General features: G+C 36.6%; 2 protein-coding genes across 5 annotated transcripts; one reads left to right on the forward strand and one right to left on the reverse strand.

Moving 5' to 3' along the window:
- Positions 1-4,101: 4,101 nt before the first annotated feature.
- Positions 4,102-38,837, reverse strand: TDP1 (tyrosyl-DNA phosphodiesterase 1). Its single transcript, XM_072338881.1, has 16 exons — positions 38,713-38,837; positions 37,569-38,116; positions 36,916-36,959; positions 36,153-36,208; positions 35,268-35,364; positions 34,200-34,234; positions 33,276-33,368; positions 32,311-32,481; positions 31,390-31,468; positions 29,736-29,921; positions 29,492-29,540; positions 26,965-27,031; positions 22,216-22,323; positions 20,774-20,876; positions 9,804-9,918; positions 4,102-4,552 (listed from the first exon to the last, which is right to left on the reverse strand). Exons 2-16 carry the CDS (start codon positions 38,110-38,112, stop codon positions 4,479-4,481), a joined length of 1,821 nt encoding a protein of 606 aa, XP_072194982.1. The 5' UTR covers positions 38,113-38,116; positions 38,713-38,837; the 3' UTR covers positions 4,102-4,478.
- On the forward strand, positions 38,533-104,181 carry EFCAB11 (EF-hand calcium binding domain 11). 4 transcript variants are annotated; one of them, XR_011903834.1, is made up of 8 exons: positions 38,747-38,910; positions 39,799-39,894; positions 42,983-43,028; positions 45,028-45,129; positions 46,588-46,678; positions 102,555-102,700; positions 103,562-103,666; positions 104,054-104,179. XR_011903834.1 is itself a non-coding variant. In XM_072338883.1 (7 exons), exons 1-7 carry the CDS (start codon positions 38,881-38,883, stop codon positions 103,564-103,566), a joined length of 516 nt encoding a protein of 171 aa, XP_072194984.1. In that variant the 5' UTR covers positions 38,747-38,880; the 3' UTR covers positions 103,567-104,181. The 4 variants fall into 4 exon arrangements, 3 of the variants coding, with proteins under 3 accessions (XP_072194983.1, XP_072194984.1, XP_072194985.1); XM_072338883.1 differs by having other exon boundaries at positions 103,562-104,181; XM_072338882.1 differs by lacking the exons at positions 102,555-102,700; positions 103,562-103,666; positions 104,054-104,179 and adding an exon at positions 91,958-95,047 and having other exon boundaries at positions 38,533-38,910.
- Positions 104,182-104,911: the final 730 nt, after the last annotated feature.

The raw sequence follows: 104,911 nt of genomic DNA on the forward strand, positions 1-104,911 counted from the left end.
AAGTTGGTATCCTCGTGCCATGGGAGCACGAAGCACAGTACTCCGCGTTGCCGAAAGAGGGCACCTCTGTCGTTGCAGGTTGTTCCCTCAGCACTGGCTCTGCGCTCTCCTGCGCGCTGCCTTCGAAGGAGCGGCGTGTGGAGCACAGGCGCGGATCTTCAACTCAAGCGCAGCTCTAAGTTGTGTTATTATCGGTGTCAGAGCACTCACGGTCAAAACCTTCCGTAGAAATAACCACAGTATGCGCGTATTTTATTTTAGAACGCAGATTCGTGAGATAATACTACATGTCATTCTTTACCCCCCTTTTCCCACTAATTACATTGCAGCACAAGCGCAATAGGAACTCAGATAGGAATGGTTACGCAAGTCCCTTAACAACAGGCAGTGGCACACCCAGTGTAAGCTGCCATCCGTCCCAGGGTGTGTTTGCAGCTTGGGCCTGAGCCCTGGTTTTTGAGAGAGGAGCCACACCAACAGCTGAGGGAGATCCAAACTTCCTCTTTGTTTTTCATATGTACTGTTGCTCACAGGTGACACGTAACACATCATATTGCAGGGTGGTTGTTTTTTCTCCTCTTCATTGATCTTCAGAGCACACTGGCATACGGCAGTTAAAGTTAGGAGTGATGCTAGAAGACATTAAATGGCTGAAAAAGAGGAAGACTAAACACCTCCTGCTGATAAAGTTAAATAATAAGGCTCAGACAGATACTTAGTTTCTGTATCTCACTGATAGTGTAAGTATTTTTTAATTAAGCATTACATTCAGAAGTTATAAAGCTTAACCAAAATGCACTGCTTACCTTTGGAGGAGACATATAAGAGCTGCAGTTTACTCCCATGTAACTTTTATATGTAAAGAAGTGCCTTGCTAGGGAAGCAAAGCGAATAGTGCTCCTTCATTACTTCTGAGGCTGAGCAAAACTGCTTTTGAGACTTCATAACCTTGACATTAACAACAACAACCAAATCTGAAACTAAAGAAAGCCTTCATAAATATGTGACACTGGCACACAGCAGGCTGAGCATTTCAATACGCCTGTTGCATTGCTAAGAGTTTGAAGGAGACTGCATCTCTGGGGGAGTCCTATTGACTGTGATTCACTTCTTGCCTTTACCTATCTATATGAATCTCTCTCAAAGCAGATGCTTAGCAGTAAATATGACAACCTGGTTGTATAAAAAGATCTTCAGCAATGAGAAATGAGACTATGTCATCCATCTTTTAAAAATCAGTTACAAAGATGGAAGGATAATCATATTGTAGACTTAGGGAAGGCAATCTTTCATTTGTACTTAGAGCTATAGCAAATATTTTCATTTGAATATTAGCTCTTGGTATAGAGGATGTGAGGCAGAGTTGGGACTTAACAGTCCTTACAAGGGATTCCTCAAGAGCCCTTCCCAAGAACAACTAGCCCTGTTTTGGAAGCCACTTCACAGTTGCTTATTTACCCACTTCCTAATAATAACCTTAGTAGAAAGAAGGCAGAACTCATAAAAATCCACTGTATAAAGCATAATTATTTCTGCAAAAAGAGCAAAATATTATCATGCAAGGCATCATGAGAAGGAAGTGTGCTTCCATAGAGAACTTTCAGAAAGTGCAGACTTATGTTATTCTACAGAGTAGTGTTGCACTGTAATAGCACACACACACACATGCATATTATATAGGTTATAAAAGAAAGCACCAAACAAATCACCTCAGCTTCCCTCTTCCCAACTCCAAAAGAACTGAAGGAAAGTCACAAGGAGAGAGCATGAAGTTAGTGCCAAAACTTGGTGCACTTCAGTACAGCCAGAACTTCACAGAGCTGGATGTTGTTTTAAGAACCATTCGTAAAATAAAGGAGCCAGAGCTATTACACAAGTATTGAAAAGGAAAAGGCAATTTAAAAGAAATTAAGGCTACCAGTCAACTATATAATACCCAGAGATCATGTAAAAATCATTAAAGAGGTTCCCAGATTGCTCCTGGAACCACGTACAGCAGCGGTTTGCATTTTAAGGAAGAAACCTCTTCATACAAGATAACTTTTGTATAGTCAGAACAGTCAGAGCATTAGCAGAATCACTTTCGATAAGTGAAGAAGCAGAAGACTTAATATATTAAAGGAGGGGGAAAAAAGCCAAGGGGATAAAATCTGTACATTAAAATGGGAAATTATTTCTCTGATTTTACTCATCTCCTTTCAACACTTTCTGGACTGTCATTATGTTTTCTGCTTTTGCCCTCCAGTCACAATTGGTCAGAATAAAAGAAATCCTAATGTAAGACAAGTAATGGTGTGACTAATGTCACCTTTTGCCTCAAATTCTGACAGTTCAGGTCGTGGTGATTAATTCTACAACTGGAAAATCTCATCGATTTCTTTGATGCAAATAGGATTAGGTAGCATCTAGTATTACAAAGAATGGTAATGGTACCCAGTCAAATTCAGTTACATACGTCAGATGCTGTTTTAGTTTGGGTTAATTTGCTTTCTCCTTTGCTTCATTCATAGCATCACCTCCTGAATATTAGCACCCCAGTTTTCTTCAGGCAATTCTGAAATCCAATCTTCTAGATAAAACCGATTATTTGCAGTTCAGCTACTTACCGGATTCAAGAGAAACTGAAATGAAAACAACAAATTGTGGGGAAAAAATATGTGAAACAAACAATTAAGGTGATAGAAAAAGTGGGATTTTAAAGCACTCTGCCAAAAAGGAATTCTAAGAGCATTTCAGAAGTGTTCAGGTCTGTTCCCATTGATCAGTATCTTCTGTCCACTTCCAATATATCACCAAGCCCAGATGTGTTTGGGCTGCATAGGACTGGTTGCAAAAGCACATGACCACCTTGGAACTTCAGTTTCTTCAAAACAAGTTTTACCTATTTTTCTGGGAGAGTGAAAGTTAAAATCAAACTACATGCATATCTGCGTCAACCAAGCTCAAACTCTATTTGTAACATTAATTAACATTAAACCACATACTGCTAAGCAAACCAACGGGCTTTACTCTTTCTACAAGCCCACCACCCAGCAGTGCCTCAGTTAGCATGCTTTAACTGTGCTCTCTCCCTCCCGCCCCCCAGCTAGCTCCTTCAGCCTGGTTGCTACACGCAAGGCCTTGCTCATACAATGAGGTGCAACAGACCTTGCTGTTGGCTCAGGGCTGCTAACAATTAAGGTATCGCAAGACACAGGTAAATGGTTGCTTTGGATAACAGCCACGCAGTACAAAGATTTCATGGGTTTTCTAGCAGAATGGATCACTTCATTTCCATTGAAGGGCTTCGGAATGATCTTCTGACAGTGGATTAGATGAGCCTTGGAAAGCAGAAGTTAAATCACGCCAAGTTCCTAGAGACCTAAAATTCCAGCTGGAATTTAACCAGGAATGCTTCAGAGCCCATCCAACAATTATATGCCCTAGATAAACTCAGATGAAGCATTAGTAAAAATTGCAACGTTATTCATGATGAATAAATGTCTATTAATTGTCAGGCTACCTTCTACAAACCTTAAAGTTTTCTTCAAGTTTTTTTTTTTTCCTCTATTCAGATCTCACAATCTCACAGAACTAACAGTGACAGCAAAGCTGCAGCACTTTATAGCATTTCCCGTTAGCCATATGCCTTTGTAAAAACACACTTTATGGTAACTCTTGAATGAAACAGACATTAGGCAAACACTGGGGAGTCACACACTCCCACTGTAGCCCACACCACCCTGCAGATGATACTATAAAATGAAAGAGACAACAGTGTAACTGCTCCTTAGTCAGATCATTTAAAATCAAGAAGGAATAATGAATGAAATAGTGCACAATGAAGTAAGATTTCAGGGCTGCAGGAGCAGTTGTGTATACATCCCGTAACATATTTAACTCTACTTTTGAGCACCCAAGCTCGCCCAAATGAGCATTTCTGACCATACTTGTGTCTGCAAGTGAAGAAAAACAAAAAAATCCCAGAAGATTAGGAAACAACTGATGTGACATGCTGCAAGAAGCCAAACCAGCAAGTAATAGAGCTTGCGCTAGAAGTGATGGCTACCAAAGCAAGTGTATACTCTTGCAAGATGGAAAAAAAGACAGAAGAAAGGATATATAAACAAGGTTGACTTTATTTAACACAATTTTTCTAGAGGTGTTGAGGCCAACTGGTAGACTCCCCAGACAGTAGCATGTAAGTCCATTACTGCTAAAAATACTGAGACAATCTCTGAGAACAGCCTATACTTTTTTTCAGTCTTGAAAAGTATACTGGAAACTGAAGTAATGAGAAAACATACAAAAAAGTTACTTAAAAAGATGCAGTTCCAAGTTCTTTTATTGTTACCAGTTCTCTAAGAATCTCTCCATCATTAACATTCCAAGTAGCTTTCTTAACAGACATTACAGCCTTAAGATAGAAATAAGCAGTCTTTCGTCAGTCTTGCAGGCTCAGTGTCAATAAGTGAAACATCAGAAAACACAGGAAAGATTCATGATGGAACCCACATATTTCCATGCCTATCAGGGGCACTAGTGTGAGGAATATTCCAAATCCATGGTTGATCTGTAAACCAAAAGAAGAAACATGCTTGTGACAAATTCTCTTACTAAATGTAAAATTCTGACCTGCCTCTTCGTCTCTTCTCTTTGGAAAACAGAAGAGATAAAACTTCCCAAGCAAATTTTCAACTTACCTTTTTTATTTCTTTTTAAAGGAGGTAAGATTTAACTTTTGATACCTAAGAATAAGCCTTCACGAACTCTAAAACGTTCAAGATTACACCTCACTTTTTTAATCATTACATCTAGAGATGAACATCAGGTTTGCAGCAGCCTGTTCCCACTCACCACTTCTCAAAAATACAGGAGCTATTCCAAGTCTTGGGAAGGAAAAAGTCAGGAAGGAAAAGAAGCAAAGCAGCAGGAGCCAATCACCAGCTGCAGCCCGCTATAGGCTCTTCTTCCTCTTACGTACCTATTGCAGAAAAGCCACTCATCTCTGAGGTCAGGCTATTATTCTACTTCTCTCAGGCTACTCCTACTAAAATAGAGGAATCTCCTCTTTCCTTTCAGAATGACTCCTTTCCTCAAATAATCTTACATAATCCTAGTTTGTTTTTCTTAGAAATCTCGTATTTTGTGTATGAAACTGTTGGTGAAACAAATTATAATATAGTTACTTTTAACATCAGGTAAGATTTAATTTTTTTTAATCACTTGATAGCAGCAAGAGAAAGACAATGACCACGTACAAATGCCATAAGACCCCCTATTTTCTCACTGATGTGTATATATATCACAAACTTTTGGAAGTTTACAATTCCAAGCTTTTGAAAGTTAAATCCACTGATCTTCTGGAAGAGAACAAGAAACATTAACTATTCCCTATTCATAGCCTCACTATGCATTTTTCAAGTGTGCTCAAAACACTCACCTTTCATTACTCTGAAATCAAGTCTTTTACTTCTGCTACATTAGTTGTCTCAACTACACCTTACTGGAATTACTGTCTAAGCCGATGTAACTTTTCCTCGGATCCTTCATAAAGCAGCAGAACTCTGACACTACAGCCAGTTCACAATTAAACACACCTTTTGAGTCAGTGCTATAGGATATGAAATGGCTGGCAATGGTACAAGATCATTTTGCTGTTGCACGTTTTAACATACAGGACTTTACAAATACAGTATATCGTGTAGGTCAATAGCATGTACACAAGCCAATCTTAAAACTTCATGTTTTCAGGCATATGACAGATGGCAGCACAGTATGTACAGCCAAACCCAGAAAGTTGATGAATTAAAGGAACATACAATGGAATAACGTATAAAAATACAATTAAAGCATCTTTGTTATTCTCCTCCGAGAGTCTGAAAAACAAGTCTTTTGCACTGCAAATAGAGATCTGGATGAGTTCTTTCTTGTTAATTTGTCAACACAGAATGGATACTTGTATCCTCTTTCACAACATTTCACAGGATCTCCAGTTGGAAAAAAAAAATTAGTTTTGAAGAAATCAGTGGTCACAGAAAGAGGAAGGTGATTCTACTGTTAAGGTCTTCAAACTCTTCTAACTGTGACATCTACATACACGTTTTAGTAACAGCAAATTTAATCCCTCTTACAGAAAACGCCAATTTATTTCAGCCTCTCTTCTCTGTCCCTCTTTCTTTGGTTGTTGTTGAGGGAGCAGGACGTGATATTTAAAAAACAACTTATCTTGTCCTTTCAGTTCCTCTCAATGAAAAAAATTGTACCTAAGAGGGCTCAGGAAGGGAAAAAGGGCAGGCCAGGCATAGAAGTTGGATATACTTCCAATATTTCCAAACAATAGAATTCTGAATGCCAGAACTATGAGCACTCAATGAGGAAAACAAAACAAGCAACTCTCACTCCAAGTCTTACAAAGTTGCAGAAACCAGAGATGAAGTTTTGAATTTATGCCTGAATGGATGAACTCTACGGGCTGAGTTGAATTCCTGAGGCTCTCAAGGCAATTTGGATATTAAATCTTAGTTGAACACAAGACAATCTTTGGTTAGTTCACTCAATGATTCCCATGCTAACTGATCATTATATGGGAAACAAGATGCAATGATGGTGAGCAGTAGCTTTTTCCAGGAGTTTGTTGTATTAATGGAGTAGACGATATACATCAACTCAAATGTTGATGAAGAAAGACAGCAGTCACGGTCAGACTGTAGGTTTATCTGTCAACTGTACTAAGCAGCCTCCAGATTGAAAGATCTTTCCCTTTAGCATCAGTAATGTTCTCATCACAACCACTATGAATTCATACTTGCACAAGAGGGAAGATAAGAAACTGGACACATCAGGTAATCAAGTTGCATCAAAACATCCATAGTACTAAGTAGCTCTAAGATTTCACTTTAATTAATCTCACTTATTACAGAAATCTAGCAAAACAGCAATACAGAAAAAGCTTTTGGAAATGTTTCACCTGGTGAGGCCACACTAAAAAAAACCCTAAACAAGTAGAATCACTAAAGAAGAAATCAAATCACACAAACATATCTGGAAAGTGCAGTTCACTAGGAAAAGAAGCAGATAAGATAGCAAAAATATACAGTAGCTTGCTATAGCATGAAGTAAACCAGAAACCCTGATTCATTGGGTCAGTTCTCTGTACAACCATTATTTTCAGTTTATATATATATTATATATATATATATATAAAAATATCTATGTAGTTAAATCAATATTAATATATATATTGCTATAATCAATATATATATTTCAATGTGATATGAAAATATTCCTGATATGATTTCTCTCAGAGAAGCCATCTTAAAAACTCCTCACTTAAATCCAGAATAAATACACTGCTACCAATTACATTAAATAGTGTTATGTTTTATTCCATGTTCTTTTTATTATGATCAAATGACAGATTGTCTCAAGCAGGTGGAATTTAACTGCTGATCTATCGTAAAGTGCACCTATGTGCAAACTTGAAATACAACTGAAATTTAAGAGAAAGCAACAGAAAAATTTCCTAAGCGTGCACCACTGAGGTAATACACTGTAATTACCCCATTGGCAGCATATTAAGTCACATCAACGCATAATTCAGTGACCTGTGATTGCATTTCAGTGGAGAATAAACTATTTCTCTGGGAGAGTAGGGCAAAGCAAAACAGGAAGCTACCTTCCTCACAATGATCTCAAATTATACTGTTCGAATCACTAAAAGAGGAGCAAGCATGTTTTCTAATTTGTTTCTCAAAGAAATCATTTTTTTGTGTTATGCCTACGTTTTAGTTTTAGAATGAAGTCTTCTGTCTGACTAACAAGGCAAGCCAGATTTATGTATTTTTTTCCTCATGCTACACAAGATTAGGGGAAAAAGACAGACACCAGATCATTGACTGTGCTATTAGACACAAAATATTTTAAATGATTGTGGATCAAGACTGTAAATTATGGATGAAACCAGACAGATCATTTGCACCATTTACTGATGAATTTATCATTGTATCTTCTGAGAAATATTTTATTGCTTTTCAAGATTTTAGATGAATTTACTGCAGTGTAAGAGTTCTCACTTTGGAAACCAGGTCCTATCTGATGAACACAACAATGTCATTCTGACAAAATGACCAAGAAGGATCACTGCAAATAGATTATTTCTACACACTAAGAGGCTGCTTTTCTTCCACTGTTATGCTATAATACAATGCAATTCTGTATCACTAAGCATATCTGATTCAAGATTGGAATTTCTACAAACAGGAAAAAAAAAGTACATTCTAGTATTGCTATCTTCTACTTTGAGCTTTATATGGTAATTAAATGGCCCTGCTCCTGACCATCTGCTTACCATTCTTCCTGTTTCTTTTCTTTCCTGCTCCTAACAGGAGTTTTCTGATTACATGAAAGCTATGTATAATTTGCTTTCCCATGCTTAGACAATCTGAGTTCATGGAAAAACCCCTGGAGCCTTTTCTCTTTCAATTACAGGGATCAGTCAATATGGCTTCTTTAGGGAAAGGATAATTACTTGCATTTCTGCTTCTCAAGACTTCATTAAAATAAATCTACACTACTCTCTAGAGACTTGGGGAGTTGATAACTGTATTGTTATGGACTGATTATTTTATGAGTTCATCCCTAATATAGAAATCTTCAAAAATTTTTCCACCAAGAGGCTGAGGAGTTGAAGCAGAACATTCGGGAAGGATGTGGGAAGCTGTAGGCTGCTGACTTTGCTTCTACTATCAAAGTTGGGACAACTTGAATTCTATCCATCTATTTTACAGGAGAAAGATGAAACTCAGAATCTGGATTACAGACAAGCAAATTTACTACAGAATCTCCTTCCATGCAGGATCTGAAAAATTATTCAGAAAAAAGCCTCCATGTTCATATGAAATACACATGAAGATCACTAACACCATAGATTGAATGCAGGGAATTAAAAAATATACCGCTACATTTCTGTTAAAAAAACACTGCATGTTACATGTGTTTGAGAATACACATATGGGCTCAATTTTTTAAATCTTTGTTTTAAAATTTGCAAAAGTTTAAGTATGGCATTAGTCACCCATCAGGTACTGCTGCATCTCCAAGCACAACAAATTGCAACTGGCACTACCAAAAAATTCATCCACAGGCACAGGCATTCAACGAAACAACAGCTAATATCCATCCATTCACTTTATTAGGAAGAGTTGAAAATCAGGTCAGTAACGATTATGACACATAATATATTCTTTCCCTTTTGCTAGGGAGTAACTCAGGCACAATTCATCACCCCTCCCTGAAAAACCACTGATATTTAAATATGTTCTATACTAGATAAAACAACAGTAAGTAGATTGTTATAATTTTTTCTTTAAGACAGTAGTTTCTCATCTGGGAAAGACTGTAATATTTGAGAATACTTTTAACTGTAAAAGAATACAAGAAGCTCCTAAAACAGATATTTTTGCAACTTGCAAAGATAATATAACGTGCATCATACAAGTCTCAGCAATGATAGACTCAAGTTCTGTGGAATCTAAGTGAAAAGATGCAAGGCCTCCCATGTTAATGCAGGTATGACTGCCACTACCAGCAAGAGAAAAGACAAGATCAATTCATAACTGAGATAACAGTACAGAAAAATAGGAACCAAAAGTTTTTTTTGTTTTTCTTTGTGGAGTGCCACAATCTCTAATACAAAGTCAAGCCACCATAATGTTAAAATAAAGCTTTGGAACATAACTCCATTAAAATAATGTAGAGTTACTCAGATTAGCTTACTCCTTATATAATACAACGTGCCTTTGTCTTCCAAGGCCACACCTTACCTTTGCTTCCATACTGTTTTGGAGGCAGGTCAAAAGGTACAGGAAAAGATGTTGCTGAATCTTTACCTCCTGAAAGCAGGTTCCCTTTCACATGAAAATAACCACTGTCCAATCCCTATGATGGATAGGAAACACACAGGTAAAAAAGACTTATTACTTTTCATGGAAAAAGACAAACCCAACTTACAGTAGATTTCGCAATAGCAAAACTTACCTTAAGTAACAAAAAGTTTTACCCCTGTTACTGAGATAACATATTTACTAGAGCACCTTCTCTTTATAAGAGCTCAGCTGCTCTTACAATTACTAAGGATTAGCCTGGCCCCAAAGGTATCCATGCTGGACATACTCTACATTCTCAGCTGCTTTCACATCCACCAATTTATTTCCATATTCACTAAGTAATTAGAGTTGTGGCCTTACTTGTGAACAATTCTATTCAAATTCCTTAATATCTTTCCTCGTACATCACAGGCAGCAGCACAGCTCAGTGGAGGAAAATTTAGTTGTACCAAGTAATACCATTTTATTCACATAAAACTGTTGGCTGAACTGATAGCTCCATCTACACAGGGGCAGCCTGTTCCAGTGTTCTGTCACAATGACAGTAAAGATGTTCCTCTTTGCTTGAGAGTGGAACTTTCTGTGTTCCACTTTCTGCCTGCTGCCTCTTGTTCTATTGCTGTTTGACGCTGAAAAGAGTCTGCCCCACCAACTTGACCTCACACTTCAGATATTTATAAACTTAGAGGAAGCAACAGTGATATAACCGCACAGATCACAGAAGATAGACTAGCTTTACACCTTTTCAAATTATATTCCAGAAGCACAGTAGCAGAGAAAAGGGAGAATTACCAAAGACAACATTCAAGCTATATATCACAGCACTTCTGGCAATTCAGTCCAAGATACCCCCTGAGAGTACAGAAACTTATTTTACTTCATGACCAAAAGTAACAGCAAAATGTTAGTTATAAAGAAATACTGCATATTACACTTCAAGGACTAGATTAAAAACCACTGTCTTTCCAATGAAAGAACACCAGAAAAAATTGAACAAGGACCACGTGAACCAAGATCTGCTTTAAGCTTCCATTTCTCATACCTTTCAAGTCAGTGTCATTTTGATAAACTTCTTTAAAACCAGCCTAAAGCCTTTTGTAGAGATTAGTCACCTGATATTGAGCAGTATGTTCAAAGTATACCTATGTACAAATACATTAAGATTTTTAAAACTTTATGAACGAGGACTTGAAACTGACTGAATAATAAAACATGAAATCCAGAGTTACTTAGAAAAAAAATGTGACACACTGTCCACCTTTATCTCCAGTGATCCCAGAGTCACTCAGGGATTGACAGAAACTTCATATAAAAATGTAAGCAGCTGTGTAGCCATATTTACATAAGTAGTGGAAAGAACATGAAATAGACAGCGCTATAGATCAAAGCACAGGAATTGTGTAAGTGGAGTCATGGTGGTGGAGAAAGCTTTTCTGCACATCCCACAGTAGTTCAGTTTCATTAAGTGAGGAAGCTGGGTAGGGTGCATCCCTAGACACCATGCATAAACTGATATTCTAATTGCAAACTATAAGAACAAGAAAAGCAAGTCTCACAGAAGCCATCTGCCTGTGAGCTTTCTTCCCACATGGAGTTGATAGAGAAATGTGGAATGGTAGACAGTGCTTCCCTGGTATATCAAGTTGGTTCTTTGATTCTACAGTAAAATTACATACATGTCGGACAAAGAGCACTGAACTTAGATCCTTGTCTGAGACCACCTGAATTTAGAATTTTTATTAATCTTTGCTACCAAAGAACACAGCGTACAAGAATAACTACTAGGATTCCACATACATACTTAGTAATCTTTATCAATGTAATTCAGAATTCAATTTATCGATGTAATTGAATAATTACTTTTCATGCAACATAAAACACATCACAGAAAGTACAGTATACAGATTCTAGCATATTCTTAGCATTTTGTTGTTGTTATCTTCCCTTCCCCCAGAAGAAATAAACTTTTGTTTCTGCTTCATTTCTTCTACAACACTCCTTTGTCCCATTATTACTTCAGCACATATCTTTATCTTCTCAGGTTTTGTTCTACACCTCTGCTGTCTTCTTCCTTGTTCCTTTTCCAGTCACCAGATATGTTTCCCCTCCTCTAAGGCTTATTTCTATGTCCCACATCATCACGAGACTCCATTTCAAAACTGCTTTTTTCATTCACCAAGACTGAACCCACAGAAGTGTTCCACACTGAACTAATGTTATTTAGAAGTTTTCCTCAAAAATATCCTGGAATGAAAGTCTAGGAATACATTTTTACATGCAGGCGCTCTGAGGAGATACACTTATTTTTAAGAATAGCTCTCATGTCTATCTTCACACAGAAGATCACACAGAAATTGACACTATTCACACATTTTTTTTCCCATTTTGAGTGTTTCCTGGATGTTGACAGCTCCCATCGCTGCTTCCAAAACCAAATCGGTAAGATCTTGAAGGAAAAATAGTAATAATATAATAATAATAATAATGCCTTCTGAATTTTTCCTCTCAGATAAATTCTGATCTTCCAGAATTTCTCCTCCACAGCTAGATTTTATTCTTTGACACGTCTGCTCATAGCAGTCAATTTTGAAATGTTAAGAGATGTGTTTCTCAGTTGGAAAAGCATGCATTTTGGTACTTACAAAATTTAAGATACAGTCATGCATTTTATCACTACCTTAACTGTTACTTGATAAAGGTAACACTTAACATCATACATTGTTAAGGTAGGCATTAGTAGGAAGAACGGGAGAAGGGAGAATGAAGTAGAACAGCTTTTAAGGTTTTTGCTACTCAAACACAAGATAGATCAGAGACTGTAAGAAACAACACACAAGACAGGTAAAATTGCTAACCCTACTCAAGTGGGAATTAACATTAATGTATTTAGACACTACTGAAGTAACTTCTGCCAGAGACAAACTGTCTTTGTTACTTGGATGATCATGGGATTACTTTTTCCCATATAGGTAAAAACAGAAGAGTCATCCTTCTGGCAAAGATGCTTAAAAACTCAGTTGTCTGGGTGGCTAAGAATCAGGAATACAAAGAAGCTTGACAGTAACTGTAATTCTCTGTCCAGAACACATGGAAATCTTTTCTCAGTACTGAAGTACATTTATTCAACTGTGTTACAGTTTGTTTATTCTTAAGAACCCTAAAAGGAAATTCAGGTACCTACATTCGAAGCTCCTTTTCTTGCAAAATAGGGTTCTGTCTTCACAACTTCTGAATTTGAAAACCTTATAACAGTTCTACAAACACTCTGAGCACAGTTTACCATCCTAAAATCCACACATGATGTGAGCAAACCAATATTTAACACTTATTTTCTGCCCACAATCAATTCTACACAGTACAACACTTTACTCTTCAGTTTATCTAGATTCAGGTGAAATAGTACTACATTAATTTGCAATTTAGTTCTAAGTTAAGCTATGACTGGAATTACTTCAGTTCACTCTGAATTCCACAAGAATGACTGACTGCTATCAAACCCATTTCCAGCTCAATCCTCTCCCCACACAACTATGAAACAGTCAGTATTTACCATCAATATGGCATTTCAGAATCTGTAGTGCTGTTGTTAGATGTCTGTGCTGATTATTCATCTATTACTGCGGTTGGACTTGATGATCTTCAAGGTCTTTTCCAACCTGGGTAATTCTATGATTCTATACTGTGGCATCCAGTACCACTAGATAGCACTCATGGGTAACCTTTTAGTTTAATGGCAACTGCTATATTTGAGTTTCTATTTCCAGCAGTTCACTGTCTAGTACCACGTTCTTCAATAGGCCATTCAAAAGATTTAAGAATTTCACAGACATTTTTATACCATTCTATGGGTTTAGCTCAGTTTATCTTACAACCTCACCAGACAATGTATGACTACAGAAGGTTCTACTTTTTCCACTTCTTAGGCAAACTATTTATTTAAAAAAAGATTTTCATTAAAAATATCCAGAGAGTGTCTAACAAAATAACTACTTCAACATGCTTTCCAGAACAACTCCATACTGTAAGGTGATGGGTTCTCAATATATTTTATGTATTATAGGTGTAATTTATTTCAACCTTTGGAAAGGAATCCCCTGGAGCTGAAAGAACAAGCTTGAACATGAGTTACAAAGATGTAAGAGGTGAGAAACTGAGAGAAAAAGACAAATGCTGTTTCAGTACCAGGATATGACCATTCTGTAAACATTGCTTTTTAATTAAGCTTTTGATCCAGCATTAGCTGATATTTCACTGAATGCTAAAACTGTAAATGATGACAGCTGTGGCTGTGTTGATAACCACCACCCAACATATTTGAGAGCCTACATTAGCACACCAGGCTGAGACCCAGCCTCAAAGCTGAAGTTCTAGAAAGCACCCAGGGGAAACAAAACAAAACTGGAAAACAAACAAACAAACAAAACCCTAGCATTCAAATGATGGCAAGAGGGAAGTAATCTACTTCTGAATCTGTGTTCAGCAGAAAATAGAATCACACAATTGCAGGGGTTAGAAAGGTCCTCAAGAGATCATCAAGTCCACCCTCCTGCTAAAGGAGTTTCTAAGGTTAAGAATATTACATTTGTTCTATGCAAGTCTTAGCATCTATCAAAAATCAGCGTCACTAACTATAATCAAACTACATGAAACAGCTAGAAGAAACAGAACTACCAGGAATCAGCAGCATTAAAACAGCATTCCAACAGCTAGAACGTGTTGAGACTCTTGAGATGTAGGAATGCTTTTGTTCTGTTTCAAAGCACATAGTCCAGTTTGTGTTCTGCGTATTTCTAGTGGTAAATAAACTGTTTTCTGGAAATGTGTTAGCCTATTTCTACCTCTGACATCTTCATTTAAGCTACTGTAATATGTAATATATGAAGACCATATTGAACCAGAAGTCTTCACATCAAACTAAGTTATCTAAGAAATGCTTTTTAATGCAGGGTTAACTCTGCAGAGTACATACATACACTGCTTAACTTGTGAAACTGTTGTAACTTATGTACACGCAACTCTCTGATACTCAAAAGCAAGCGTAGATATTTATCCCTATGATATAGAAATATGTATAGATATTTGCCTCTGAAGATATTTCCCAGTAAAAACAGGAACAACTGCTGCAGTTAAGTAGTGTTTTGAGGTCTGAAACTCAAACATGAAACTATCTCGCATATACTGATGAACTTCAGTACAGCCACCTGCATATTTATACATTTGCATGTTTTCTTTTACACAAATAGGAAACAAAGGTCCGTAGAGAAAGCACCACTTAGTTGCATGAAGCATCTTTACATTCCATATATTTTAATCACACTATCAATTTCAAAATGAAGAGATAAAGTAGAAGTTTGCTTCTTGCTTACACACATTTCTGTCAGTCTTGGATGTACAACTTTGTTGTTAACTTGTTGAACAAAGACCAACTTACCACACAGCATTCTGTAAAAAGCACAGCAGGCTAAGTGGTCTTAATGAATGAGAAGAATGCTGATAACATTACTGTGCCATAAGTTTATATCTGCGTCTTACATGCAATTTTCCCTCACCCAAATAGTATAGAAGAAAAACAAACAAACAGAAAAGCAGTAAGAGTGATCAGTGCACCACTCAAGAAAGCAGTTGAAAAGGTTTAAAACTCCTGAGCCTAGAGAAATAAAGGTCTACAGAAAGAGCAGCATAGAAAAAGTGAATAGGGATCAAGTGTTTATTGCCTCTTCCAATATAAGAAGGGTAAGCCATCAAATGAAGCCAAGTTTCAAAACACATGAAGCATGTGACATTGTTAAACTCAGCTGGTCATGTTGAGTCCACTCACCTTCTGCTCCTTCTGTAGCAGCTACATTAGAGTTAGCAGCGTGGGGAAAGGGGCTCAGCTATACAGTATACAAGGCATAGTACCTTTTCTACAGCTAACCCCTAGACATTTGTATCTATTTTCCTCCAAACCTTCTCTGGATCAGCCTTCTTCATAGGCTGTAGCTCCAAAACTATGCCAGAAGAAGATCATCTTGAATATTCCACAAGTTATCCTGGTCATTCTATGTTCACTCACCTCTCTGTTTATTTTCCCATCTTCTTTGCAACAGCATTCACCAGATCACGTTTGAGCTTACTCAAACTTACTTAAGTGAAAACTTGTACAATTTATTTATTTATTTACTTATTTAAAGTTTGAGCTAGATCAAAGCACAAGGAATCCACTGAGAACCAATGAACCAATGCTGGTACAAAGAAGGGAATGAAGACAGCCATGAACAGGATACAATCATAGTAGGACCAAACAATTATGTAGTTACACATGGTAAGCTGATCTATTACTTAGTAATGTGTCAGACGAGACAGATTTCAACCTACCTTTCCAAGTGGTAAATCCTCTAATAAACTGGTCTGCTAAGTCAAGTATAGCAATTGCACCTGTTACCAGAGCACAATATGGAGAGGCAGAAAAACTTTACAGTAAAAACTTTTCTTAACTCTTTTGCTTCTGGAGGCCTGACCATTCCTGCAGCAGATGTAGTTTTAAGAGAGGCCTTAAACAGCAAACAAATAATGATGACTGCCACAACCCCAAGATCAGCATCCTTTGCAAATCTCAGCTCATCCTTTAAGTCCTCAATGAGATCAAGATCTTGGCCTGGTTTGTATTAGTAATTATTGTGGTGCTGATCTACTGCATGTGTAGGAATTGGATTCTTTTACTCTGAGTAATTTGTAATTTCTGCTAGTCTTTTTTTTTTTTTTTCTTTTTTAATATAGTTAAAAAAATGTCCATAAACTTTGACGACAAAGAATGGAGCCAACTGGCAATATTCTCATTTCTAAAGGTTAATGATACCATTGAAATGAATGATTTTTCACAGTCTGGGCTTACAAGAGTGAGATTCTCTCACTGTAGAATCTAGAGGAATTCAATTGAAAAGCAGCCTTGGAACAAGTTATCTCAAGTTACAGACACTAAATTAACTCTCATTTAGAGATATTTGGAACCAGAGTCTTGAAATGCTGACTCCTGAAGCTGCATGAAAGGAAAAAATGTTGCCAAAAGCATTGCTGTCTACTACAATATCACAAATGCACTTAACAAATAGCATATTACAGCAGTGACAGCAACTTTTACCTGAGGAAGTACCTTCAACTACTTTGGAGGCTATTAGCATGGTGATTTTAATACTTATTACAGCTCCATATTAGCTCCAGTTCATGGAAAGTTTCAGCAGTTTTTACCAAACTCTCTGCTGCTGTAACTGTCAAACTGGCAGTTCTCAAGAAAGATACATCTTGCATGCATTAAACTATTTTTGGTTTTCAGATATGAGATTGTGCTATGCATGCATCACAAGGATAAATTCACACCGCAATAAAAAACAAAGAACACATCAGCCAAGGTTTCAAATCCTTGATGCCTACAGTTTGGTTTTTTTTTTTTTTAGCAATACTTATTCACTTGGTGACAGTGACTCATCTTGCCACTATGTTTCACAAAGCTATTAGGCTTCCAAACAGCCACATTCCATTCCAACCCACTCCCGCCCCACTGCAAAGTACAGCTTGTTTACACTTCCAAGTCCATGTTCAGAACACAAGGTGTCAGTTCAGTATTAAGAGTACTGGCCTGCAAGTTTCACATTTAGTGTTGTTTATACTAACTGTGACATTTATTTTCCACTTCCAAAACAAATGACAACAATGCACACAAACTGCATTTCTGCATTTTTCATAACAGAATTTTTTCTTGAGAGGTGGACTCTCCTAAGATGAAAACTAGAACTTCATTATTGAAGTAAGATTGACAAAATTCCAAGTGTGTTAAATAAGACAGCATGACCAACTACTACAGACTTGAAGCTTGTCTCATACGGAAAAGCCACAACAGATACTAGGATCAGTGGGGTAGATTCAGTGGACAGCCTACACTTATCTATTCCATCTGATACAATCTTACAGGCATACTAGGAGATTCTGTGCATAGAAAACCATACATTTTTCTTCCCTTTTGCTACTACAGGCATCACAAAACAAACATTTTACATCCCATTATTTACTAGTGCAAACTGAATTTTCAACAACAGCTCTTCCACACTGCAGGAAGGGTTTACACTGCTTGCTGCTTCAACTAATGGCAAAAATAACAGAGCAATACAGCAATAGGAGATAACAAACTTCTGAACATAGCAGGATTGGAACAGGAGGAACAGAAATACCCTGACTGTCTTTTTTCAAAGACTGATTTAACAGAAAAATGATTTTTACACAAATAAAATGATCCCCAGAGAGCACTTTATAAGCAAATTCAGAGTATGCACATGAACAAAGAATGCAACCAAACTACTGAAAAAAAAACACCTGAAAAAACTTCATTGCAAATTTAACGCAACGTAACCTCCCTTTCATAAGGAACAGAACTTTCTCCAGTCCCTAAACAAAGAAGCCTGGGAAAAAAGAGGAAAAAAAAAAGCAGTCCTAACCAATGTATTTTTCTCCTCTCAACCTGATAACCAGAAGGCTTGAACTATATTGTGAACTGCTTACCCATGAATATTTATCAAAACAGTTCTTTACTGTTCGCATGAGATTTGTAGTGGAAAAAAAAGTGAATTTTCTGTGTAAACAGGCCTACAGGCTTCTGCTACAGGCTGGAGCAGATGCTTAATGAGTATTAAATGTGTTTTTAATCATCAGCAAACTTTGCTTTGACTGAAACTTAAACCCAGAGCCCTTTTGATGCAGTGTAAGAATGAAAATATACTTCTATTTTTAGTAACTCTCAGTTTCTTAACAAATGGCTGAAAACATTTTGTTTCAGCTGCTAAGACCTGTGTCAGCAGAAATAAAAGCTTTAACAGTTTTCATCTGAATGACAACTTTCATAATTCTAGGTGTTTAATGGCAGGTGGGTCAAACTAATTTCAAGAAGGAAACACGTTAACTTCAAATCGCTGAAACTGTGACTGCTTAAGAATCTTATCTTTCTGATCATTAAATGCTCCCTACCATATATCTTTTTTCATCAAAATGAAGCTTGATTCCAGAGCAAAACTGAGTAATTTATAGAGAAACCTGACAGAAGTGAGGTTTTAATTTTTAGGAGTGAGGAAGAAGGTTCAAGTTTTTTGCCATAAATTTTACCTCTCTGGAAGAGATTCTGGTGATCTTCCCTATACTGCTCCATGTGCAAGAACTTCTACGAAGAACTGAAGGTTCAGAATGGAATGAATGTAAGCCTGATGTTCTCACAGTTGCATATATTTTCTTTTTGAAGCTTGTAGATCACTCAGATGTGAAACAGGTAAAGTCAACTCTTGGCAAAAAGACTTACGTTAACTCAAGTATTTCTTGTTTTCTACACATTTGATGTATGGTTTCCTAAAGCTAGTAATCAACAGAAAAGCCAAACTCGGAACAGAAATACCTATTTTATATAAAAGGTCTGCTCAATCTAATTAGTTAAGATTATTAAAAACCAAAAATATATGTACTAAAAACAACTATTCCACTATGATAAATTCATTGCTCAGCAGCATCTGGAGATGACCACAGCCAACTTCTTAGAACATTAGTTTGTCCCTTTAGGTCAGCAGGATTTAAAAGTCCTTGCACAAATTATTTTTGCACAACTCTTCATTATTACTCTATAAATAGTTGTTAATAGTTGTTTATTTCAGTGGTGTTGGTGTTAGGGTGCAACAACCCCAACACTAATGCTTCCTACTTCAGTAAATAATTGGATTTTCTTACTCCAGTCTCTAATTAGTCAATTTCTAAAAGTTGTCTTCCAAAGAAACCACGACTGGAGATGACACTTAACCTTATGAAGACCACACTACAACATGAGTGCCTCAGTAATTGTCAAGAGGGAGTTAAGAGCTCTTCACCTTTTAAAATCTTTAAAATTTTAAATCTGTAAAATTGGTAAATATTCATTCAGGAATACATTACCAATCAACAGAAGTTACTGAAAATTATGCGAGTATCCATGAACATTATCTAGAAAAGATGTACTCTTTAGAAAAATATTCTACATGATTTTTGGCACACAAACTTTCTCAGAGAAACTTGCAACAAATCCTCTGAAAAAGAGAGAATTTCACAAAGGAAGAAGTTTGAATGGCTTCTGATCTTAAGCTGTTTATAATGTTTTGGTACCAATAGGTTCGCAAGGAAGAAGCAATTAGCAACAGCAACAAGAGACTTGTATCTTCTCATTATTAGGCATCAGGTTTAAGGAAAAACAACCTAAACAATAAAATGGATCACTTTCAAGTATGATGCATGATTAAACCACAGAAATCAGCATCACAGGATTCTGTGACAACTGAAACTAAGCAAGAGTGATATTAAATTGATGTGTTTATAGATAAGACAAGCTACGGTTAATAACAGTGATCTGGATACAATATTAAACATGGAAGACGTTTAAGATATATCACTGGGAACACATGCTAAAGAGATAATCAGATGCATAGTGTTTATAGTGCTAATCCCCATAGTATGTTAGGGCTGCGTTCACACTGGATACAAGATAGGTCAACCCCATGACTCACTAGAACATTCTCATGTCTCCTAGTTCTCAGCTCCACAGGCTAAAATAATGCATATTTGGGGTAAAACTTGTCTTTAGTGTACTGAGAGTGTTGTCTCAAGTTTGGATGGTATAATCCTTCAGCATTTAAACTCTTGCTTATGAATATGTTCTTAGACACATAATATTAGAAGATAATTAGAACCACCTTGTTCTCAGGGCAGAAAGCATAAGAAGAAACCGTTGCACGGCTTCGCAAATACTATAAGCTTCCTAACAGAGAAACACAGGAATCAGTAACTAGATTAGTCAGTTGTGTTTGATATTTGTCAGTACTTGGAGATTCTCAACATATCTCAGCATTTGACTTGAGCTATGAACTTACAAATGCTGAAGGCAAGAAAAGGACTCCAAGTTCATATGAACGGATCATCAGTTGGGTGCCATTCTTCTCCAGAGCTCCCCACGCTGCTTTAGATAGATTGGCACTACAAAGAGAAAGCATTTCAGTAAGGCATAACCTTCACAGCATAAAATACCAAAGCCGTAGCATCGCGCTTCTGGCAGGAGGATTTCACTTCAATTGCACCAGTTTTTAATGAAAGTAATTTGAGTATTCTTCCTAATTGTTATTTTTACAGCAGACTGGAAACAGCAGAAGCAATACTCAGAAGGACATTGATAGAACAGATGTGAAAAATTATACAAGCTTTCTCATATCATACAGATCTATAAAGAAAAGGTCAGCCTTTTGAATTGACTCCACACATATCAGACAGAAACTCCGTATTAGTTAGTGTCAACATGACAACACTAGAAAATAAAAGGCTAGCTAAATTATGACCAGTTATAAGACATTTAGCGTAGAACATTTTTGCAAGTGCTAAACAGAACAAAAGGCTAAGAGCAAGAGAACACAGTGAGCTTAGAAGTAGAAAAGGGCAACTGAAGTGTTTAAGAAGTTGAGATTGATTTTTTTGCAGGAAGCCAAGCTTAAAGCAACAGAAACTGCAGCCTGGGCAAAAAGGGCTCAGGTATATAATAAGTTGACAAATCATTAAAGGGGTAGATACAATGAGTATAAGATTGCTGTTTGCCCAATCTGAGTAAATACAACAAAATGAACAGCAGAAAATGACCAAACTCAGGTGCTCTTTGCAAATAACACCTTTTGCTGTCACAGGGGAAAGAATACTACTGGGCTAGACCAATTGTGAAGCTGAAGAACAGAAAGCTGTATCACATCCAGGATATTTCATAATTCAATTGTAAAAACTCTAACACCTCCTCAAAAAGAAGAGAAGGATTTCTTTGCGCATTTAGTGCATTTGTTTTGTTATGACAGAAATTTTACTTGTAATTACAAGGTTACCTGACTGAAGAGACAAATAAACCTCAAAAAATGAACTACATGTAATAGGAGTAAACAACTGTTTTTTCAACTACCCCTGGCCTTCTGCACCTTTCTCCTCTTCAAGATTCTGAAAGCATAGCAACATATAGAATGAAGTCATATGTCATGTCACTCTGCATGCTCAAATACAGACTTGAGGAAAGAGTAAAAGTAGCACCCAGGACTTATGCATAAGATTTATTTTCTTCTGCTGATTCACTAGTAAGGCATTAATTTTAAGTATTTCTTATAAACTTTCTACACATTTAATATTAGGTATTCTCTGACAACACATGCCAAGCATAAGCATACATATACGTGTATATGCTTACACATGTGCACATGCACACACACAGTAACTCACCTGTGCCAGCAAGTGATGAGAATCTTTTTTTTTAAAACATAGAATGAGAAGTGTATAAACTGTCATTTACCTTGTAACTAAAAACCATGCAATCTTCTGGAAGTCATGAGATGGTCTCATGTATGTCTTGATGTGAGGCATGGCATGACTTCGTCCTGAGACTTCTGCTGACCATTTGCTAGAAAGAGAAAAGGAATGATTTTCATATTTCTTTGTTACAGAACAAAATATATATAAAATATAAAACAAAAATAACCTTCTCCCCCTCCACTGTAATATAATTCCATGTTTTTGTTTTTAATAATGCCATCCTTCTATACTACATTTAATGCTCATGTACCCCACAGAAAGGCTAAAAATACTTCAGTATTTTTTAATATTGAAATCCAGCCTTTCTCGAAGCCAGAGACAATTCTTCTTTATAAAAACAGCACAGACATTCTCAGTGTATCAGGAACCCCTAACAAGTTTTCCATTCCATCTCTCCAGACAGCATTCAAGAAACCAAGTCCAAACTGCAAGCCAATTTTTTTCTTTTCTTCTTTGAAAATGATAAATGGTTATGCCTTTAAGCAAATGAGCTTTGTCTTGGCACCAAACTAACCCTTGCAAAATTCCCTAAACTTATTACAATGTATTTATACATGAAGGAGAGGCACAGGGCAGATTGTTGACACTACTCTTCCACTTCCCTTTTCTGTGCCCCTAAGCCACTGAGAAACTTGAGGACTTCAGGCAGCAGAGGTCATACATAAACTAGATTAAAACAACATGCCATTGCTGGAGTATTACAACACTGATGTTACTGAACCAAACTGCAAGCAATCAGTAAACTATAAATGAATGTACAGAACTGAAGGTGTGTAACCATGGCAACTATAAGCACTTTTACCCACAACCGTTAAGTCCTCGTTTAAAAATATGGAAGTGAGGACTTCCAAATACACCTACATCAAATCAGAGACTTCTCTTTCCTGGATTGGTGGCATAGCATGTTATGTTCTAATCTTGTTCCCCTAATCTTGTTGCTTTCTTTTCTAAAAGGTTGATCAAAAATATCAGTTCTGAAAACCTCTCGACTAAACTGTATTCACCTAAAGGCCTAGGGAGATTTGAAAAGGAAAAGGCCTGGAATTATTTATTTACTGAGGTTGACTTTCAGAACTAACTTCCATAAGAGCAGTATATACAAGTGTGTGTGTATATGCATGTGTACACACAAATGTATATATCTTTGTGTGTATATATATATATATATATATAAAGATAAAAAGGAGAGAGGAAAGTGATTGTGCTTTTCTCACTGACATATATAATTATCAAGTACAATTATTCAGATGCCTTCAGTGAAATAACTGCTGAAGACATGCTTCCACTTCAGCCTAAAAGCAAGCACCTCTCTGAACTGCGTAACAGAATGACAAAAGAACTGGAAAGTGTTTCAAAGAAGCACAATGTCTGATATTTAATAAAGCTAAATTTCAACTTCATCATGAAAATGTCCAGCTGTGTTTTAGAAAAAAAGAGCTGAAAGATTCCAGGACGCCTGAAGATACAAGATAAGTTGTTTTGTACAACATGGAAGAGAGCACATAACAAATTCAGACTGACTCAATGCATTTTAAATGGTACGCTTTTCATCATTGTAGCTAGCAGAGGATTTACAAGGTACTGATCTCACATTGCAACAACTTTTGAGTGGATTCAGACTTGCAAAGTTCAGTTCACCATAAATACAGTAAGTTAAATGAAACTAGCTTCAAGAAATTTTATGGAGCAAAACCACAGCCTACAGTAGTTATTCCTGTTGACAGAGAGGTCACAGAATCATGTAACCCAAAGGCCTTAGTGCGGGGCGATGAAAAGGAATTATGTATCAAAATCAACTACTTGAGCAGTAAAATGAGAAATCTTTTTTTTGCTAGCTTTTAAAAATGCTTTTACATTTCTGGGACAGTGCTCCTTATCACTGACACATCCTAATTGACTTCAGGGCACAACTCCTGACATCTTTATCAGCAACTTATTACTATTTCCTCACTCAGTATTTTGTGGCATTTCAGTTAGTTTTATTTTTATTTACACTGCCTATAATTTCATAATGTGATGATTAAGGCGACTCCACTGTGAGTCAAAGCACTTGAACTGAAGGGTCACTCTATTTTCCTAGTTCTAAACCAACAGTTTTCACTTGTCCTAACCCTCCATTTTTCCAATAGCTGTTTTTGTGCTTCACTTAATTTTTTCCACAGGGAGCGTGGTGGTGGTGATAACCCTGTGAATTCTCCACTATGATTTAGTTATCTTATGCAGTATAGAAAAGTACTCATTTGCACTGCACTCCAGATGAGAATGCTTACAGATTGTTGCTTTTATACCCACTTAGCCACTTGCAACACTTCAGAGGCATGATTTCTTTTTTAAATGCTTGATAAACATCTATTTCACTTCCCAGTATGTTTCTGAGTTTGAAAATAAGAGACTGCAATTTAGTCAGAAGACATGGAACAAATATTGTTCAATACTAGTGCCTGATATTTCCGGCACAAAGAAGGTAAAGGACCAAACACAGCCCTTCCCACCTCTACAAGTGGAGCTGCTGAGACAAAGAAGCCAGATAATCCTAACAGTCTGAAAATTAATCCATTCACACATTCAATGCAAAAGCATAGCCAAGAATAACTCTTTTTTAAACAAACAAACAACCAACATCACCTCTTTCATCAGGTAGTTCTTAACTTCAAACAGCGAATAAGCTTTCTATCCCAAGACGCTGGCAACAAGGCTTGAACAGTTAAGAGGACTCATTCCATTAATCTGCACCATCAGAGAACAGGAAGCCCCCTGTGCAAATGCTGCATATCTTTCATGACACTGGGGGAACAACACTTGAGCTCTTCAGAGAGGACAGACTATTCTTCAAAACTCAAAGGCCTGAAGAATACACAACACTCTACAGCTATGATTACAGTCTCATCAGTGACAAGTCCAATAAGCTCCTGTCAAGTTAACTTTTCATTCTTCGAAAATAAAAACTTTGACAAGCAAACTGTATAAACAAACAAAAAAAAAGTCAATCATTAAAATAAGCACTACAAATACAATGGTTCATGCACTGTTAAGACTGATCAACTGCTTCAAAAAACAGAAACAATTAACAAATCATTAGTGATTATATTTCTCTCCTTTTCAATGAATAATACTGAAAGGAAAAAAAGTTGCTCCATCACAGAAAAAAATACAGAAAAAATATACTGCGTATACAACAGCTAATCTAACAAAGACATCGAGCATTCATTTGCTACTGTAAGAAATGAAATCAATACTAAGTTGAGTCCTTGTTCTTTTGAGAAATCACTTCCAAGAAATCACAATTCAGAGCTCACTACAGGTTCGACACATTCAACTATCAGTACAGTTAGAAAAGCAGCCTGCAGACAGAATAAGATCTGTGTGTCTGGGAAAGTGGTTCTGCCTCTTTAGGTGAGAATATAGACCACCATTTTCCTACTTTGTAAATCCCTCTCTTCTACTTTGTAAACCCCTTCTCCCTCGCTTTAAGCATAAAATGTTTCTCCTCTTTTAACCCTGGTAGACCCCCCCGCCCCCCTCGCATTTCTTAAAAGTTTTGTATTATTTTCCAATGAGTTAAGACAAATTTCTCTATTCGCTTCGTTCCTCAGAGTCTTGTTACTATTATCAAGCTCATCTTCTATTTAATAGTACTGAAACAGGACCAATCATTTTCTGTCTCTCCCAGATAACCATAGATAAGAAACACAAGATATGCAGATTATGCAAGGTCACTTGTCATCCACAACCAGATTGTTCTGATATGGCCCTTTTGCTGTCAGAGCAGGATATGAATATGCTCAATGAGACAGGTATGCACAGCACTCTCACTGAGTAGAAATAAAGCATTACTTGTTAATGAGATAACTCATTACATAAGAAACTTACTGAAAATTATTACTTTTTTTTCCCAGTAAGATTCTCACAAGGCATATGCTTATCACAGAAGACACAAATTAAGGCTGGACACTGGCCAGCAAGACTCACAGCAGCAATCACACTTGCTCCAGAACAGGAAATACTCCGGGCAACCAGCAACTGTATTCTCAGCTTTCTCAATATGCATCTTTACCATCTCTGACTGTACATTAGCATGGATGAACTGTCTTAATAGAGCAGCTTCCATTTGGAACAGCTAAAGTTTCTGGTGAAAGGAATGGAAAGCTGTGGTCTTCTAAGAGGTTACCAGATCTTTATTTTTGTTTTCTCATTTGTGCAAAACAACTTTTCCCTATTGTTCTCAAAAGAAAAATTAAAAAAAAAGATAAATTAAAAAAGATTCAGCCTGAGGGAGACATCTGGCATTGGATTTTTTAGATGTTTAGAATATGGCAAAAATTAGTAGTAAGTGAAAATAGAAGCTTTTAATGGAAAATGTCAGGCACCTTTAACAAAAGACAGTATTACCATAACTAGCTGAGAAATTCGCAGTAGGACTGCAACACTCAAAACAAACAAAGCCTTCCTAACCCTGCTGCGTCTCAGCTGAACTTCTGAGAAGACTGAAGCACAAGTAGAAAAGTGAAATTCAGAGAAGGAAAGTACTGATAGAGGTTTACAGAATGCAAAATCTGGCAGTATCTTCCATAAGCAACAGTACTGCATGTCATTTTTACAGATAAAAGCTTTTATCTTAATGAGCTTAACAATACCTCACTTCTCATCACAATTACTTTTAACACACACCTACTAAAACAGCATACATTTAAACATATTGCCTAAGAAAAAGCAAAGAAGTTTCACTTACTGAAAATAGGAATGCAACCACAGCTGTTTCTGTGCTGTCTGTATGCTGTATGGAAGGGAACCACCAGCTTAAAGAGGAAAAAAAAAGAAGGATAAAGTATTTGCTTTTTGAGAGGCATTCTGAAAGCAGCAAAGGACTCGGGAACCTTATTCCTACTGTCCCCATGACTTATTTTTTGAAAACTTAAATGCTTCAGAAATATAAAGTAGAATATAGCTGAATATACATCGTAGAATTTGAAGTACTTTTATAATGGAACAAGCCTACAAAGACTAAATAACAAATATACACTAGGAAAAAAAGAGAAGCTGTATACAGCCTCTAGAATTAAGTCCTATTAAAAGAAACATATGGGTAATTTTTTGTTTTGACCCTACTTTTTCAAACAACAAATTGATTTATTTTACTCACACAAAATAAAGGGAATAAAACAAGCAGCAATCAGAAGAAACCCACAAACATTCTAAAAAGCAAGAACTCTTCAGGTGAAATTGCATGTCTTTTATCTTGTCTTTGGCTAGCACCTGTTGCAATTCTCCAGCCAGTATTTAGGTCACAGAATGGCAGCACCAGTCAGCTGTTGCACCAACCACTCCTCTGATTTTGTACCATTTGCAAGCTTACTGAAAGTGCACTTCACCCCACCACCCTGGTGGAAAGTTACTGAACACTTGGCATCAGTATCAGTGCTTGGCACACACTACTGGTGGTGGATCGACAACAGGCCCTCATGTCACTGATCACAACATTTTAAGCCTGGCAGTTCAGCTGGTTTCCAGTCCACTCATCCAGCTTTCACTTCATTAGTTTATCTGTAAGAATGTTATAGGTGATAATGTTGAAAACTTGAATGAAGATACATACTTAATCTAGAAACTATCCAGATCTAGATCCAGTGCACTCCTCTCATTCATCAACCTAGTCAGTGTCACCGCAGAAGGACATAAGCTTGGTTAAGTCAAATTTTTCCTTTTAAAAAAAATAAATAAAAAAAATCCACGCTGACTACTCCCAATTATTTTCTTGTCCATGTATTTGGACACGGATTCCAGGATTGCTTACTGCACCACCTTCCCAGAAAGCTGGCTGGGAGATTCCCCAAATCCTTCCCTCCTTACCCTTACTCTTCCTGAAGGAAAGAAAGAATTCCTTATTTTCAGCCCTCAGCAGTCTCATCTAATTGCCACGACCTTCTGTAGACTAATCAGCAGCAGCCTCACAATGACACCAGACAGCTCCCTTTGCTGCATCATACAGAACACTACAGTATCTCCTTCAGGTCGACTGAGACTTTCACAGAATCACAGAATCACAGAATCACAGAATCACAGAATCACAGAATCACAGAATCACAGAATCACAGAATCACAGAATCACAGAATCACAGAATCACAGAATCACAGAATCACAGAATCACAGAATCACAGAATCACAGAATCACAGAATCACAGAATCACAGAATCACAGAATCACAGAATCACAGAATCACAGAATCACAGAATCACAGAATCACAGAATCACAGAATCACAGAATCACAGAATCACAGAATCACAGAATCACAGAATCACAGAATCACAGAATCACAGAATCACAGAATCACAGAATCACAGAATCACAGAATCACAGAATCACAGAATCACAGAATTATAGGGGTTGGAAGGGACCTCTAGAGATCATCGAGTCCAACCCCCCTGCCAAAGCAGGCTCCCTACACCACGTCGCACAGGTAGGCGTCCAGGCGAGTCTTGAATATCTCCAGAGAAGGAGACTCCACCACCTCCCTGGGCAGCCTGTTCCAGTGCTCCGTCACCCTCACTGTAAAGAAGTTCTTGCGCACATTCGTGCGGAACTTCCTATGCTGGAGTTTCAGCCCATTGCCCCTAGTCCTGTCCCCACGCACTACTGAAAAGAGACCAGCCTCGCCACTATAGCTCCCACACCTCAGGTATTTATAAACCTGGATCAAGGTTGGACCTGGATCAACCTGGACTTTGCTTTCTACACAAATATACTGACTTAATGAAGATAAATGTAAGAAAACTGAACAGACCAGCTGCACACTGCATTATCAAAAAGGGACTAATGAGCAGTAAAAAAAGATGTCCTGTTATAACTGATGTACACAATGACACTGTGAAGACAACAGGAGATAAACTTAGAATAAGTACAAACTCACAAACCTGAATATTCTAAGTAAGCACATTCTAAGTATATGCCAAAATCTAAGTATGTCTGGAATTAGAACACCAGGCAAGAGCTGCATTTTCCTATACTATTACACATGAACATGATTACACAGATTTACATATTACATACACCAACAACCAGAATACATTTTTTTTTATTCAAATGAAATAGAACTGGGAACCAGAATCCCATTAATATGAATAAAAAAAATTCTGCTGCCACCTACTCAGCCAAGTTGTCAACTTTAGGTTCATTCAACAGCAACCACTGAAATGATTTTGCAAGACACTGTTACCACAAAAAGTTAAAAAATGGATTTCCTTTTGCTCATCTGCTTACCAGGATAGCCTTCCAGACTTTGCCTCACATTGCTCACAGTAGGATAAACCTTCATGGAGAAAAAAGTTGTTTTTAACAACGTAGCTTTAAATGTACATGAGATAAATTTTCAAACAACAACATCACCTTTAAAAAAAGCTTGTTCTCAATCTAATAAACCACTAAAAGCTTTTTTTTTTTTTTTTTCCCCCCCAGAATGAACAAAATTACACCGGAGTTTAAAAGTAACACCTAAAGGACATACCAAATGAATTGGAACATCACATTTAAGAAGAGCTGCCACACCACTGCCTGCAGCCACCAGGCTCTCCTGGAACTCCGAGCACAGCCATTTGGACCCATCAGCTCCCAGTGAACCAATGCTTGAGAACTGTCCTACAACAGGCCAAGACTCCTGTGCTGGTATTGGAGAAGCATGCTCTTTCAAAAGCTATTGAGGAAAATTAAAACATTGAGACATTCAATAAACAAAGGGGAGATGGTTTTAAATAAAAGAAAGGGAGCTTTAATTAGATATTAGGGGGAAGGAGGTTTGTTTGTTCGTTCATGGGGTTTTTTGTTTTTAACTGAGAAAGTGGTGAGGTGATGGAACAGGTTGCCCAGGGAGGTTGTAGATGTCTTGTCCCCAGAAGTTTTTAAGGCCAGGCTGGATGAGGCCCCATGGGTAATGTGATCTAGTGGCTGGTAGGGTTCTACCAGTGGAAGGGGGTTGGAGCCTGATGATCTGTGAGTTCCTTCCAACCTAAGCCATTCTATGATTCTATGATCTCCAAATAAACACACTGCTCTTTTAAGAAAAGATGAAATATCAACATTTTATCCAAAGGAATTAAAGCTATGAAACAAGAGTTTTGGAAGTTGTAATTACAGTCTTTTTACATTTGGCGATAGCGGATCTTAACATTCTTTTCATACCCTAAAGCCCAAGCTATAACGAGACAAAAACAGAACAATTAAAAAAAAAACAACTGTTTAGTTTTCTTTTCAAGTTGCTGTTAAACTGGGAATGGAATTTAAATGTCACATTAAAAACAGATGCATATAAGCACATACTAACATGTGGGTTGTAGAAACCTTTTTCCCCTCCTCTGTGGGGGGGCCTTATCACTAAAGGGCTTTAGTCAGTGTAGTGTTACCAGATATACCTTCATTGTTATTAATTAATCTTTTTAAATCACAGAAATATCTGCCATAAGAACATTTTTATCCTTTACAGCTTTTTTCTGTTTTATTTTGTTTTCACTCATTGTCTTACTAAGAAGAAAACCTATGCAGATATTGGACTCCTAGTCACAGAAGACTGGATTTTTATAGTGTCCAATTTTTTAAATGGCAATACAGGAAGCCATTTGAATGATGGCAAATCTTCACCTATTTGTAAGCAAATGACACTTCAGACTGCAAGCTGTCCTGGGTAATAGGGCTGAGGAATATGATGTGCAAGATCTACACTGTTGTAAGCTTATGCTTTTGCTAACTTAAACTATATCAACATGTAAGGGGTGGCTAATACAAAGATGTTAACAAAGATGATGGTAAATATTCAAAGGTTATATGCAAAGGAAAACTCACCAATGTCAATGCCTTGGCTAGAGAAGCTGGGGCAGTCTCCACTGAAGAGCAGTCTCCAAGAGATGCTGCCTCAGTGGTGGTCAGCCCTTAAATGAGGTCTTAGAGGAGGTGGAGTCAAGCTCCACACCTTCCAGGAGCACAGCTACATTACTCTCACCTGTGCTCCCATAGCTGACTCAGCTGATTAATCAGAGGTTCAGGCCGTGATTTCCCATACACAACATATTACAATATTGTTGTATAGCTGCAAAATTAGGAGGAACTAAAAAATGCTCTCAAATTACATTTACAGTTAAAATGATATCAATTTAAAAAGTTAACACTACCTTTCTGAGCCTAAGATGACCCCACTTCTCTTTATCAATACCTTGATATCGTCCAGGGGTAGAACCAAGCAGATACACTCTGCAGAAAGAAAAAATATATATATTTGTAACTTTACCACCCAACAGTGGAACAAATCAATGAGAAAAGCAACTTTAGGACCAGGAAGTAGAAGATAGTTCACATCATAGCAGAAAGCCATGCCTTATATTAGCATCAGAAACATTATACATGCATGTAGTGCTCTGTCTTAAAGAGAAAATGCCTATTCTTAACATAATCCTCACTGTAATATCCTTCGCATATATATTCCTTACACAAGAGGAATTATTACACAACTCAGACTCTTCTTCCAGTAATATTATGAAGCAAACATTTAACCCAGGCTGACTTAAAAGAAACTCTGCATCTCTGTCACTTAAGATCTCTGTCAAGTTTTCTCGAGTTCTTATCATTTCTTTAAACCAAATGTTTATAAAAGTAGAAGTTGATCAATTCAACATATTTGCATGAGAGATTCAAATGGATCTCAATATTAAAAATAAGAATGACAAAAAGGATATGCACACATACTGAAGTGATACGTTATTCAGACACAACAATGATTCAAAACTTCAAACTTAAAAAAAAACAACAAAACAGAGTGTTTGACACAAAACACAGAAATTAAGCTATTTAAGTAGAACTTTATAACTACAGGAGTAAATCTGCTTTGGACTACTTCATGTTCTTCAGTTTTCAGAATGAGCAGCTGCTGGATGTCAGCCTCAGCTGCCTATAGTTAGACTCATGTTAGAACACTTAAGTCTGAAATAAGATAATCTTACAGAACTGATCTATTGTCTAATAGCTCTTAATAGCAGAATCCTTAAGCTTGAGGGGGAGAGGGGAAGCATGCAAGTTATTATAAAAATAAGAAATACCTTGTCTCTGATAAATCATGTTCTCGAATCAGATCTATCCATTCCTTGAGCACAGGAGAACTGTATGCCATCAAGTAACTTATTAGGTCAGATTTAAAATTAGTTTCAGATTCACCAGCAGAATCAGATGATCCCTGAGGTAGCCTTGGATATAAAGGGCTTAGCCATATTCTAAAAAACAAAGCCACAAAAACAAGGACACCACACATTATCAAAAGGCTTAAGCGATTAAAGCAGATCTGAAGTTCCTAAAATAATATCTGACATATTTCCTTTACTGTGATGCTACTAACTCCAAAGCAACTTGACAGATTCATCCAGTTTTGTACTCAGTACCACAACACTAGTTATTTCTCTTGAAGACAACAAATTTGAACACATTTATCCATGCAGATGCTTATAGGTATCACTGTTCTGGAAAAGGCCAGACTCAGACATAAAGGTACTCCTCTAAAATGCATCAGAAATGCTCCAATGACTATGAGAACTACAGCCTTCATCTCTACGCATCCTGAACTCCACAAGGGAGGAGACTTAGCCTGCAACATAACAGACCTCCACACAAACACAAGAAGGATTTTCATTTATTTATCATCTCATCAGGCCAGCTGAGGTTAATATGGTCTAAATACTTATTATTTTCCAGTACAGATAAGACCCAAATGGTATCTTCTCAATTGTTTTTATTAGAAAGGGGTATCTATGCTCAGTTTAATTCACATTCACAAGGTGTTTCTCCTCTCACAAGACTCAATAGTGGAAACTAGGTGACTAAACTGCTTCAATGAATTTTAGATTCAATTTAGTACTTACATAGAGCCTGATTTTCAACATATTTACTGAAATTAGTGCTTAAAGACCAGAAGAGTTGTGTATCTAACACAACCAAGAAAACAGACTAACACAGAACAAGCTCATTAACTAATAGCAGGGAATTAAAAGACCTACTAGACATTGTTGCTTACCCCTGAGTTTTCTGGTGCCAGTCTTCAGCAATAAGATTAGATGTATGTATCACAACTCGAAGACCTTCTTCATATAATAGCAACATCATTTTCCTTGAAAATAGGATATATAATATGATTTGTTCCCAAGCACCTTGTGATGAACTTCCAGAAGCAACCAGGAATTCTAACAGAACACTTTATTTGCCATACTCTTTAAAATAAACTTACTCCTTTGCAGATATAAGATGTCCGCTTACATATTAAAAGTTCTACAAAACAATTAATTGATAAAAAAATACCGCACTGACCCGAAACCAAAGATCTTCACTATAAAGAACATAAGATCTGTTCTTAGCAGTTACTTGCCATCCCCATTCCCTTCATGACACTCCTACAATACCAAACTCAAGTTTTGCTTTGAAAAGACTAATAAATAAATCAATCAATCAGTAATTGTTTCCAGATTGCTCACATTACTTGCAAGAACAGAGTTGTAAATCAGTATTCTCACTAGTCTGCTAATAACTGATAAAGCCTGCAGTATAGCTTTGGTATTAAAGGATGAGTTATTAACAGCTAATGCCTACAGTTCATTGAGTCTAGTTGCACAATTGGCACATCTTACATTTACTTAATACTTCATTTGTTTCCTCAAAGGAGAAAAAAATCGGTCATTTATAAAAAGAAAATAAGAAAATAGCGATCATTCTACAAAAGTCAGTTTTGCAGCTTTCAAATAATTTGCAGAAACGTGAAATAGACACATATAAAACAAGATAGACATTACTTTCAAATTTGACCAATATGCATTAGGCGTTCCTTCAAAATTATGCCTTCACATACAATAATTTTTCTATTCTCTACATATTTTCAGACATTAAATACCAGTAACTTTGCGTCATCTTTAGAAAGGGAGCCTTCTGTTTTATAAATGTTACTTACGTATGGTGAGTTCCAAATGCAATATCCAGTTTGGCCTATAAAATGAAAGAATTGATCACTATAAATTAGTTAAAAATTCCCATTGTGTGATTCTAAGATGGAACGTTATCATTAAAGTGGGAAGGGTGCTACGTCTTCATTTTGTTTCATTTCACTGCTCTCTAGTGGACAGATCACAAAATACATTATTTTTTTCCCCTCAATTAACACATTTAATATTTTTCCCGGCCACTTTCTAGTAACTACACTAGTAAGTCTATCACACGGGACATGACATTCAGTTCTTGGTGTGTGTGTGAAAAGGAAGCATTATTTGTAAAATCAAGTTCGTTGTTAGCATATTTGAAATCTTCATCTTAAAAAATTAGTTGCTAGTCCTCTACTTAGCATTAACACCTAATAAGTACAGCACACAGCAGCACAGAAAACTTGGCCTTGAGAACTCACTAAGTATGGCATTAATACTGCAACTTCCAATAAGCTCATGTTTGCCAGACTGTCTGAGAAAAAAAATAAGATTTCAGTATCATGTTTTCAAAGAAGATATCCCACTTTCCAATGATGTAGCTCTCCTACTAAAATCCAGACCATTGGCAAGCTGCTATAACTACATCACTCACGCAGGCTGAAGCCAACTTTATGATGGAGACTATCTGTAATAACATTTTCTTCTTTAAAGACATATTCAAACTAAAAATAATTCTTTGATTAAACTTAACCTCACAGTGACACAAGTACTAAGTTCTGTGCTTTTGACAAACAGTACTTCCTTTTCAGCCATACTGAGAATTCAGTGCAATATGCTACTGGAGACAGCGGGCACCTCTTCTGTAAGCCAAGACATTTTTGAAGCCAGCTATTCTGTGCAAACTTGTGTGTAATTGCAGTAGGCTGCCACCTGCAACCTTTTAGACCATAGTTTACATGTTCCTATGGTCCTGGCAAGTACATTCCTTCAAGAAATCATAAGTTCTTGACTTCCCATAGAACGTGTTTCTCTTCTCACAAGAAGACTGAATAAGATAAATGACTTAAATTCAACTGAAGAGTAACACAAACGTCAGTTACCTGACAGAAGCTAATGTTCTCAAAAGGGCGTGCTTGTGCAAGCAGTTCAGCTTTGGATTCTCTCTTTTCACCATGAACTATCAGCAATGGCTTCTTCCTGAAATAAAACGAGATTACTAATTCAGATGATGCTTAAATAGTAATCAAACCACAACAGTTTTTGATGCAGCTATGACTTCTGGTCCCCAAATCCAATGACCTATTAGGAAGATGACACTATAGACTATACACTTTGCTAACTCAAAAAAGCATTAACTACCTCTTAATGGTTTCTTTAAGAGAAAGACAGAAAACAGGAAAAAAAACCATATAAGACCTGGATCTATAAGACAACGTTACTTTAAAGAGATGTGAAGAAGGCTAGGTCTACTCCAGCAACAGTTCCATGTTTACTTTCTAATAATCTGCTCTACTGAATTTTCAGTAAAATGCAAAATGAGAAGAAAATTCAGTGTCATCTGTGATGAACTGCCATTGTCAGAATGTCATTTAAAGGAATTAAGAGCTGCTTCCATGACATTATACAGCAACTCTAGCCATGACATATAATTCCAATCTCTTTTACACACTTCTTTCATGCTCATCCAACATAGAAATTCTTATTCTGTTTTCACATTTCATCTACTGCACTGCTGACTTGGCCTGCGATGGGGTGTCTTAAATATTACCTAATAAAAATCAAAACCAGCCATACTGAACTGTCACCATTTAACACTGTCTCATAAGAGGCAAGAAATCAGTTGAAAAATATAATGGAATAAGTGCGGAATATGCCTATGTGCACACAATTGAGAAACACTGGTTTATCATTCAATTATAAGATGAATTTACATGAACAGAGTAACTTGGAAATTGTATTATTTCATTTTTGTAAAGTAAACCTACCTGTATTCCTCAGGATACTGCCTCACGAGCCACGCCACATCTATACAGTAGTTAAACTTGTACATAAGAAGGAAAACAAGCTCATTAAAAAGAAGTAGCCGTCTGTCAGAATGATGGAGTACAGAAAAAAATGCTTTTTACATGAAGTTATTGTTCATTACCACTTACATTATACAAATGCATAATGATGCTCCATTGCACAACAGCAGTACAAAACTGCAATCAGCATGTTTTAACAACAGGTTCATTTTTCAATTTCAAGTGCTTTCTTCCACATCTCTTCATTCAAGAATAAATTTAAGTTAATCAAAAGCATGTAGTAGGATTCATAAAGTTTAGAATGCAGACAAAAATAATTACAGGCACATAATGTAAAAGCTGAAGTGCAGCGTGCCCTTTGCCACGTGGTTACACCAAGAAGAAAAGGAAAAGCTTTCATGCAATAACAAAAATCTCACGCCTAGATTGCAAAACACCTTCTGTTTTATCTTTCAGTTACATGAGGATGCATTTTTCAGTTGCACATTTCCAGAGCACAAGAGAGAAAGTTTTACATTTGCTTGAACTCTAAGCAGAACACAGGATCATATTCATTTTTTATTAAAACAATATACAGTTGAAAGCATTCAGAATTCTCTTAGTATTTTAATGAAACTCCCTGCTGAAATCAGATAGGTGGCAAAACGTGGATTATCACATACATGTTTAAGGATAGTAAGGGTAAATAAGCAAGCAATGGCAATTTGGCAAATAGGAAACTCACCTGAGCAGAAGACACAAGGGTCCCAAAAAGAGGAGACAAAATATCTATTAAAAACATTAAGACACAATTGAGTATAAAAAGCTTAAGTGAACCTTTTGAGTCTTGAACAGCACGATTACTACAAGTGCTAGATTCAGATACTGAATGTAACTGACAAGTTTACTGACAAGTCCCTCGTTTTGCTGTGAAACCTCCTATTAATGATCGGTTTTGATTTAGGCTTGTGATGCATGAGGTTTTCTGAATGTAGGGATGGTTACAGGCACAGGCTGCTTTTCACCCTTACATAAACTATTTTCAGTCACCCAGCACTCCCGAACCATCAGTGTCACACACTGCAGCCCATTCCACCTCTGACTTACGCTCACTTCAGTTGCCCTGATGTGTGACTGTGAACCCAAGCCACAGAAATTCACAAGCAGTATTGTGTCCTGTGTCAAGTAACAGTGACTTACTAGGTCCTAACTACTTGACACCATAAAGACAAGCACAAACAGGACCAGTTCCTACAATATTCACACTCAGACTATGAAACTTAATTTAAACCAAGGAATCTTTGCATTTTAAAAAACCAATAAATTACAATTAAGTGTCCTCTTGCACACAAGACTCTCCCACCCAAAAGCCTGCTCCTGTGAGATCCACTTGCTCACCTTTTATGTGCAGGGCTCCACAATTGTAGCTCTGCTCAATTCCCCTGACTTTTGTGAGGAAAAAACCAAAGGGGTTCCCTCCACTCAGCAAATCCCAGGTATCTTGGGGTTCACCAGGCGCTTCATTATAGTCCTCTGCTTTCTCAATCTTTGAACGCTCATCTTTGCAGTGACTCTGAAGTTGCTCTCTGGGTGCATCACACTTTTCTTCTTTCAGTGTTTCCTTGCAGACTCGCTTCCCCCGGTCTTCAGGCTCTTCATCGCTACTAGAAAGGCACCAACCCAAGTCCTCCTGGCCGGGCCTCTGCTTTTCGGCAGGAGGTGTTTGTGCATTGAGGTGCGTGTCACTGAACTTTAGCGGAGAAGCCTTCCTCTTGTGAGCGGCCCTCCTGGCCTCAGAGCAGGGGTACTGCGGCCCGCTCGCTTCACTGCGTGGGGCACTCAGCAGAGAGGACGTCGAGGGCTTTTCACTGTCAGAATTCTCTTCGGCGCTGTCTTCACTGCTGGACACAGTCCACCGCCCGTGGGCACCTTCCTGAAGCATGTTACTATAAACGAAAAAGAGACTAGTAGCCATGCACTTTGCTCTGCTCCAGGCTGTTTCCCTTCCCAGCCTCCGCTTGCCTGTTATAATGACCTCCACCCCCCAGATCTGACACGATCCTCATATGCAAAACAATAACGGGCTGCTCCCAAGAAACAAAGAAACGCAGGCTACAGAATCGGCTATCGAGGAGGAAGCAGCTGCACAGGGAAACCTGCACGTGAGAAACCAGCTCGAGCAAGGACACGCGCAGAGAAGCACTCAGAGAGCAGGAGGCAGGATCTGCATCACACAGCACTCCTCACACTGAACGCAGCCCGCACAACCACAGACAGCGAGAGCTCGGAACCGACCCGCCGCACCGCCATCCCCCGCCTTAACGCCGCCCTCGAGGCGGGCAGAGCCGCGGCCGGGCGGGGCGAGCAGCCTCAGCGCGCGGGAGCCGCGGCGGGCTGAAGTGAAGGGGCGCGAGATGCCGCTCGGACCGTCGCGCTGGGGCTCCAACTGCCGCTCCCACCCCTGGCGGCAGCAGCGATGACGGCATTACCACTGCCGGCCCTGGCCCGGCACACACCGCTACTCCGCAAACCCACCGCTCACCCCAGCGCCTCTTCGCGCCAGTCTGCGCCCGCCCCTTCCCGTTCCGGGAGGACGGCAGCTTCCCCAGGCGGCAGCGCTCGGGCTGCAGACCGAGTTCAGGAGGTGGGGAAGGTGGTGCCTCTTTCGCTCCGCCCCGCACAGCGGCGCCGTTGCCGGGCAGCCGCCGCCATGGGTTCGCTGCGGGAGCGCTGTGCCAGGGTGCGTGACGGGGCTGCTGTGGGAGGGGAGGAGGAGGCGGTGGCCCTGGGAAACGTGGCGTGCGGTGCGGGTGGGGAGCCCTTCCCAGCCTCACAGGGTGCTCGGGCAGCTCCCGTGTGCGTCGTAACCGGTGGAGCTGCCGCGTGTTACCGCGCTGAGCTAATGCGATAAGCTGGCATCGGACCCCGCGTTAACTCAGGGCGAGTGCGGTACTTGCTTAATGATTCCTTCAGCTCGGTGTTAATTACCGCCCTGTTAACGAGGTAACTGCACGGCGGCTGCAAGGAGGGCGTAGGGGGGGAAACAGGTGTAAAGTCTATCCAAGTCAGTCAGTCACGGGCTGCATCAAAGCGCGGTCCACCTAGCAGAGCGAGCTGCCCTAACATGGGGCTGTTGTGCCTCTGCTTTGCTCCAGGCTGCAGCTGCAGTAGCGAGTACCTGCTGTCGTCCTGTGGTGAAATCACCGAGTGCTGCTAGGAAACTGTCTGTGGCTCTTCCACTCGTTTCTGTCACTTTGTTAGTGCTTTTCTGTGGTTTTGAGGCCACCTGGAAGGAACAAACTCAGTGTAGTTTGGTTCTAGGAATCTGTACCGTATCTTCTGAGTTTGTTTTTTGGGGAAAAAAAACAACAAAACCTTTTGGAGGAAGGAAAAAAAATATTTTAAATAATAAAAACCCTCTAAGTGGACCAATCTTAGTCCCTCGGTTACCTTAATGGTAGTTGAAAATAGTTGTTACAGAGGTGGGACTGAGCTTCAGTATACGTATCTTTTAATCATTTAGTTCACTCAGCAAGTGCTTTTTTTATTTTTCCCATAACAGTTATTTTAAGTAAAAAACACTGTGTCAGATTTGTTGTTTTTAATGCAGCTCGCTTTGTTTCTGCAGGTTTTTGAAGTGTGTGATGAAGGTAACAAAGGCTATTTGGACAGAGAGGACTTTGAAGTTGCCGTAGTGATGTTGTTTGGTTATAAGCTGTCAGAGGTATGTATTTTTTTCTTTTACATTCTGAATATCCAGCCTACATAGATGTCTTGCTGTTGAGAACACCATTTACAGAATGGGCTGTACTGATTAGGGCAGATAGCTCTAGAAATGGTGAACAGAAACATCTACTGTTTCTTGAATTTTTTTTGTGTTTTTTATTTCAAAAGAATGCAATCCAGCCTTTCTTGCTGAGAAGTTATTCTGTAGACTCTGATGAGCAGGAGCATGCGCTGTATTTCATATCTGTGTGCCATATGAAACAAGTGATATACTGGGCTTGTTATTGGTCAAGATTCAAAGTCAAACTTGTCTTTTATTAGCGGTACACTCAGTTTCTTTACGTAGAGGGTTCATGAGACATGAGCAATCGCACGTACTACTAATAAACATGTATTCTCAAAAACATCTATTATTGGATTCTAATGAACGTCTTTTTTAGTCTTGACTTCTGTAATATAAATCTATAGCTGTATGAAATTCTCAAGTTGATCATAGATAACTTTTTGTATGTGATCAAATAACGTAATAATCATAGAAATGTTGTATTTAACTTTGAAAGGAGTAATCTGTTACATTTCAGCTATGAATAACTATTTTCTTGATTAGTTCTAGAGTCAGATCTAAAAATAATTTAGGTTACTAAAGTGAATCTTAACTGTGGAGTACCAAGTCTGCAAATGCACATTTTCCCCTTACCTGTCTTCCTGTATGTTTTTACACTTGTTTAAGAACTAGCTGTTCTTTTCTTACGTTCCCTGAACGTGTTTTTTTTTCCTCAGTAGGAATTCTGCAAGCATGATTAAGGCATTCAAACAAGAGCAGCTTCTGTGCATAAATCACTCTTGATTCCTTTTTGGGAAGAGAATAGAAGTGGAGAACTCCCAGGAAGAAGGGAGATGTAGGCTTAGTACTTTCTTCCTGGAAAGGTGCCACGTCACACCTGTTGAGTCTCTAGACAGTGCCGTGACCACCTGGCTGTGGATTATTCTGTCTGTGCAGCTGCACAAAAATTAATTGAAAACATTTGTTCCAGGAGTGATTCTGTCCTCTGGTGGTTTTGCTGTTTCCTTAAGTGGTCACAATTCCAGCAGCTGTTGCCCTTTATACAGCAATCACTTAACTGTGAAATACTAAAAGCAGGCAACAGCGGATGTATGTTACTTAAGTTATGGCAAAACCTTTTACTCAGCTACTCAACATACTAACCTAGTTTTTATTTCAGTAGGAGTGGCAATTATCTAACATCATCAGCTGCAATCAGTTGGTTGATTGCATTTTTGGTAATTTGTTGCAGCCTATTTTTGGTCATGTTTTTATTTATTCTATAAATTAAAAATTATGCTAACTTTACCCACAAGATGTCGCCAATGAACTCTTTACTGAAGGAAGTAGGACCTAAAAATTTGAATCCTGGTTTTTTTCTTGTTTTTTTTTTTTTTTTTTTTCCTTCTAAATCATTTGTTGCAGTTTAATAGAACTCTTATCTAAACATTGTTATTGTGTGTTTCTTCGAAGAGATTACGAGCTTTTTACTCTTGAAGTTAAACCTTCTGAGACAGGTAGCTAAGAATACATGGAAGTGTATTCCCCTTAAGTATTTTAACTGATCTGAAGCACTGTCATATTTCAGCACCCATTCAGCTAGCTAACTGCACGTTCAGACATTTTCAAATGAAAAGGTACGGCAGGAATAGTAGTCATGAAAACATTTTGTTTTCTCAGCTGAAGTTCCATTCCTGGTACTACACATAGGTCTAAGCAAAAGCATTCTCCACTTTGCCTAGGTGTTCAGTGGCCAAAAATCATCCAGTCTTTTCCCTGACCTAACTCTACATCCCTTCACATCAGAACACCTGTGGCTCAGCATCTGCTGCTGATCTAGATGCCAACAGCAGGGCACCTTGGCATCCAGAGTATGGAAGAGCAGTCTGAGCTCAGAGCTGCTTACAAATTCCAGCTGCTGTTTGGCACATCTTATTAAAGCATTCTAAAAAGAACTGCCTCAGCTATTTGCCCAACTCAGTCCGAAAAAAGCTTTGCAGGCCAAATGGGATATGTAGACTTAGGTTAACTGGTCACAGCATGTTTGGCATGTTCGTTCTCCAGAAGAGGCTGTACTTTGATTGCAGTAAAAGCTGCCAGCACCTTATCTCTTCCCATGTGAAATGTTTCAGTGCTGCAAGTATGTGCAGCCTTGTATTCTAGTAGCATAGGTGGAAGAGGTTGCATTCGTGAACACTTGGTCATGCTAAAAACCAAAATCAATACAGTCCAAAGGAGACCTCCCTGATTATTTTTTTTTAGATACACACTACCTTTTTATTCCTTAAAATTTCCAAGGTCCTTTTCCAGTAACCACTTTGTCAGTTCCAAATACCACTTTAGAAATTCAGTGTTATTGAATTTACCAGGTTGTTTAACTTTTTGACTTTGTACTATTAGTGAATCTTGGCAACGCACTAATAAATCAGAATTTTGGTAACATGCTAATCAACATCTGTCATTCCTTTGTTTCTATCAGAAAAATTGTGAGATAAGATCCTATTAAAAGACATTGAAGGATGTATATAGTATGAAAAATGAAAGGGGAAAGAGTTGGATTCAGGATAAGTTATCAAGCTGAATGACAGCACCACATGTTTTTGTTATTGTTTATTTATTTTTTAATTTACTGGTTTAGTCTGATTTACCAAATGAGTTTGATCAAAAATAGTTCGCTGGAAATACTCCAGCCTGAATGCTGAATCAGAAAATTCTTTCCTTGTTTACCGGGGAAAAAAATGTTGGAGGCTGACTCTTCAGAAATCTATTTTGCATGTTACTTTGTTTCTGTGTAGCTGATCTCCAAACTGCATGAATTTAACCAAGGAAGAGTGTGTGGGTGTTTGGTTTTTTTTTTATATAAAATTAAAATCAGATATTTTGTGCTTAAATAGCATAGGTTATGATACTGTAGTATAATATGCACTATTATAAGATCAGTATTTAGTGAAGACACTTATTATTGATATAATTTGGACATCATGCAGAGTTCAGACTTATCACTTCTGTAGGAAACCACTGTGTTATATCTTCTCTGTTCCAGGTGGAGGTGGATTCGATAATGTCTTCTGTGAGACCAGAAAATTCAGGTAATGTACAAACATCAATCAGTCAATGACCTCCACTCCTTTCTCATTCATTAACTTACAAATAAATAAAATCAGAAGCTTGGTCTCTAAAGAGTTTTGAGAAACTTGATGCAGATTAATGATAAATGAGCCGACCGTAACTATTAAAGAGGATTATAGGATTTCATTGAGTTTTTGAATATTTCTAGTGCTTTTATGATAAATTTAGCTTGGAATTCACTTTTGAACTTTTTCTTGCTTCTCAGAGTAGCATTTCTTAATATCATACGGATCAGTGATAAAGTAATTAGAAAATGTTGGTGTTTAAGCTGATAAGTATTGAGAAAGATTTTCATTAAAAACATTTTTTTCTTTTGATACCATTTCACTGTTCCCCCCCATCCCATTTGCCATGCAGTCCCACTTGTATCAATACATTTGAAGGGCACTGTAAAGGCTGTCTGTTTATTCTAACTATGATGCCTGTGTTCATTAAGCCCTATCCTTAAAAAGATTTTACTTCTTCCCTCCTTCCTAAGATAAAATCTGTGTATTAATGCCTGAGTGAAAATTAGTGAATGAATGTATGAAAATAGACTACGAATCTCTCAATATCTGATGGTACGAGTATTTTTTTTTACGGTGACCTTTTTGTGTGTTGAGATCCATTTGCAACCCTTTCAGAAGCTCACAAATTGCCAACTCTCACAATCAATGAATAGGTGGCACTCTATTGTAGGAGTCATTCTATAAAATGATGAATGTATACTGTAATTTTCTGGGCTCACATGTTACTTTGAAATACCCTGAAAGAGAGAAAAATAAATAGATGGAAATGTTATATTGCTTTTTTATGGTTTCATTTTCTTATTTATCCAGTTGAATGGAAAGCTGTTCATGCAGACAAGTTCAGTGTGTTTTGGCAACCTCTGTTATTAAGTAAATTGTGCACGTAAAGAGCCTAGCAGTTGAAATCAACACGTCTTTGTAATTCAGGGAATTGAGATTATAGTCGTTCTCAATGTATGATTTTTCAAGACGAAATGAGGAAAGAAGCACCAGAAATCTGTAAGCTTGAAGCCTAAGATTTGAATTGGGACAGCAGGTGGAGCTGAAGGAGCTGTGCTTTTGAATCACTGCAGAAAGAATGGAGTGTGAATGAATCAAAAGAAAGAGAAGTGCAGAGCTTTTGTTACATTATTTGATAATGAAAAACATTCCTGCCAGATACTGCCACGTTTTGCAGAAAATTCCACTGTTAAAAATGAGCATAAAGCATATGTTAGAGAGCATGAGGAAGACTCTTTGAGTTGATGTGCACTCTCTGCCAAAATAAATTGTATCTGCTGTAATCTTTCTATCAGAAATTTTGCATATTTCATGAGAAGGCCTGAAGTTTTGGGGGTGCATTTTTATTTCTTAATTTTAGGGTTTTGTTTGATTTTACCATAAGTGCTCAGTTAAAACAGAGCTTGTAAATGAGATGGGCATCTTAATTTATTTCATTTTTCCATTCATTAAAAAGATAATTGTACAGGTAAAGATTTTCATATAGATCACTGGAAAAATAACAGATTCACATTTAAGCTTAATAGTACTGTGAATCTAATAGGAATCTGTATCTGATTATTTCAGAGTTCTGTCCCTGCTGGGAATGGTGCCAGATACGTTGTTTATGCAGCATCTATGGATCTTTATCCTTGGCACGAAAGTTCTATTGACTTAGAAATGTCCACATTTCATTCCAGCACAAAGGAAGATGAGATGGCAAATAACTTGGAAGAAAAAATAGAAAGAAACTGATGCATTATTTTCAAGTATAGAAAATACATGAGAAAATATAAAAGATAGCGAAATATTTGCATGAGCAAACTTTGAAGAACTTTATTTTTTCTTTTCCATTTATATGTATAATTCAAATGATTCACAATTATTAGACAATCATACAAATTTTTAAGGAGGGAGGAAAGTAAAACAGATTTTTTTCAGGGAGATTTATCTAAACTTCCAATTTTTCTAGGTATATTATTTGAAAAGTTTTTAAGTCTCATGAGTGCAAAGAAATCTGCACAACGATATGGTGATGAAACAAGAGAAATATTCACGGCTTTTGACGTGCAAGGTAAGCTTCTTCTCCTACATATTTTGAATATTAATTCTTAAACAATGAGGTAAAGCAGAACACCTGAAGGAAACAAGAGATTAAGATGAGATGCCATGAATGCTGTCACATGAAGTAAAAAGCTGTAAGTAATTACTGTAAGTAATTCAGAGACAGTAGACTGCAACATTCTATTTAGTAGCTCTAGATAGTCTGTCGTACTGCGAGCTACTACAAGATGAATCTCTAAGCTATTCACCCTACCTACTAATTCTCACTGCCTTGGGTGCCCCAACCCTGGAGACTTTCAAGGCAAGTCTGGATCAGGCCCTGGGTTACCTGATGTAGCTGTGGTGTCTCTGTTCATTGCAGGAGAGTTGAACTAAATGGCCTTTAAAGGTCCCTTCCAACTCTAAGGATTCGGTGATTATTCCCATTACTTCTAGCCATGTGTCTCTACTCATTTATTTGTGCCATGTATTTTAGAGATTTGTCTTTGGTGGCTGTAGATTTCATTTATTTATTTATTTATTTTACGTCTCATAATAGATGAAGGAATGGAAACCAAAGTAATGTGAATTTTCTCTTGTATTCTTTGTGAATAAGATGTAGGGATTCTTTCTTGCTAGAAAACAAAGAATTCCTTCTATAAAACAAAGGGTGTCTCCCATCACCAAGTTCATCAAGAGGCCCTCTTTAAACAGACATTGAGACTTATCTTTTCTGATTTCTTCCTGACCTGAGATAGGATTTTGGCCCTTGAAATCAGTGAAAGTGAAACATATGGTAGATCAGATGTTGGGATGATCAGATAAGCATCCACTGCAGCTTTTTGCTCTGAACTAAAAGTAGCTTTTGAAGTGTTATTTTTAGTGAGTTATTTCAAAGGACTTAACTGTTTCAAGCACCGAGCTTTTGTTTGTCTTGCTATTTGCTGCACGCCATCTGTGATAGCCTGGTTTGAAATGTTTTATTTTCTAGCTGGATCTGGAACCTAACTGACTGATCAATTGATATCACACTGATGTGTTTCAGGATCTTCAACAGTATTAAAGTTTTTCTATGGAAGAAAGTTTTTCTGGAACATAATGCTTATAGTAGCAAAGATGTGAATGGAAATGATAGATGTGGAATGTAATGTCGCATGTTTTAGAATATACATTTTCAAATCTCACAAGTCTGAAATTTTCAACTCAAAATGTCTACTTTTAAAATAAAAAAAAAAAAATGAGAGAGTTGTGGATGTTATAGACAGTACTTTTGAATAGAGGCTACAGTGGTGCAAAGGAGCCATTGGATAGAGATAAATATATGCTCATTCCATATAACATAGTCATTCTAAAATATTTTGCAATAAAAATAATTTAGTATATAATCATTTCAGAACTGTGAATTGATTAACTGTATACAAACATAATTGTATGATGAAGTTTTATATATTTTTGTATTTTTTTTCTCTTGTCTAATCGTGAATAAAAGATAGAGGATTCTTGACTTTTGAAGACTTTAAGAAAACCTTCAATTCTGTTCTTCCAAAATTATCTGAAAGAATCATAATTGAAGCCTTCAGGTAAGACTAGTAGAGAAATCCTTATTCGATCTGAATAGCAGTCTTTCCTTTGTATATATTTCAGTTAATCGAAGTGATTACATTCTACTGTACAACTGAGGATACAATCTTCAGCCTATTATTGTGTCAATGTCTTTAATAACGAATACTAAAAATACAAACAGTTTGCATGTAAATAATATGAGAATAACGCAAATGTAGTGTAAATAATACATAAAATATAATACATATAATTACATATAACGCAATAATATTATTAAATATAGAAAGTAAATTGTTAATCAAACTGTTTCTCAGGAAGTCTATAATTATTTACTCTTAAGTATTCCTCCTGTAATCACAAAATCTTCATTCATGAGCTTTAGAATTAAAATTAGTCCACTAATGAGATCTTTCATGAGGTGAAATTTTGCTGAGAAGTGAAAGGATCAAATTTTGAGTGTGATTTATGGATTATTTAAAAAATAAATAGCACTTGCAAGTAAATATTATTTCAAAAGTATTTTGGAATACAGTGTGTTCCAAAGAATAAAACTTTCTCTTTTTGTGACACAAATGACTTGTTTGGAAGTATCTCAGCCATTGGAAGAGCTCTTTCAGTTTTGGAGGTACGGCATTAAGATTAGGTAGCTTTTTATTTGTTTTTTAACGTCCTCATGCATATCTGTTAGCCTGTGTGTAGTTTTCAAGCATATAGTTGTATGATGCATGTTGCCCTTTGTTTGAAAAAAACATTTGTGAGGGCTGAATGATTTATTTCGTTTGGTAGAGCACATATAAACAAGTGTCTTCATGTTACTCATTAATAACAACAAAATCATAGCGCATCATATAATGAGGAATGAGATTGTAGACAGTTCAAGCCTGAACTTCATAAAACATGCAATGTATTAGGTGGAAATAATCTCAAAGGTATGATGTATATTTTCTTTAAAACCAAGTGTTTCTGCAACTGCTTTTTGGTACATTGCCGAGAAATGAACAGGCATTGAGTAGCTTGAGTGCCTTTTAGTGTTTTACTTTAAGAACTTTTATGAAGGCCATAATAACTAATATTTTCATGAAGTGATTAGAAACTTTTTCTTGAATATTAAGGCTCTTTCTATTAGAAAATCAAATATAGTTCTTGTTAATGCTTTGTGTTTAATATATTCTTTTCATTATTTTTCTTCTGTGAAGAAATGTCAAATGAGTTCAGACATAGCTTCATATTGTAATACAGCTCTGAAAAGCTGTGGTCCTTCTTTCTGTGAATGGAATTTCCCAATTTAAAATTTCCAGTCACAATCAGTTTATTAAATATAGGGAAGTTCAATCGTTGTTGTGCTTTTGGAACCTGATGGGAACACAACTTCCTCTTTAATTTCATCTGAAATGAATGTAATTTGTATACTGTGAACACTCTGTGATGCAACCAGTAAGGAGGAATTTTGAGAAAATATTTAATAGTTACATTTCAGAGCTTTATGAAATTCTTGAAGGAAAAGTGTTTTTTCTGTTTGTTTATAAAACTTTTACTTTAATTGACATGCCATCTACAAGCCATGTCAGTTACTGATGGAAGGTTCCATGTATTATTTTCCTACATTTTAAATGAAATGAAATTTTCGAGTGTAAACTAAGTCTGTGGCTGATGTCACAAGGATTTAAAGGATATGAGAAAGAGGTGAAAGATGTGTAATACTTCACTTCTCCTCATACCACACAGAGCAGGGAATTAATTTCTCCTAGGGTGTGATTCTCAACACATACTTTGTCATAAAAATGAAAGCAGGGGTATTTTAGCTATGCAGGACTCAGGAAGGGGCCAACATCAGTAACAGGTTGCTATTAAGGAAGAAGAATCCCACTGAATTTGTTCAGGCCAAGCAGATTTGATTTATACGTATCCAAAATGCTCATGATGAGGAATCCATACATCTTATACTGATTTTAATGAATGTAAGGCTTGAAAATGAAATGCTTGTATTTATCATTCGTATGTTTTATGAATACTAAAACAGTCTTAAAACTTGTTTATATAACATAATAAAAAGCTAAAGAATAATGGATTATTTTCCTGTCTTACCTGTTTAACTGTTAATTTGAAATCTTGTTATGGCTAAAAGAAGAGATGCCAGATACACAAAGCCAAATGTTATTGTTAATAAACTGAAAACTTAGCAGTCCAATGAAATAAAAGTTGCTAACATAAATCTAAAAATTACATAAAAATAATACAGAATACTGTATAACAGAGAAGTCTCAGTAATAAAGTTAAATACATCACATGCACTTCGTAATATCTTCTCCTTTCTGGTGTTATTCCAAGTATTTCACTACCCTTCTCAGTCCTGCTGTCACAGGCTCCAGGTGGACAGGGTTGAGTGAATTGCCATTGTCCTGTCTTCTTCACTTGGAAGAGTTTAAAATTCATGCGGATGAGTTTTTTTCTCTCACTCTTACCATCCAGTTATGGTCCTTTTAATACATCTGCTGACATACTTTATGCATTTCCCCTTTCTTCATTGGTCTGCAGACCCATGTTGTATTCAGATTTATTATATGTGGCACATATTATGTTTTAGATACTTGTTCTTTGCTCCCTTTATCATCTGTAGTGCTGGATTTGTACAGCCCTGTGTCTGCATTTCTCTGACTCTTAGTGAGTTGTTTATAGTCATGGTCCTCCAGTGTTAGCCTGTGCCCTGTATCTTAACATTCTATGCTGTGCTCTTCTGCTCTGAGTAATGTGTCTTATGTTGGAAGGTCTCTGCTGTGAAACTGGGTTGGTATTTCTCTACATCATTATTGTAAGCTTATAAATATTTAATTTTACATAGTTTGAAATAGTTTGAAGTAACAAGAGTTTATGTTTGTGCTGTATAAACACGAGAAGAACAAATTACGTATACTATCCTGATCCTTAAAAGAACTGATGTTAAAGCGAGTAAAAAGCTTCAAGCAGGTCAGGCAAACTCAGACAATGTCAGAAGTCAGTCTTCAGGCTGTGTGAACTCACTACATGAGTTTGTGACCTGTTACTGTGCTGTATTTACTGGAATGCTGGGCTATGAGATATACAGTTAGCGCCTCTGCTTTATTTCAACACTGTATAATGTTAAAAAATGTAGTGAATTAATATGACTTGGTAATTGAGTTTCAGGTTGGGATGACAAGTGCTCTATTTTATGGAAAACACAAAAGGTAATTCCAATCAGTAGTATTTCTAAGAATAGTAAGTGGCCTTGGTTGTTGGTGTTGCTTTTTTTTTTTTTTTTTTAATTGAAATGGGAATAGGGCTAAATATATTTTCATCTCTTACTGATAAAATAGTATTTAATGTGGGCATTATTTCTCCTGACAGTTTTCTTACAAATTTCAGTAATATACTGCAGTCGTTTCTGAAGTTTTACAAAGTGTGGGTGAATTTTCAGTTTATCTTGATTTTATTAACTGATTGTAATCTTGCATCAATTTTAAATTAACAATAGTGTAATGTTTCTCGGTTTTGAGCTAATACTGCATTTCTATTGGACTTAATTCTCATGTGCCCAGTATTCCCTTCATTAAAGCGCCATTGTACCATGAAAACTCAACATTCTTTGTTGAGCTGCAGAAATACCTGCTAAGGTAAATGGTGTGGTGATGTGTGATGATTCTTTCATATTGGAGCTCTTTTTGAAGCTTAACAGAGAAAAGAATTTCTTTATAATAACGCTGTTGTTGTGCATTTAGCAGTGTTGATATGAAATGTGACACATCCTTTGAAGTAATAATTTGTGATAAATTACTGTCTGAAAGTGAGCATGTTGTCTTTTAAAACAAGACTCAAATTCTAGAAAAAATATTTAAGTAATGTCAATATGAATTAGAATTATACAGCATTATTAATTGCAACTGATAAGAAAATATTTGTCTTAGGTGTATCATCTGTTTAGAGAAAATGTTTGCATGGTAATTCCTGACTATGATAATGGAAGTGGTAACAGAAATGAGCTGAAAACCAATCGCTTGTGAATGTGAGTGAGTCTCTAAATGATGAAAAATGTCCTAAAGCCCAGAAATGGACAGAAAAGTCTCATTCAGTTTTTAGAGCTAGCAAACATAAATTGGATCTTAAGGAAGAAATGAAGGCATTCATGATCAGTGTTTTACACTGCTATATTCTTAGATTGATAGAATGATACGCTAGAGGTATACTAGTACTCTTATATGTATTGGTACTTTCCATAAAAAAAATATAATAAAATGACCTAATTGTCTTGTTTTTCATTCATGTAATTATCTAATAATGAAAAAAAATAACCTGGTTTTCAGAGCAGCCCCATGGAGGAAATCTTATGCTCTTTTATGCAAGTTTGATTTACAGACATATACTGCAGAGCACAGTGAATATGAAACATTCATTTTCCTATGGCTAGTTGCCATGGAAACATAGTACACAGTACAATGTCATTCCAGCTCTGGTGATGCCTGCAGTAGTTTATTCCTTTGTTGTTCTTGTTTCTTAAGCAACTGTCTTGCAGCCTTTCATATTATCACACATCGCCTATACCTGTCTTTTTCTTTATGTCTTGAGAGCCATCTCTACTAGAAAATAAGGTTTTTTTTGGTCTACCCCTGCATATCTGTATGTGGACTTTATTTTTATTCAGTTCATTGGTTAAAAGCTTGTTCCACACCCACAACTAATTAACTATTGCTTTAGAACTTGTAAAAGAAGATGGTAAGCTAGACTGATGATCAAGGTGTAAAAGACCTGGCTCTGCATCTTTGTAGTCTTTTATCACAGAGTGGAGTTAAGATGACTTTTCTATAATCAGTATGTCATTCCTGGAAGACATGAAGTAAAAATAAGCCACCAGATTCTCTTGCCTGTCCTTTTCTGGTATTTGTGGAGTGAAGGCAATCCAACAGCTGTCATATAGAGCTGGATCTGAAAGGAGAAAAAATAATCGAAAGATGTTGTCTTATATCTCTCATTCAGAAGAACAGGGTTTAAAGGATAAGACCTAATATTTATAACAGCACAGCAGTGGTGTGTGTTTGTGTGCAGAAATTTCGGTCTGTAAGTAACTATTAGAATGAAGAGAAATGCTCATCTCAGGAAGGAAAGTTACTTTATACAAAACCATTCATTTAATTTTTCTCTTAAGCATTTTTCTTGGACTATATTTGATCTGCTTGTCTACGTCATAGAGTTTCTCCTTTACAGGATGCAAAAGTCTGCTTTCCCAATTCTGTATTTCTGAATGGGCTAACTAAAGCAGAAGAGAGCCTAAAAGTAGATATATATGTTGGGTAATTATTAATAATGTGTTTTGATTTGTATTCTTATCTATAAACAACATCATAAACAACCAGTTCTGTAATGCTAGTTGAACCTGGCAAGCAGCTAAGCACCCACTCAGTGATTCTCTTGTTCTCCTTGCAGTGGGATGGGGCAAAGAATTAGGGGAGCAAAACTGAAAAAAAGCTTGTTTGTTGAGATAATGACATTTTAATGAGTGAAGGAAAGCTGTGCCTGCAAGCAGAGCAGAATAAGGCTCTGCTTCCTACCAGCAGGCACATTGAAAGTAGGGCCTCAGCATATTTAATAGCTACTTGGGAAGATAAACACCATAATCACAAGCATCTCCCCCTTCTTCCTCCTTTCCCAAAGATTTTATTGCTAAGCCTGACATCATATGGCGCAGAATATCCCTTTGGTCATTTCTGGTTAGCTATGTCCTCTCCCAGCTTCTTGTCCAACTCCAGTTACACACAAGGCAGGCAAAGTGGGAAAAAGGAGGTCTGGATGCTCTACAAGCACTGCTCAGCAATTACATTCATGGCATTGCAACTTATTAAAATGTACTAATACCACAGTAAGTGCTTAGCTGGTCATACCCTCAGGGCTCTGTCTTAAGACAGTTTCTTTCAGACAGGATAAAGCTGTGACATATAATTAAAAATATTAAAATATGTCAGCTATAAAATAGACCAAATTCACAACGTGAAAGATTTTTTTATGAATAACATCTGAGATAATAGCAGCACAGATATCTTTTGTCTCACCTGCTAACACACCTCAACTGTGAAACAGTTCTTATAGCAGTAACTTGTATGTATTCAATTTGCTGATTATTTTTAATTGCATTGGATGATAGAGAACAGCAAGAAGACTGACCCTATCAAACTCATTTCCGATAAACTACCAAATCCCCATTAGATTACAGAAATTCTTGTTAGTTTTCAAGCATTTCTACTCTATGGGCAAAAATCTTCCTTAAGCTCACTGATTTCTTTGGTTTTAGATGTTGTTCTTTTTTCTACTGAGTTTTGAGAAAATTAACATCGGAATTGCTGCACAGTTGAAAAGTGTTTGTGAAGTTACATGATAACAGAACCTAGTAGCAAGAAATACCTGAAGTCAGTGCTTATTTTCAATGTGACAGGCCAAGTTATATTTTGATTTAATAAATGCTCACTTGTTAATTGTCGGCACATACAGGGTGTTAAGTATCTGCAGAGTGACCCTTTACTTAATCTTTAGTATTTTAAGTTAATATTAAAATATCAATAATAACATTTGAATAACTCTTAGCAATCCCTGTTTTCCTAAATTTGGCTAGATTTGTAAAAGTCTTCATGATCAAGCTTTGCAAGTAATAGGTGTTTTGTTTGTTTTAAACTAATTTCATACAAAGCTTCTATTATAATGTGTGTCCTCTCACTGATACTTTTTGAGCCTGCAGCCTGGTTTCAGCAAAATATCAAAGCTGAGATCAAATAAATAACTGAATTTTAAAAATAGAGGAACAAAGAGGAAGAGGGAGATGCTATAAGTGCCCCCAATAAAGGAAAAAGGGCCTTCGTATGAGCTATTGAATCTTAACAAACAGCAGAGTAAACGTGGAAGCAAGCAAGACCCTATAAAGGCCTAACTGGAGAGAAGGTTTAAACAAAGTTTTCACAATAGGCTCTGAGGACAGTCAATCATAAGATGCAAATTATGGGAGATCAGGCATTGTTGTTTCAACCATTCACAGAATTATTTAAGTCGATTCATATCTATTGTATTCATTTGTTGTATTATTTCCCTCATAAGTTTGAAAAACATAATGCCTTAAATAGTGACTGAACAATTTTAAGGTGGTTTCTTCAGCTTGATAAAAAGAGATGATCACCTTTTACGTATGGAATCCTAGAAAAATGAAGATTTTAGATACCCCTGAACAAGTGCTATGTCTTGTCTTTTGGTAGATTAATAATGTTACAGAAAATGATTCTTCTGAACTGAAAATCATTCAATCAGTAAATAGGTTCCAGCATAGCAGAAGGATGCACCATGCTATAGAGCAGTATATACAAGTTGCTTCAGGGGAAATTCTGTCTGAATGGGGAGGGAAGAGGGGGAAGTCTTCATCATGAAGAATTATGTCTATAACAAGTTTGACAAAGAAGTTGGTGGAATCTCCTTACCTCCATCATTGGAAATATTCAACGGTCAGCTTCACAGGGCCATGGATTACTTAATGTAAGGTCCTACTTTCAAAGTTATGTTGGACCATACAGATTTATGCCTCCGACATTCCTATTACAACACAAGAAACTCTGAAGTCTTAGTAGCAACCTTGGGAGTTAAGCACTAGGGTTACATTCTGAATATACAAATACTTAGCAGAAGTACTATTTCTTTCACAGAGATTTTGTAAGCAAAATTTTCACTGAACAAATAGCAATACTCATGTGAAATAATAGATTCCACAACCTGAGTTCTCTTCATCTTAAATAAATGATGTCTGTTTTTCTAAGTAACAAAAGTATTTTGAGCATTTAACACAACACAGTCTTAAGAGCTACAGCATGCATAGTTACATAGATATGTGAAACTGATTATCCCTATGGTTTTGGGAAATGATCTTAAGATTCAGAAATGTGTTCACCTGTTGTAGAACACAAACTGAAATGGTAGAGTTGGATTACTGCTGTTGTGTAGCTCAGTAGATCAGGCCTGAGGCTGTGTTAGGTAAAATGTGTCCTATGCTAAAAAGATAATGATAGTGGGTTTTTTTTTCCTCATTAAAGACTATCTCATGTGACTGTCTAGTGATTGAACAATATAGCTAAGATATTTGAGAGTGCTTCACTGATTTTTTTGCTGCAGATAAAAATTCCACATGTTGATTTACTGATAATTTAACAAATGTTGTTAGCTTTATTGCCAAATCTTCTATTGATCTCTTTCCATGTTTTTGAGGTCTTTATGCCTTTCCCTAAGTTTTTCACTTACAAAGAAAGAGCTTATGTGGCTTTCACACAGAACTTCAGTGTCATTACCAGTGAGCTGGTACTCCACTTAATCATTGATTAAGTGGAGTCATGAGGGTTCAGTTTCCTCCCATTGCGAACAGTTTTTAGATATTCCCAATATAATTCTAGTCAGTTAGAAACTTTTGTTAATATCATCCTTGAGTGCTCGCAGTACTTACCTGCCACATAACCTGGAGAAACACATCCTCTTGTGATTTTTGATTGAGAAGAGCTTGCTGTGAAAAGGCCTTCATTGCCCCCTTTCCTTCTCTCAAACCTGATTAGAAATTGCAACTTCTGTTTTCTTAATGTTATGTTTCTGTTCTGTAGCAATAATACAAAAGGTAATGGATTCATGCTAAATTCTCTTCTCCTTTGGAGAAAAAATATAAATAAAAAAAAAAATTATTCTAGGAACTATTTAGCAGCAGGATAAAAAAAGTAACTAAGTCCTATAATTTCTAATTCTCCCCCCAATCCCTATTATTTCACAGCTTTGTCCCATTATTTTTCTTTCTATGTCTATGTTGATTATTAAAAAGATACAGGGAAAAAGTGATGTTATTGGGTAAAGTGCTTTGAAATTATTTCTTATTTTGAACACAGTTATGACCACTGTGATAGGCAAGGGCGATGGGGAAGGAGAACTTCTATTTGTCAGATATTCTATTTTTATTCCCATGTTTCCTTAGAATGACATTTTTATTTTTTTCCTAGGAATTTTCTCAAACTGTTTAGGAGCTTCTCACTATTACAGGCCATTATTTTTCCATATAAAACTCATGGATACATTTCAACTATGAACAGTCCCAGTCCAAGCTCTGTATCTTTGAACTGTACAACTGTAACTTCAAGCTTTGCATTGAACGCAGACTCTTCTGAGTTATTTTAGGTGTTTTCATAACCTAGCAAAGGCTGCTGAATTTTAAAGTTTCCATATCTGTCATCAAGTGATGCGTCATCTGAGTAACCTGATGTGACACCTTTTCATTATTATGTATGGCTGGATTCAGCCTGACAGTTATTAACAAGAAAAAAAATGAGCAGAAGCTACTTTTGTCAAAATATGATGTACCATCAATGCTCTGTGTCCGCTGCTAGGTCTACCTGGCATGACATAATCTCTCTACTTTGATAATGGGAAATACCATGTATACTCTGTGTGAGCGTTACAAGAGAATTCAATCTACTCCTAATCCTTACATGTGCTTAGCAAACATTCAACTTTGAAAAATAGTTTTGACAGTTTAGAAAATGTTTTTTTCTATTTCAGGATTTTTTCCTCTGAGTTAATAATCTTGTGCCAGTAGGTTTTAGAGCCTTGAAGCACATTCCTGATGCAGGCTGTTGGTGGCTCAGATCAGGGATTCCCTTCTTCTTCCCTTCCCTTTGCACAATTCAAAATCTCTTCTAACAATCACAAAGTCTTCATAATTAATTAGGGCACTATTTTTTCCCTTGTGAATAGTTATGTAACAGTTGAAGTGCTGTGTTTACAAAATTTGATTTAATGTTTACATTTTAAAGGAATTATAAAATAAATTGGATTGGAGACTGAAAACTAATTTCAGTAAAACTAAAATTTTGTGGGGTTATATTTCAATTACTTGATTCAATTCTTGATTGACTGCCTATTGAAAGTCTGTTGTCAGAATTAAGTAGGTAGAAGGCATCAGAATGTATGTTCACTTTGTAAGGAATACATTTTTGAGGTTCGTATTTCCTATATCTCAAAAGCATATGGGAACAAATTCAGGTCTTCCTCAATGGGTAACTCTGTGATGCCAAATAGGCTGCAGAAACAGGTTGAAGAGATGATTCAATGCTCCTTGATTTGAAGTCTTACTTTCCAGGTGATTTATAAGTTTTCTGAAAGTAGGCCATGAATGAAGCCAAAGAATGCAGTTTTATCTTGTGTTAAGGTTTTATCTTATCTTTTAGAATATTCCTAGTCACCCTGTTCCATGCCTGCAGTGTTACGTGTGCATGTCTTTGTCCCCTGGTTATAAACTTCTCAAATCAAATCAAAGAATTTTAGTAAATGAGTGAATGAAGAACTCTTGTTCTCTTGATTGATAGTTATGATTAAACTCATCTACTATAACTGACAGTGTCTCTTGATTCTTCTAATAAATACTCAGCTTTTTGTCACGTACATCTAAATAGCAGACTTGACAGAACATCTTCTTTCTATACCTCTTTATCTACTTATTTTCCCCATGAGTAACACAAATATGGTATATGCAGCAGAGTGCCAAATGCAATGTTAGTTCTTTACCTATGTAAGCAAATATAAATACATAGTGGCAGTCTTCTATTTATGCATAAACATACATAATATACTGTGACTGAATTTTTCAGCACGACTGTTATTCCAGTAGAAGAACCTAATAGATTGTTTCTTACACTAATTCTATACTGGTATATCAATAATTCTTGGGAGGAAAAAAAAAAAAAAAAAAAAGGCAGAAACATTTTAGAATAATTAAAAAGGCTTTTTTTTTTTTTATTTGAAAGAATTTTGTCAACTATTTTCTCTGTTCCTTATGGTTTCTTCTGTCAGAAGGTTAATAAATTCTTCAAGCTGACTTCTTCATCCAGACAAACCGTGCTTCAGAAATGCAGTCTGATCTGGGGTCATCTAGAGAAAAAGGTCAATAAGAGTCACTGATGCATTTAATTAACAAGACTGTAGTTAACTAATTTGTTCTCCTGCCTTCGCCTAAGTGTTGTTCTTTTTTTCCTGAAGATTGATTTTAGTTAATGTGTATTATAATTATTTTCACATGCTTACATAGCACAGCTGCTGTTGTACAGGCGCATTTCTCTGTTTTTCATGTTTTAAATCCTGACTATTCTGACTGGAAGCTTTTCATGGACAGCCTCTTCTGGGAGTGAACTGTCTTGCAATTGCACATGTCCTTCATTTGGAAGAAAGTAAACAACGATCATACCTCACATAGACATATAACAATATAAGAACAGGGTAGGGTTTTTAGTAGCTTCTAATGTCAAGTCAGTAATACTTCTGGTGTTCAGAGATCACAGGTTTCCCCAATCAGTGTTAGTAGTTAGAATATAGTAAGATTGGAAAATGTTCTCCTTGTTGATATGTTTTTAAAACTTGGACACTTTTGGTTTTTTGTACTGTTTTATTCTTTGCTGACCATAAAGATGCAGATTCTGTGATCTAGTTAGCTTTTTTGTGAGGCTGGTGCTGCCTGTGGCTCCTGATGGTTTAGAACTTTGTTGGCCTCTAAAGGGGCCTCCTTTGCAGGCAACAGTGAAGCAGTGAAGAAATGCAAGCATTTAAAATGATTGCAGATAAATATATTTTAATAAAAAGAAAAGGCAGTAAAATTTACACCTATGCTTTATGAATAAGTGCCAGAAGCCTGTTATGTAAATGAGACGGGGAAAGTAGAATGCTTTATTTTAGACCAAGTTTGTTGACATTAAGTATTTACAGAAAATTTGGGGAATGGAGAGCAATTGATCTAACAAAGGTGTAGAACAAATCATGCTGATGGTATAACGAATGGCATTATGATTAAGGAAAGTGCTAGCAGAAATTGTTATGTTGCTATAACTCAGTTTTTCCTCCCTTCTTCCGCACCCCTTTTAAACAGATAGGGGTTGGTGAAGGACTAAGAAAGGAACAAGATTTTTGGAGTCAATGCAAAAACTATTTGAAAATAAAGTTTCTTCAGTGCTCAAATATACTTTTGGTTGAAGAGGGCACTCTATTGCACAGTTCAATTCAAAGTTAATCAAAGGCCTTTGCAAGGGCCCATATGTATGCTAACAAGTAGAATAAATGTTTAATAACAAGCGTTGCTGAAGCAAATTGCAAAATACTGCCTACTCTGGAGTCTGCAGACATGTTGATTCCTCATTCCACACTGTGACTTTTGACCAATGCTACCTCTGTTTTTTATTTCTTTATATACTATACTGGTTACTCCCTGCTTACATACGTATAGCTTCAATTGATTGTGGCATATACTGCCTCTTACTCAGCTAAGCACAGGGGAGACTGCAAGAAAAAGGAAGAGGTGGAGAAGTATGGAAATTGGAAGTGTTGTAAAAGCAGAAATTGTTGGAGAATCTGTTGTGATAGGGAGGTGCAGGAACTCTATGGAAGGCTAGATTTCATTGTTTCTCTGCACATTAAATATCTTGTTTCTGCTTCAAGAGTTTTGTTTTTTGAAGGGAAAAAAATTGCTTTGATGCTAATAGCATCTATTATTTGGCAACACTAAATTCTTTGGACAATGTAAGCCACTTTTTAGCCTGCTGTAACCCTGTTTGGATTTTTGAGTATTCCACAACTGGAAAACATGACAGATGGCTGAATTTCTTTTATATTCTGTGATCACTTATAACCAAGCTTTTTGATTATTATTATTTTTTTTTAATATAAATATGAATTCTTACCAGTAGGCACCTGTAATGTTCATGTGTACTCCTAAAGATCTTTCAGAAAAAAAGTTTAGTAAAGTCAACCTCTTTGTCTATTCTGTACAGCTTTCAAGAAACAAGTACAGAATCAAGGCATCCATTCCTAATTCTTGGTGTAATTGGTTTATCTAAGATATTCTGCTTTTTAAGTCCTACATTAGCTTATTTTTCACAGCTGTATCTAATTCATGCTATTACCTATCTCCAGGATTCTGTCATGTTTATGAAAGCAGGAGAAACTTAGATGCTAACTCATGGTCTTTTGCCCTTCCATTAGGTCCATTCCTGGTAGCCTTTATTCTATTCTTGATTTCATACCTCTGCACAAGTTATTAATGCCTTTTTTTATTATTATTATGGAATGATTTTTTCATAAACTGTTTTTTGTTGTTGTTGTTGTTTTTTGGTAACGGAATAGAGATAAAAATGAAAAAGCATTTTATAGTGGCTATTTGAGCATTATGGTAAAAACAGTACAGGTATTCTTAGTCAACTTGCTCTTAACAAGCATGAAAGAATTTGGAAATCAACAGCAAAATCGAGTGGGATAAAGTATTGGAAAAGAATGACACAAATAGGAAGTAGAATGTGTTAAAAGATAAATGAATGTATGTCTTAATGTTATGCATGTTGCTTAGCGACTAGCAGTATAAATGTGGATGAACAAGTAAGTACAAAAAGTAATTAAAGGAAAGAGGCATATGCATGACGTGGTACAGTATAATAATCAAGAATACAAAAAAGAAAGATGAGAAAGCAAAAATGGAGAAAGAACGGATTTAAAGAATGTTAGGATAAATATTGAAGTTCTTTTATTGTCTGGAGACATTTATTTTCCCCCTCTCCCCCGCAACTATAGCTGGAAAAAAATAGGTGGCAACTTCATCTGTTATAATGCCCTAATATAATGTAGATTGCTGTAAGGAAACAAGATTTTCACAATATGAATACTGTAAAGAAAAATGTGGGAAAAAAGACAACTAAAATATACATAATAAAATATACTTACAAGGTAGAATTAACATAGGTTTTTAATTATTTCAAATGAGCATCTGAAATAGTACTGTTCTCTTTCAGCCAAAATTCAGTTTGCCCACAGATTCTACTTATGACTCAGTTCTCAAAAGTATGTTATTATTGCTTTTAAGGCTTCATTTCCCAGTGCTTACATAAGATTCCCTGTAATACAGCTTGGCACTTGTGACTTTAAATATGATTTTGAATTTCTTTTTCCTCTGGACTCATGGTTTAGGAAGCTATGCTATAGGTGTCTAACACACAGAGATCAATGAATATACTTACAATGATTGTCTTATATGAGTACTCAGACAATCTGTGATTTTTATACATGCCAAAGGTTATTGCATACTCTTTTGTGAATTGTTGTTTGTGCCCCAGTTTCCTCATGACAAAATGATATTCCTCACCAGCCACACTTCCATTTCATAATTATTAATACTTTTACAAAGTTTGACTGTTTCACAGAATCACAGAACCACCAAGGTTGGAAAAGACCTACAAGATCATTCAGACCAACCATCCACCTATCACCAATGTTTCTCACTAACCATGTCCCTCAGCACAAAGTCCAAACGTTCCTTGAACACCTCCAGAGTCAGTGTACATAATGAATGACTGCAAAATATTGTATTATATGTCTGTTATTACATGAGGTTTATAGAGCTCTGGAACAGGCTGCCCGGAGAGATTGTTGAGTCTTATTCTCTGGAGATATTCAGAACTCACCCAGACATTGTCCTATGCAACCTCGTGTTGGGAACCTGCATTTAGCAGGGGATTGATCTAGATGATATCCCAAAGTCCCACCTTCTTTCTGTTTTTTTCTGATTCTGTTATTCTGTGAGTTTTATTCTTATAAAGTACCTAATGAGTTATTAAAAAATAGACCACTAAGCAGAAGAGATCAGTCTGAATTAAGTTCTATCCTGTTGCTCAGCTGTAGTTTTACAGATTTGTTATGTCTGATAATTGAACAATGGTTTTTATAACAGGTGTGTCATAACCAGGTGGTGAAAAGTAAAATTTATAGAAAGGATTCTATTGTACTCTTGGAAGTTTGCACCAAGAAATACAAAATAATTTGGAATCTCACGAATCTTGAGATGCAATATTCCCTACTCCCAACAGAACTTTGTAACGTCATTAGCATGCTGCAATTCCTCACACGAGGATAAAAGCTGTTGATGCATTTAAATATATATGTATATAAATTTTCTTAAGAGGCTGTAGATTAAAACTGTAATCATAATTTATTTGAATGCTATTGCCTTCGCTTGATTTAAAGCCTGTAAGACTATATATTTATAACATTTATTGTAAAAGAGTATTATGGCTGCAGAATCAAAGATGCCTGTGCTGCGTGGTTGTAATTGAGACACTTTCAGGTTATAAGTTTCGTAACAGTCTTTAGTTATGTGATCACTGCTCTCCTTTCTGTTTTCAAGGGAAAATTCCTGTTTTGTGGCTTCATTCAGAATCATCAAATTAACCTGATTAATGTGCATCTGTTCAGTAGTTTGTTTTATCCTTATTTTGAGTGTGAGGCCTTATGCCTTGTTTAATCCATATTGTATAAAAAATATACTGTCTGCAAAATTAATTTAAGTGTGATTAATCAAGCTGTAAGTCATTTTCATGTTACATTATCTTCTAGTCTTACCCCACCAGAAACTATTAGGATTTCTAGACTGATAGGCTGTGAAAAGTGTTTTTCATAAAAACAACAAACCAACTACGACAAAAACATGGTGACAAGCAAAAGGTATGAGGGTTAACATATATTTTTGAAGATTTGTAGTAGGTATATGTTCAAGAATAAATTTGCAGGAAGATCTCATTGTTAACAAGGGAAGCCATATAAAATCTTCATCATAGGTTGCACTTGGGAGTTTATTTACTTGATAGCTTCTAGTTCTAGTGATGTCTTCACTCTTTTTGTGTTTGCCTTTACCTCATTGTCTGTCTTGACCTCAGCAAGGTCATGATGAGCAACAACATACACAGTTTTCCACTTGTTGATAAAGACTTAAATGAAGCCTACTCTATTTATTCAATGTGTATCAGTGTTCTATCAAGAATCTTATGAACATATATATAATTATTGACTTCTGCAAGAGGCCAAAAATAAGTAATAAGTGTCTTTCCTTCATTACTACTTCTGCTTGGTCCTCTTGAAGATGTGGTATCATTGTCAATTTCCTTCATATTTTATAATTAGTCCCTGTGAGGAAGATCAATTACTTCATATGTAATAGCATACTTTGTATGCCCTGAAAATAGAAGTGTAAAGTACTTCTATTCTTACAAGATGTAGGTCTGACTTGATTCAGCAGCAGTGGAATAAACAAAATGAATACTTTAATTAATCTGACTTGCAGAGTACTTGAAACAATGAACTCTGTATATAAACATAGCAACAAAATGGCTCCCAGAGGAGACAGCTCAGGCTTGCCTAATGACTAGATGAGAATGCACAGAAAACAGGAGAAATTAGATCCAGCACACTCTATAGTATTTATCATGAGAAAATGATTGCATTCTGTTTAAAGATAATGTTCAGATTAATCTTAGCTTGTATGTCTCCACTTTTACCTTGAGTTGCTTTTTACTGGAAAATTATTTTCATATGCATCTTGCCTTCTCTGACGTTGATGAAAAGGCAAGAAAACACTTCATTTAATGTATGAGTTTTCAAGCAGTAGAACGAGTTATCCAGAGATTTTGTGAAGTCTAGACATCATTGTGGAGATATTCAAAATACAACTTGAGATGATGCTGAACAACCTTCTCTAGCTGGCTCTGCTTGAACAAGTGCTGAATGTTCACAAGAGGTCCCATCCAAATTTAATGATTCTGTGGTGATGAGCAGATGATCCCATTCTCAAGGAAGATAATAGTACCAAAATGTTCCATAAATATTAATTTCAAACTTACAAGGTTATTGAATATATTGTAGAATAAAATGAGAAGAGACTGCAATGTGGGGAACTCTTAATTCAGGAAGCATTATTGTTGTGTATTGGGATGCATGATACCAGTTCCTATTATGGAAGTAAAATAGTTTTATTTGCTGTCTTTTGGAAGCAGTAAAGCAGAAAAAAGTAGCGAGAGAACTGAAGGAAGGAATTTCGTTTTGCTGAAAGTATATACTTTTTGATATTCATTTTGGACCAGACTAAAGAAAAGCACCTTCAAAATCTTCACGCCCTATTTCATTTTATATCATTTTATATCCTTGGAAATACTTTTTTTTCTTTTTCCTATTAGAGATCTTCCTGATAGTAGCAAACTTCCTGTTGTGGATAGAGAAGATCTACTCTGAGAAGAAAGAGCTTTAAAATGATTTTGTTAAAGTAGACAAGGGCATATGCTTTGCTGGTAAGATGGGAATCAATTTTGTGATGGTAGCTGCTGATAAAAGTTCTGAGGAAGGGCAGAACAGGTACAGCTGTGATATTTTTGGAAAGTCTACCAACTGCTAATGATTATTATGGACATCTTTCCCTGGAGCTTGGAGGTGATGACCACTTTGCCTGCAGTTTCATAGGATTCTAGCTCATAAGGTGTTGGGTTTTGCATGGAACTTCAGCTTCATGTTATTGACAGTGATTTCTGTTTAGTTAGTGCTATTGTAAAGAACTCTACTGTGTACATGGATTATGTAACTATACAGGTGAGATGCACAGCCATGAATTAGTAGCAGTTGTAACTGATCTACTTTTTTTTTTTTTTTTTTTTTTTTACCCCCAAACCAATTGTATGCCTTACAGTTACAGTGCTATCTCTGAAATCACTGCTGTTTGTGTCATTACCATGCTTAGCGTTCGTTTTTGCTTGTCACACAACAGTGCTTTGCTCATTAGTATTAAAAGGCCTCTATCTTTTCTCCTGCATCCACTAGACGTGGAGTGGATTCTGGAAAAGGATAAAGGGTTTGCTTTTCTTGAAGATCTTAAACTCAGTATTTTTGTCATCCAGCTTTTAAAATCATATTGTCTTGTGTTGTTTAAAAGAGAATGACTAGCAGTTGAAGGTACATAGCAGAAGTGGTGAAATATCTTTATCACCATATAATTCGATAATATCCTATAAATACAATATAAAATAAATGGATAATTTCCATTTCTAATAGAGCAAGTGACTATATACATTTTTTGTAAATGATATAAAATCCCAGAGACTTACTGGCTTTACTGTAGTTATCTTTATGAAGATAGTATTATATTGAAATTCACACTGTCGTATTTAAATCTACTGTTCATGAGTATCTTATATCAAATAGTCTTTTATTTCAACTCCTTTCAGAAACACTGCTTTTAAGAGAAGGGTAAGTTTGGTTGTCACTATACTGTGCTTGCATACCATGCACACAAGCTCAAGATCTTTTGCTAACAATGATTTTCTAAGTTGTTTGAGCTTTCTGTGCATCGTGGGGCCTATTTGTTGGACAAAATAAGTGGGTATGACACACTCTTTACTAGGTTTTGCCAGTAGCACAAAACTTGAACAATGCTTGATTTTGTTCTGTGAAAAATGAGGTTTGGTGATAAAGATGATTGTTTAGAGACAGACTTTACACGACATTTTTATTTTAAGCATAGTATTATACATATGCCATGTAGACCAAAAGCAGCTAGTGCTGTTTTACTAACCATTTCAAATTCCTTACTGCTTAAAAGGCATTCAGTATCATAGTTACTCTGATGAATCTGTATGGGTGTATTTACCTTTGCAAAAGAAGAGACTCAGAGACACAGCATCGCCAATGCCATCTTTCTGAAATGATTGTGAAGAAGGCAGACCTTTTTTTTTTTTTTAATTATTGTTTCTGCTTTGCATTTTGTTCCAGTTGCAGTGTGTCTCTCACTGGCATTAACTCTCCTCAGAAAAGAAGGTGAAGTGCAAACTGATATTACTGCTGTACCATAGTTTGAAAAGCTTCGTCATTGGAGAACCATTAGCCTGCAGTTACGTGTAGCTTTCATATATTTGCATAATAGCAAACAAGTTATATAGGTGAACAGATTCATAGAAATAGTGAAGTCTAGGACAAAAAGAATTACCAGCTTGTTATGCTTGTTATGCTAACATTGAAGAAGTAGCATTAAACCTAGCCTCCCTCTCCATCCATCTTCTCTAATGCAATACCAATTAGTAATCAAACACTATTCTCTCCAGGGAGTCCTGAGCCCTAAAACATGCTTTGACAGGTTTATAGGTGAGATGGTAATTATTTAAAGAGGAATCAATTATGGACACTGAGGCTTCAGGCAACATGTCACTTTGACTCTTCTTTCAGTATTTGCCCAAGTTTAATTAAAACAATTGGTCATGTAATGCCCATGATGTGAATAGATTTCAGAGTTTTTTGAAAAGAAGTATAACTGATAACTTGATCTTTGCACCCCAGAGGTCAAAGATGTGACTTCTCTGTTGAGCTCATTAAAATGAATATGATAGATAGGCACAACTATATAGGAAGTTGGGAAGACTCCATCAGTAAAGAGATTCTTTAAATAGAGGCCCCTACGTACTATATTACTAATTATTCTTCCCACCTCCTTTCTTTAAGAAACAGCTGTAACTGTCCCAGACTTGTGGGACGATCTCATTCAGTGGAAGATGAAGCTTTAATTTGATCAACTTTGTTCTTAGTAATGTCTCTTTTGATTAATTCGTAAAGATATTCCAATTTAATTTTCCAGTTTAATTTTGTTTTAATTTCTTTGTCAGTTTCTGTTGTTTCAGAGGTTAGTTGACAAAAAGATCTTTCATTCAAGAAACACTTTCTTCAAATATTAAATTAAGGATTGAAGGAGGTCAAAGGGGGGGTCAAAAACACTGTGTCCTAAACAAAATCTCTCAGAGGATTTCCTGGACTTTCATTTATCAAAAGTGAAAATGACATTTCATAAGATACTTTCACCTTGTGGTGAAAGTTCCAGTTAGGCATTGACTTATATAAGGCTAGGTTAATAAACAGGTTCTAGGTATTTCTACTGTATAGCGCGAATCAGTTGATATAGTTTCTCCCATCTTTTACTCTATCTCTTTTCTATTTGCCTTTCTCCTATGAGTTGCTTAAGATTTAATCAGTGTATTCCATGAAAATCAGTCTTTTACTGTGTTTTCTGTCTGAGTGGCCTTCTGCTGATGTAGCTAGATCCTAAGAGCAAAGAATATACGACTACCGAAATAAATTTTCCTACCCTCCTCTTCAAAGACTGGAACTCTCCACTGCACTTACTATATTTATAAATCCACAAAACAGGCCCATTCAGCAATAAGACTCAGATTGTTTCTTCCTTGATTTGACATTTCTCTGTGCCACTGGATTTTAGAAAGTCAAGTGATTTATTAAGTACCATAACGGTAAACATAGTCTGATTAAACGTATTTCCAAAAAAGCTTCCTCAGCAGAGGTTGAAACAAAGTACTAGCTCATTTATTAAAGCCTTCAAGTGCACATGCAGTTCTATGACATTTCTAACATCTTTATCCAATCAAGATGCTTCTCTAATTTTTTTTTTTTTTTTTTACTATAAAATCAGTGAATTCATGTTTCTGATGGAGATACAGCTTTCTAAATATTACAGTGATAAACTGGAGCATAGCTTATACAGTTCTGCTACAATTTGATTCTTTTCTTAAAGAAGCTGTTAGAAGCTTAGTCAGGGAGTTCAGGAAGAAATCTCACATGTGATTTTCTCTTATAAATGATTAAAATTTGGTTTTCTCTCATGTTAACATTAATGTTCTCATCATGTACATACGCAGAAGGGTTCTGAATTTTGTCACCTTGTGTAATTTTGATAATCATTTTTGTTATTTCAAATGTGTATAAGAAAATAATATAGAAGTGTTACTTTTTACAGATGCAATTCTTGAAAGCTAGGCTGAAATTTGGTTTTCGACTTGTTAGAAACTTAAAATTATGTAATAAATCTTATGAAGATTTAAATGTGTAAATCATTACCAGTAGCCCACTGCTTTTCTTCCCTGAACTGTTCTGTTACATACTCTTTTATACACTTGAAATACGTTTTTCAGCTGTGTGATTATTGCAGCATGCTGCCTTCATTGCCTTGCTCATATTTATATCAAAAGTTTCCCTTTGCTTGAGAGTATCAGCCATTTATGATGAGTTTTTTTTTTCTTTTTACTTAGTTGAAAACACAAGCAACATGTTTCTCCTAGAAAGCATATTTAGTGAAATTATAGTCTTGTTTGCCATATGGTGCTTCATACAGATGGATGATTATTATGCAAATCTTTTGATTAGTGAGTTTCTGCTATTCCAGGAATCATTTTCTTTGTATGTGTTTGCTTTGTACATATTTATCTCCATTCTTAGGGTGGTCTGGAACTGTGCCAGATCTTTGATAGTCTTGGTGATACAGTTCTTTACAACTTTACACTTTTTCTTGTATTTATTGTTTATTCTATTTTCATTGTTATTCAGGCAAAATTACTAGTTTTCACTTCAGTTTACCATATGAGAAACATAATGCAAGAAGTGTGATTCCATGCTGAATGAAATCAATAGCAACATTTGCATCTTTCTCACAGACTTTGCCTCCATGGTTTTAGGATTTATAGGAGAGCTGTCAAATGTAGCTGCCGAGAAGAGCCTGGCCTCATGTGTTTGCCTCCCACCTCCCATTTATCCGATCCCTCCTTGAACTTCCCCAGGCTAAATGGACTTGGGTTACTCAGCCGTTGCTCATATCATGCACTGATACCTTTAATTACATAGTTACAGAGTTATAGTGAAGGAGATTGTTTCCAAGAGTAAAATAGTATATGATCAAAGCTGTTACCTTTCATCCAATTAACTAAGTCAGCTCATTAAAACACTTAATGAATATATAGATACCTATCTTGTGCAAAGCAGCTCTTACTTCTTCAAAGGTTGCTGAAAATAAAGCAGTTTTATATAAATATTAGTTTAAAAAAAAATATGAATAGTTTGACTTGTTGTAAAGAAGAACTGAATAATTTACTTCATCTGAGTTATTATTGATTGGAAACGTTGGGACGTCATTCATAAAGAAAGACTGTATGGTTTTAGCAACCCCTTATTGTTTTAATCCCATGAACCTGCTAATGATCTTTCTGTGATGATATGAATTTTACATTTTCTAAGCCAACATAAGGAAAAAGAACAGTTTCATTGCTGTCAAATAGAAACTCATTTGAAGCAAAGTACATTTTTGAATCTGTAAAAAATGCTCTATTTTATTTTCACTGGTTGAAGCTTTCATGTACTAAGAAAAGTTTTCTTGCCAGCCATAAATCACAGCGCTATTAATTCACTTTGAAAAAGTTTTTACATACTTGTTAACCTAAATAGTGGAAATGTTCCAGAAGTCCTCCTCTGAGCGACAACAGTATCATCTTTAGATCTTCCTTTTCTGTCTAATACTGTGTTTGAAGGATGTTATTTTTTAATACCAAGTAGTTACCACTTTGCTCTCCTGAATTTTTTCACTGTATCCAAGTGGATGTTTGTTTTGGTGTGGGCTTTCTAAATAGCCTATCTGAAGAGGTAAGCACACAGAGCAACAGCTGACAAAGAAGCCTCATCACTTGCTACCAAAAGATACAATATCAAATGTTAGAAGTCAGGTACTCTTCAGCAGTGAAGCAGGAGGACTGGATGACTTGATTTCTCAGCTCACTACCTGAACATTTGAAATACATGATTCCTTATCCCTCCTGGTTGCAAGTCTCAGTTCTGCTCTCAATTGCTCTTCGATCTTCACAGTCTTATGTGTATTATAAATCTCAGTTCTGGTGTAGCAGTGTGTTATAGGCTGAAATAACATAGCTTTATTCTTGCTCAAACAGGTATATAATGCAATGTAGAAAGTGGTCAGTATGTGTTAATGATTGCTGCAGATGTCATTAGTAACTATCAATTTTCCTAGAATTAAAAATCTTTTAAAAATATCCTCTCTAGGAATCTTCTGATGTGTAAATACCAGTCTATATTGCTCCTATAGCTATTTGAATGGAATTCATAACAATCCATGTAAACTCTTGCAACGTCTAACACCCTGCAGGTTAAGATCATGAATATTGTTGCTGTACATCCCAAATTTTCATGATTTGATTATTTTTGTTCCATCTGCCATATTAGTGATTTAATGGCAGTTTTTCTAATTTGTTTTCAACTAGAGGGAAAAAAAGAGAGGAAATAGATGCCTCTATTCCTGAAAACAAAAACTGTTATTTTTTGTTCCAAATTCAGGAAGGAGTAGTAAGAAAGAGAGAGTAATGTAGGAGATTATGTTTTCTTTACCAGCATTGAAGTTTTAAGCAATAGGAAGAAAAGTAAGGTAGTCAGAAATGTTGAATATGTATTAGAGTTTCAGCTGAAAGGAATAACTCCAAGAATGATGTTAGCAGGAGAATTAGGTTGTAAACACCACTGCGTTAACAGAAGAGAAGCAGGCAACAAGTAGGTTCACACTGTGTTGAGTTATAAAACCGATTTCTTCTCTATTAGTTTTCACATCTGCTTTCTGGTTCATTTGTACATGAAAACAAATTTACTTTCTCTAAAACAATTCACTGAAAAAAAACCACAAAGGTGATTATTAAAACAAAATTTGTCTGCATGAAATTGAGTAATCTATGTGAAAATATGGCAAACTTATAATCTGCGAACAATCTACTAATCAGTGAAGTCATATTTAGGAATAATGGTATTTTGTACCTATCAGAACTGTGTTTTCATCGTGGATGTTAGAGTGTACATAAAATTGGTGCTACTGCTCTTTTTCATAGTTATCAGGTCAAATCTGTTGTGTGATGCTGCTATCATTAAAATTTCAGCGCGCAGCAATATTCCTTCATTACAAACAAATTTATTGCTTCATTGATTCGCATAGTAAAAGTGTAAGAAGCTACAAATTAAAAACACGACTTTCCTCTATAACAGAAAAATAGTTGGATGTAAGAAGGGTAAATATCACTTACCACAAATGTATGGTGCTTGTCTTGCATAATTACTCACTAGACTTCAAGGACCACGATACACTTTTCAGTGCTTAACTTTAGTATTTTGTTCCATTGCATTGCTGATGATTGAAAGTGTAATTTCTAAAACACCAAATGCACTGTGTTCCGCACAAATGGATAAAGCTGGTCAGATGCAAAGAAGAAAATTACTTTTGGAGAATGATGGTCAGCAAAGATTTTTCCTTCCAAAATCCCATTTCAGTTGTCAGATTATGATAAAATAAGAATGTAAATGCAATTATTTATAGAAGTTGTGTATTAGTGTCTTCACCAGCTCTAGTAAGAGTAGAATAAGTCAAATATTATTGATCTTTTAACATTTAGGCCATTATTTCTCACTGATTTTCAGTACTACTAAGAGCACCTTAGCTGTTTTGATGCAATAAATTTGGCAGCATCCAAACGTGATGAGCTACTAATATGTGCTATTTTTATTTTTCCAAATTCTTGGTTTTATTGAATATTTCTACATGTTTATATATTGCACTGCCATTTAAGTTGCAATATTGCATTTAAGGGATTGTTTCCACCAAAAAATAATTAGCTTGGAAGAAGCAAAATTTTAAGAGCTTTTATGTTTGAAATCTTGCTTGATTTGTTCACTCCTCTGCTTTATCCATTTATCGAGGGAATTTTTCAGGTACTAGAGTGTCTCAATTTTGAAAGCATCATTCTAAGTTTATCATAACTTTTTTGAACCTAAAATGTTTTTTGTTTTATAGAAACTGGGTGTTGGAGCTCCAAATTAAAGTACTTTCATTCATTTGGAAATAAACGAGTAACTAACTATTCTTATTGCAACAGAAAGAGACATGAAATTCCCTACACAACAATCTCTTACTGTTCAGAATAAGGGAATTGAACAGTTATGCCATTTTTTACATTCTTAGCATCTGAACAGGAATAAAGAGAAAAATCAGGATACGTGGAAGTTGCATTATACTTGCTTTTGTAAATATCTCCCATTTGTCACTGACAATAATGATGAACAGGTTCTTCTCTGCCCATACCTTGCCCAAGGTATTCAGAATGTCAGTTTTTCTCTCATTTTTAATCTGGAGATAAAGCTAATGCTGACTATTGAGACACAAAAAGAGACCAGGTGAGGCAGAAATAGTATTAGTAGGAAACACTTCAAGTTAGTAGTATTTTTTCATTTCAAGGACAGATATATGAGAGTCGATATGAAAGTAATGTTTCCTATGGAAATGCATAGTTAATGGTGGTAACCATGTTAAAAAAAAACAGTTTTGTGGCTAAGAATTTGCTCTATTAAATAGTGTTTGTGTACTCTTTGTATCTATTGCAGTTTCCATGGAAATAATTAGGAGGTATTACTTTTGGAGCAACATATGTATTCTAAAATACCTTCTACTCAGCTTTGTAGAGTAATGCACCAAGTGGTTGAACTTTTCCTTCATGTCATCCAGTCACATTTCAGACTTCAACTGCAGCCACAAAATATTTAAGGTTGGAAAAGACCTCTAGGATATCTAATCCAACCATCCACCTATCGTCAGTGTTTCCTAACTAAGCTGTGTCACTGAGTGTGAAAAACAGGAAAAAAAAGGAGTGAAAATTGAGAACTAGTGTAGGTAGGAATTAAACACAAAATCAGAAGAACTGTGATTAGCTCATGTGTAAACTGCAGAGCAGCTGTGAATTTATCTTTGTTGGCCAATTTATTTTTGTTGGCAAAGGTCTTCTGTTGGATATCATAACAAAATTATGTATCATTAGCAATGAATGTAGTAAATAAGTTAGGAACTTCTATATGTCAGACTAGGATCTGAATGCTTTATAACCACCTTTAATCTGTAAAATCAGAAGCTCTTTGGGGGCAAAGAGAAGCTTCTCTCCATGCTGCAGACAGGAAAATTGAAGCATAGAATGAATGAAATGTCTTGACTGGTTCAATAACTGCGCACAGACCTCAAATTCAAGACCAGTCCATCTGTCTGCCAGAAATATTTCTTCTTTATGGTTCTGTGATTGGTTATTAAATTCATACGTCAGTATTTTAAGTGGAACAAAGCATCCCACTGTTTATGCAGTGCCTTTCTAATTGCATATGATTTCCTCTGAGAGAAAGAAATGTCACTTCTTTAAAGAGCAACTGCACGTTTTTGTGGGAAAGACTGTACTATTTATATCTGAACTGTGTAAGACATTACTTGCAACTCCATTTTCATTTGTCTTTCTGTTTTGTTTGCAAAGCCAATGACGGTTCACAGTATTTCAGAGTAAAAGAAACAGTTGCACCTGATCACAGAGAATTTTTTTGTTATTGCAAAAACAGAATTCTAAGAAGTAAGGGTAAAAATACGTACATTTACATGTAAAGTGATAACATCATTTGATAGAAGAGTTTCTGTTGTTTTTTTTTTTAACATACTCATTCACCATTGAAGGTTGGCTACCTGTTTTTCCCAGTGATCTTTTAAGATAACCTACTCTGCTAAATAAGGGAATTTCCTTAGGATTTAGGGATATGAAGTGTCACCTCCAGCAGTGTAGATTTTTACAACCATGGCATGCAGGTTCTTGTTCATCACTGACAAAAATGCATGTTAGAAAATAGCGTCCTGCTGCTGAGGATTTGCTCTATCAAATCATTTTCTTGTTCTGTTTGTATGTGTTGTAGATTCCATAAAGATAAATACAAGGCATTACTTTCAAAGTGGCCTCTATATTTCCAAAGGAATAGTTTGCAATAGTCGTGTTTATTCTGAGTTCTAAATTAACTCAGCAACTACTCAAGGAAGTACTGAAAACTGCCATGGTCATGTCAATGAATATCTCCGCTTATATTAACCAATAGTCAGAAATGTATGGAAATAGTGTTGGGAAGATAAGAGCAATATTGGAATATCTGTAATATGTTGTTGTAAACTGCTGGTATTCCTTTCTCATGCTTACTCTGTGTGTATCACTGGGAAGTGATAGTCTCATCTTTGAAGTATTTCTTAGAGGAGATGATTCAAAGCACCTATATTAGATACCTGTAATAGGACTGTGTGCCTTGCTTTAGGAAGTCTCTCTCCCTCTCTCCAGTGGTGAGATGAAAAGAAGCTAACTCATTAAACTCTTGGATGACAAGTTAGACCACCTAAGTTAATTCTACCTCCTGACTTGGGAGGGCTTTGTTTTTAATGGAAAAATGCCAGAAATGGGTAAAATGTTTTACAGGTAAGGGCAAACTTGGATGTGAGAGAAAATTGGCAGATTGGAATCAACTTGGATGAAAGAGGAATAAGAATGTACGTGACTGAAAGAAACAAAAGAGAGAGATGGTGAAAAAACAACGAACTACAAACTAGCACTTACATTGTAGTGAAGAAAAAAACACCATCTGAAAAAAAAATGCAATGAGGGTTGTATAAACTGATTCCTCTGATGGAAAAAGATTTTCACCAAAGAAAGGAAGAATTTTGTTGTAAATTCTCTAATTTTCTCACTTCTTTATTTTATTTTATTTTATTTTATTTTATTTTATTTTATTTTATTTTATTTTATTTTATTTTATTTTATTTTTTAATTAATTCATCCATGTGAGTCCCCTAAGGCAGAAAGGAACACAGCTTTTATGAAATTGAGTATTCATGCTGGAATAAACACTTGGTTCAATGGCTTCTTTCAACATAGCTCTTGCAAGTGGTGGAGATAGCCTAGCTCCATGGGCTGGTAGGTAGCAGCCTTTTAACTTGAATATTGAATATAAATATGTTGCTTCTCTTTCTGAGATATTGCATATGCTATTGATGTCCATGTTGAAATAACTTGAATAAGATACTGGTGAAAGAAGGCTCTTCTTTAGTACTTATACAAACATTATTTATTTTATATATATAAATACAGTTTAATGAAAATAAAATTTGGCTAGTGTGGAATAATTGATTATATAAAATATTTATTTAGTAAATGTAGTAAATAAGTAGGATTTCGTCTTAATCTCTGTTACCTATAAATCTAGAAATCTACTGTTTTCTTCATAACCCTGCCTGTAGCATGTACTTGTATTTTTATGTCTTGATGTGTATCTTTGCTCACTGAGTACAGTACTGCTAAACAGGAGCACATCACATGATGCATGCAGGTTTCATGATAGTTTAGTCAATGTTTAAAATATGTAGTAATGCATCCTTTACTGAAATAGTCTAGCTAGCTGGCCTAGTTTTCTTTAAATAAATACAAAAAGCTCTCTTTTTATAGAAACAGTATAATTTCAGCAACTGCACATTTAAAGCTTATGCATGTATGATTCCATCTGTTTTTATCAAGGCAGCTTTTGGGGCAGTTAATGTTATCCAGCACTCCGCTACCACTCTACCATTACATACTTGTTTATATTGAAACAGATGGTGAATCTAGTTGCTGAGCTGGGAGAAAAATGAGAATAATTAATTAGAAGATGTAAACATCAAAGTGAAGTACTTTTGATGCACGGTTAATGCTTTTTTTTTTTTTTTTTTTTTTTAACCTTATACATTTCTGGGATAATATTTCCATAAGTGAACAGGAAATTCACTTAGCAGAAATTCAGTTTGTTTTATTGTATGAGGGCCACTTTGAATGGAATGCATCCTATTTTATTATGTTGTTCCATGATGTCAGAGGAGGATGTTGATGGTATGGCATTAAAGGCTGATCCTTCCCACCGATATTCCATTATTTTGTTGCTGTGTGATGTGTGTCAGCAAAGGGGCAGTGTGACAAATGGCATCTGATGTAAAAGTATGGATGAAACAAAGGCGTGGAATTGAATTCCTCCATGAGGGAACAATTGCCCTCATTCACATTCATCAACACTTGCTGAACATTTAGGGAGGCCAAACAGCGGATGTGAACACAGTGAGCTTGTGGTATTGTGTTTCAGCAGTGGTGACAGCAATAGTGGGTCACCTTTATTGGTGCAGATTTCTATGAATGTAGCGTTCAGACTCTTGCTGATGGCTGGTGAAAAATGCAGCTCATGGTGGTGATTGTGTTGAAAATTGGTCTTTCATATGTGAGAATTTGCTCTATCAAATAGTATTCGTGTGCTCTCCACTATCTGTTGTAGTTTTCATGGAAATAAGAGGCATTACTTTTGGAACAACCTACCTAAGTAATATCTTATGATTCATTTGTTTTGAAAGTAGTTTCCTAAAAGAATTTCCTAAGCTGTCTCTTTCCATCTAGAAAAATTAATTTGCTGTGGTCTGAAATGGAGACTGAGATACATAGGAAGTCTGGGGAAGACAGAACGCTTCATTTTTTTTTTACCAAATGTTTGAAAAACATGTTTGATGCTAAGAAGTCCTTCACTGGACATGAAATAACTGAAGTGCAAATAACAGCAGTGGAAAGTGGAAAATTCTGATACCATTTTTAGAGTTTACTGTTACCTCCCAACTGAAGTTTCTTAAATTTTCTGCAAAAAAATAAAAGTAGAATAAAAACTCAACAAAATATAAGCAAAGAATAAAAATATATATATATACATATTAAGAAAAAAAAAAAAAAGCTGGACTGGTATTGGGAAAAAACACACAAAAAACAAGAAAACCCCAACAATTTACATCATGGAATACAAATAATCATGGAAGGCTTCATTTTTGCATCACTTATTCCAGAATCAGATATGCAGACTCATTAGCCCATCACTGAGTTAAGCTGCTTCTGAGGAGAAATGTGACGGAAATGTATGATAACACAAGAAACAAGTTGGAATCAAGACATAAGGCTTACCATATGCAATGTCAGAGAGTTGTTTAGGCAGGCAGGATGTAATAATCAGAAGTACGGGGCTGACTGCATGCCTTAGTTATTCTGATTTATCTTATGAGGAATTTGTCGCTCATGTAACGTTAGTCACAGAAACCACAGTACCTATATTTCTTCATGTACACAGAGGAGTAAGTCTGCTCTGATTTATTAATATTGTCAATAGATGATCACAATGAGACTTTCTGGTGAAAATAAAATGGATTGGGAGATATTTATTTTTCACTGAAGTGCTGAAATTCTTTATTAAGGACCAAACCCATATGAGGTACAAAATCTCATATGAATGCCAATGTTTATAAAAGGAGCCTCACTGACATTTTACTTTTTCCAGAAGTAAATGCAACAAAAAGGCCATATTCTTTTTGTTTGTTTGTTTTGTTTTTGTTTTTTCCAATTAAAATATTACAGAAATGTTTGTTTCTCAAGTTTACACCAAAAATTTAAAATACGGTTACAGCTCATGCATAATTTAAGAGATCACTTATACGAATCTGCAGTGTGGTAGTTTGCGTGATAGAAGTATTAATGCAACTCTGGTTTGGCTGAATCTCTGTACTTCCGTAAGTCAAGGGTTAAGTATGGATTTAAGCTGCTATTAACACATGGCACTATTAAGAACTAGAGCTCTGTGATATATACTAATATATGAAGTCTTGTATTTTTTGCATATAACGTGTGCTGTCATTTGTTTTTGGCTCATAATGATTGCCTATTAACAGAAGGATTTATGTTTTTTTCTGCAATTTTAATGAATAACTAAAAAAAAAAGTTTCTTCTGAGTTTGTTTCTTCTGCTCAGCGCATAATAAGTGTTATTTCTCTGAGGTAATTTACCTCGATTTTCTTCTTGAATCACTTCTGTTGGACATAAGTTTTGGTCAGAAACTTTCTGCTTTCCTAGATGTATGTCCACTTTACAGTTTCTCGAGCTCTCTTGATTTTGCTTTTATTGCAGTAGGTATAAAAGAGATGGTTAGTTTTTATTGGAATTTAAAAGAAACTTAACTGGCTGCATATTATGACTGATTATTCTTTTCACAAGACAAATCTATAACATTATATGAGCTTGAATCTCCATAAAATTGTTGAAATTTTTATTTTATATGGAGACAAACATCTAGAAATAATTTTTCATGGGAACAAGAGTTGACTTCACACTTACTGAAATGTCTTGTCACAGTGGGACAAGTAACAGTAAAAGTAACTTCTTTTATCTCTGGTGATGTTTCCAGATCTTAGAATACCAAAAACTTTGGCCATTGTCATGTATTAACAGAGCAAACTGATTCTACTCCTGTTTACTGAACTTCTCTAATCATTAAAAATAAGCACTTCCTTAAACTGTTCCTCTTTTCCCATTTTTGTTTTGTTTAGTTCCTTAAGGAGGTTGTTTCATAGCTTGAAAAGAATAAATAGTATGAGATGTTGTACTCTCTAGATTACACAGTATGTTTAAACATATAAATATATATTAAAAAAAAAAAAAAACTTGGTAGCCTGTATACAAAACAGATCTTACATGAAGTTCAATCATACGTTGCTGTGCTAGCTGCTATAGTGATATATTTACTAGTTTTCTTCTTTCAGACTAGTCATTTAGATCACATTCATGTTTGATTGATACTGCAACGCAATGTTAGTTTTATGTTTACTCAGCCACAAAGGAGCATCTGCTTAGAACATTCTAAAACATTTTGCAGTAAAAGACAACAATTTTCAAAGTATTTCAAATGTTGCAGTTACTGAGAAAGCAAAAGGGATTTCAGCAAAAACTACCTCGTGACCTTTTGAGGGCTGCTCTGAAAGTAATGCCTCCTATTTTATTATGTCCACAGTGTCAGAGATAGCTTGGTCATACAGCAGTAGAGGTTAAACCTTCCCACCAATATTCTGTTACATTTTGTTGCCATGACATCAATTGGCATCTGATGAGGAAGTGCAGGTGAAGCAAAGGTATGAAAGTGAATTCCTGCATATGAAAAAAAATGGCACCTATTGATATTTATCAACACTTGCTGAACATTGATGGAAACCAAAGTGTAGTTTGGTCTCTTCCTAGAGGAAGATGGCATTAGCGTTCCATAGGAAAAACACCACAGCTCTAACAGACAACAGGGCATCCTATATGTGCCTCTTTCTTTTATCTTTGTGTTCCACAGCAGCCTGTCTACAGCACACTAACAAATCGGTTGCACTTGTTCAGTCCTTGAAAATCCCTCCTTTTCGGATAGTCCATGTAGGTGCTGCTTAGGTATTTGTTTGTCACCTGTCTGAATGCCCTCCTTGTTAATCGTGACTAGGACTGGGAGGACCAGCTTGGTGCAGGGCCAGGTGCTGCACAGGAGGAGCAACAGGAACAGCATCCTACCAGGTAGTCTGATGCTCTGCATCCATGACTGGCAAATGTGTGTAACCTCTGCTACATTAATTCTGAAGTTTACAAACCCTTCTCAGGTCTTAAGATCTGAACTCATCCCTGTGTTAACTCCGTTGGTGCATTCATCTGTGACACCATCTGTTGAAATAGTCGCTTTTCCTTTTGTACAACTTCTTGTTACCAAGAAAATACTGTTGCTGGAAACATGATTTTCCACATCCTTACACTTCTTTTCTAGACAGATCACAATATACTAAAAAACTGCTTGGCACAAAGTGAAAAGCTCTTCATAATAGTTGTTCTTAAAGGATAAAATGATTATTATCCCTGTCCCATTTCTTTTATTTCGTAATCAGCTTCAAGATAGCAGTAGATAACTCAGTTGAAGTGACGGTATATTTGAAATAAAAATTATTTTGTTTCCCTTTTGGTATTGTAGTCTTTAAGATAGAAGGATTTATTTTCATTAATGGTAACGCGTTTATTGTTCCTTGTAAATGTTTGTTTACTTGTACTTGAAGACCTCAGTGACATTTAGAGTATAAATCTGAATACCAGGAAATGATATGCTAGAAGTAAGATTTCAAACTCTTATCTACATTGGTACTAATAAATACAATTAAGAAAAGATACGCTGCACTTAACAGTGTTGAAAATGGGAGTGTGATGCCTCAAAGAAAGCTAAGTGGGATGCTGAACCTTTCCTCTGAATAGTCATGAGTTCGCAAAAGCTTCTATTACATTGTGATTATATAATTGGCAATATTCCTAAGGGTGAACTGATGACAGAACAGATTCTGCTGGTAAGATTGGTGCTTTTGTTAATATTATATGGATTCCATTTTGATAATTTCTGAAGAGAGATAAAAGATTATTATATCCCTGCAGAAATTTTCATTCATATTTGTCCTTTACTGAATAGAGTGTTTCTGGATTTTATTTTTAATTTCATCTTTGCAGGCAAGGTGTGGAATGAGAAACTCAGTTTCTTATCTCACCTTAAATATATTTCTGTATAATAAAATTTAAACGAAATCATTAAATGTGTCCAAGTTTTACTTTTGTGTCTGGTAGGCATTTACAAGTCTGTCTTACTGAAAACAAATTGCACTTAGGTGCTCAAGCATTTTGAATGCTTACTGCTTAATATTCGGTCTCTTTTTTCCTAAAGGTTTCTAAACCCATTGCTCTGATGTAAACAGTTCTTTAACAATTAGATGAGTTGCAGCGTACATTGAATATCTTAGTTCATGCAAGACATGCAATACCACTGCATTTGGAAAAGACAGCTCTTCTATTATGTATTTGCATATACTTCGTTATCATGTAGTAGATGGTTCATTTTCAGAACAAATACAAGTAATTTGCAGTGTGATTCTGTTTTCCTTCATTGTCTCCTTTTTATAGCAAAGGAAACACTTGGAACTTTATGAATTAATTTCAAACTGTTTTGTTATTATTATGAAAGAAATCATTAGTGAGGTTAAGATTCAAAGAGTACCTCTTGTACTCAATGGCAAGTGCTGATGCTTTGGATTGAAGGAGAATTTGTTCAACTCCTTTAGACTATTCTCTGTCAAAGCTCTAAATACAGCTTTAACTAAGCTTTGTCCTTAATGGGGCCGAGCTGCAGATTTTCAATTAATCGTATAGGTATTTCATTCTTAGACTATTGGACACCTTAAGGATAATGATAAAGGTGCAGGCTCAGTATTTTACAGGAGCTAGTGGAGAAGATGAAAGCAGATGTGATGTGTTTATAGTTTCCTAGGTTGCAGTGGAAATGTGCTGCTGTGTTTTGTGCTATTCTCAGTTTCCTAAGGGCTAATGGCTTTGTGCCCAGGATACAGCATTGCTGTAGCCCAGCTGAAAGGTGACAAAGGCATGTATTATGAAGGCCAAATCATCAACAGCAAAGATGGGATGAATTTTTGTACCTGGTTTAGCATTATTGCCAGAGGGAAGTCCAGGATCAGTTCTAAATGACTGATGGACTCACCATCAGCCAGAAGGTACTTTGTAATGCCACAAACTCCTTGAAGTGTTTCTTCCTGCTACCAATGCAACTTCTCTTTTTCTTGATCTCTCCTTTCACCTTCTACTTTTTATCCATGAACTTTAGAACCAATGCAGTTTGGTGACACTGTTATTGTATACAACACAATATGATGAAAGGATGATATTTTCCTACATATATTTATATTTCCCACATAATATTTTAACTGGAATTCATGGCACCTTTTCCAGTTCTTTAAGTTTCTATGTCTGTATTTTTAATAGGGTTGAAGAAAATGGAAACTGAGATTTTCTTCTACTTCCCTCTGGATATCACACTGATCACTCTGAAGTGAACTGTTTCTGAGTACTCAGCCTCTTTTACATACGGTTCTATGTTCATTAGCTATGTCAAATGCTGAAGAGAGATCAAAAAGAAAGAATGAAGATGTCTCCCACATTTGCAGTGTGGATTGTGTGGCAGAGGCAAGGATGCTCTTTCTATTCCTTGTTCTGCAATAAATTCAGATTATGACAGGTTTCAGTGATTTGAAGTATCCTGTTGAAAGTGTAGGGAACAAGTATATCACTATGTAAGGGTGGCTAATATAAAGATATTAACAAAGAAGATGGTAAATATACAAAGGTTATATGCAAAGAAAAACTCACCAGCGTTGATGCCTTGACCAGAGAGGCTAGGGCAGTCTTCACTGAGGAGCAATCTCCAAGAGATGCTGCATTGGTGGTGGTCAGCCCTTCAATGAGGTCTAGAGGAGGTGGAGTCGAGCTCCACCCCTTCCAGGAGCACAGCTACATCACTCTCACCTGTGCTCCCGCAGCAGACCCCACACTTGCCTCAGCTGATTAATCAGAGGTTCAGGCTGTGATTACCAATTTCCCATACACATTACCAAGATTGAGTAAGGATATCTGCTGAATGTGATATTGGACTCAGTTTTGTGCAATTAGTGCTTCCCCATCAGGTGTATCTTTACTTGTCAAGCTCCAGGAAGCAAACTGTACTGGGCAACTGCACACAGATGTGTAGATATGCATTGGAAAGTGTAAGAAACAAGCAGATTGTTTGTGAAAGTTGGACATCTGAGAGCATGAGAAAATTGCGTCATTTATCAAGGAGGACATTTGCTACTACTTTCCAAGTTCTCATCGTGGGTTTTCAGCACTGTACAAATAGGAGAGTTTAACTTGCCACCTCTTAGCCTATTGATATGCCTGTGACCTTCAATAGTCAACTTTTAATCTTTTTATTGAGATAAGATCTCAAGTGGCAGAGTATCTGCTTTGTCCGTGCTAGAACATTGTTTGAAGTATGACTTAGAAGGATGAATACTGGAACATAAGTACTAGTCTACTTTTCCAACTTTTCCAGCCTTTTAAATAAAACTTTTTGATCTGATCCTATCTAGCTTGCAAGATCTGAGAGCACAGCTCGAAGTACTGAGAAAAAACATGAAATACATGGTTTTGTGTGTTTTTTCCCTCTAGTCTGCAAGTTAATTAGAGAACTTGCATTGTTCTTTTTCAGCAATAATGTTAGGGTATCATATGGAGGAGGCAAACTTTGGATACCATCTTGTTACGTTGAGTTTAGTTTTATGATGGTGTTTAAATATTTTCACTTCTTCAGGGAATATGGGCAAAGTGCTGCTCGTAGCTTGGCCTTAGGTGCGTACATGCCCTCCTCTGCATCTACTATCTCTGGGTGCACTTGTGGGTAAGTGCCTGTCACAAAGAGTCCTTGGTTAACAAGGTGATACCTAAACACACATCTCAAAGACCTGGCAGCTCTGTAAGGAGGGCTGTCCATTTGCTGTGTTGAGTTTTGGAAAGTTTTAACCTAAGTTCCAATTTAGGCAGCATTTGAATGGAACAGTTCTCATCTAATTCAGCTTTTGTGGGGGTTTTGTTGTTGTTCTTGTTTGGTTTTAATTTCTTGGTTTTTTTAGATACAAGCTCATTTTCTGGCCTTTGTTTTCTTTATGTTATAGTTTCTCGTTAAGTGAGACCTCAAACCTAAGTGGGGCTTTTAAGCAACAGCAGAAGATAAAGATTAGTGATAAAACAGTTAGCCATGAAGTAAGGTATTTCACGTTTTCAAATAAATCTGTTCAAACCTGTTAGTAGACAAAAGGATGAAAACATTAAAAGCATTAGATTTATCTAAAGACTTGATTCTTAAACTCCCTTTTTTTCTCAGTTGATGAGTTAGTACTATGGAAACAAGAGGCATTCTTTGAGTCAGTTTCAGTGCTTTCACTGGGCACTGTAGGGCAGAATTAGTAGGCTTCAGAATAAGGAATCTAGACCTCAGCAAGGATGATGGTTTTAATACAGTTACAGAAAATGGGAAGAGATTAGGAATTGTCTGAACCCTTTTGACATAAGTATGGTTGTTTTTAAAAGATCTTAAGAACATATTATCCTATTTTGTACATTACAGGTTATATGGCTATATAATTTGACTCATATTTTTCTATACATTTTTGTTTTATTCTTCATTTAGTCTCTCCTTAAGCCTCATGACTGTTTTTGTTCACCATTTCTTTGTTATGAAATATCCTCTGCATGGAGGAAGCCTTTTGTCATATCAGCAGCATCTGATGGAAATGGAGGAACTGAACTCCTTTAGGCAATTTCTCTTTTCAAATAATTGTCATCAGGTTAGGTTTCTGCATCACCGAACATTTTAAGTATTCTTTAAAAAGAAAAGCAACAAAAACAACAACAACAAAAAAAAAAAAAACAACACAAGAAAATCAGACACAAGAGCTGAATGCAGTATTTCAGTACTGATGTCAGCTGTGACATCTACAGAGTAAATAATGCTGCTTCCTTATTTATGTATCACAAAAGAGTTCACTATTTATGTCTTGACTACTCCTCAGAAGCTCACACTGGGTTGCTTTTCCACTAAGATTCCTGAGCTCTTTATGATCTCCTTTCTATGATAAGCCTCCCATTAGGGATTTTATCTGCATTTCTTTTTCCTAGGCTCCTAGTTTTAGCTCTGTAAAACCTGATTTTGTTTGAACTTACACACTTAATGCACAGTTCAGACTATTGTATCTAAACACTGTGCCTTCCACATTATATACGGTTGCATCATTCTGTGAATAATCCATATGTTACATATTATAATAATTAAAACGATAATGTTATGTAGCACTGTATCCTTACATAACCGTTACAGATTACAGATTATATGTTATGTATTGCTTGTTAGATATCATTATGTTTTACTTTATGTAGTATAGAATTATAATGATTTATATTTTTATAACATGTCATATATAATAGATTATGCTTGATTTCATGTCAAGGATGAAAAGTAGTGTCCAAGACACTACTTTTTCTATTTCTAGTGTTCAGGGAGAAGAAAATCAGAGAAACTGTACAAGAAGGGATAAAAATATTGCAGGTAGAGAACTAGATATCAACAGGCTGTACTATATTGTAGGGTATATTACAATTATTGAGAGAAGTAGTCAAGCAGTGCAAAAAAAGGCGCAGTATTTCTCCCAGGGAAGAAACAACCAAACATAATATAGTGCTGGAACAATTCTCCCCACAGTTAATGATATGTTGTTTTTTGTGCTTAAAAACTGAGCAGCACTGGAGGTGAAGTGCAGCACATTTCTACCCTAATAGTAATGTAATTCTAATAATTTAAATGGATCCTTATACTCTTCTATCTGACTTAAACTTCTGATCGCTAGTACTCTAAAACCACCTTGTTTCAGGAAGCAAAAGTAGAGGTATCTATATAATTCTTCAGCACTTTCCAGTAATCAGAATGGCTTTTCTCATCAGCTTTTTAAGGAAGTGAAATTAATATATGCATTAGTAACCAGACAGCTGTGGAGCTCTGCGGGAATCCCATCAACAAAGAAGCAAGCACTATGAACAGGAAGAACCAGCTGGTTAAGCAGAAGAGAGGGCAGCTTTTTGAAGAAGCTGTCATCCTTGAATCTTAGCTGGTGGGTCATTTTATCCTTGGCAGGGACTCCTTGCAAGACGTGTAAGTGTTATTCTCACTGCTCAATCAGTAGCACAGCTTTGGTTCTAATGCAGTGAGTGTATTGACTCTTGTTTTAATTATTCCCTAATAGTTTTGTTGGAAAATATGAAATAAATAGCAATAAAACCTGAATGCAAAATAAATAATCAATTTAAAACTCTGGCTGTGGGAACTTCTCCATGTCACAGTTGGGATTACACACATGTGATCAATTTATGCGTTTCCTACCTTTGCTTTCATTTTCTTTCATTTTTTATCTTTTTAAAATAACTGTCAAGTAATTTCTGCTTTTGCTCTGGAATTACACCGTAATAATGTGGAATATTTTTATGAATCCATATCATAGGCTGGTGCTTTGGAAAGTTTAAAAAAAAGGCCTGTTCACTTCATTATTCTTTCCATAGGTGGTAAACAAGGGAGAATAAAAAATCCTTTCACAGTTAATGGTAATGTATTTTTCTACTTCATGATTGTTTCTACTGGAGCCAATACGAATGTATAAACCTATGACCAAATAGTAGGCAAGTGCATTTCACAGAGTGATATTTGTAAATTATCTTATTTTTAAGGTTTTATAGTTACTATTTGTATTGTAATTCCAGAGGGGAAAGCTGAGGTTTGAAATTTTCAGTCAGTGAAATGGAGAAATAAAAGACAATTCTGAACTCAGTGCTCTTGAAATTGTATCTGAGGCAAAAGGCAGTAAATCAGTCATCTCTGACTTGTGGCAGACAGGCAACATGTTACCCTCCAGATCTTCTGGTGTTCTTTAAGTCACAAGGAATAAGTTAAGATGAGAGCCAACAGGATGACAGCCAGATGTCACTTACCCGGATTGCTTTAGAAGCACAGTGAATCAAGGAGGGCTGGGAGAACAGAGCAAATGAAAGTAGTAAAAAAGGATGTCGGTAATGGAATTAAATATAATTTGCATACAGTAGACAAACATAATTTGTAAAATTTTATCACCAGGGCACATGCAGTGGGTGATTATGTTTTAATGGGAAACAGGTTCCCTTGGAAACTTATTCCAGATTTTCTGTCTGCGACAGAGGAAGGAGAGTGTCAGAAATAGTAGTGGAGCTGTAAAGGAAAATCTATGGATCACACCACAAGTTGCATTTCTTCAATGCTTCTACTTCCTTAAATATATGAGTTAGATCAAAATCGAACATATTTTGTTATTAGTGAAAAAGGCAATGGGATTATTAGGGTGCTTTCTCCTTGTAAAATCACCACAGGTTTCCTGAGTAGGTTCCCAGTGATGTTCCCATTAGAATTCCTTAAAGAGAAAGGAGAATGAGAAAAGTTATTTTAGCAGAAAAAGAGCTTTGGATTATCACACCCAGAACAGAAGAATGAAGAGGCAGACATTGTAAGACCTGAATGGTGCTGGGCCTTTAAGCATGAAAGAACTATACATAGGAGCACTTCCAAAAGGTGTTTGGAAATAAGTGGTTAAAATTTCTCATTTTTCCAATTTTACATTTATTTGTAACCAAAAAGTTGTCTTTTCATATTTAGTTGTGGTAACTGCTTATGCTGTCTTACTCAAATTAAAATGTATCATGAGCATTTCTCCCCATGGTTTAACTTCAGTTCTTTCAAAGTCAAAGCAAGGACCCATCAACCCTTCACTGTGTAACTAATGATCTTTAACTGTGTTTTCGTAGTGGAGAAATCCAAGCAAGTTTTAAGCCACCTTACTCACTTGCATATATATGATGTATGGCAATGGCATCAGTGATCTGAACAGAGTTTAATTTATTGTGGCTCTTATGTGACTTCTGGGGCTTGTTTTACTGAACTAATGAGTTGAAAGCTGACTCTGTGGCCGTCTTTGCTGGTTTTGATGCTCATTCCCTACTCTTTCTTTTGAGTAATAGAAATGCTTTCTCAATTTCTTGATTTTCCACTCAGGTCAGATACTGCATTATCAAGGGAACAAAGAGCAGAATTAAAATCTTTAATCTTTACTTTTACATGTTTCAGATAGATATGATGGGTTAATGAGAACCTATATATAAACCAGATAAAGATTATTTCAAATCTTGTGCCTACTTGAAGGGTGCTGTTTTTGTGATAGTCCATACAAAAAGAAAACGTGCTGTATATGTTGCTTTTGGTGAGTGTTTTTGTTTTAGGACCTGCAAGGTCTGACCATGTGTGAATTGTTTCAGGGATGGTGGGAAAAAAGCTTGAGTGCCTGCTTAATATATACAGTTATTTATAAACGAGTAAGCAGTATTTGCATGTGGATACTTTTCTGATAAGTACTAATTTCCGTGAATTAATAAACATGAAACTTCAAGAGGCAATTTATACCGACATTAGTCTTTTAAGCTATTCATTTACTCTACTTAGATTTACGTTAAAATATTCCTGTCAGATGGGAAGTACCATTTATCTAATCCAGTTTGCTGTGAAAATACACTTAGGTGATTTGGGGAGTCTTCAACTACATAATTGTATAAGAGAATAATTTATGCCTCACAGTCAGCAACTTGTGATGGTGATTATTACTCAATTTTCAATGAAAGACCACACAGTCTACCCACAGCACCACATACCTTGAAACATCTCTTTATTAAGATTGTTAAATGAGTACTAGTTTGTGAAATAAAGATCAGTATGCTGTGACGAAGTATTTTCATAATCATAGGAGTGAATGTATCATTGGTTTCAGCTGGAGAAAAAGGAAAACTTAACACTCCAAGGCCATTCCAGATTTTAGATGACTTCTGGCAAGGTTTCAAAAATCCATAACATTTAAATCAAGACAGCATTTCTTCAGATCACAAATGCTAACTACTTACTGGTTTATTAGTCATATATCAGCCAGCATATCTTGATAATCTCTGCTGAAAGGTTGGTCAGAAAGTAATACTTAATTCAAAGAGTCATTTGGCGGCTTTTGGAATGTAGAACAAACACTGTATAAAGAAGAGGGTCATTTTTCAAGATGAGCTTCCAAATGAAGCTCATTTGAGGACATACATAGTGAACATAAATGGGGTAAGGAAAGCCCTAGAGAGCAATCTGGACAGGCTGGATAGCTGGGCTGAGGCCAATGGGATGAACTTCAACAATATCAAGTGCCAGGTCCTGCACTTTGGCCACAACAACCCCAGGCAATGCAGCAGGCTAGGGGCAGAGTGGCTGGAAGACTGTGTAGAGGGACTGGACCTGGGGGTATTGATTGATGCTCAGCTGAACGTGAGCCTGCAGTGTGCCCAGGTGGCCAAGAAGGCCAATGGCATCCTGGCTTACATCAGAAAGTGTTGCCTGTAGGAGGTGATCATCCCCCTGTGCTCACCTCTGGTGTGGCTACACCTTGAGTACTGTGTTCATTTTTGGGCCCCTTGTTGCAAGAAAGACATTGAGGCCCTGGAGTGTGTTCAGAGAAGGGCAACGAAACTGGTGAAGGGTCTGCAGCACAAGTTTAGTTTGGAGCAGCTGAGAAAACTGGGATTGGTTAGTACAGAGAAGAGGATGCTCAGAGGAGGCCTTATTGCTCTCTACACCTACTTGAAGTGAGGTTGTAGTGAGGTGAAGGTCAGCCCCTTCTCCCATGTAACTAGCAGCAGGACTAGAGGAAATGGTCTCAAGTTGCACCAAGGGAGATTCAGGTTGAACGTTAGGAAATGCTTCTCTGAGAGAGTGGTCAGGCTGCCCAGGGAGGTGGTGGAATCACCAGCCCTGGAGATATTCAAGAAATGTTTGGTTGTTGTACTGAGTGACGTGGTTTAGTGGGAAATATTGGTGATTGGTGGACAATTGGACCGGATGGTCTTAGAGGTTTTTTCCAACACTGATGATTCTATGACTCTTAAGTAACTCAGATATTTGGGATGAAATCCGTGCTAATGACAAAATTCCTACTAACTTTGTCTTAGCCAGATTGTCAGCACTAACCTAAAATGCTTGTGAATTGATCTTCCAGAATTATATTCTGAGAATACCTTATGGTGTTAAAAAAATATAGTTTTTACTATTTGATTATTATGCATTCTCTCAGGTACTTGAATCTGTTCATCTTCTTTGAGTGAAATAATTTACTTGCAAATAACGCAGATTATAGTAATAGGTACAGTCATTAAAATATAATAGTTTTTTTGTTAGAAAAAATCTTCAGTGATGGTTAACCCTTGAAAATATAGGAATGTCACATCACTTGCAGGTTCAAAACAAGATGAGGCACTTGTTCATAGAGCAGGTATCAAAGCTGTGGATTTCACATGGGCTTGAAAATCTACTAGAAAAAATAAATGCGATAAAAATGCATCAAGAATATTTACATACACACATGCATGTCTGGTTTAGGAAATCTGTGAATGTACTGACAATAGAACAAGGGAAAATAAATCAAGGGAACATCACTAGACGCACCATTTTCTTCTATACATACCCAACTGATGGCTGCTGTCAGAGGCAAGAGGGTAAACAAACTGGCCTGGGATGGTTAAACTGTTCATAGAAACATAGAATCCTTAGAGTTGAAAAGAACCTCAGAAGGCCATCTAGTCCAACTCTCCTTCGGTGAACAGGGACACTGCAGCTAGAATCCAGAACAGATCCTCTGAACATGCTCAGATAACTTCTTACAGGGTTTCTGTTTGTCTGAAAAACATCAATGTACACATAGGGATGTATAAGTAAAAGCAAGACAAACGTGGACATCATTCATCATCTCCAGTGTCTTTTGCTTAAGAATGTATCAGTGGATAAATTTGATGGCATTATTCAATCACAAAACTCACCAGGTTCTTAAGCCTTGTTTAGAATTTCATGGAAGGCTTCATTTCACTTACCTTTAACCATGAATATAGATATTCTCTAGAAATGCTTATTTTGCTCTGTTACTGATGGAAGGTGCTTAAATAATTTATCAGATAATTGAGGTACCTACAATGCAAATCAAAGGATGATGATTTCTACCATGGAGTGAGTCTGTCCTGAAGTAATTAAACCTAGTATTGCTTTTGACTAGAATACATGTTGTAGAAATACATATGAATACATAGCCTTGATTTTCAGGAGAGAGAAACCATCTCATAATCCATAGTTTAGTTATCTCAATAGCTTGCCAGCTTCATTTAAAAAAAATAAACCTAATTTAAGATGTAAATTTTTCTAGCTTTGGTTTCCAACTGGTGTCTACCATCATGTCGTTCCTTATTCCTTTAAAAGATATTTACTATCTGAAGTATTTTCCCTAGAGAGATACCTGTGGTCTTGATTTGATAGAATCAGTTCACTAATCCTTTTTTTGAACTGAGTGTTTAATGTCTCATTATAAGGCATCGTTTCCAGAACTCATCTAATTTAATGCAGTTATTTTCTCAGTTCTTTTTAGTTGCTCAGTATCATTCTTGAAGTGTAGGCAGCAGAAACTAGACACAGTATTTTCCTCAAAATTTTCCTAGTGCTGTATTCTGAAATAAAATCTGTCGTATTTGTTTTAGATATTATCCTGCTTACTCATTCAAGGATCATATTTCCCCTCTTATGTAAAGCATCACAGTAGGAAGTAATCTTCACTTGATTACTTCTTATGACTCCTCAGCTCTTGTCAGTTACTGCTTTCCAAGACAGCATCTCCGTTTTGTACTTATGACCTGCTTTTGTCCCTTGCTGGTGAATGTTTGCATCTGTTGGTATTACAGCATATGATATGTGAAAGGATCCGTTCTGCCAAGAAATTCATCAGGTTGAGTTATCAGCTCTCATGTTGTCCACCACGACACATAGGTGATAGTCATCCATTTATGGTTTAGCGACTTGTGGTAACAATTGTAATGGGAGGATGGTTGGACTAGATGTTCTTGTCGGTCCTTTCCAACCCTGTCTATGATTCTACGATCCCAAACCTGTCATTACCTGAAAAGCAGCAAAATATGAAAATGATTTAGTCTTGATTGAGAGCCAACAATAAACTGAAAGAATTACTTTCATTTACGTATTTCCACAATGGTAGTGTGCCATTTCATAGGTTTATGGACATGTGAGGTTCACTGTTGCACCATGAGGTCTGAAGTTCATCTGACCAAGTCCAGAGACTGTTTCATGTCACAAGAAGTCAATAGTTTGTTTTTAGCATATGTTTAAGGAAGCATACATAGAATAGTACATCCTGTCTCTTTGTGTGAGGCTTTCTTTAGAACTGAGGTGCTGTACCACCTCTGCAGGATCTAGAATCCCTTTGAAATTTCCAGAGCATTCAAAGGCTGCTACTGTTAAACAGCCTGGATTATTTTGATGTTTTCCATTTAATCTGTGTAAAAGATGCATCCTACCTTGCATGCTGCAGGGTGGTGTGAATGCTGCTGTTCAACACTAATGGTGATGGCAAAGTTTGCAGAACTATAATACCACCAATTTTTGTGTCATCTGCAGATTTTATCAGTAATAGTTATAAATGTTGTTCCAAGTCAGTGATGGAATGCTGGATTGCACAAACGAAATATTTTCTGAGACAGTGAACAGATTTTGAGCTCCAACAGCTCATCAGCTTCTTAATTATTTAATGTTAACTTCGATATAATTCTCACATTTCTAGTAAAAAAGGTAAACAGAACTAAGATGAGTACTTTACAGAAGACTTTTGTCAGCCCAATCCATCACTACATTAAATTTTGTAAACTGTTTGACATAGCCTAGGCCTATATGTTAATGACATTAACTAAATTGCTGTCCTCTATCAGCTTATATCGTGGGGATAAAAATAGGAAAAGTTGTTTTTCTTTTCAGTGGTGTTCCTTGGAGCATTAGAATACTCACTTTAGCATATATACATGCAGAAGAGCATTTTTTCTTATAGCTACAACTATTAGGCTTGTTAACACAATCTTTGTTTCAAAATGAGCTGCTTGAGGTATGTGAAAGGTTATAGGGCAATTTGGGGAAACTGAAATTTAAGCTTATGATATTTTATAACCTAAAAGTCTTGGATTTTATGCTGTGTTGTGGAACTCTGAGGATCTCCACCCCAGATAACTGAATTTTGGGAACTAGGGAGGATGTGAAAGAGCTGAATTTGTGCTAAAAATGCAAAATGTATAGAATTCAAATTGCCATCTTGTAATTCACTTCTGCTTCCTCTGGAATAAACAGGATGATACTTCTTTTTCAAAATCTTCCAACTCCTCAAATGAGATGCACTGTGCAAAAAGTGTATTTCGGTTCATTGTATAGAATTTGAATGTGTAGGAGTTGAGCTCTTCAAAACAATGTTGGTGTTGAATATCTACAATAAGTACGTCTGTTTCACGTAACGTCTTTTGGGTTTTAAAAACCAGATTTCTTTTCTCTTATAGAGAGGTTGATCAGGATTCTGATGGGCGCATCAGCTTCAAAGAGTTTGAATGTGCAATGAAGCACGGACAAGATGAAGTATCACCATTGTACTTCGCCTGAAGTATGCTCTCTGGTGAAAAGACAAAGTGAAAACTTTAGATCTCAAGTTATTTAAAAATCAATGAAACTTCATTTGTTTCAGCCAGCATTTTAAGAACTTTGACTGTAAGTGTAGCTCTGAAGAACGGCCTTTGAAGCTTTACTGTTGACAAGTTGGGTGTATTAATTTACATGTGTGTGTGTGCATGGAATACTTAAAATATTTGAAAACTCGGTTGATTCCCAGTCACCCTAGTTAGGAAATGCAACTCAGTACTTTTTGACTTAGCAGATAGAGAAGAACTGACTCTGATTTCCAGTTATTGTGAAATGTATTCATTTGATTTTTCAACAGTCTTTTGTTGACTGACCAGAATATCTCACACATGTAGAAACTCATTAAAATCATGGTGGATAATGCTTGTTTGTTCAAAATTAATAGCATATTTGTCTTTCCTTTATGGTTTCACTTTCATATAGTGTTCTTTTTTATATTGCAAATTATTTTTAATTTAACAGCTTTTAGTTTATTATCTACCAGATTTAATACTGATCAATTGAGAACTGTGTATATATAGTAAAAAGGAAAAAAAAAAAAAAAAGAAAGAAAGAAAAAAAGAAAAGAAAAAAGAAGATAAAATGAACGTGAATAATTATTTCCTTTTGAAACAATTTTCTAAATTGAATTAAGAATAAAACTTGGTCTGCTTCATGAACTTCAGTATGGCAGACTGAAAATACTATTCAAGCCTACAGCTGACTTCTAGTGAAGAATTTGAATGTATGTGGTTCAGCAGGATCAGGGAATTTTCCAATTGTTGAGAAGAAGAAAAAGGAAGCGTTTATCACTGTGGACACACCCACCTTTCCCTCTTTCCTTCCTTCCTTCTTCCCTCCTCATCTCTTTCATTGAGTTACTACTTATGGAGATGATGTTCTTGCCTCCTGTAACTTTATATACACTCTTCCAAGCAGTGCTGTAGTGAGGTAAATCCTCTTATTCTATTTATTTTATCAGCGATTCCTTACTTCCTACTGCCTTTGTGTGTTCATATTAGTAGTAATAGATTCATTATAGTCATCAATCTCTGATCATATGCTTCTTTCTGTTGCTCCATTCCTGTTTTCTTGACAGTTGTTAAGTTGCTTGAATTGGAGATTCCTTCTGAAATTGTGCAGAAGCAAAGCCCTCCTCATGTAAACTTACAGACTGTAGCACACGTTTAATACTACTGTAAATGAATAAAACAATAATGACCAGTAAGAGGAAAAGTGTGTCAGTTCTACTGTTAAGTCAAAAGAGAAATCTTCAACATCTTCCTAACTTTAGTGAGGCATTCCAAAATATAATATATGGGCAAATTGTTTATAAATAACATCTATGTTTTCTGTTCCAATTTCATACGTGTACCATAACTAGACACATAAGAAGTGAAATCTTCTTTAATTCCAAGGCTGATAGCACATAAATAATGGGATGAAATTGGAGGCACTGAATATATGAGCAGATATTTCTGATTCTGTGTTCAAGAACCAGGTATCCATTAGGTGAACTAGGCTGTAACTCAAATAGCATGCTTTCTGTGCTAATCAGCGCAAGAGAAATGGTGTTACCTTTGAAAGGTGATGGAAAGACCTGCTAATAGATAGAGAGTTAACCTTAGAAATGCTATTTCCCAATAGATGAATGTTTTCATAAGAGAGTCATCATCATGGATGTTAATTAGCAATATCATCACAGTCTCTGCTGAGACACAGAAGATTGAATTATTCTCCCACAGGGACAGTTGCTACAGGTCTAGACGCGTTCATGAAAAAAGTGCATGATGGGTTGCTGTGCTATTACTTACACTACACGTTTTTGATCAGAGTACTTAAGTCTGCTGACTCAGGTGTCCGGCCCCTACACCTGTCCTAAACACTAATTCCATGCAGTATCATTTTATTTATTTCAAACTAATTACTTATTAAGGAGCAACTGTGAGGTTTCTATCTTACGGAAATCTTGTTTTCAGTACTAGCTTCCATTTAGCCATTGAAAAGTCTGTGATATCTTGTTAGTATTTCTAAACTAACCGTGGTTTTCTTTGTAAATAGCTGACAATATCTGCAGTTTATTGACTGTAGGTCAATAACCTTCTGCTGAAGATTATTACAGACAGAAAGGTCTCTGTACTTTTCCTTCTAAGATATATATGTCTTGTATTTGTAGCAAGGAACTTCCAAGAAGAAAGTGCCCTCTATTTCCTTTGCTTTATATACTCTTAATCCTCATTTTCTCAGAGACTTTAAAAGTTGGTGAGAACTTGAATTATTGTGACTAGAAAATGGTCAGTGAAATGAAATGTTACCATGTTTCAAGGCCATTTTTTTCCTTCTTAAACACTTTTTTTTTTTTTTTTTTTTTTTTTCTTTAAGAGAGCTTCTATTCTTACGCACTCTGGTTTCCCCTCCCTCAAAGACTTGTAGAAGGAAATTGTAGGTGACCACAGCTGAGTGGAACTGAGTAGGCTCAGGTGATGCAGTCTCTACTGAACAGCTGAATAAAAGCTAATTACCAGACAGTGTTTATCAGAGTTTGATTAGCAAACTGCAGAACACTTCAGCTATCACTGCAAATTGATAAAATTAGGAATGACATTTAGTAGGGTGGGTGAAGTGGGAGGTTATTCTCGCTAATGATTTGGGGAATAAAAACAGCAGCTACCCAAGGATTGGATGAAAGATGCTTTTCATTTTTGTATGTGTTCTATTGCTGATGTAACAGCTTCCTTTTTTGTCAATAGGAAAGCTGTGATCAATATAGCTCACCAGTTGTAACTCTAGGGTTACTTGAAAAGGAATATCCACTCACCAACGGGTTACTTTCTTACTTGTAATGCTTCCTAGCAGCAATAATAGAAGCTCAAGAAAACAAGTTTAGTTTGATGACAGCCATTTTGGGTCTGAACTTCTATGAATTGAACATTGAATTAAGTATTTTCTGATACGTCCTGTGGAGCAGCACAGAGGTGAGTCTTCAGGTTTTACTGTTACACTGTCTTTTTGAAGTTTAAGAACATATTAGCTTTGTTTTGTGTTGACTTTGTCTTCTTTTCTGATGCCTGTTACTTAACAAGCAGGATTTGCTTGTTAAAAAACACCTGTGAAAAGAACATTTACATTTGAGTTTTCAAATGAGTGATAATCTGCTCAAATTATTTTCATGTGAATGCTGTGTGTGCTTAGCTTATTGCTGCCACTTTAAAGCAAATAAATTATATAACCATACGTTCAAAATGTGTTTGTTTTGTTCTCCTGGAACTTCTGTAATTCACTAAAGCTCTTGGAATTTAGTTATGTGTTATTTTTTTGGGAACAACTTGAATGATTTCATTGATGGAACGAGCAGTTGTTGAACTGTGGTCTTTGGGCAACCTGATATCCCTGGTAGCTTGCAGTGTAGGATAGTGAAAACCAGGACAGCTTTGATTGAAAGAGTTCAGAGGACTGAGCCGAGCATCAAGACTTTCCTCACTGGAATGTTTTGTTTCCTTTTTATTCCTGTTGTATCAGAAAATGAATCTCCTGTCCATATACTCAGTAATCAGAAGAATATGGGAATAAGTACATGCACTACATCATAGAATATTCAGTGTGTCCTTATGAGGTTCCCAAAATAAAACTTAGTACCTTAGGCTTGTGGCAGTGTTACTGTATCTTCTATCTTTAATCAGCTGGGTGGGTGGTGGCTGATAAGTCATACTCAGTAACTAACTGACACACCAAATGTCACAGTTCAAAGAAAAGCTTTGGCACGACTCTCATTTACTATCTCATCAGTTTTACACTCTGGCAGTGAAATGCCATCTTAAAATTAGTATGAATTATAGCTGCGTTCCTGCTTTTTGTACTTAACGCTGTTCTCTGAATGGAAAGCTACCCTAATGGAAATAAAGAGACTTGTTTTTATAACTTTTTGCGTACTGATTGCCTGCAACATTATGAGCAAATACAGTGCACTGTTTTCTGGCAATAATGTGACTAAACAAGTTATTTTAATCACAGTTCTTTAGAGACACATATCTGAGTCTTTGTCTTGCAAGAAATTTGTAATTAGAGATGAATTTTGAAAGAGCTCATATAGGTTGCACATGTGTTAATCTCTGTGCTCAAAGCATAGAGTAGTTCTGAAGAGAATCCCTTGATCTTCTCCACTTCTTGTGTATTGGTCCAGTTTGCTGAGCCTTTATGGTGTTGTAGGCATAGGAGGCAAGGTCTAGCAGACAGGGGTTGTGAAGCTCTGCGGAAAGATGGTCCCTTTTCAACATGGCAAAGAGATGCCAAAACATCTTGCAGCTGTACTGGAGTAAAGGAAAAAAGCTTAAGGGCTGTGAATGCTCTTCTCTACATATGCTGTTGTAAAGGGGATGGTCTGAGCTCATCTCCTGGGCCCAGAATCTCCATCTGGCTATCAGAAAAACAATCTCAGCAGCAAGGTATCCCATTCTGCATGTCTGATATTTTTTATTTTTTAAATTTGAAATAAAAAAACAATGCTGCTGCCATCAGTGTCCTCGTGGGGCTGTTTTCAATGGCTTCAGTCCTTCTGTCCAAGCCATGAACTTCTGGATGTAAATCAAACTCAGTTTGGGATCAGTTTAGCAACCAACATCATGGTGTCAGATAGAAAATGTGCAGAATTGGAAATAAGTCTTCTTTTCAATATGAATTGTTAAGGAAGCAGGGCAGTGACATGCTGCTGTCATCTGACTGGGACAGGCAGAAGGGTGGCATGGGATTGCCTGGGGCAGGTGGATCTCTGGACAAGGGAAAATCATTCTGTGACAGTTTTTATTCAACAGCTTCAGACAAAACATATGCTGAGAATTCCTTATCTAGTGAGTCAGACTGATTCCAGTTCATATTAAACTCCACAAATTCACTTTGTAAGAGCCTCAACACCAGTGCCATCAAAATACTGAACAACTGCTTTGTCACTGAGGTATTTGCTATGTAGGGTTAGCCAGAAAGGGTTTGGTCTTTAAGATTATTTGCTATCTGTGCTGCATTGAAAATCACAGCCTCACTGACAGTAAGGAGGAGTACTGCTATGTGCACTGCAAAATGTCTGGTCAAGTTTGCGTTTAGTTACCTAATGATGTTAAAGGCATTCCAAGTTAAAATAATCAATATGTGATTGTTTGTTTGTTTGTTTGTTTTGAAAGAAACTATCAACTTTACTAAATACAAGAATGCTACGAAGAGCGTAGATAAATCTGCCTTACAAACTAGCTTTGAGAAGTAAGACAGGTAGAGCAGTACCTCTTGGGATGAGCTGCCTCATTAGAAGACCTAAGATAAGTGCACTGAGAGAACCTCAGTAGCTGCAAAACATTTATGCTAGAAGAGAGAACTTTGAAATTCTTAGTCTTTCTTGGAGTAGGAAGCTGTGATAGATGTTAAATAATTGTGAAATATTCAGTGACATATTGAGATGTAACAGATGCTGTGGAATCATGTCATAGTCAAACATTGTACTGATTTTGTAAGTGCCACATATTTCCTGGCAAAGGACAATTTTGAGAGTTAGTAACATGAAATTCTAGTGTTAAAAGAATACAAATAATACGTCAGTTGGAGTTCTGCTCACCCACTCTGTTGGAGAAGCAGCACACAGATACGTTTAGCTGTCTCAGAAGGCGTCAGATGGAGAACTTGAAATTCTGTATTTTGATAGTGTTGTTTAGGAAGAAACAAGCACTATTCTAGAACTGATTTGGTGTGCCTAAATAGAGCAGCCTTGTGGAAAGGCAACAAATATTGTAGATTGTAGTCCCCATTGCCCCATCCGTCACCACCTAATAACTAGCAAATGTATTAGCAGCATGTTTAAAACCCTCTTTTCCCTTAGGTACTCTTCATCTGAATTAATTGAGTTGGGAAAGGGAGGTGGAAGGCTCCTATGGTGGTGTGGGTTTGTTTGTTTGGTCTTTTCCCATAGTTAGCATTTGAAAACGAACAGCATTTACTGGAGATGTTAATACTGCCCCAAAGTTGTCCCAGTAAGTCTAAATGCAGAACAGTGCAGATGATGGTACACAGAAGCCCCATCTAGACAGAGCCTAAGGATTCCACCACCTAAAGATGAAAAGCAGAATCCCAAAGGTTAAACTGAGTGCCAGGAGGTTGTTTCTGTTGTACAGGATGGACCTGAAATTCACCTGTCTCAATGCCCAGCCTTCTTTGGCAGTAACAATGATTAACACAGAGGCACACAGAGTGATGCGTCTCCAGCATGCTGTGTGTCCAGCAGTAAGAGATTTACAACTCATTGCTATTATATCCTGTATTACACAGGTGATTTCATCTTGAATCACACTTTCTCTTTTCTTTGTATTTCTTCAGTCCTTCCATAATCTTTTTCAGATGATCAGAACTCCACTGGTTACTGAAATTGAGGAAATAACTGTGGCTTTATGTAGTGGCATAATGATATTTCCCTTTTTATGTTCTATAGCTTTCATAACAATAACTTGACAATTCAGTAGTGGAATGGTAGTACAGCTAATTCAGAAATGGCATTAGGAACCAGTTTGAGTTCATTTTTTTTTCCATTATCTTCATTCATACATCATGTAACTTTACATCACAAAATAATTTTGTAACTTGGGAATAATATACATGTAACAATAACAAATAAAAAGGAAAGTGATATACTTTTTTTCCCCACTTATTTAAGCACCTGCGTGTGAATAGGAAGATGACTCTTGCAATCTGCAAAACTATTGAGGTAGCTAACTGTTGGCTTCCAGAATGTGTCACTCCTTACAGTGACAGTGTTGCTCCCAGAGCTCACTGAGAGCATGAGCTGTGGTGCAGAGATCCTTGGGCTGCTCCTTGACAACTGGTGCATCTGTTCTCTGCAAGGCAGTATCATGCAGGATGCTGCCTCGGAGCGTGGCTCGGGTCCTGAACTCTGCTGTGCTGACACAGCGCTGCTGTTCTGAGGCTGAAGCTATGCTCAGCACCCGCTGAGAGCCCTCACAGCACCCTCTACAGCCTTGCCAGGCTGTTTTGTTGCAGGGCCACAGCCTGGGTGTATTGTGATCAGGCAGAGACTGCTTCTTGGAGAGATTATTTTCTCCATTCATGACAACCCGTGAGAGCAGCTGTAGGTTTCTAAACTTAGCAAATCACCTAAATTTACTGGAACTCAAGAAAAGTGAGTCATGTGGATTTATTTAAAATTTAAAAAAATCATTTAATACTGAAACTTATTAGGTGCTGGTTCTCTACTTCAGTGATTCATTATTGCAGTTTACTGTAGCAGCTCTCTAGCTCCAGTGTGGAACTAAAATAAACTTAGATATGGTGTATATAGGCCAAAGGACATAAAGAAATCAGGCAGCTTAGTCCCGCTGGATAAGAAATGCGCTGTAGGGTCAGGTCCACGGTCTGTCTAGTTCAGTAGCCTGTTTGCAACTGTGCCAATGGGGAAGAGCACACGGTTGAGGAGGCTGCCCTGCTCAGTGCCCTCGCACTGCCCCAGCATCCAGGGCCTCTGGGTGGGGATGGCTGCAGGGCGCACTGCCTGTCTCAGAGATGGCAGTTCCTGTAAAAGCAGCTAAAGCAGATAAATGCTAGGAGGAATTGAACCCTTCGAGTTGTTGTTGAAGGAACAAGTTTAGGCTGTCATAGTCGTCAAAGGCTTTAGTAGGGTGTGTATGATCTTCTATATAGATTTGCTGTTCATGTACAGCTTTTTTAGCTAGGAAGCGTGCAAATGAGATTAGATCTTAACTGCTAATTAGTAGTGTGCCACAGTCTTAAGCTGAGAGAGGAAATTCTTCAGTAGCAACTTTGCTCTCCCTTACGCCTGCTGGCTTTTAAATGACTTCTCTAGCACTTTCAGCAAAGCTGTAGCTCTTGACAGGGACTGTGGCATCAAAGTTGGAAAGATCCAAGGATGAACTTGCATGTAGAAGAAGGGGTGAACAAATCCTTTGGTTAGCTTTTACTCCAAAACCTCTGTTTAGTTAACTGGAAAAAACATATATTTTTTCCTGTATCTCACAGAGATGTGCCTGATGTGGTTTGTAAATTGCATCGAGTGTTTGTATGTGGTTTAAAAAAAAAAAGGCTAACTAATGAACTAACACAGTCATTAAAGAATAAGATATTAATGAAGAAAGATCACGGAACTCATTTTCCAGAAAACAGATCTGCAGACCGCAGTAAATGATTGAGCACATACGTGCAGTAAGGATTTCTCATAAATGAGCTTTGTGAGGCACTTGAATCCCTTAAGAATTTGTTGTGTTGCTTTTATAAAGTAATTTCAAAATCCAAATGTTGTTTAATGCTGAGCCCAGTGCCTCACAGAGGCTGTCGTATCAGAACTGCGCTGACACACGGACTTGTAATTTCAGATGAAAATTGTATCAAATTTATTTAACAAGACCCGAATGTGTTGATTGACACATACAGTGCCATCCTTTGATTCCTTATTACCTGAGTATTGTATTATCTCTCACACGGCCTGCAGTTCTTATTTACATTTACATTTAGGCCTTTTGCGTCGTTCTCGCACTGCAAAGGCATTTTAGAATGAGTGTAAGCGTAACTTATATTGTTTTGAATATCCATTTATATATCTCAGATGGTGTAAAGGTGAGCAAATGAAGATCACACACATGGTTATATGGTTATTTTTCTGTGACTTTGTGTTTAAAGCTGTGGTCTTCTCTGAGAGCCTCTACAGAGTATCTCGGATTCCAGGAAGTATTACTTCTTCCAAAGTGGGTGACAATAATTGAAGTGCCTATCTTCCATCTCTCACTGTAGAGGTTTTCTTCGCTCTTTCTGTTACACAATGGTTGCAGATGTGACATCCTGTTATTACACGAAAAAGTGGAGATTTCCAGGAGATAAAATCTCTGTTAATACAGGGACCCTTTGAATGCATTTCCCTGGGAAGTCTACCTAAAAATTCTCCTGAAGGAGAATCTGAAGCCAAGTTAAGCAGCTTGTATTTTGATATTTTTTTTCCCCCAGAGACTGTATCTTCCTGCTGTAAATGAACAACTTCAAATTCCTCCCTGCTTCTTTTGCAATTTACTTTGCAACGACATGAATTTAGCTTAAATGTAACAAAATTTAGACTTCTGTTAATGAAGTTGTTATACACAAAAAAGATAGCTTACCATCTTTAAACAGTCTTGCTGGCTGTATAGCAGAAGTGCTGATGGGGACTTAGAAAGGACACTGTTTTGAACAACAGAACTGGAAAAAGTCCAGAAGCAAATGAAGCCAAGACTGCAGTGTTCTGTCAGACTGACCAGAGCGTATGAGTAGGAAACCTTGGAAAATGCTAGAAACACTAGAAATGCATTTAAATAATTTCGGGGAAATACAGAAACAAATAGAAGTACAGTTTTCATACAAAATGAGTTAAGCTAGTATTTCTTTAATACATTTTTATTCCATACCTGTGGTTGTAAAAGAATTATTTGAGTTGGGAGGGACCCTTAGATGTACCCTGCAGTGCACAAGGACACCTGCAGCTAGATCTGGTTGCTCAGAGCCCCATCCAGCCTGACCACGTCTGTCTCAAGGGATTGGGCACCACCACTTCTGTGGGCAACCTGTTCCAGTGCTTTACTGCCCTTATTATAAAAACAAACAAACAAAACAACTTCCTTATATCCAACCTTAATCTCCCCTGCTTTCATTTGGAGCTGTTTCCCCTTGTTCTGTCACCACCATGCCTAAGGCCTTACTGAAGTCCAGGTAGATGACGTTGTGTATGTTTTTTTGTAATCCATTTCACTTAATTCAAAGACAATATGAAGGTGAGGGGATCAGTGGAGGGATTTTCAGAAGTGTCTGAAAATGAGCAGCATGCTTCACTGAGGTTACATTCCACGTGTTGCTGAATGCCTTGGGGCTTGGCACAGTACATACAGCGATGCATGAGATAATTTATGTCAGTGAAAAGTAGCTGAAGCTAAGCTGCTTTCGATATCTGAGCTAGTTCATCTGTTTCTGACCGCGGAGGTCTCTGTGTTGTGCTGCACTGCAGAGCGATACCCTGCACGTTTTTAATATCTCACCTGTAGCCAGTGGAATCAGAGGTGTCAGCAGAGCTTTTATTTTGTCCGCATAATCTTGAATTCTGATGATAGAGCATGAGAACAGTAATCTAATTATATTTCTTGGAAGTTTTGCAGCTACACAAAACATTTATATATATATATATATATATATATATATTTACTTACAAAATATATTGGATCAAAAAATCATTGGTGCCCAATAAACAAGAAACTGCAATATCATTTTATAGTCACTTTTCAGAGCGTAACAGTTAATCTAACTCTATAGTTATGCTGGTACTGTATAGTATAAAATGTGCTTTATTCACTTCCCAGCAAGATAGGGGTAGGGTTATCTTCAACTTTGTATTTTTATGACTTTTACAGCATCTGTGCTGTAAACTGCATGCAATTCACTATAAAAGCTTTTATTTCCTTTCAGTTCTCATGGTCACTACTTCAAGAACAGTTACTGCAGCAGCATCTATCCTCGCACAGGATTCCATTATCAAAGTACTCCACAAACACATCTGGAAGGAGCCTCTACCTCTAAGAAACATCCACATATCCAATCCATCCTTCTTCCTGGTGAGATAACCTCTGACTCCACTGTTTTCTGACCAGTTTTACTTATCTTAAGTTAGTTGAATGCTGCACTTTTTGCTTGTTTTACAAAATCCCTTCCTGAATTAATCAACAGAAAATCTAAATATTTCAACTCTGAAGCAGTCTTTGGTATTACCAGGGAAATCACATGGGCAACAGCGGGTTGGCAAGCTATGTTTGATGTTTCACCTCCTTGTGCCAGTTAATGTATGTGCATAATTGCTGAAGAGCTGTCTGGTTGCAACTTAAGATGTGTTGCTCCTTGATAATGAAAGCAATGATTTGGTCCCACGCATGAACTAGAAGTGTCTAATGTGAGTCTGCCTGTGGGACTCTGATAGAAAAAAAATGAACAGTGCCCTGTCAAAACCTTTTAAGAAATGTGCATGTAATAATAATCTCTCCAAATTGAGCAAAAATCTAATTGGAAGATGCCTGATTTTTTTTGGGGGGGGGGCTAAAAAATTTAATGTTTGCTCTGGGCATGGAATAGCAGCATGAAGCCTCCTCTCCATTCAACATACCCTGCTAGGGCTTTCCTGGCACTGGGGAAACATCGGGGAGCAGCTGGGTCCAGAGTTGGCCACAGCTCCAGCCAATTTCTGTGGACCTAGATGGGAAAACACCCTTCAGTATTTGTTTGGATGACATCACCCCTGGCCGCCCGCAGAAGTGAGAGATATCTGAGACATCTTTAGCTTGCTTTAAAAGTCAGGGTAGGCAGAAAACATTGAGCTTTCTGGCCTCCAGCAATGCTGAGCAATGCAGTAGAATTAGATTTTCTAATAAGGAAACACTTCTAGGCTCAGTTGTGTTACTTTTTCTTGTGTGTTCCTTCCCAAGCTTGAATATACGTGCTCTGGAAAGTGATAAATGGGCATTTGTCAATACATTTAACTGCAACAACTGCCTGAAGATGGAGATCCTCTAGCAAGAGTCCCAAGAACTGTGAGTACTGTGAACAACTTGCTCTTTGCAGAACAACTGAATAATAAGCTGGGATTGTTCACTGAGGAATGAAAACTGAGGAAGGATGTGGTAACAATATTCAAATGAACACAGGAATGTCCTTAGCAGCTCTCCCTGATGATCTGTATTTGAGATGAGAAAATGGTGAGGCATTACATATTTGCAGTTTTAAAACAATTTTTTTTCTTTTAATTGCTTGCTTACCTGATATCTTCCATTTTAAACATGAATTATTGTTAATTCCTAATGTGAGCAGAATTGATCAGGGAGGTGACCAGAAGCTTTTTATTAATTTGCAGCTTTTATCTTTGGGAAATTAACATTCTGGCAAAGAATTTAATTGGGCTTTTTTGTTAATTCTCACAGTGATGCCTTGGTTTTTCCTTTTGGGACTGCAGAGAAAAAACAGCATCTGGTGTTTGAGGATGCTGGGGATTTACACCATATTATGTGTAATGTCTCTACTGTAAATAAACAAAATGAATAATTAAGTGAATAACGAGGTGTCCTGAATTATGACTTCTCTGGCTGCATCTATGGAAAATCAAAGGTATGTTTGTACTCCTGTCGTTTGTGCTTTGGTGGGCATCTTGTGCTTGTCATTGCCCATATGGATATTAGCAATATATCTTTTCAAGCAGGAGCCTGGAATAATATTGATGAAGGCTGCTTGGTAAAATGGAGGAATTTTTGCTCTTCAGTGTAGCATCTGTCTGTGTTATAAACTGTGAAACAGAAGAATATTAGAAATTGTGTCATAGCCCAGAGGGCTTTACTGCTTCTGCCCAGCCTCTCCTGACCTGCCTGCAGCCCAGCACCCTGCATCAGCCCAAGGCCATTGGCAGCTGCCCCAATGAGGCCCCAACAGGGCTGGGCTCCAGCTCCCCACAGCCCAGCCCTGTCAGCCACAGGCTGGCCCATGTCTTTGCCTGGCCCCCATCTCTTGGCTCCTGTCTGCCTGCAGAAAGCCCTTGTGGTCCCCAGGGAGCTGCTGGCCCGTGCTGTCTTGATGGGTTGGGTGGCTATGATTTTTTTTTTCTTTTTGAATATATATATGGATGTAGGTGCCACCTTCCGTACTTACTGAGAAGGCCGGTACTCAAACAGAAGTCACCGTGATGGGGCAGGAGGAGCCCCCTCCTATGGATGGCTGTTGTGTTGGCTTCATGAAGACTGCAGTGGGGAGGTGCTGCAGGAATATATCCCATCCCACAACTGTCCTTC

Source organism: Excalfactoria chinensis, chromosome 5 (genome assembly GCF_039878825.1).
Source record: "Excalfactoria chinensis isolate bCotChi1 chromosome 5, bCotChi1.hap2, whole genome shotgun sequence".
Lineage (NCBI taxonomy): Eukaryota > Metazoa > Chordata > Aves > Galliformes > Phasianidae > Excalfactoria > Excalfactoria chinensis.

Coding starts and splice junctions, on each gene's coding strand:
- EFCAB11 (XM_072338882.1), top strand. CDS start 38,647: ATGACGGCATTACCACTGCCGGCCCTGGCCCGGCACACACCGCTACTC. Junction 43,029..45,027: donor TGTGAGACCAGAAAATTCAG/GTAATGTACAAA, acceptor CAATTTTTCTAG/GTATATTATTTGAAAAGTTT. Junction 45,130..46,587: donor CACGGCTTTTGACGTGCAAG/GTAAGCTTCTTC, acceptor CGTGAATAAAAG/ATAGAGGATTCTTGACTTTT.
- TDP1 (XM_072338881.1), bottom strand. CDS start 38,112: ATGCTTCAGGAAGGTGCCCACGGGCGGTGGACTGTGTCCAGCAGTGAA. Junction 36,209..36,915: donor CCCTTGTGTCTTCTGCTCAG/GTGAGTTTCCTA, acceptor CTTATGTACAAG/TTTAACTACTGTATAGATGT. Junction 9,919..20,773: donor TTTTCTTGCCTTCAGCATTT/GTAAGTTCATAG, acceptor TATCCATCATAG/GGATTGGACAGTGGTTATTT.